General features: G+C 44.5%; 2 protein-coding genes and 1 long non-coding RNA gene across 5 annotated transcripts; 1 reads left to right on the top strand and 2 right to left on the bottom strand.

The window, feature by feature from the left end:
* Positions 1-3913: 3913 nt before the first annotated feature.
* On the bottom strand, positions 3914-34882 carry BAX (BCL2 associated X, apoptosis regulator). Its single transcript, XM_075840187.1, has 6 exons — positions 34714-34882; positions 23043-23091; positions 22727-22888; positions 19088-19223; positions 16492-16596; positions 3914-8907 (listed from the first exon to the last, which is right to left on the bottom strand). The coding sequence occupies exons 1-6, from the start codon at positions 34814-34816 to the stop codon at positions 8806-8808; spliced, it is 657 nt and encodes a 218-aa protein (XP_075696302.1). The 5' UTR covers positions 34817-34882; the 3' UTR covers positions 3914-8805.
* A 90-nt stretch (positions 34883-34972) lies between these two features.
* Positions 34973-79285, top strand: LOC142662166 (uncharacterized). The gene is made up of 3 exons (XR_012850878.1): positions 34973-35268; positions 46831-46879; positions 78926-79285. It is a non-coding gene; the product is annotated as an uncharacterized LOC142662166 (long non-coding RNA).
* Positions 63862-117939, bottom strand: LOC142662165 (sodium-dependent neutral amino acid transporter B(0)AT2-like). Of its 3 annotated transcripts, none has more exons than XM_075840186.1 (12): positions 117871-117939; positions 85875-86129; positions 78959-79116; positions 74155-74281; positions 72696-72868; positions 72115-72225; positions 71584-71825; positions 70042-70216; positions 69751-69952; positions 67763-67922; positions 65844-66006; positions 63862-65671 (listed from the first exon to the last, which is right to left on the bottom strand). In XM_075840186.1, exons 2-12 carry the CDS (start codon positions 86059-86061, stop codon positions 65354-65356), a joined length of 2016 nt encoding a protein of 671 aa, XP_075696301.1. In that variant the 5' UTR covers positions 86062-86129; positions 117871-117939; the 3' UTR covers positions 63862-65353. The 3 variants fall into 3 exon arrangements, with proteins under 3 accessions (XP_075696301.1, XP_075696299.1, XP_075696300.1); XM_075840184.1 differs by lacking the exon at positions 117871-117939 and adding an exon at positions 109857-110083; XM_075840185.1 differs by lacking the exon at positions 117871-117939 and adding an exon at positions 109129-109445.
* Between the last annotated feature and the right edge of the window lie 5307 nt (positions 117940-123246).

The raw sequence follows: 123246 nt of genomic DNA, 5'->3' as shown, positions 1-123246 counted from the left end.
GCTTGGGTGGTGTCCACAGTATTTGTATTAGGTCAATGGAGAGAGGATATAGCAGGGCTGTAACTATAGGGGTGCAGAGGTAGTCACAACTGGGCCCTGGTGCCTGAAATTCCCATGGCCACGTAAGAGGACACCAGTATCATACATGGCATATGGGCTGTTACGGATTTAGCATTTGGGCCAAGCTTTAAGTTACCCCTCTGGGCTGTAGTGATGGGTGACCACAAATAGAGATCACTTTTCGGTTATTCAGTGCCCTTGTAATAATCTACACAGATCCACCTAAAGTAGTGGTCAAAAAATATATCAGTCCAGCATCATTAACCTGATAAATCCATGATTTTGGTAGGAGTGATATTTCTACATGGCAAATAATGGACTTGTAAGTGGAGTAGAAAAAACAGAGCCAACAATTAGGACATGCGAGCCACTCATACTGAGTCATCTAATCATTCATTGGAAGGGGCTTGTTCAAAATAATAGCAGTGAGGAGTTAAATTAGTGAAGTCCTTCATTCTGTGGAACAACCGGTGTCAATTTTGGTGCTTATTTAAGGTAGGGGGTGGCAAATGTTGCACCTGTTGGTTATAGTGTATTTCCTTCTAAAATACTGGGGAAAACGGGGCGTTCCGGACATTGTTCTGATGAAAAATCGACTTTGATCGAAAAGTTGAAAACCTATAGAGAAGTGCAGCAAATTATAGGCTGCGCAGCTACAATGATCTCAAATGCCTTGAAGTGGCAACCAAAACCTGAAAGACGTGGAAGGAAGCGGGAACTACTGTCCGACTGGAATAGCCAAAATGTCAAAGGCTCAGCCAATGATCACCTCCAGAAAGATCAAAGAAGATGTGAAGTTACCAGCAGTGGCGTAACTACCGCTGTAGCAGCCGTAACGGCTGCTACGGGGCCGGCGGGCGACACGGGCCCTCTCATGCCGCGGGCCCCGTAGCAGCCATTACGGCTGCTACAGCGGTAGTTACGCCACTGCTGGTAACTTCACATCTTCTTTGCTCTCATGGCCGGAGGCTCCGCTAGTTGCCGCTATGGCTACTACAGCGCGACGCCACTGAACACCATGGCAGAGCAGGGAGGTATCTCCCTGCTCTGCCATTAAAGGGGTTGTTCCTACAAAAGTCATGTGTTCGCTGGCAGCGATAGGGTGAACGGGGCACCGAAAGTCTCCTGAAGTTCTCCATGAGAAACCTCGGACTTCCGGGGTCTGTGTTGGCAGCTCCGTAGAAATGAATGGAGCGCCGGTCGCGCTTGTGCGAATGCGTGACCAGCGCTCCTTTCATTTTTATTGAGCTGCGCAGACTCCGGAAGTAAGAGGTTAGTCATGGAGAACTTTGGGGGACTTTCGGTCCGCCGTTCTCCTTATCGATGGGCGTCCCAGCGATCACACATGTATCCCCTATCCTGTGGATATCCTGTGGAGAGGGGATACATGTCTTTTGTAGGACACACTATAGGTCGGATTTTTTTTGGGTGTTGGGGCTGCATGGCGTTACCTACAGGGGGGGGGCTGTATGGCGTTACCTACAGGGGGGGGGGCTGTATGGCGTTACCTACGGGGGGGGCTGTATGGCGTTACCTACGGGGGGGGGCTGTATGGCGTTACCTACGGGGGGGGGCTGTACGGCGTTACCTACAGGGGGGGCTGTACGGCGTTACCTACAGGGGGGGCTGTACGGCGTTACCTACAGGGGGGGCTGTACGGCTTTACCTACAGGGGGGGCTGTACGGCGTTACCTACAGGGGGGGCTGTACGGCGTTACCTACAGGGGGGGCTGTACGGCGTTACCTACAGGGGGGGCTGTACGGCGTTACCTACAGGGGGGGGCTGTACGGCGTTACCTACAGGGGGGGCTGTATGGCGTTATCTACAAGGGGATGTATGGCGCTATCTACAAGGGGATGTATGGCGCTATTTACAAAGGGGTCTGTATGGCGTTATCTACAGGGGGGGGGTTGTAAAAAAAAAAGTCACTATCTACAAGGGGGGGGGGGGATGTGTGACACCCAGGGGAGGGGGGGCCTAGTTACGCCCCTGGTTACCAGTGATCTGCCACAATCAGAAGACGTGAAGCCACGTTACCAGTAAGAACTCCCCGCAAAAAAGACATGCCCTGAATAGGTTAAAATTTGCCAAGGAACACATGGACTGGCCCAGAGAAATGGCGCAACATTTTGTGGACTGATGAAACGTTCTTTTTGGGTCTAGTGGCCGCAGACAGTGAGTCAGACGACCCCCGAGCACTGAATTCAAGCCACAATGCAATGTGCAGACAGTAAAGCAAGGTGCTGCAAAAATCACGATATGGGGATGTTTCTCATACCTGGTGTTTGGCCTATTTATCGATTACAAGGGATCATGGATCAGTTTGAATATATCAAAGTACTTGGAGATCACGTTGCCCTATCCTAAGAAATGCCCTTGAAACTAGTGTTTCAACTTGACAATGACCCAAAACAGAAGTAAGCAAACAATATCTTGGTTACAGATTAACAGGATTGAGGTAATGGAGTGGCCGGCCCAATCCCCTGACCTGACCTGAATCCCATAGAGATCTTGTGGGGTGACATAAAAAAATGTGGTTTATGAGGCAAAACCCAAAAATGCAGAACTGTGGAATGTCGTCCAATCTTCCTGGACTGGACACCTGTTCAGAGGGGCCAGAAGTTGGTCGACTCCATGCAACACAGATGTTAAAGGAACAGTGTCACCAAAATATTTTTTTTCATGTCAGTTTTATGTTAGTGTTTTAATAAAAACGTTTTTATGTGTTTGTGTGTTACTTTTTTCTATAGGGACTGCGAACGGGGCCCGTCCCATCCACTTCTGTGTACGCCGTCTGTGTGGGAACGGCGCATGCGCCGCTCCCACACAGTCCAATTTGAAATGCGCGCCGTCCGGCGCCATTTTCCTGTGGACCGGAAGTCGCGGCCGGACAGTAAGATTACTACTTCCGGTCGCGGCTTCCGGACTTGTGCACTTGGACCAGCGGCAGCAGACGGAGCGGACGGGCCGGAGGGAGCCGCGGCGGCAGGAGCAGGTAAGAGATTACTATGTGTGTTTGTGTGTGTTTACTAGTGTATGTAAACCTACTACACTGTGTTAGCTCAAAAAATGGCGACACAAAGTGTAGGAGGTTAGACCGTTCAAACCCCTTGTTTATCCCGGCACTAGCCAGGATAAAGGAGGGGGGGATTCTGAGAGCTCACTAGAGCGAGTGCTTTTTTCCCAATTTTGCAGCAAAAAGCAATGTGGTTGCTTTACCACATGCAATGCTGCAATTTTGGGAATAGCTCCATCTAGTGACCAGCACTGGGAAATATTATAAATTAGAATCTAATTTATAATATTTCCTGACTCGTGAAAAAAATAAAAAAAATTTGAACAATGTTTAATCACCTACACACTAACTGTTTAACTAAAAAAAAAAAAAAAACATGTTTTGCTGGCAACACATTGCCTTTAAGCAGTTCTCACAAATAATGGTTATACCACTAAATATTAGTTCAGTAAAGTGAAATCTGAAAAAAAAAAATTCCGTTTATTCATTACATTTTTGATGTTTTAAAGAAAAACGCTGCCCTGGTATTTTCTGAACAGCTTCATGTTCTTTTTTTCTTTACTTTCTGTAAAGGATTAACAAACTGGAGAAATTTTGTTAATGTTTTGATTGAGAATTGAATGAGTCGTATTTCCATTGCTTCTGTATTTAGGCAAATAAAAAATGTAATGATTATGCGGTTTTTGGTGTTTGTTTTTTTTAACACTACTGTATATAATCTATACTGGACATGTTCTTTTGATCGCAGCATTTTATTAATCCCCATAGGTCAGTCCCGGTTGATATTCTATATCCACTGCTCCGCCCTAGTAAGAAGAAAACAGACAAATCCTGGATAATATGATCTTTAAGATTTTATTTGAATTGGACTGAACAGATTTGAAAACCACAAATAAAAAAGCAATACAAAATATTAGCCACAGACTCCTGAAAAGTTTACTCGTAATAGGATATTGTACAAACGGTTAGTTTTGCATAGAGCCGACCCTTCCACAATGCAACGTGTGCGCAACGATGGAACAGGGGAAGCACCAGATATAACCGGGAACCTCTGTGTGATTGAGAGACAGCGGTCACCAGGCACCAATGTAACGTGTCGCTATCAATACATTGTTTATACCGAGATGAATGCCACAGCGCAGATTAATATCGTATTGTAATAGGATTCTCAGCTGGTGTACACAAATTTGCTAAATACATAAACTTCTGCAGCACAAGTTTGCCACTAGGGGGAGCAAGCTGAAGACAGTTATACAGACCTGTATATATTCATATTTAGTTTGCTCCCCCTAGTGGCAGCCTTGCAGAAATTTGTGCAAGGCGTTTGAATAGGATATCTGATTTATAAAACGCATTGGTCAAATATCCGATAAAGGAAATTTGAGTTAATGGAGGGGGAGGTTCCATTCTGTATTGCCAGAGTGGCTATAAAGTTTCTCGCTCTGGAGGACCCAATAGGTCATTGCATTACACAGGGATTACAATGTAAACTGTGCAATGCCTTATTTCCCCTGCAGCGGTGCTACTGAGCAACTGAACACTTGTTGGCAGGGATATTCCAGAGCAGAGGACCACTTTAACTATTATGTATATGTAATGAAATGGTCTGGGTGTTAAAGAAACAGCTATGACCATATAGTATTAAAAGGGGTTGTCTGGCCTGGGCGCTGTTTTTCATACAGATGCCCTATTCAAAAGGACAGGTCATCAGAATATGTTCCGTGGGGGTCTGACACCTGGAGCCCGCACCGATTAGTTGTTCCGGCTGCCTCCGGACACCGGAAGTTATGCAGGCTTGGTGCCGGAAGCAGATGGCTCCTGTCATTGTACAGCGGCCGTGCTGGGTTACTACAGCTCTGCTCCTATTCACTTGTATAGGAGTGATGCAGTGCAGCCGCTATACAGTGATCAAAGTCTTCTGTTTACGGCAACAACCTTGCATAGTTTCCGGTGTCCAGAGGTAGCCCAGGGTCCGGGTGTCGGACCCCCACCGATCATATACTGATGACCTATCCTGTGGATAGGTCATCAATATGGGAAAAAAGAAAAACCCAGGCTGGACAACCCCTTCAAATCAGTGTGAACTGCGTCATTCATTTCTATAATAGAAAACCAAGCATAACGACACCAAGTACAGTCACAGACCGAAAGCAGATCTCCTTAGCGATCATGTAATGTAGCGAGCCACCTTTGGAGCAACTTTACATATCCAATGCACTTCTACAAGCAGGAGCGGCATAGGGGTGTGCAAATTGGCAATCTCTGCCCTCCGGGCACAATACAGACAGCATGTGGCTCCAAAGGCGGAGACGCAACAAGTCCCAGAGAATATATAATTTTATTTATTGTCCTGGTAACCAAAAGTCATTTTATTTCCATATAATTGAGGCATAAAAAAGGCAGAATATGGCAGCCAAATTAGAGGCGCAAAACGTAAATGAGGAAAAAAATAAAAAATCTAAAATGTCATCAACTGATTGTCTATTCCTAAAATCTATGGTAATGGATTATAAAAGTTCCGTCATTCTGTGTTCAGTTCCAATAAATCTGGTATTAAGTAATATTGAGGAGAGATCTTCACTGCCCACCATCCAGAAAAGAAAGGCTGCACAGCATGTGGCTGAGGTATAGTGGTATCAAGTATTTGTCCAGTAAAGTTCATCATTGCACTGACATAATCTACACCTTCTACTGGTAGAAAAAAAAAAAAAAGGCTAATAAATAAAAAAAAAATTAAAAAAAGAATACAATGGTCAACAAGAGCTTTAAATAAAATCTAAAGATTATAACATTCACAGATGGGCTTAAACCATTACCCCAATATGGCCTCTTTTCCCATGTACGTCCGTCACACTACTAAAGTGGCAACGGCTTGGTAAATATTTCTCAATAATATTATTACATATATTTTAAGTGGAAAGCATTTTGACATGTGGCTCTTTACAATAAACCAATTCCCATTAATACAAGCTGTACTGTTCAAGTTTTATCATTGGCAGAACTGCTATACTGCTATTAGCCAGTAGGTGGTACTGTTTTTACATTTCTCAATACAAGATGTAACTACATAGAAAACCGTATACACTAGCTTGACATAGGATTTTAAAGGGCCACTAAACTTTTGACATGTCAGAAGTTTTGATAGGTGGGGAGCCGAGAACGGAGAGCCCCACCGATCACTAAAACAAAGTGGCAGATGTGCTCGAGTGAGCGCTGTGTCGCTGCGTTTCTGATCGGCTTCCCTAGGAAAGCAGAGAGCGGTGTACAGGTTCAATAGCAAGTCTGTAGACCACTCGTCGAGTAGCGGTGTCTGGCATTGTAGCTAAGTCCCAATCAAATAAATGGGGCTTAATGGAAAGGCTACGGTACAAAGATAACACAGAAGCAGAAAACCATCCAATACCAGAAGTAAACCGTAACAATGTCATGGATGGGTGAAGGAGAAAGGTTTTTGCCTTTTAATAATTGTATCGGTTCCTTGCGCTTCCTGCAAATTTTCTTTACAGTACACCTTTACAACCATGGTACATCTCCCATGAAAAACAATCTAATATATATTTTCGAAAGTTGGTTTGAAGCCCGATTTTTCATTGGTTTAAAAGCAGTCCATGTGACCGCTGCAGCCTGTGATTGGCTGCAGCGGTCACATGAGATGAAACGTCATCACGGGAGGAAGAAGCAGGTAAGTTAACTTTAATACTTTTAACTCCAGCGGTAGTCACTGTCTCGGGTGCTGAAAGAGTTACTGCCGATCAGTTAACTCTTTCAGCACCCTGGACGGCAAATATCCCCCGACGTCCCCTAGCAACGCTCCCGTAATTACGGGTGCACACACGTAGCCATCCGTAATTACGGGAGCCCCATAGACTTCTATGGGTCTGCCCGTGCCGGAATTACAGCCTGAAATAGGACATGTTCTATATTTTTCAACGGCCCGGGCACCTTCCCGTAAGCATACGGGGAGGTACCCGTGGCCAATAGAAGTCCATGGGCCCGTAATTACGGGCGTTTACGTTCGTGTGCATGAGGCCTAAATCTGTAATGAATATATTGCTTCATTTCATTTTTTGGTTCCAATAACATTATTTACACTCTAGCAATTAAATTCATACTGAGAGGTATTTAAATAGTGATCTTTTACTCTATCCATACCGTAAAACAACCTCCCGAGCAACGGCCGGTATAAAAGCCAGTGTCTCTATGGTTACAAGCTACAGACATACCCTGTGTAGTCTGATCCCGTAGTCCTACTCCCATCTGGGACAGGGACCTACTTCTTGGTAATCTATCGAATGTATGACAGCAAAGAGTAGGGGAGAGATAGAAGGTAGTAAGATAGCAGGATCAGACTACACAGGGTAAGTTTGTAGTCTGTTACCACGGAGACACACAAATCAATAGATTAATGAAGATAAGCAAAAGTTTTTTTTTGTTTTTTTTTTTAGATACACCGGAGCAAAAAAAAAAACATTTGCAAAGGTGGGCCTTTCCTTTAAGACCCTTTTATCATCTAGGAATAGATGGGGTCATAGCCAATAGATTTGCCTTTGTCTTTCCCTAATATGATAATCTGATAAGTATTTCTCAGCCAATCAGAGCAGCTTCCAAGCTCTGCTGTATGTAATGGACTGAATTAATTAATTAGCTTGGTGGTCCGGCACCAACCCAGGATTCTGCTTCGTTCAGCAACAGGTAGGTTCACACCTGCGTTGGTTTTTCTGTTCCGCTCCGTCAGATGAGCAGAACGAAAATACCAGGACACCACCGTCGGCCGACGGAACCTATTGCCTTTAATGGGTTTAGTAGGGACGTCCGTGATATTACTGGAAACAGTAGCACAGCATGCTACGCTATGGTTTATGGTAAATTCTGCCAGAAATTAACGGAGCCCCCAACTTAGATGTGAACAGGCCCTAATGGCTTAGGGCGGAAGAGGTCAGCCATACAGTCGCAATCTGCATTTTTATTACTAATGTTGATTCCCCTCTGAGCCCAAGTGTAAAATGCTTTCTTAGCGGGTGTATCCCAACGTCGTAAAACATAGTTGTCAGGACCTACATGGGAAAAGCCACTTCACCGTCCACTTAGAATCGACATCTATGAGACTTTGGCCAGTTCGTTTCACATTTGGAAACTGCCATCTCAGAGAGCAGCATTTCGCTTTGTACATACAGGACATTATAGCCCGATACACTACGTTCCTGATGTTCGCACGCGATGCTGCTCTGTACAGAACTGAAGCTATAACCATTTTCCCTTTACTTACATAACGGAATTCATTTTCCTACATAAAAAAAAAAAAAAAAAGGTGCAAACTCAGCAACGTGGAGATTTAAATCCCATACTAATCCACTGAACCCGGGACAGGGGATAGATGTCCGTTCAATCGTCCTCACAATCCGACAGTTCATAGAAGATACCTTTGTTAAGATGCAGGGAGGTGAGAGCACAAATTCAAGTATTAAATCAAAAGAAGCTTTTTAAAACCATTTCATGTATTAAAAAAGGCACATGTTTCAATGTGTAAAAAAAAAAAAAAAAAAAGAAGACGTGATCCTGAAACAGACTGCCTGGCGCCAGCGGCCACACAAGTGCTTTTTGCATGGAGTATGGTGGAGTCCCTGATGGAAGCGCTCACGTTCAAGCTTTGCTGTCGACGATGCTGGAGTGAACCGGGAATAAGTTTGTGCTTTGAGCTTAGAAAAGCTTCAGGACTGTAAGAGAAATCTTAGGAATATCTCCAGATGGCGACAGTGGCAGTGAGAACACCAGCTAAGAAGACTCCGACTGTTTGCCAGGTAGGCGTGCCAAAATAAGACAAAAGCCCCTCCTGTGAAGAGAGGAAAACAAAAAAGGTCAGAACACACAAGTACATATAGGTCGGTTTCTGGAGGATATGGACACCGGCAGTAGGTGAGCGAGGAGTTAAAAGGCGTACGATACATGAAAAATTAAAGGGAAGAAAATCATGGTAATGAGAAATGTATTACACTGCATTGGCTGCTACTTTGTTGTGCCCAGAGTTTACAAGGTTAGCAGCTGTCTGTGGGTGGGACTACTGCAGTGTGATCGATCGCTCTGCTGGAAGGTCTATTATTGTGTAAACGTTTTGGAAACAACTGCTCACAACATTCACTTGTGAAGAGGACAGTGCTGGAGGTGGTGTGCATTAATCTACTATATTAGTACCACAGGAAACACACATTTAGGCCCCATGCACACGACCGTAAAAAAATCTCCGTAATTGCGGATCGTAATACAGTCCTCAATTACGGACCCGTTAGGTTCTTATTGGGCGCATACACCTTCCCGTATCGCTACAGATAGGTGTCCGGGCCAGGAATATACTTTGTTTGGGAGCAAGGCCCAAAAATGCGGCCCGCGGCCATCCGTGCCTGTGATTATGGGCACGGCTGTGTGCATGAGGCCTTAGGGGACCAATAGAAAGGGTGAAGCCGCTTTATTCATGGGCAGGGGTATCGGACTTGTAGACAAACATGGTTGTGTGTACATCTCAAAGCTTCCCCAGAATGAAGAAACTATATACAAATTAGGAACGTAATGGGGAGATCAAAACAGGTGCAAAGGCTTTAATTTAGAAAGAACCGTAGAATCCGATCTGAAACCTGATTGATTGCTATGGACAACAGCTCCACTTTCCCACTAGCTTTGATAAAGATCACCCATACTGCATTAAAAGGAGCACTCCACGTTTTTTTTTTATTTTTTATTCCCCCTTCATTTCTACACTGGTGTTTCAGTGGGGTGCTGTATTTAGTCACTTAAGTTGTTTTCGGGTCCAGCGCCGCCCAGGTGATCACATTCTAACCTGGAATCCCTGTGCTTTTCAGAAAACCGGAACGTAGGCTCAATATATTCCTAAGGAGCGCTGTTCTGGCTCCCATAGGAAGGGCCTGAGTTCCGGTTTTCTCAAAAGCACAGGGATTCCAGACAAGGTCAGAACGTGATCACCTGGACCCGAAAACGACGTGATGCACGGATCGGTAAGTATTTCTGAACACAGCACCCCACTGAGACACCAATGTACAAATGGAGGAGGAAAGAAAAAAAAAAAAGTTAAATAAATGTGGAATGCTTTTTTTTTTTTTATCACAATTATCCAACTTTATCTCTTAACACCTTAATGACTGGGCCTGAAAAGACCTTAGTCACCGGCTGAATTTCTCCGTTTTTGCCTCCCTGCCTTTCAGCAGCCATAACTTTTTTATTTTTTTGATTGACCTGGCTGTATGAGGCCTTGTTTTATGCGGGAGAAATAGTGTTGTTTTTTTTTTCGCAGTTTGGGTGTAGACATTTTTTTTTTTTTTTACGGCGTGAATATAGGAAAAAGCCATTCTCGGAATAGTTTATCTTGTTTATTTTTTTTGTCCTGTTCACATTTTACCCTAAATAACCTGTTAAAGTTAATTCTTCAGGTTATTATGGTCGTGGAGATACCCAATATGTAACGTAAAGGCAACAAAAAATATAATTAATGCAAAATAATGTCCTTTTTTTGTTACTTTTTAAAAATGTTCTATTTGTTACTTTTTATTTTTTTTAAATCCCATTAACCCCTTCCCGCACCTTGGCGTAACTGTACGTCCAGGTGAGCAGTAACTTCGCGCACCTGGGCGTGCAGTTACGTCCGCGCTTCAACAGTTAACCGCCGCGCGGCGCTACACCGCAGCGGCGGTTAACTGTGCAGGGTGTCAGCCCTGCTCTCCCCGTTGCCGATCAGCGGCCTGTCGCCGCTGAAATCGGCAATTAACCCCTTCGGTGCGGTGGTCGATTGCGATCACCACATCGAAGAGGTTTACAGCGGATCGCCAGCCCCCCACATGTATTTGCGGGGGCTGGCGATCCTTCTCACGGCAACCAGAGGCCAGACAATGACCTCCGGGTTGCCATGTACGGAAGCCTCGTGAGGAGCAGCCTCCGGCCGGTCCTCCGATGCTTCCTGTCAGTGTGACTGTCACGTCACAATGACAGTTAGAACACATTACACTGCGTGTGTAGTGTAATGTGTTCCAGCAGCGATCAGAGCTGCCAGTCTAAGTCTCCCCTAGTGGGACAAGTAAAAAAAGTAAAATAAAGATAATAAAAAGGTTTTGAAAAAGTGTAAAAATAAAAGTTAGAAGTGACAAACAAAGAATGCTTTTTTTTCCTATAAGGCTATGTTCACACGGAGTATTTTGGGGGAGGAATATCTGCCTCAAAGTTCCAAACGGAATTTTGAGGCAGATATTCCTCCCCCAAAATACTCCGTGTGAACAGCAATTATCGCGCCGTTTTTCGCCCGCGGCCATTGAGCGCCGCGGGCATAAAACAGCGAGATATACGCTTTCTCCTGCCTCCCATTGAAGTCAATGGGAGGTCGGAGGCGGAAGCGCCCGAAGATAGGGCATGTCGCTTCTTTTTCCCGCGAGGCAGTTTTACTGCTCGCGGGAAAAAGACGCCGACGCCTCCCATCGAAATCAATGGGAGGCGTTCTCGGGCCGTTTCTGCCGAGTTTTGCTACGCGGTTTCCGCGTCAAAAAACTCGGCAAAAGACCCCGTGTGAACATAGCCTTAGTCTTTTATTACAGGAAAAAAATTAACACGTTAAAAAAAGTACACATATTTGGTATCGCCGCGTTCGTAACGACCCCAACTATAAAACTGTAATATTATTTTTCCCGCACGGTGAACACCGCGAAAAAAATAAACGAAAAACAGTGCCCGAATCACAATTTTTTGGTTACCAACCCTCCCAAAATATGCAATAAAAAGTGATCAAAAAGTCGCATGTACGCCAAAATGGTACCAATACAAACTACAACCGGTCCCGCAAAAAACAAGCCCTTACACCGCTTTTTTGACTGAAAAATAAAAACGTTACGGCTCTAAGAATATGGTGACACAAAAATTAATTTATTTTATAAATAAGTGATTTTATTGCAAAAACGCTGCAAAACATAACAAAATTATGTACATATGGTATCGGCGTAATCGTATCGACCCGCAGAATAAAGTATAATGGTCATTTATAGCCCAGGGTGAAGGCCATAAAAAAACGAATAAAAAACATTGTCAGAATTGATGGTTTTTGGTCACCTTGCTTGCCAAAAAATGGAATAAAACGTGATCAAAAAAATTTCTGGTACCCCAAAATGGTACCAATGAAAACTACAGATTGTCCCGCAACGAATAAACCCTCACACAGCTCCGGTGGTGAAAAAATATAAAAGTTCTGACTCCCAGAATATGGCGATGCAAAATGTGCAGAGTGTCCAAAAGCAGATAAGATCGGGCGCCATTTATCAGTGCGACACATATCTGCGGATTATTATTTATTTACTGCATTATTATACCCTCTTATTATACCCTGATGTACCCCGCACAGATAACATATACCCTGATGTACCCCGCACAGATAACATGTACCCTGATGTACCCCGCACAGATTACATATACCCTGATGTACTCCGCACAGATTACATGTACCCTGATGTACTCCGCACAGATAACATGTACCCTGTTGTACCCCGCACAGATTACATATACCCTGATGTACTCCGCCCAGCTTACATATACCCTGATGTACTCCGCACAGATAACATGTACCCTGTTGTACCCCGCACAGATAACATATGCCCCCACATTATAAACTGAAACACCAGTAAAACCCCAAATAGAACAACTACCAAGCTACATCTGCGCCCCAAAAGCCAAATGGCGTCCCTCCCTTCTGAGCCCTGCAGCGTGCCTAAACACCAATTTACGTACACAGATATGGCATCGCCATACCCGGGACAACCCGGTTAATATTTTATGAGGTATTGGTCTTCAGTGGCACAAACTGGGCATAACATGTAGTGCACTAAAATGGCATATGAGTGGAAAATTGTAATTTTCACTCCGCACCATGCGCTGCGCATTAACCCCTTCGCGCACCACAACATAGCATGTCTTAGTGTGGGGGGTGATGTATGGAGCGTCTCATGTGAAAAATAAAGAATTTAAAACTGCAAAATCGCTGTTTTTTTGGTCACCTTGGCTCTACCTAAAAATGTAATAAAAAGTGCTCAAAAAGTTGTATGTACCAAAAAATGGTACCAATAAAAACGACCACTCGTCCCTCAATAAATAAGCCCTCACACCGCTCTATTGACTGAAAAATAAAAAAGTTGTGGCTCTTGGAACGCGGGGAGGAAAAAACTAGAAAGGAAAAGAAAAAAAAATGGATCAGTCCAGAAAGGGTTAATTACTTTCTAATGAAAAACCATTTATGCCCACACGTGGGGTATTGCCGTACTCGGGAGAAATTGCTTTACAAATGTTGGGCGGCTTTTTCCCCCTTTATCCTTTGTAAAATTGAAAAAAAATGCAACATTTTCGTGGAAGAAATGTTGATATTCATATTCACGGCCTAATTCTAATAAATCCTGCAAAAGACTTGTGGGGTCTAAATGCCCACTATATCCCTAGATAGATTCTTTAAGTGGTGTAATTTCCACTTTTGGGGGGTTTCCACTGTTTTGGCCTCTCAGGGGCTTTGCAAATGCGACATGGCACCCAAAAACCATTTCAGCTAAATTTGAGCTCCAAAAGCCAAATAGCGCTCCTTCCCTTCTAAGCCCTGCTGTGGGTCCAAACAGCAGTTTATTACCACATATGGCATATTTCCGTAATCGGGAGAAATTGTTTTACAAATATTGGGGTGCTTTTTCTCCTTTATTCCTTGTAAAAATTAAAAATGGCTACCTTTTTTCAGAAAAAAAAAGTTGATTTTTACCTTTTACAGAAAAATTCCAATGAATTCAGCAAAACAACCGTGGGGTCAAAATGCTAACTTTACCCCTAGAAAAATTCCTTGATGAGTGTAGTTTCCCAAATGGGGTCACTTTCCGGGGGTTTCCACTATTTTGTTCCCTCCAGTGCAATTCAAACGCGACATGGCACTGAAAACTGTTCCAGCAAAATCAGAATTTCAAAATCCAAATGGGGGTCCTTCTCTTCTGAGTCCTGCTGTGGGTCCAAACAGCAGTTTATTACCACATATGGGGTATTGCTATAATCAGGAGAAATTGCTTTACATATGTTGGGGTGTTTTTACTCTTTTATTCCTTGAAAAAATTTAACATTTCTACGTTTTTTCAGAAAAAAAAGTAGATTTTCATCTTCACAAATTAATTCAAATAAATTTTGCAAAAAAAACTGTGGGTTCAAAATGCTAACTATACCCATAGATAAATTCCCTGAGGGGTGTAGTTTCCAAAATTGGGTAACTTTTGGGGGGTCTTTATTGTTTTGGCCCCACAAGACCTCTTCAAACCTGACATGGTGCCTAAAATATATGCTAAAAAAAAGGAGGCCCCAAAATCCAATAGGTGCTCCTTTGCTTCTGAGGCCGGTATTTCAGTAAATTAGCGCACTAGGGCCACATGTGGGATATTTCTAAAAACTGCAGAATCTGGGCAATAAACAATAAGTTACATTTCTCGGGTAAAACCTTCTGTGGTATAGAAAAAAATGTATTACAAATGAAGTTTGTAAAAAAAAAAAAATGACATTTATAACTTTCACCTCTACATTGCTTTAATTCCTGTGAAACGCCTAAAGGGTTAATACACTTTCTGAATGCTGTTTTGAATACTTTGAGGGGTGCAGTTTTCAAAATGGGGTGATTTATGGGGACTTTCTAATATATAAGGCCCTCAAAGCCACTTCAGAACTGAACTGGTCCTTGTAAAAAAAATCGCCTTTTGACATTTTCTTGAAAATATGAGAAATTGCTGCTAAAGTTCTAAGTCTTGTAACGTCCTAGAAAAATAAAAGAATGTTCAAAAAACGATGCCAAACTAAAGTAGACATGTGGGGGATGGTAACTAGTAACTATTTTGTGTGGTATAACTACCTGTCTTACAAGCAGATACATTTAAATTGAGAAAAATGCTAATTTTTGCACATTTTCTCCAAATCTTGGTGTTTTTTACAAATAAATATTGAATTTATCAACCAAATTTTTTTCACTAACATAAAGTACAATATGTCACGAGAAAACAATCTCAGAATCGCTTGGATAGGTAAAAGCATTCCGGAGTTATTACCACATAAAGTGACACGTCAGATTTGAAAAATCGGCTTCGTCCTGAAGGCCAAAACAGGCTCAGTCCTGAAGGGGTTAAGGGATAACTTTATTTACAACTTTATTTTTTACTTATAATGTATTCGCATACTCTTGTATGCTAATACATTACACTGTGTCACTATGACACATGCTGCAGTTACGGCAGCACATAGTGTGCCCGAACAGCAGGCAAATTAAATAGACCCTTGGGGTCTTTTCTAAGCAGATAGATTCCCCGGTGTTTGGTCATGTCACCGGGTTTCCGATGACTAGATCAAAGAGGAGAGTTCCCCGGACCACGGCGATCAAAGGGTTAAACAGATGGGGTTTGAATGTTTTCCGACCCCAGCTGTATTGAGCAGGCTGCTCTGAGATCAGGAGCTGTAAGTTACAGGCTGATGAGCACTCACAGGAGCGCTCATCAGCCTCTTCTACAGCGACGCCAAAAGACGTCGCTGTAGAACAGGCACCTGCACTGCCTGCCACCAAAAGACGTCGCTGTAGAACAGGCACCTGCACTGCCTGCCACCAAAAGACGGTGGGCGGTCATTATGAACCTAAAGGTTGTAATATAACTTACAGGGTAGCTGCCTACAGGTGGTACCAGAGAGACAGTTTTCTTCCTTTTGGAGGAGAGCTTAACTACATAATTTTTTCCCAGCAAGCTTTCCCTGTGAGACTCCCTAAACCAGGTGGATCTCCACAAGGAGAATCCGTAACACAGAAATGTTGTAATAGTTAGAAGAAGTTGTTCAGGTTCTAACAAATGAGTAAACCTCAAAATAACAAAACCAAAATCTAATGTGTTTAGCACACATATAGAAAGATTTATATCTAATTCAGTGACAAAAGCTCTGGCCCTTTAAGCAGCGAGTCGATTGTGTGACTTGTGTCATACAGCAGAGGCGCAGTCCAAATCTCAAATACAGAGCGGCAGGGAGACCGAACTAGCGGTGAAATACAAGGACCATAAATCTCGTCCGCTTCATCTCCCTGCTTAGTTCAGTGTGCAGCTATCGCTGTGTGTATCCATTTTCAAAATTATATTATTTTTTTTAAACTTTTATAAAAAGTGTGGCGATTTTGCGGTTATGGAGTCGTATTTGCCCCCAAGACAATGGAGGCTGAATAGCACATTTATAGTTCAGGTTCCATTGTCTTACTGAAGGTAAATTTGAGTCCACGACAGAACCGCAAAATCTAAACTTCAGTTTTACTTATCTCAACTAGTTGAACCCTAAAAAAACCTTTTCTTTGTGACTTTTACAAAGACACATTGAAGTGAAAATAAACCCAACTCACCCAGCCCCCTTGATCCCGTATCCACTGGACGACATGGTCTCGAAGGTACTCCATAGTCCAGTCTATGATTGTGCGAATCATTTGTGGAAAACGCGACCACAGTGCCTACAGGAAACCAACACTTATCAGCAAACACATTCTCAAAAAAGATATAATAAAATGCACATGCAAATGTTTTAGGGGACCCATTTTTCTTTGCAGTTAAAGGGGTTGTCCGGGCACGGGTCCTTTTTTCATACTGATGACCTATCCACAGGACAGGTGGTGAGTATATGATCGGTGGGGGTCCGACACCCAGACCCTGCACTGATCAGCTGTTCTGGCTGCCTCCGGGCATTGGATGTTATGCAGTGTTGCAGATGGCTCCGTACAGCGGACATACTGCAGTTCTGCAGCACGGCCACGATGCGGTGACCATTGTCCTCTGCTTCCGGCACGGACATCCAGTGCATGGAGGCAGCCATAGCAGCTGATAGGACCCCCACCGATCATATACTGATGACCTGTCCTGTGTATGGGTCATTATGATGACAAAAGGTCCCGTGCCCGGACAACCTCTTTAATGATCAAATCTTAAAAAAAAAAAAAATCATGCTGCCGGAAGTGTGTGTGACTGTTCCTTAGAGGAACTATCCTAACAGAACAAAAGTCTCTGATCGTCACAACGATCACGGGGCAAAGGGTCACGCTGCCAGCTTGTCCTCATTAGCTGCATTACACTGTGCCCATAGAAATCAAAGGACTGTCCATGTAAAGCTACATTCAGACGAGCGTATCCGATTTGCGTGCGTAAAAAAGTAGTGTTTCTCCTACATTTCTCGTCCGTGTGCGGCATCAGTGCGCTTTACGTGTGGCCTTCGTTTTTCACAGTGACTTCGCACTTATTTTTTATAAAATTGATTTCACTGCATTTCAGTGTATTTGATGAATGAAACACGGACAGCACAAGGAGGTCGTCCGTGGTTTTCATGCACCGATACTTCAATGGGCGACTAGGTGCGTGAAAACGCACCAATATAGGACATGCAGCGAGTTTCACACACCGGACACACTGCATGTGTGAATAGCCCCATTGGTCCGTGTGCTGTGAGTGATTTCAACGCACAGCACATTGATGAGTATTAGGGCATGTTCACACGGTCTATTTTTGGGCCATAAACGCCTGAAAAATCGGAAGCAGAAAACCTCCAAACATCTGCCCATTGAAATCAATGGGAAAAAATGGCACTCTGTGCCGATGGGCCGCTTTTTTGTGCAGGCGTTTTGAAAAACGGCCGCGAAAAAGAAGTGCAGGACACTTCTTGGAGCTGCTTTTCATAGACTATTGAAAGAAGCTCCAAAAACGGCCGTAAAAAACGCCACGAAAATCACGAATGGCTTAAAGGAAGAGTGTCGCGGAACAATTTGCCTTTAGTGTTTTATTTAAAAAAAAAAATATTTGTGTGTTTGTGTTTTACTTTTTTCTATTTTTACACTTTTTCTTCTCTATGGGGGCTGCCATTTTTTTTTTTCATCTCTGTATGTGTCGATTAACGACACATACAGACATGGAATACGGCAGCTAGAGTCCCATAGAGAATGCGAACGTGAGACGTTCGCATTCACTATGGTGTACGCCGTCTGTGTGGGAACGGCGCATGCGCCGCTCCCACACAGTCCAAATGGAAGGTCTTCGGCCGAGCGACTTCCGGCGCCATTTTCTTGTGGACCGGAAGCCGCGGCCGGACAGTAAGATTAGTACTTCCAGTCGCGGCTTCCGGACATGTGTTCTGAAGCAAGAACTAGGAGCGGAGGGAGCAGACAGAGCGGAGACAGGAGTAGGTAAGTTATGTCTGTGTTTGTTTGTGTTTTACTGTGTGATTACCACTGTATCTAATCCTCCTACACTGTGCATTTGCTCAAAAAATAGGGACACACAGTGTAGGAGGTTTGAACGTTCAATCCCCTCCTTTCTCCTGGCACTAGCCAGGATAAAGGAGGGGGGATTGTTGGAGGACGCTAGAGCGAGTGTGTCTTCTCAAATTTTGCAGCATAAAGCAATGGTTGCTTTACCACATTGCCAATGCTGCAATTTTGGGAATTGCTCCCTCTAGTGACCAGCACAGGGAAATGTTATCAATTAGAATCTAATTGATAATATTTCCTGACACGTGAAAAAATGTAAAAAATTAGAACACTGTTTAATCACTTATATACTAACTGTTTAACTAGAAAAAAATAAAAAAATTGTAGCGACACATTCCCTTTAAAAAACGCCTGAAAATCAGGAGCAGTTTTCCCTCGAAAACTGCTCTGTATTTTCAGACGTTTGAGTTTGCGTGTGAACATACCCTTACACTCGTCTGAATGAGCCCTAATACAGATGAGGCGGGGTCACATTTCGTAGCAGCTCTGTGCTCTGGTTAATAGAGGGGAGTCCCAACCTCGCAGTGACATCCACAGGCCATTAGAAAAAGAAAGCATCACTTGCGCTCATAAGAAGGAAATACAAAAGTAATATATCTAGAAATATGCAATTTCCTAATCCACTAGTAAGTCCCTCCAAGCATCAATCATCACATTCTGCTCTGCAGAAATCATTAAACGTGTATCTCACCTTAAGCACCAGTTTGCAGGCAAAATAAAACAGGGCTACCACACGTCCCCAGTTGAAGTTGCCATCTGCAAACATTTCAGTAGCCACGTGGAAGAATACCTCCTTGGGAGGGTTGCCCTGGACCTGCTCAATCATCCTACCGAGGAGCAGCAGATGGAAAGATGTCAAATACACGATACACAGTTAGTTACATTGCAGAATGCAGTTTAGGAAGGCAAACTCTGGTAACATAAAAGTTTCTGCCTCCAGTCTTGATTTTAGAAATCACGGTCTACAAGCAGCACATCTGGTAACTACATGCCCGGCGAGATGTGGCCAGGTCCCATCTATAATTTGAGGCTGGGGAGGAGGCTGGGGAGATGAAAGTCTAAAAAAAAAGATACAAAAAAAAAAAAATTGCACAGGAGAGACTGTGCTACGTGCAGCAGCCCGCATGTCACAGGTAGCGGGCGAACTCCAGAGAATCGCAGGGAAGGGCAAAGATGGTTTAAGGCGAACGTGAGCCATTTATCTACAAGAAACCTCATCCGTGAGATTGAGAAAACAGCAGCAAAACACACAAGGATGAGGAGTTTTGGGGGTCGTCATCCAGTGCATTTTGGATGGTTGCTATACAAGGGCTCCGGTACATTCTGGTTGATATTTCAAAATGTAGAAAATCTACAGAGACCGCAGTGGCACCGGCCATCAGGATTACAGGTGAGAATTCACATGATTTTCACCAAAGCACTGCATTAACCCCTTAAGGACACGGCCAATTTTGGCCTTGAGGACAGAGCAATTTTTTTTACATTTCCCTCTTTGCATCCCGACGCTCATAACTCTTATTTTTGTACGACGTAGTTGTATGAGACTTTGTTTTTTGCGGGACGAGTTGTACTTAATGTATTTGTACCAAAAAATGGTACCTACATAATCGTTTAATTTCTATAAATTTTTATTTTGGCGAAAATGCAGAAAAAAAGCAGTTGCGCAGCAGTTTTAATATATTTTTTTTACACCATACACCGATCATCATAAATAATGTCATACATTTGTTGTACAGGTTGTTACGGTCGTGGCGATACCAAATATGTCTATATTATTTCATGTTTTGGGACTTATATTTTAAAAAGTTTATTTATTATAAAAAAATGTGTGTGTGTATTTTTTTTTACTTTTTATTTATTTATCATTAATTTAACCTTTTTTTTGAATCCCATAAAGGGATTTATCATTTTGATTTTGTAACTGCAATGTACTGGCATAGATCTATATGCCAGTACATTAGCCTGTTACTGATCGTACACAGGCAGTTGTTAGGACATACCTCCGTATGCCCGAACAACAGGAAATATGTTCAGACAGCCCTGGGGTCCTTCACTGGACCCTGGGCTGTCTGGCCATATGAGTTGTGGGCTTTGATCGCGTCAGTTATTTTCTGTGACGCGATCAATGTGCAGTCCCCCCTCTTTGAACGCCGCGATCAGCTTTCATCGCGGCGTTCAAATGGTTAACGGCGGAGAGAAGATGTTTCACTCCTCTGTCAGAGCGGGGCCGTGGCTGTGTATTACAGCCGTTGCCCCGCTCTCAATCGCGCCCACAGACGGCTGTCACACAGGACGAGAATGCTCATACTAATGCGGGAAGTACTAGCCGCTCAGGACGAGCATACTCGTCCTGTGTCGGCAACCAGTCAAAGGGATTTCCCATTAGGGACATTCCTGACATATCCACAGGATAGGTCATAAACGTCAGACAGATGTGGGCACGCGGTTTCCGTCATTCATGGTAGGAAATCACACGCTTCAGCCACAACACAGAGCAGTACAGCAGGGTTTTGGGAGCCAAGTTCTAGGGATAGGTGTGGGTCCCTTTCTGACGTTTATGACATATCCTATGGATATGTCATACAGTAAATGTCTCTGATGGAAGTCCCCCTTTAAAGCTGCATTGTGTGGATCAATGTTAAAGGGAACCTGTCACCAGCATTTCACTTATTGAACGCTACCTCATCCCTCACTGCATGCCGGGGGTCATCAAAAACTCATTGCCGATAACCCCTCTTTTAAAATCCCCCTCCGACCGCAAACAGTCTGCAAACGTTTATGGTAATAATCCGGTGTCCCTTTGTGCGCACACCAGAAGAGGACATCGATGCACAAGCGTGGGATTGCAGGTGTGCCGGGGGAGAGGCGAGTAAGGAGGCGGGGTTAACTCGGAAAGGCTTGGAGGACTAAAGATATGACTAAGGGTATGTGCACACGATAGCAGGCATTTACGTGTGAAAAGACAGACTGTTTTCAAGAGAAAACAGCTGCCTCGTTTCACACGTAAATGCTCCTCCTCGTAACATACGAGGCGTCTGTGACGCTCGTATATCTTGAGCTGCTCTTCATTGAGTTCAATGAAGAACGGCTCAAATTAAGTTGCAAAGAAGTGTCCTGCACTTCTTTGCCGAGGCAGTCAATTTACGCATCACAGCTGTCAAACGACGACGCGTAAATGACAGGTCGTCTGCACAGTACGTCGGCAAACCCATTCAAATGAATGGGCAGATGTTTGCCGACGTATTGGAGCCGTATTGTCAGGCATAAAACGAGGCATAATACGCCTCGTTTACGCCTGAAAATAGGTCGTGTGAACCCAGCCTTATGCTCATTAGCATACGGCGCTGGAACACTAAAGGTACAGAGCTACTTAGAATAAATAATTATAGGTTACATAAAAATTATTTTTCACCCACTTCCACCAGATATTGCTGGTTTAAATAGGTGAAATGCTGGTGACCGGTTCCCTTTAAAGCATGGACTAACTGGATGGCTGCTGTATTGCCCAGTATTTTTCTAACCAGCGCACTGCAATTGTGTGAGTGTTATAATGGTTTGTTAAAAAGGAAAGTAGGGGGTCACGTGAACAGCGAGGGTGAATTCACACGCTGCAGAATTGCTGCAGTTTACAGTACAATACATGTGGATTGGGTTTTAACCCCTTTAGGATGCAGAATTTTGTGTTTTCCGTGAAAAATTATTAGCAAGCATAAAAAAAAATGGAAAAAAAATAAAAATAAAAAATGGTTTATACATAGTGTGCTCTGTAGGTAAATGCCCCGACTCGCCACAGGATGAATAAATAAACACACGTGGCAAACCTTTGGCACCTCACAATCTGGTTGTGAGGGCATTGGCATAAAAGAGGAAGCCCATCCCTCTGTCTAACCACTTCGATGCCGTGGTCACTATTGACAGCGGCATCTGAGGGGTTAATGGGCGGAAATTAGCGTCCTCCGCGTCGAATGGAGTGCATTCTGCAGATTTTCTAATCCGCAGCCTGTCAATTTTCTGACAGATTTGGTGTATATTTTACCCTTTCCAATGCATGGGGTGAAATCTGCATGTAACATGTGCAGATTTTTGTTGCGGATTTGCTGTGAAAAAGTCTTATGGCAAGTTCACACGCGTCCGTTTCGTTGCAGAAATTTCTGCCGTTAAAAAAAATCCATTCCATACACCGTAAAGGGATTGTTCAGATGAACGAAACTTCTACAAATCTGGCGTGTGTGAATATACCCTTATAGCTTCACTACTGATTTGCTAATAAACTGAACATACTGGATAGATTAGGTTTGGGTAATAGAACATACAAGCGCCAAGTCCGTACCTCTGCAGCTCCATGTTTCCGTCTAGCTCGTCTCCTATCTTTCGGAGGCATTCGCAGAGTTTTTTGGTGGAAGGATTCACCTGCAGCTGTTCCACCCCACCCAGCTCTGGAACGTCTTCAGTCTCTGGAGCTGAACTGCGCTGCACCCGATCCACGATAAACCTGCCGAGGGAGAGGACATTCCATGTAAAGATATGACCAAACCTGATCAAGAGCCACTCATGTAAGAGGAGATGTCCCAAGGGGAAAAGCTCCAACATCAAATAGGTGGCACACGATAACTCCAGCCGTGGCCTTGTAATTCATTACTACTCACCCTCGCAGCAGTAAGTTGCCGGTCTGCATGATTTGTTCAGTAGAAACACCTGCAAAAATAAAAAAAAAATATAGTTATCTAAAATGGTGAGAAGGAAGGAAAAATAAAAAATATGCACCAGTAACATAAATCCATAGGTCATTGATAATTATATTCGGCTCTTCTAGACACCTGAACGGCATATCTGGCTTATGTAGAGTTATGCATTTTTGCCTAAGGCCCCATGCCCGTAACCACGACCCGCGATTACAGGCACCGGCGGCCGTGTACACCCACTTGCATTTTTCGGCCCGTGCTCCCGTACAAAGTATGGGAGCACGGCCTGTAAAAAGCAAAAGAACGGACATGTTTAATCATCTTCTGAACATTTCTACGGCCCGGACACCTTCCCGCAAATATACAGAAAAGTGGCCGTGGTCAATAAAAGTGAATGAATCCGGAACTGCGGATTGTAATTACGGTCCGCAAACACGGACGATTTTTACGGTCGTGTACATGGGGCCTTAGAAGAAAACCCTTCGCAGGGTGAGCTTGAAATGTGTAAATGGCTATTTTTACATCTTTGTGGGTTTTTTTTCATTAAAAACGAAGCCCCCATGCACACGCACGTGCTTCTGCGGCCGCAATTCCCTCGAAAATCCACGGGGGAATTGCGGCCCCATTCATTTCTATGGGCCCATGAACACAACCGTGGTGTCCATGGACCGCAAAAAGAACGGACATGTCTTATTACGGCCGTGTTTTGCGGTCCAGGCTCACAGGAAATAATGCAGGCGGCTCGCGGGTGCCACTCCGCGGCCGGCCGACCTGAAAATCACGGCCGCGCACATGGCTACAGTCGTGTGCATGAGGCCTAAGATTTGTCGTTTTGGATACCGGAGAAGCTAGATGACAACCCCTGTATCAGCAGTCATATTAGCGGTCACCCAGATTTCCCTGAAAGAGATCATTTACAATTTGACATAAGAGGCCAGTGGACTCCTCTAGCCGTGTTCATTGGCTTCATGCGTGCAGTGCTTGCCATGGACGATCCTCACGCACGTCACATACGGATGTATGTATGCACTGCTCACACCTGCGTCAAGGCTTTCTATTGAAAAACCGGAGACGCTGGATTGATTTTATACGTTCCGTCGGGTTTCAGCCGTTTTGTCCGAACAGAGCCTTAAACTGCACTGGTGGATGCATGTATAGCAAAACACAGGATCTCAGTAAGCGCCGGTCACTGAGATCTTGATGATTAGACACAGAACAAAAAACCTCTAAAACAACTAACCTTCCATGTTAAGGCCCCGTGCACACGACCGTATCTTTCAATCATCCGTAAATACGGATCCAGTCATTTATAGTCATCCGTAAATCATTCGCATACATGGAGGGTGTCCATAAATACGTATTGCATCTATAATGCACACATTTGCAGATCCACTAAAAAACAAGCAGGAATCTACGGTAATCCACTGGCGTCGCATAGCAACGCTTCCGTAATTACAGACTGCGACATCTGTAGCGGTCTGTAATTACAGGAGCGCCCATAGACTTCTATGGAGAGTCCATGCTGTAATTACACACAAAAAAAAACAACAAAAAAACACGTTCTATAATTTCTACGGCACGGACACCCATCCGTAAAAATACGGTAAGGTGTTCGTAGACCATCGAAATTAATGTGTCCGCAATCAAGGATGAAAAATAGTCCGGTAAGGTTTGCGTTTATAACTTTCCAAAACTTTCATGTTTCAACTACCAGAGAGATGGGTAACGGGCATATTGGCGCAGGTAAAGCAGTTCTCCGGTCTGTACATTAGTGATAGATATGGCAGCTACTCATGTCACAGATCTGTTGTGCAGCAGACACTTTCTTACGGTTGCATGGAGCCGCACGATGCCGCAAATTGACCACAATGTTGTATTTGAACATCAGAATCAGAGGCGTTACCCCCAAGTTGTGGTCAGAGGGTCATTTATCAGAACCCCTACAGGTCTGCGCTAGTGACAGTGTAGTATGGGCCTTAGCCTTAAACACCATAAAAAAACAAATTGTGCCAAATTAAGGTGCAGATATTATAATATATCAGTTTCTTTAAAGGGACAGTGTCATGATTTTTTGTTCATTCATTTATGTGTTTTTAGTTAATAAAATATTATATTGACTTTATTTTTTCACACTGTTTAATTTTATTAACACTTTTACTGTACTTCATTCATATGTGTATGTGTCACTTAAGCCTAGTGCACACTTCAGTGTTTTTCTGACGGCTAGCACCCTGACCCATTCATTTCAATGGGGCCATGCACACTTCAGTTTTTTTGACGGTCCCGTTGCTCCGTTCCGACAAAAGTAGAGCATGTCCTACTTTGGTCCGAGATTCCGTGACCGTGAGGCCCATGCAAGTCAATGGGGCCGTCAAAAAAACTGAAGGCACACGGAAGGCATCCATGTACAGTCCGTGTGTGACGGGGAGGTTGCCTAGCAACGGCCGGGCGGGCAGAAGTACATTACAGAAATATTACACTAATCGGCAGCCACTTCTCTCTATCCATCACTGATAGAGGGAAGAGACTGCTGATAAAAATAAAATAAAAAGCAGTTCATACTCCGGCCGTTGTCTTGGTGACGAGTCCCTCTTCTTCCTCCAGTCCGACCTTCCTGTATGACGCACCAGTCCATGTGGCCGCTGCAGCCTGTGATGAAGCGTCATCCCTGGAGGCTGGCCTTCTGACGTGATCCAGTCTTGCGTGACCGCCACTATAGACTGTGATTGGCTGCAGCAGTGACACGGGATGAAACGTCATCCCAGGAGGCCGGACAGGAGGAAAATGCAGGGAGTTCTGGGTAAGTATGAACTGATTTTTTTATTTCAGAAATTGTATTTTGCGAAAGAGTCCAGGGTGCTGAAAGAGTTAACTCTTTCAGCACCCTGTACAGTGACTAGCGCTGAACAACCATGCTCTTTCAGCACCCTGGACAGTACCACGCTCAGAAACAGAAACACGGAAATCACCCGGCCGCTAAAACGGGCACACGGACCCGTTAAAAACGCTAGTGAAAGCGGTGATGGAAGTGTGCACATACACAGATGGAATACAGCAGCACAGTGCATAGGATACAATGAACGGCTCCCGTCCATTGCATCTGCCATCTCGCTCCGTACGCCGCAAGCGCAGTCCTGAGAGACCCAGAATAGAAGCTGGTTTGTAGGGGGAAGGCCAGCGCCATTATGAAGACCAGCTGCACTGCAGGTAATGTGTGTCTGTCCCTCCCTCTCGCTCGCAGCCCCCCCCCCCCCTCTAAATTGTATGGCCAGCTTAATAAATAATAATCTTTATTTACTATAGCGCCAATATATTCCACAGCACTTTACAATTCAGAGCAAACGTGTACAGACAAAGCAGACATCAACTAATAGTTATCTGGGGACTCCCATTATCCTAAAGTCGGACGTCACAACTCAGGCATTCCCGAAGGATACGCCATAAATGCATCCGATGAGAAAAACACTTTCAAAAAGGCACCTTATGGGTGGCGAACATATAAACCCGTATTTTGTACAAGAATGGCGACTCTTTAATAAACATTACAAATATTTGTAGGACTCCTCTTAGCCCCTTTTTCTAGACAACTTTTACTTCACTTTATTGGTACATTTTGCTTATTAAACCTCCCCCATGTGAGACTCAGGGGTCCTAATTTCACAGATAAATATCGAGAGACCTACAAATAAAAAACTTTTTTGCACAGAAAGGCGCGATCAAACTTTGACGTTTCTGCTGCTCAAAAGCCGATGACATGAAAATGCTATCCAAGGACAAGAACCAACAAAACACAAGGCAGATGGTGGTTGCTCGGTTCAGTTTCCTGGTATGAGTCACCTTCCCATCTCTCGATGTTGACGTATAGCCACCTCGTCTCCAAGACCACAGACTCTACCTGGAAATGACTCTGCGGAATGTCCCTCCAACAACACGGAGCTCAACTTACAAAAATAAAGCCAGCAAGACCCAGGAGTAGAACAATGACTCCTTCATTTTTAGGGGGTTTCTACTATTAGCCACGTCAAAAGAGGATGTTCTAGATGGTCATTGAGCTGGGACCCCCACAATGAAGGGGCCATAATAATTGGTAGGGAAGTACCAAACTCCGTCAGGGCAGGCCAGGACTTTCCATTAACCAGAATCTCCTTCACATCGCTTCAGAAGCGCCATTATTTTTTTTAAAAAAGGACAGATGTCGGGCATGCAAGATAAAAAGCACCTGAGATGGTGCCAGATTAAATATGATGCAAACCATCGTCCAGCAGTGAAAGGGGTTAAAGAGGCTCTGTCACCAGATTTTGCAACCCCTATCTGCTATTGCAGCAGATCGGCGCTGCAATGTAGATTACAGTAACGTTTTTATTTTTAAAAAACGAGCATTTTTGGCCAAGTTATGACCATTTTTGTATTTATGCAAATGAGGCTTGCAAAAGTCCAAGTGGGCGTGTTTAAAAGTAAAAGTCCAAGTGGGCGTGTATTATGTGCGTACATCGGGGCGTTTTTTAATACTTTTACTAGCTGGGCGCTCTGACGAGAAGTATCATCCACTTCTCTTCAGAACGCCCAGCTTCTGGCAGTGCAGATCTGTGACGTCACTCACAGGTCCTGCATCGTGTCAGACGAGCGAGGACACATCGGCACCAGAGGCTTCAGTTGATTCTGCAGCAGCATCAGCGTTTGCAGGTAAGTAGCTACATCGACTTACCTCCAAACGCCGATGCTGCTGCAGAATCATCTGTAGCCTCTGGTGCCGATGTGTCCTCGCTCGTCCGACACGATGCAGGACCTGTGAGTGACGACACAGCGTGATCTGGCAGAAGCTGGGCGTTCTGAAGAGAAGTGGATGATACTTATCAGAACGCCCAGCTAGTAAAAGTAGTAAACACGCCCCGATGTACGCACATAATACACACCCACTTGGACTTTTGCAAGCCTCATTTGCATAAATACAAAAATGGTCATAACTTAGCCAAAAATGCTCGTTTTTAAAAATAAAAACGTTACTGTAATCTACATTGCAGCGCCGATCTGCTGCAATAGCAGATAGGGGCTGCAAAATCTGGTGACAGAGCCTCTTTAAGGCATTGGCTGTCAGAGCATGCCGCGGGTTAGGGCTTGTCCACACGTAGCGGGATTGCTGCGTATTTTCTGTCCAGAATAGCGGACCAAACATACGCAGCGGAATACAGTAGCAGCAAAGTGGGTGAGATTTAACAGATGTCATCCACACGCTGCGTAAAATTTCAGAGCAGAAATTGACCTGCGGTGCATATTTTTCGTACTGCAGCGCGTCAATTCCTGCTGCGGAAAGTGGACTGAATGGCTGCGTTTTTCAGGAGATATCACCATCTCCCAGCGTTGAGGAAAATGCAGCAAATTCCGAAACATTTTCTGTAGTAAAAAAACACGCAGGAAATGGTGTGAATTTTTCCGCAGCAATTCCGTTACGTGTGGACAAGCCCTTATAGTTTTAAATCAGTCAGAAAACCGCAGGTTGGACACCAGTAGGTTAGTTTATACACTCAAGCAAAAACATCTTAGAAGATGCCTGAAAAATAGAAACCCCCTTGAAGGGAAACGAAGATTTAAAAAAAAAAAAAAAAAAAAAAACAGAAATACTGTAGTTATATCATGTCTGTTCACAAAGAAAAAAAATAAGTTAAAGGGAGGAGAGAAAAAAAAAAAAAAAAAAAAAAAAAAAAAAAAACACTGTCTCCCACCTCTACTGTAAAGGATTTGCCAGACACAGCTTCTGAGTCGACGCCCGTGGGCAATCAGTCTGCACCTGCTCCTATGTCTGTGAGACTGACTATCTTCCACCACTCAGGATGGCAGGCTTAGGAGTGGGAGAGCCTATCACAGCCTGGCCAGACGGAGCTAGGTCCCGCCCACTGTCAATTTATACCTGCCTTTCCTGTTCCTCCTTTGCCTGTGATTCTTCTCTGCTTGTTTCCTGGCTTGCTGCTGCTGCTTGTACTACTCATCCTCTGCTTGTTATAGACCTTGGCTTTCTGACCACTCTCCTGCTCAGTGTTTTTGTACCTCGTTTACTCCAGGTTTGACTCGGCTCGTTCACTACTCTTGTTGCTCACCGTGTCTCCGTGGGCAGCTGCCCCGTTTCCCTTTGTTCTGTGTTTCCTTGTCTGTTTGTCTGTCTTGCACTTACTGAACGTAGGGACCGTCGCCCAGTTGTACCCCGTCGCCTATGACGGGTCGTTGCAAGTAGGCAGGGACTGAGTGGCGGGTAGATTAGGGCTCACCTGTCTGTCTCCCTACCCCGTCATTACATCTACTCTAATAACCAGGAGGTTTGGAAAAAGGGGCAGGATTGAGACTACTCTACTGCAATGCAGAACAGGCAAGCTAAGCTCCACCCCCTCCACTGGTCCTTAGCTGAAGATAGAGGGGGATCAGGAGCTAGACCCCCTGTTAGATCACATTAGAAAGTCTGACCAATCAGCAAGCATACTACTCCCCTCATTATCCGGGTCACGTTGTCTGGTTTCTACTTAACCTTTCACCTTGAGTCATAAAACACAGTGCAGACTGGAAAGCTATTAACATGAACATGAACTTCCCGTGTAGTTTCTGCCAAGTGCCTCCGTCATACTCCAACTATGAAACGGTTATAGAATACTGAATAATGCTGGAGAGAAAGAGACAAACATCTTAACTACGGTTCCTGAAGAGGGACATTTATTCGCCTTTCCAGGTGGTCACCCACCTTTTCTGGAAACCGATCTAAGAAACGGGATGACTATGGCGTCTAGTCTATGGAGGACCTGTACAATATGCAACTTCTAATCTCAATCATAACTAGACCAGTTCAAGTAAAAGGGTTTACTAAAATCAGATAACGCCTTTATTATATATCCTGTCAGGGTATATACACAATAGAGCAGCCCCCTCCCCTCCATTTGCCAGAGCAGCTCTCCCAGGTCAGTCATTGATTTCAATGATCGCCTTGTGATGGAATGGACACTCATTGGCCAGGTGGGGGGGGGGGGTTGTACTGATCAGCATTACAGGGGGGAGGGGTTCTTCTAACAAGTGGGGGTTGTTCTGTTTGGAAGTCAAGCCTCGGTTTGGAGCTATTTTGATGTGTGCATTACGAGCCGACATAACTAGAAATACACAATGTCAGGTTCCCAAAACACTACGCAACGTATCCGACCTGGAACGCGCAGCACATTTTGACCGAAAAACAGCACCACTTTTGTCGGCCATAATTTCCCCGGGAGAAAAAAAAAAGAAAAGTTCATACTTAACCCGGCCATTGTCATGGTGATGAGTCCCTCCTTTGCCATCCGGTCCGGCCTCCCTGGGTGACTCTGCAGCCCATGTGACTGCTGCAGCGGTCACATGGGATAAAACGTCATCCCAGGAGGCCGGACTGGAAGGAAGAAGCAGGGAGTTCTGGGTAAATATGAATGTTGTGTTTTTTTCTGATTTGCAATTTTTCCAGCAGAATCGCTGCAATTCCGCCGCAATAGTGGCAACACTTGGCAATCTGTTACGAGTTTTGCTTCCCCATTGAATTAGACGGGGAAAACCCGCATCAGAAGACGCCACATAAATTGACATGCTGCAGATTTAAACTCTGCACGACAATTTAATTCACTTTGCTGCTACTGTAAATGCTGCGGAATTTCCACAGCGTTTACGAAACGTGGGAACACGGCCAAAGGATAGGGCCACACAGCGACTTTGGCTGCAAAACAGGTCGCCCTGCCTGCTTTGCAGATAACGCAAGTCAATGTGATCGCTTTGCGACCTGCAAGTTGCCAAAATTACGACACCACAGTCGAATGAAATCTAAACCCGCTCTACTTCTTGGGACTGTGGTGTTGCAGCAATTTGCGGGTCGCAGAGACCACATTGACTTTTATCACCTGCGATGCAGGCAATGCGACACAGCGATATCTGGCCATGCGACCTGTGCTGCGGCCAAAGTCGCAATATAGACCCAGCCGAGTCGCTGTCTTCACGCGCTGGAAGGATTAGGAAACCACAGGCAGAACTAGGAGACTCCTAAGGTAGAGAGCGAGTCCAATAACACGACATTTAGGAATTCATAGTTTTGTCATCTCTATTATTACAGGGAGCTGTATGAGCGGCTATCCCTTCAGTATGATGAGCCGTATATCCGTACACATTTCATTACACACTAATAAATGCAGATAATTACTATAATAATAATTAACCCCACACACGCCATTTCCTTACTCATAGCTTAACAAGAGATGTAATAATTCAGAGCGGCAGCTTAACAGTCAAAAGGCGGACGTCAACCAAAACTGGTGGAGTAAATGTGGAGTAGTTGCCCATAGCAACCAATCATATGGCTTCTTTCATTTTCTGAAAAATATGAACTTGAACCCGATTGGTTGCTATGAACAACTACTCCCCTTTTCCTTTGCACCAGTTGTGATAAATCGCCCACAAAACCTCGTCCTCATCACTATCAGCCGTGCAGTTTAATGCCACCTATTACTCCCTGTTATCAGTCATTTCAAGCTGGGGAGAGGCATTGTAGCGTACAATGGGACGTACAAAGGGTCCTCTTACACAGCCTGATGTGGGCCGTGTAAACGAGTGTCGATCACCGTGAGAGATCATTGATTGGCGCTCGTTTGCTCTTCTCACAAGAAGCTACGTATGGGGGCGAGCGCTTTCATTTCTATGGCCTACGGACACTTTTCCGTTTTACGGATGGCTGACTGTCGTAGAAAAGATAGAACATGTCCTTTTTTTTGTCCGTAATTACGTCACATGCTCCCCATAGAAGTCTATGGGCGCTTCCGCAATTAAGGACGCGTTGCTATGCGACACCAGGGAATTACCCAAGATTCCTTCCTGGGTTTTTTTTTGATCCGTAAATACTGATGCACTAGGAACCGTATTTACGGACACCGTTCCGCATATGCAGATGACTTATGAATGACTATAAGTGACTACAGATCCGTATTTACGGATGGATGAAATCTACGGTCATGTACATGGGGCCTGAGGTCTCACGCACATGACCGTAGCCGCGTGCACGGCCCGTGACTGCGGCACGGAGTGAGGGGTGTCAGCAATCCAGCTATTTGGAGGATGGGGGAGGGTCAACCCATGTAATATAAGGATGAGCCGCGTCCTCCAGAGCGAGAGCCGCCATTAGTAGGTCAGTACAGGATACTAAAGGGCAGTGTCAGGCATGGGATACCCCCTCATTACATTCAAAGGTCCTAATAGGCATATCCCCATAGGAGAAGTCTTAGCCTAATTGGCGACTTTGGCCGCAACACAGGTCGTGCCTCCAAAGACCGCCGTAATGTCGAGACATCGACACCGCAGTTTCAAGAAGTTAAGCGCAAAGCGACCTCATTAACTTTCATTACCTGCAATGCAGCAGGACGAGAGAGCAATATTTGGCCACACGACCTGTGAAGCCCAAACCTTACGAGTTGCGACCACTGACGGTCACTACACACACATCCTCTGCCATGCCAGAGGAAAACGTATCAAAACTAATGCAATTTTTAAAACAAACGAGCAATTAGTCCTTTTTTCTGATAACATCCCCCCAGTACGGTGAACAAGCAGCAGGAATTGCCACCTCTTGTAACTTTCATGTGGTCGCCCGCTGCCAAGGCAAACGAATATAAAAGTAGAAGCAGCGCAGTTCAAAACTAACAAACTCCGACCCCAAACAAACAGCTGGGACTTGTAGTTCTAAAACAGATGGCGTGCTGTATATTTTCTGAGACGCTGCCAGAAAGATGCTCATGTTCTCACCTCACTCATTCCTTATCTCGGTCTATCCTAGAAAAACATTCTTACTAGTCCACACGAATGACCATCAAGAAGACTTCTCTCGTGCTGCACCCATCCTATGGAACGCTAAGGGTATGTGCGCACGACCTCTTTACAGACGGAATGGAGGAGTTTTACGCCTCGAATTACGCCTGAAAAGACGGCTCCAATACGTCGGCAAACATCTGCCCATTGCTTGCAAAGGGTCTTACGATGTTCTGTGCAGACGAGCAGTCATTTTACGCGTCACTGTCAAAAGACGCCGCATAAAATGACGGCTCGTCAAAAGAAGTGCAGGACACTTCTTGGGACGTTTTTGGAGCCGTTTTCTCATAGACTCCAATGAAAACAGCTCCAAAACCGGCCGTAAAAAACGTGAGTTGCTGAAAGAACGTCTGAAAATCAGGAGCTGTTTTCCCTTGAAACCAGCTCCGTATTTTGAGACGTTTTTGACTCTGCGTGTGAACATAGCCTTAGCCTCATATCACTAGACCTGCTCCTAACATCTATCTATGAAGGGTTTGTCCACTTAGCCCTATCCCTGTACATATACACCATTATGTGCAGGCACCGGCACCATCAACGGGCAACAAACGACTGGTCTCTGGTATATCAGCTGGACCGCCACCACCAGCTGACAAAGCCTGAAAACCTAAGAAAGAATACGCTTCAAGGACCATCACATCATATTATAGATAGGACTACAGTTGATGACCTGCATACAGTGGACCTGGTCAGATATAGCTGGACCATATAGAGCCAGTGACTAGTATAAAGCCGGGCCTGGTCCGCTACAGCCGAACCCGGTCCGCTACAGCCGGGGACCCGCATACAGCCGGCGACCCGCATACAGCCGGACCCGGTCCGCTACAGCCGGCGACCCGCATACAGCCGGACCCGGTCCGCTACAGCCGGCGACCCGCATACAGCCGGACCCGGTCCGCTACAGCCGGCGACCCGCATACAGCCGGACCCGGTCCGCTACAGCCGGCGACCCGCATACAGCCGGACCCGGTCCGCTACAGCCGGCGACCCGCATACAGCCGGACCCGGTCCGCTACAGCCGGCGACCCGCATACAGCCGGACCCGGTCCGCTACAGCCGGCGACCCGCATACAGCCGGACCCGGTCCGCTACAGCCGGCGACCCGCATACAGCCGGACCGCTACAGTCGGCGACCCGCATACAGCCGGACCCGGTCCGCTACAGCCGGCGACCCGCATACAGCCGGACCCGGTCCGCTACAGCCGGCGACCCGCATACAGCCGGACCCGGTCCGCTACAGCCGGCGACCCGCATACAGCCGGACCCGGTCCGCATACAGCCGGCGACCCGCATACAGCCGGCGACCCGCATACAGCCGGACCCGGTCCGCTACAGCCGGCGACCCGCATACAGCCGGACCCGGTCTGCTACAGCCGGCGACCCGCATACAGCCGGACCCGGTCCGCTACAGCCGGCGACCCGCATACAGCCGGCGACCCGCATACAGCCGGCGACCCGCATACAGCCACATTTGTCTGTTTCATGCTGGTTTATTTTCATTATTTGACAACTTGTATAAGACGCTTCCGGCATCACAAGGCAAAAATTACAGTGCAGCGGGGGACCCGCAGAGAGAAGGGGCCACACAAGTCTGAAAACATCATGTGACCTTTTAAGGCTGGGACTTGTAGTTCCACAACTACCGATGAGAAGCCTAACATCACTAATTATATATATAGTAGCTTTACATAATATATACAGATATAATAATATATACTTCAGGCACAGGGTAGAGGCCTGGACATGTATATGTGCAGGGACTCCCCACGTTACCACCAGCTATACAACTCACCTGTGCCGCTGCTCTCCCTCCGTCCATTCTTTCCCGGGGCTCCTCCGCTGGCTTCTTCACCCTCTTGCTGGGGCCAATCCCCGCCGGCTCCCTGGTCCGCCATTCGTTCTGCGAACAGTAACTACCCAACTATGATGCTGCCGCCAACACACTACAGAGCGGCTATCTAGGCCACACCTCTGAGATGACCTAACGCGTCTCGCTACGTCATGACGCATCTACGGGGGATGCCGCGGGCGCCATCTTGACTACTGGCAAGTGAAGAGTAGTGCTGTGTCATTGTCACCGGAGAAAGAACGTCTCCCTGGCACATGGTCCACGTACTCTACAGTAAACCTGACTGTGATGTTATTGCTCTTCTGCCAACAGATCAGGAAACTGGAAATTAATTGAATACCTCAGGGCAGGGCAGATCTGCCAACCCTATGATAGTGAGTCACTGCCTGCTCGATAGTGAAATGGAGCCCGTCATTATCAGAACTGGGGGAGCAACCACTATGGCTGATATTATAGCTGGGACTGTCACCCTACTTTCTTAGAGCCCTGAACTGCATGGTATGTAGAGATTTATAGATGTATCACTGCAGAAGGAATTTAATCTATTCTCTAAAACGATCTATTGCACCCACTGGTACCCCCAAAAATACTGATGGCAACAGTCTGCAAGAGGTGGACGGCGTAGGTCACATGATTCTTCATAGCCAACCAAAAAGGGACAAAAATCTGATTAACCCTATGGAGACGCAGTCATTTTTGGATTTCGTTTTTCCTCCCCGCCTCCCAAAAGCCATAACTTTTTTATTTTTCCGCTGACATCGCCGTATCGGAGTTTTTTTTTCTTCGGGACGAGTTGCAGCTTTTAATGTATCACATAATGTAGTGGGAAACTGAATAAACGTTCTTTGTGGGGTGATATGGGAAAAAAACAGCAAATCCGGCGTTGTTTTTTGGGTTTTGTTTTGACGGCGTTCAGTGTGCGGTAAAAATGACATGTTAACTTTATTTTACGGATCGATACGATTACGGCGATACCAAATCTATAATTATATATGTCTTAGGCCTCATTTACACGAACGTAATATACGCGCGTGCGACGCGCGTGCTTTGCACGCATGTCGTACGCACCTATATTAGTCAATGGGGCAGTTTAGACGATGCGTGAATTGCGCTCAGCGCGTGTGCGCAGAAAAAAACTCACGACATGTTCTATAATCGTGCGTTTTTCGCGCACTCACGCACCCATTGAAGTCAATGGGTGCTTGAAAACCACGCATGCCGCACGGAAGCACTTCCGTGCGAACTGCGTGATTCGCGCAAGAGCTGTCAAACTCCTGAATGTAAACAGAAAAGCACCACGTGCTTTTCTGTTTACAAACATCCAAACGGAGTGTCAAATTCGAGATGAGCGCACCGAACTTCACCGGGTTCGGCCAAACTCGTTTTGACCGAAACCGGTAAAAAATGTTCGGGTACGCGACGTCAGGAGACAGTCACTGTCCACGGTGCTGAAAGCGTTAAACTGGTTCAGCACCATGGACAGTGACTTCCGCTCCGAAAATCCATGAACCTGTAAAAAAAAAAAGACGTTCTGACTTACCGATAACTCCGGTCCGACCTCCCGGGATGACAGTTCAGTCAAAGTGACAGCTGCAGCCAATCACAGGCCAAGCACAGGCTGCAGCCAATCACAGGCTGCAGCGGTCTCATGGACTGCGGCGTCATCCTGGGAGGTGGGGCCGGATGACAAGAGAGGGACGCGTCACCAAGGCAACGGCCGGGAGCCCGGACTGGGGGAAGCAGGAAGTTCTTGGTAAGTATGAAAGTCTTTTTTTATTCACAGGTTGGTGTATATTGTGATCGGCATTCACTGTCGAGGGTGCTGAAAGAGTTACTGCCGATCAGTTAGCTCTTTCAGCACCTTGGACAGTGACGGGCGTCGACTAGCCTCATCTCTATGATGGCGGCTGCGCGAAAATCACGCAGCCGCGCATCATACACGGATGACACACGGAGCTGCCAAGTGCCTTTTGCGCGCACAAAACGCAGCGTTTTTTGCGCGCGCAAAACGCACACGCTCGTGTAAATGAGGCCTTACTATTACAAAGAAAAAACTGTTAGGCTATGTTCACACTGAGTATTTTGGGGGAGGAATATATGCCTCAAAATTCCGTTTGGAACTTTGAGGCAGATATTCCTCTCCCTGCACGCCGATTTTCGCGGCGATTATCGCGCCGTTTTTCGCCCACGGCCATTGAGCGCGCATAAAACCGAGAAATACCCTTTCTCCTGCCTCCCATTGAAGTCAATGGGAGGTCAGAGGCGGAAGCGCCCGAAGATAGGGCATGTCGCTTCTTTTTCCCGCGAGGCAGTTTTACTGCTCGCGGGAAAAAGACGCCGACGCCTCCCATTGAAATCAATGGGAGGCATTCTCGGGCCGTTTTTGCCGAGTTTTGCGACGCGGTTTCCGCGTCAAAAAACTCGGCAATATACCCCGTGTGAACATAGCCTAAGAGATAAAAAAAAAATGGCATAGCCAAGTTATGAGAGCCATAACTTTTCTACTTTTGTGTGGGATGTGAGGGCTTGGTTTTTGCGGGGTGAGCTGTAGATATTGTAGAGTACATGCAACTTTTTGGGGCGGCTAAGTTGACCAAAAAACAGCAATTCTGGCATTTGAATTCGTTTTTTTGTTTTTTTTTACAGTGTTAAATATCGTTATAAAATAATAGTTTGGACTTTTCTGGACGCAGCAATACCAGTTATGTTAATTTTAAAAAAGTTTACATTACTGTAGCGGAGAAGTGGGAAAAAAGTTTTTTTGAACTTTTAATATTTTTTTTTTTACGTTAAAAAATATTTTATTTAACGGTGTCCTAGGGGACTTGAACCAGCAATTGCTTGCACAATATACTGCAATACTAATGTTTTTTAGCGGCTCCCATTGTTGCACAAAGATGGCAGACCTGGATGACCTCATTAGCCCCTAGGCAGCCATGACAACCATCATCAAACACATTGGCCCCCCCCCCTCCTTCATACGGCTTAGATGCAGCGGTTAAACAGGCACATTGCAGTGAGATGTTGGCTGTAACATACAGCGGACACCCGCTCACTACATGCTCCACCCTTACCCTTGGTGGTTGTCATGTACAATTTATGTGGTATGTCGTCAAGGGGTTAATAATAACAGGGGATGAGATGAGAATTGGCGCACCTGCACTGCTGCCAGCCTACTTACCTTATCTTATTTTAGCACAGCCCCAATCAAGGTTTGATCTGAACAAGTCACTTCTGACAGTCTGGTTGCTATGGATACTCTGCCTAACAACCCCTCTCATTTGAATGGGGTTGTGAGATATCAGGTTTAAACGTCCTGAAAAACAGCTGAAAAATCGGAAGCAGAACGCCTACAAACATCTGCCCATTGATTTCCCGGAAAAAGAAGTGCAGGTCACTTCTTGAGACGTTTTTGGAGCCGTTTTTCAAAAACTCCAAAATTGGCCGCAAAAAACTCTAGTTTGACTAAAAAAACGGCTGAAAATCAGGAGCTGTTTTTCCTTGAATACAGCTCCGTATTTTCAGCCGTTTTTTGCTAAGCGTGTGAACATAGCCTTAAAACGTAATGTGAACACACCCTGAGGACAGAATTACCACTGAACTGGGGGTAGATAATGGGCAAGGGTGGCTCGGCAGGACAAACGTCTCTAACTTGTACTGCCATATTATCCACAGTTTCTATACAAATTACATTTTGATGTGGATGTTCTTTCAAGGGGTTTTCCAGTGTAAAGCATTATTATTATTATTATTATTATTAGTAATAACTAATGAAAAATTCTATAACTTTCTATTATACTTTGGGGGGATAGATTTGTGCCAGTTTTTCTAATAAAAAAAAGTTTCAAATCACAGCGCATGCCATAGTTGTGCAAACATTTGCAACTGTTCTCTGCAGAGAAAAGTGGGCGGGGTTTAAAATGAGTGGGTGTGGCTTCCACCTTTTTTGACAGATTTATTAATACTAAAGCCAAAAATGGCGCACATGTTGATTTCATTTTCTGACTTTAGGACAGTCCAAAATGTGCCAAAGTTATTAAGAGGTGTGCGCCTTTAAATATATTTTCTGCAAATCACTCCTACACACTTATTTTTTAGACTGGCGTACGAATCTGCCCTTGGTGTTTCTATTTATTAAACATTTCAAGAACTCTGCTTGCAGCAAGTGAATGGAAACATTCGTTGTATACATCCAGGTGACCATGAGACATGAAAGGGCCGGGTCTGCCAGATCAAGAGGCGTTAGCGGTTCTCCACTTTAGATCATAGATGGGAGTCCCATATAGGGGACCCTTTTCTATAATGTCCATATACCCTAAGAGGTCATATTTATTGAGTCAACCCCTTTAATATATATATATATATTCCTTTTTTTTAAACTCAATTCATCTGCTTTTTTAATTTATATCTGCATCTGGGAAAGATTAATGACGACCAGTATGGCCGCATTTACACCTCCCATAGGGGTTGTCGACCAGTTTTGCTAAAGTCCCGAAGGCAATCTGCCTAGTAATACAGTGATACAGAGTGAGGGAATTTATATGCCAGATTTGCCATTCAGGAGTCTGGGAAAGCTGCGTGGCAACACCCGTGGACACAGTAATGGCCGCCGTATTGGGTGTTACGTCGCTTTCCCAGAAGCAGATCCATTTATCCTAGGAGGAAATACTCTGTAAATAACTGGAAAATACTAAAGACATATTTCTGGTTAATTGTTTCCTTTCCGCAGATAAAATCCGGATAGTCCCAAGTATTTCTGGCATTGGTATTACACATCAGAAGTCGTGGAGCGTTATACTCAGTACTACTCTCTGCACCAGCATTCCTCGCATTACTCAGTCATGACTAATGCTGTTGTTTTTGTCAGTTTCAGGCACGGCCATTAAACATATTTATGAGGTAATATTTACATAATCCTAACCTGATGAGATACCTGTCTGTACCTAACAACATTTGGCATAGGTGTGCCCAAGGGCTCATTAAAGTGGACACATAAGAGCACGGCTGGCATCAGCAAATGCTGAGCAAATGTCCACTGTGCGCCCCGTCCATTGCTGACTGGAGCGGAGTGCTTTCTAGCATAACCAGACATTACAATCTCTAGTCGGCCTGGTCCTGCTGATCCTCATACTGGGATGATGTCGATGTGTAAGGTGGGGGAGCGTGGGGTATGATGGTGGAGACCCCTGCAGGAACGTCACAGAAAGCAATGAAACAGGAAGTTTAATGTGCCAAATATATCCGGTTCTTTTGCTGGTGGTGATGGAGCACACGGCCACAAAAACAATATATATTCTTCCCTTCTGGGAGGCACAACAAGTAGTTCCAGTCTTTAGAATTTATACAGTCTTCTCACTGCTGAGAGGCCCTAGCCCCGACAAGGGTTAACTGCTTGAGGCTAAAGATGGTGGCTGCGTCTGTGCACTTCGGGCCTAGTGCCCCTTTAATAGGTGGTAGCTGGCTGCTTTATACACTGGCCATTATAGGCCTCCACGTGGGCCGACTGTCCCCATTATTTTTGCTCTACTGCTGGACACTGTCGGTACTCTTACTGTCCTGAGGCCACATCTACTATTACATCCCCTTCATCGTCCAGGCCAGCTATGCCTACAGTAGGGTCTCACACACCACCCATGCTGGCTCTTCAGGACCTGTCGACACTCCAGGCCCCACGATGGAGACTGACTAGGCCGTTCCTCACCAGTCTCGCAGGCTCCTCAGTTCCAGCTCTTTGTAGTCGGTCTCTCTCGCTCCTTCTGTCTCGACAGCAGCTCCCAAACTCCTTCCTCCTGGCAAAACCACCTCTGACCGTCTTCCCTTTTCCGTTACAGTTCGCAGTTCAGGACACTCTAGCACTCTTTCCCAACACTGAACGCTCTATTATAGAAGCAGCGCCGCCCCTGGCGTGATGATGCTCTAGCGTGTGTGCTGAACGCCCAGACATAAAATGCAACTATTTCTCATTAGCGCAACAAACTCCCTCATGGGAAAGAACAGTTAACAACACCCCCATTGTTTGTTTGTCTCCAGGTGTTACCGGATGTCAGCATTTTAATGAAGAATTATAATTATGTACTTGAAATATTCTTATGGTCTGCTATTGACTGAATAAGAAATATTGTCACATTGCCTCTGATTGGTTATCCTCAAGCCTACACCCCTTTTGAATGATATTATTGTAATTAAGTTTGGCAATAAACCCCCAGAGGAGTATTTTGAGCATATTAGCAGCGTCTGTGTGTTATGTCTCCTCTCTCTATATAAATATCGGTATGAAATCTCCTAAAGAGGATGCTGGATAAAGTGCCTGGCGTGAGTGTCTGTTGGAACACTCGTCTAAATTTCATTCTAATATATTTTGAGCCATTGACTTCCATGACAGCCATAAATATAATATGCCCGGAGAGCCCCTTTAAATACGTGTTATGGCGCCACCTGGTGTTCTTTCGCTTTCCTCTCATTATGTCCAGTGGAGGTGGTCACACATGCTCAGTGCCACCTCTCGGATCCTCCTGTACACTGGCAGCTGAGTGATTTCTGATATTGTGCATGCCAGCCAATGACGCACTAAAAGCAGCTTCTTCTTTTCACTAGGACTGAACACATTAATAAACGTTTGTTTTGCGTGATTTAATAGAGAAATTTAATATTTAATCTTGGCACAATTGGTTTAGTTATCTTTAGTGATTTTGTTGACAACTACTATTGCCAGCCATTATAGTACTCGTAGGGGTGTCGTCGCCTATCTTTCCATTAATCATGAATGGTATATAAATGAGCATTTTTATGCAATTAAACCCCCACACCTAATTCTCCCTCCTACTGCTTGTAGTATGTGTCAGTCTTTACTGTTTTGCTATAATTCTATTCATAAACCAGGAAGCCCACATGAGCACTGCTTTAGCTCCCTCCCATATCTACGAGGGAGCTCAACAGCACGTTGAAGATTAAGATATAATAGCAAACAATTTTATTGGCGTCTTCTAATGCAATAAATGTTACACAGAAGTCGATGCAGCTAAGTTAAAGGAACAGTGTCACCAAAAATTTTTTTTTTATATCAGTTTTATGTTAGGGTTTTATTAAAAACGTTTATATTTATTTGTGTGTTTGTGTGTTACTTTTTTGTATTTTTACACTTTTTCTTCCCTATGGGGGCTGCCATTTTTTTTTCCATTTCTGTGTGTGTCGATTAACGACACATACAGACATGGAATACGGCAGCTCCAGTCCCATAGGGAATGCGAACGGGGCCCGTTCCATCCACTATGGTGTACGCTATCTGTGTGGGAACGGCGCATGCACCGCTCCCACACAGTCCAATTTGAAATGCGCGCCGTCCGGCGCCATTTTCCTGTGGACCGGAAGTCGCGGCCGGACAGTAAGATTACTACTTCGGGTCGCGGCTTCCGGACTTGTGCACATGGAGCAGCGGCAGCAGACGGAGCGGACGGACCGGAGGGAGCGGCGGCGACTGGAGCAGGTAAGTGATTTCTATGTATGTTCGTGTTTCAGTGTGTTTACTAATGTATGTAAACCTTCTACACTGTGTGTTAGCTCAAAAAATGGCGACACACAGTGTAGGAGGTTAGACCGTTCAAACCCCTCGTTTCTCCCGGCACTAGCCAGGATAAAGGAGGGGGGGATTCTGAGAGCTCACTAGAGCGAGGGATTTTTTTCCCAATTTTGCAGCATAAAGCAATGTGGTTGCTTTACCACATGCAATGCTGCAATTTTGGGAATTGCTCCATCTAGTGACCAGTGCTGGGAAATATTATAAATTGAATCCAATTTATAATATTTCCTGACAAGTGAAAAAAATAAAAAAAATTAGAACAATGTTTAATCACCTACACACTAATTGTTTAACTAAAAAAAAAAAACATGTTTTGCTGGCAACACATTCCCTTTAATATATAGCCAATGGCAAGATCACTAAAACGAACAGCCTATGGAGGATGTGGGGAGGATTCTCTCCGTCCCCAAATCCTGTCTAACAGGTTTCTCATTCATAGATATCATGCAGCTTATTGCATAGAAAATATGGTTACTACTGCTCATTATTTGTGTCGAAGACAACTTGTTACCAGAAGCATAGCCGAAGGGCATAACTTATATCTGCAAATAATATTGGTGGGGGTCCAAACGCCGAGACCTCCACCAATCCATAGGACCAATAAACTGCAGCAGAGCACCAACCCTATTCGACTCCCATCATCCACTCTTAGCTACGGCTGATGAGCCATTGACCATGCTTGCCAACTTTTGAGAAGTGACATCAGGAAGTATCGGCAAGTAGTATGTTCTTTATCATACCCCAAAAAGAATAAAGACCCTAAATGAAATCCTTAAACAAATACAGACGAGACCCCTTAAACTAATACAGACTATAGAAGCTCTATACTAATACAGACACCCCAGACCTCCTATACTAATACAGACACCCCAGACCTCCTATACTAATACAGACCCTAGACCCTCTATACTAATACAGACACCCCAGACCTCCTATACTACTATAGACCCCCTATACTAATACAGACCCTAGACCCTCTATACTAATACAGACTATAGAAGCACTATACTAATACAGACACCCCAGACCTCCTATACTAATACAGACACCCCAGACCTCCTATACTAATACAGACCCTAGACCCCCTACCCTCTATACTAATATAGACCCTCTATACTAACACAGACTCCCCAGACCTCCTATACTAATACAGACCCTAGACCCTCTATATTAATACAGACCCTCTACCCGCTATACTAATACAGACCCTAGACCCTCTATACTAATACAGACCCTAGACCCTGTATACTAATACAGACCCTAGACCCTTTATACTAATACAGACCCTAGACCATCTATACTAATACAGACCCTAGACCCTCTATACTAATACAGACCCTAGACCCTCTATACTAATACAGACCCTAGACCCTCTATACTAATACAGACCCTAGACCCTCTATACCAATACAGACCCTAGACCCTCTATACTAATACAGACCCCCTACACGCTATACTAATACAGACCCTAGACCCTGTATACTAATACAGACCCTAGACCCTCTATACTAATACAGACCCTAGACCCTGTATACTAATACAGACCACAGAATCTGCAGATACTCACGGGTGTCCCGGCCTCTGGTCGTTCTCTATGGGGGCGTCCGGGAGTGAAGATGTCTGCAGGAATGAAGGAAGGAGAGTATTTCGAAAGGATACGAAGCACCTGGGAGACGTGACAGATCGTCCGGAAAGGTCTCTCCTTTTTCTGGGAGCCTCACAAACATTCTGGGAGTTGGCAAGAATGCCACAGACTGCTCTGTTGAGTGCCGCAAGCCCCTCTTTTCTAGTTATTTTGGAGGTCTCAGCGCCGATCCACCACCGATACTGTCTTCTCAAATGTCTTTATAAAAAACTTTTTTGTGCACATACACTTTAATATGAAGAGTTAAAATGATTGGAGCCAGTTTAAAGGGGCACTACTAACGAAAAATAGAGGCGGCCAGTTTAACAGAGCTTTAATACCGCTAAATTTACGGGGCATATTATTATAAATTTATATTATATGTTCTACCCACATGTCTCTTTAAAAAAATGTGTAAAAACCACAACCGCAGCAGCCAAATTCAAGAACTGGCTCCTAAAGAGAGGGAAAGTATAATGGAAAGACGTATATGACTATTCTTTTTAGGATCCCCCCATAATATACAGCTGCGTGTGGCTAGTATTTGCACATCATAGCATTGCACCTAAAGTTAAACTCTGGGCAAATTTTCATAACTAGTAAAATATAGTCCTAGGGTCATTTACCATATTGGGGCTGTTAACACTTTCACTCTCTGGTCCCCAAATGCAAAAGTTGCCCTGGCCTGTACACTGTGGATCCTTGACACCGCAGGCAATAACAAAACTGCTACATGTTTATACAGAACTGAACGACACCCCTATCTCTGACAGAATTTCCTGCTCTGCAGCTATTGGCTAAAGCTGTACTGCACTGACTTCCTGCTCTGGCCACCTCCTCCAAGCACACTGCAAATAATTAGAGCTATCTTCTTAAAGAGGACCCGTCACCTCCCCTGATATGTCTATTTTAGTATATACTAGATATCATGAAAAATCAATTCTGTAATTTTTTTTATTTAGAACTTTGCATTGTGCCTCTGTTGTTCCTCCTAGAAATGTATGAATAAATTGACAACTGGATGTTACCATTCCCCTTGTCAAAGAAGTGTATCTCTACACAGTCACTCTAACAGCACCGATTGGACAGTGTCAGTCTGTATAAAGAGGCATACCCAACTGGTAACACCCACTCAATTCATTTCTAAATTTCTAGGAGGAATAGTAGAGGAACGGCACTACGCAGAGTTCTAGCCTAATGAAGACCCCCATGTCTGCTATCTTGGTCCCCCTATTAAGCACGTCCAGAGGGATCGTTTAATATGAGAGCGAAAGCAAATGTACTACATCGTATTGCACAAGCGATCTGACGATCGCTTATTCAAGTACCCCAGGGGACCAGAATTTTTTTTTAAATGTAATGTAAAAAACAAAAAAATATATATATTTGGTATCGCCGCGTCTGTAAAAGTCCAAACTATTACAATATAACATAGTTTATCACGCACAGCAAATGCCGTAACAACCCCCCCCCCCCCCTCCTCCCCTGAATTGCTGTTTTTGGTCACCGCACATCCCCCAAAAAATGTATTCAAAAGTGATCAGAAAGTCGTACGCACCTCACAAAAAAATAACCCCTCACATTGACGGAAAAATAAAAAATGTATGGGTCTCAGAATATAGCGACACAAATGGTTTTTTATTGGTAACAGTGATAAAACATAAATAAATAATATAAATTTGTCGTAATCGCATCTACCCGTAGAATAAATTTAACATTTCATTTTTACCACAAGGTGAATGCCGTAAAAGCAAAACCCCAAAAACAATGGAGGTATTGCAATTTATTTTCCATTCCACCCCACAAAGGGCATTATATGCATTATATGGTACAAAAATCTTCTCCTGAGGCAGTTACCCAATGGATCTCATTTATTAAAATTGTCCAACCAAGAAAATTGCCTGGTGGCCCATAGCAACCAATCACAGGGCATCTTTCATTTTTTCAAAGCAGGTTAAGAAACGAAAGCTGAGCTGTGATTGATTGCTATGGGTAAAAACATAAATGTATATAAAAAGAAATAAACAAAAAGAAACATAAATACATTAAGTATCTCCGCGTCCGAAAATGCCCAAACTATAAAAATATTAATCCAATACGGTGAATGTCGTAGCGGGAAAAAAGGACAAAATGGCTGAAATGCTGTTTTTTTGCAATTTCAACCCGCACGAAAAAATGGAATAAAAAATGATCTAAATTGCAGACATTCCAAATGGTATCAATAAAAACAACATCTTTCCACGTACAAAAAGACGCCGTACACAGCTGTATACACCGAAATATCAAAAAGTTACGGGGGTCACAATAGGGCGATGCAAATTTTTCACTAAAACATAACAAAAACTATATAAATGTGCTATCACCGTGATCGTACTGACCCGCAGAATAAAGGTAACGTGTCATTTTCACCGTACATTGAGCACCGTAAAAAGAGAAACCCATAAGAAAAACGGTGGAACTGCGTTTTTTTTCCAATTCCAACATACAATTCTAATTCCAAGTACAACTTGTCCCGTAAAAATGAAGCCCTCGTAGGACTGTGTCAACAAAAAAAAAAAAAATTCGTTAAGAGCATCGATCACGTAGGGCTGCGTCGGCGCATCATCATTTCGGAGGAAACTACAGGGATTTCGGCACCACGTGACTGGGTTATTGATCCGCCATTCAGAATGTAATTGAAATGTAAGTGACTTGTTTTCCTATAACAATAATATTAACGGTTAACGTTATTTTGTCCCTGGATAACCGCACATAATAATACGCAGAACACAAGAATGGTGGAAATGTATTTCGTGTCACCCTCCATGTACGGTAAGAGGGAAGGTAATCGTTTTTCTATACGTTCCTCCCATTCCTGCAGATCTATCCGGATTTCTACATGACGTGATCACAGAAGCTGCGGTGGTGAGGTCAGCTGAATAATACATGATGTCATTCTCATAGAATGGAGGATTTCTTTTTTTCTGCTGCATCATACTACTGCCCTACTTATCCAAAAACAAGTCTACGGTCTCTTACATAAACCTCATGAGGCCCAATGCACACAACCGTAGATTTCATCCATCCGTAAATACGGATCCATAGTCATTTATAGTCCTACGTAAATCATCCGCCTATACGAAACGGTGTCCGTAAATACAGTCTAGAGCATCCGTATTTACGGATCCGCAAAAAGAAAACCGCAAACGATATGCAACGTCTGCAAACCTGGCGTCGCCTACCAACGCTTCCGTAATTACAGACGGCTATGGGTGCATATCCGTAGTAGTCAGTAATTATGGAAGTGCCCATAGATTTCCATGGGAAGTTTGTGCCGTAATTACGGACAAAAGAAGGAAATGTTCCATAATTTCTACGGCACAGACACACATCCGTAAAAATATGGAAATGTGTCCGTAGCCAATAGAAATGAATGGGTCCGTAATTACAGATGAAAAATACTGACGTGTGAATGGGGCCTAAGAAAATGTGTATATATATAAGTCCTCAATGAATTAGAATATCACTAAAAAGTTAATTTATTTCAGTAATTCAATTCAAAAAGTGAAGCTCGTATATTATATGGATTCATTACACACAGGGTGATCTATTTCCAGCATTTCTTTCTTTTAATGTTGATGATTATGGTAATAGTTAATGAAAACCCAAAATTTATTATCTCAGAAAATTAGGATATTAAATAAGCCCAATTTCAAAAATGCTTTTTAATAACGAAATATTGGCCTACTGAAAAGTATGTCCAGTATATGCCCTCAATACTTGGTCGTTGCTCCTTCTGCATGAATTACTGCATCAATGATGCGTGGCATGGGGGCGATCAGCCTGTGGCACTGCTGAGGTGTTATCAATGCAGCGTGGCATGGAGGCGATCAGCCTGTGGCACTGCTGAGGTGTTATCAATGCGGCGTGGCATGGAGGCGATCAGCCTGTGGCACTGCTGAGGTGTTATCAATGCAGCGTGGCATGGAGGCGATCAGCCCGTGGCACTGCTGAGGTGTTATCAATGCGGCGTAGCATGGAGGCGATCAGCCTGTGGCACTGCTGAGGTGTTATCAATGCGGCGTGGCATGGAGGCGATCAGCCTGTGGCACTGCTGAGGTGTTATCAATGTGGCGTGGCATGGAGGTGATCAGCCTGTGGCACTGCTGAGGTGTTATCAATGTGCCGTGGCATGGAGGCGATCAGCATGTGGCACTGCTGAGGTGTTATCAATGTGGCGTGGCATGGGGGCGATCAGCCTGTGGCACTGCTGAGATGTTATCAATGCGGCGTGGCAGGGAGGTGATCAGGGAAGTGCTGGGAAATGTCCTGGTAGACGCTGCGCTGACTCTGGACTTGATATAACACAGTGGACCAACACCAGCAGATGACACGGCCCCAAACCATCACTGACTGGAAACTTCACACTGGACCGCAGGAACTTGGATTGACGCCTCTCCACTCTTCCTCCAGACTCTGGGACCGAGATTTCCAAATGAAATGCAAAGTTGACTTTCATCTGAAAACAGGACTTTGGACCACTGAGCAGCGGTGTCGGTCCACTGTGTTGTATCTAATTAGTGTGCATGTATTACTAAACACATGTCACATGATAAGGCGACTTATCTGATACGTGGTTAATCGGTGTCCATATTACAGGAATATTACTCATCTGAAACAAGGAAGGAGGTCACAGCTGATTTGTTTCATAAGTGATAAGCAAATAGAGAAGCAACGAAACGTGAACAGGTCAATTTGCTTTAAAAGGAGAAAGTAATTCAGTAGTAAAGCAAGAGCAAAAACTGTCATTAAAGCACTTAGTTTTTTAAGGAAAAAAAAAAAAACACAAAATTTAAAAATAGCCATTTACACGTTGCAAGCTCACCCTGCGTTCTTAAAGGGTTTGTCCAGGATAAAAAAAATCAAATTCTCTGGTTTTTTTTTCTTCAAGAAACCGCCCCACATCTGTTCATGGGCTGTGTCTGAGGCCGGATTCACACGAGTGTGTGCGTGTATTTATTTTATTTTTATTTTTTTTCTCCCCGCCTAGTTACAATAGCAGGGAGTTTAAACTCATTTCAGTACGTTATTTACAGCAGAAATATAGCAAAGGTTCTACAATCTACGCCTGTTATACAAGAATCCTCCTAATCTAGCAAATTTACATAATGACACTTTAAATGAATGTTTTTTTTCCCCATTATAGTAAGTGACGGCATCTTGCTAGAATATGACGTCACAAACTGATCGATGTAGTCCAACTGCTGGAACCCCTACCGGATATTAGAATGAAGGGCCGTAGCTGCACCTTCACTGGGGCTACCCATTCACTTGATCAGCCAAAGATCGCTCCACTTCTCCTAGTTTCTGATATCAGCAAAAACAGATTCATTTATACAAAGGCGGCATCTGTCAGCAAGGGGTACAGTTATTGCTGATGGCATCCATCTGGACAACAGAAGTTTTCTGATGTTTTCCTGGGAAATATACTGTAGAGTCATAAAGGGCTGATGGCATAAAAACAAATTTGTTTTGTTATTAACGACAGTATATAAGGGGATCGGAAAGATGTCGGATTATTGTATAGTAATAATAAAGTGGGTAGTTGTGGAAGCTCCATAAACCGATTGACCTCCGAGATTTCCATCCACGTCATGCCAGTCTGCATACCAACAGCTGCGTGGTCATACAAACATAGCCGGCACTGAATTAGATCCATATGTAACTATATATACGGCCTCTACACAGTCTAGGCTTGCCTTCCTGACTGACAGTTATACAAGGGAACGTGAAAAATGTAACAAAATATGTATTAAACTTCCCCTCCCTACATATATATAGCAAATCAGCTGCTCGGCCTGACTTTTTTTCTTGATTATACATTAAAACCGGTAACGTGAGACAAATACTTTTCATTTCTCTTTACTTGATTACTTGTAAGGCGACTGACTCTTTGCACTTCCGCAGGAAAAACATCCCGATGTAACTAGGAACATTGATAGGGGTGGCGTTTTCAGCAAAATCCACAATTTGCTGAAAAATAGAGTGCCAAGGTACCCCAATAGTAGCTGTAAGGCCCCCCCATAATGGTGATAAACTCAGTGGACCCAATAACAGCCACATGACCCCTAGTAACTGTGACAGCTGAAGGACCCCCAGTAACCGTGAAGATCTACAGGATCCCCAGTAACTGTGGCAGCTGCAGGACCCCCAGTAACCGTGAAGAGCTACAAGATTCCCAGTAACCGTGAAGAGCTACAGGATCCCCAGTAATTGCAACAGCTGCAGGATCCCCAGTAACCGTGAAGAGCTACAGTATCCCCAGTAACCGTGAAGAGCTACAGGATCCCCAGTAACTGTGGCAGCTGCAGGACCGCCAGTAACCGTGAAGAGCTACAGGATCCCCAGTAACTGTGGCAGCTGCAGGACCACCAGTAACCGTGAAGAGCTACAGGATCCCCAGTAACCGTGAAGAGCTACAGGATCCCCAGTAACTGTGGCAGCTGCAGGACCCCCAGTAACCGTGAAGAGCTACAGGATCCCCAGTAACCGTGAAGAGCTACAGGATCCCCAGTAATTGCAACAGCTGCAGGATCCCCAGTAACCGTGAAGAGCTACAGGATCCCCAGTAACCGTGAAGAGCTACAGGATCCCCAGTAACTGTGGCAGCTGCAGGACCACCAGTAACCGTGAAGAGCTACAGGATCCCCAGTAACCGTGAAGAGCTACAGGATCCCCAGTAACTGTGGCAGCTGCAGGACCGCCAGTAACCGTGAAGAGCTACAGGATCCCCAGTAACTGTGGCAGCTGCAGGACCACCAGTAACCGTGAAGAGCTACAGGATCCCCAGTAACCGTGAAGAGCTACAGGATCCCCAGTAACTGTGGCAGCTGCAGGACCCCCAGTAACCGTGAAGAGCTACAGGATCCCCAGTAACCGTGAAGAGCTACAGGATCCCCAGTAATTGCAACAGCTGCAGGATCCCCAGTAACCGTGAAGAGCTACAGGATCCCCAGTAACCGTGAAGAGCTACAGGATCCCCAGTAACTGTGGCAGCTGCAGGACCGCCAGTAACCGTGAAGAGCTACAGGATCCCCAGTAACCGTGAAGAGCTACAGGATCCCCAGTAACTGTGGCAGCTGCAGGACCCCCAGTAACCGTGAAGAGCTACAGGATCCCCAGTAACTGTGGCAGCTGCAGGACCACCAGTAACCGTGAAGAGCTACAGGATCCCCAGTAACCGTGAAGAGCTACAGGATCCCCAGTAACTGTGGCAGCTGCAGGACCCCCAGTAACCGTGAAGAGCTACAGGATCCCCAGTAACCGTGAAGAGCTACAGGATCCCCAGTAATTGCAACAGCTGCAGGATCCCCAGTAACCGTGAAGAGCTACAGGATCCCCAGTAACCGTGAAGAGCTACAGGATCCCCAGTAACTGTGGCTGCTGCAGGACCACCAGTAACCGTGAAGAGCTACAGGATCCCCAGTAACCGTGAAGAGCTACAGGATCCCCAGTAACTGTGGCAGCTGCAGGACCCTCAGTAACCGTGAAGAGCTACAGGATCCCCAGTAACTGTGGCAGCTGCAGGACCGCCAGTAACCGTGAAGAGCTACAGGATCCCCAGTAACCGTGAAGAGCTACAGGATCCGCAGTAACTGTGGCAGCTGCAGGACCCCCAGTAACCGTGAAGAGCTACGGGATCCCCAGTAACCGTGAAGAGCTACAGGATCCGCAGTAACTGTGGCAGCTGCAGGACCGCCAGTAACCGTGAAGAGCTACGGGATCCCCAGTAATTGCAACAGCTGCAAGATCCCCAGTAATTGAAACAGCTGCAAGATCCCCAGTAATTGAAAGAGCTGCAGGATCTCCAGTAATTGCAAAAGCTGCAGGATCTCCAGTAAACCACGTCAACTACAGGATCCCTGCTAACTGCGATAGCTGCAGGACCCCCAGTAACTTCCGCAGGACCCCCAGTAACTTCGACAGCTGCAGGATCCCCAGTAATTTCCACAGGACCACCAGTAACTACGACAGCTGCAGAATCCCCAGAAACTGCAACAGCTGCAAGACCCCCAATCAATGCGACAACAGCAGGATGCTCAGTATTTGCGGAAGCTACAGGACCCCCAGTAACAGCAACCACTGAGGGGTCCCCAGTAACAGCTGCATGATCCCCAGTAAGTGTGACAGGTGCAGGATCCACAGTAACTTCAATAGCTTCAGAATCCCCAGAAACTTCAACAGCTGCAAGACCCTCAATCACTGCGACAACTGCAGGACCCTCGGTAATTGCGTCAGCAAAAGGATCCCCACTAACACCTGCAGGACCCCCAGTAACAGCGACCGCTGAGGGATCCCCAATAACAGCTGCATGATCCCCAGTAACTGTGACAGGTGCAGGACCCCTAGTCTCAGTGACAAATGCAGGCCAGCCGTAAACCCCAGTAACAGCCACAGGATCCCCAATAAGGGAACGTCCACACACAGCATAAAATACCACAAAAATTATTGAGAATCCGCACCGCAGGCCAAATTTCGCACGTTTTCTGCAGCGTCTGGATGAGATTTGTTCATCCACTTTGCTGCTTCTGTAATGCACTGCATACATTTTCCTTAAGGCAGGGTTCTCACGCGGTGAATATGCTGCATAAAAACCATGCAGCGTATCCGACCTGAAACCCGCAGTACATTCCATCCAAAAACGGAAAAATACAATTTGGACGGAATTTCCACTGCGGAACGCAGCAGTAAAAAAACGTTCATACTTACATAACCCGTTATGGCAACGCGCCCCTCCTGTGCAGTCCGGTCCAGCCTCCTTGGGTGACACTGCAGCCCTTGTGACCGCTACAGCCTGTGATTGGCTGCAGCGGTGGTCACATGGGATGTAATGTCATCCAGGCCGGCCTCCTGGGATGATTATTAGCCCATGTGACCGCCGCTACAGCCTGTGGTTGGCTGCAGGGGATGCAACACCATCTGAGGAGGCAGGACTACAGGAAGAAGAAGGAGGGCGTTTTGGGTATGAATTTTTTTTTCTTCGTAGTTGTGATTTTTGCATCGTAATCGCTGCGAATACGCCGCAAACATGGCAACACTTGGCCTTCTGTTGCAAGTTTTGCATCCCTATTGAATTCAATGGGGAAAACCCGCAACGGAAAAAACAAAAACGCAACATAATTTGATATTCTGCACCGCAAGTCAATTTATTATGGTTTACGCTGCGTTTTTTTGCGCATTGTGGGCATGAGATTTTCTGAATCTCATCCACTTTGCTGCTACTGTAAATGCTGTGGAATTTCGGCACAGAATTCCATTGCGGAAATTCCGCAGGGTTTACGCTATGTGAGAACACGGCCATAGGCTCCAAGGCCCAGGTGTGACTGCAACCCCTGCACCCCTTAAACTTATGCCCTGGTTTCCCCCCCAGGGGTCTTATGTCTAAGGAGGGTGGTGGAACTTGTAGATAGTGTAAGACACAGAGGGAATGCAATTAAAATGTTAGCACAAGTGTTTTTTTAAAAATGTTAGTACTCTCCCCTTCCCCATATAACACTTACAGGAAGTTGACATATGTGGTTTGGCGCAGGACGCACGGTACAGAGCGGTTTCTTACCTGTAAAAAAAATGTTTAGTGTGTAGAACGAGAAGAAAAACAAATCCTAAGGCTAGACCATCAATTTGTCTTGACTTAAAAACACCTTTAATGAACACATAAAAAAGTTACATTTGTTTTATTAAGTTTTGGGATTTTATTTTATTACCTTGTGGGATCTCACCTTGTTACAATTTTGTCAGACATCTAAAACATAGGAATAGAGAGGAGACATAATAATAATAATAATAATAATAATAATAATAAAAAAGTTTTCATAAATTGAAGCAATGTAGTCACCTTGCAGACACGTTATCTTAATAACAAGACACTTTGTAGCGATTGGGCACCATTATAACCAATGGGGCACGGTTTGGATTCGGAGTCAGAACTTATTCTATTAGCTGGTTAGAGAAAATGCTCCACCTAAAGCTGGTACTAATACCATTCCCAAACTAAGCATTTCCCTAATTAAAGTATAGTAAAAATAACTTTAGACATATCATAGAGACATGTCCGATTTTTTGATTGTTGGGGCTCGTGGGCTGAGACCATCACTGATCCCTACCACAAAGGGAAACAAATGTTCTAGCCCAGGGGTCTCAAAGTCGGCCGGGTAAGTGGGCCACATATAGAAAAATGGGAAGTTGACGGGCCGCATTGCTTTCAAATTTGATACAATACAAAATTATTGTTAATCAATTCGTTATTTGAACTACTATAACACTATAATAATAATAATACTACATTACTATAATAATAGCGCTAGGTTTAAAATTTGAGAGAATTCTCCACGTGCTTATTTCAACAATCCAGTTTAAGTGTGACTAAATGCAGTCCGGCCACTGGCGTAGCTATAGGGGTCGCAGCGGTCGCAATTGCGACCGGGCCCCGAAGCCAGGGGGGCCCACGGCCCCCCGCACCACATCAATAAAAAGTTACTATAGTAACTCGGGCCGCGGGCCCCTGTTACTATAGTAACATACTTTACTTACCTTCCTGGTTCCGGGTCGCAGCGGAGGTTCTGCGCTATGCGACACGCACAGCATCGAGACGACAGAACTCCTGCCGCGGCCGAAGAGGAAGGTAAGGTTAGCCCTGACTGGCGGGGTCCGACTCCCGGGACCCGCCAATCAGCTGTTTTGAAGGGGCCGCAGCACTCGTACGAGAGCTGCTCCCCTTCATTCCTGTCACTTCATTCCGGTCACACTGTGAATCGGTGTCGGCGATTCACAGTGTGGGCGAGTAGTGAAATGAAGGGGAAGCAGCTCTCGTACGAGTGCTGCGGCCCCTTCAAAACAGCTGATTTGCGGGTCCCAGGCGACACATCAGCTATTGATGGCCTATCCTGTGGATAGGCCATCAATGTTTAGGGACTGCACAACCCCTAAGCCTACGATGTAGCAGGCTTAGGGGGCCCATGAGACAGGATCACAGATTGTGTGATCCTGTCTACTGGGCCCTGTATCTAAGCCAATCACATGGTAGGCTTAGATACATGGCCCATGCGTGATCCTGTCTGCTGGGCCCTATATCTAAGCCAATCACATGGTAGGCTTAGATACATGGCCCATGTGTGATCCTGTCTGATGGGCCCTGTATATAAGCCTACCACACTGTCGGTTTAGATACAGGGCCCCAGCAGACAGTAATCTTATACTGTATAAGATTACAGTCTGCTGGACCCTGTATCTAAGCCTACCTTGTGGTAGGCTTAGATACAGGGTCCCACAGACAGTATCACACATGGGCCCTGTATCTAAGCCTAACACATTTGTTACTAATCGTTTTTCTTGTGTGTTTTCTTACAGGTTCGGTCGTTGGACTACGGCGGATTCCAGGACTACTTCGATGACGGCTTTTTTTTTATTATCAATAAAATGGTTAATGAGGGTTGTGTGGGTTTTTTTTATTTCAATAAAATATTTTTTCTATGTCTTTGTGTTTTTTTTTAAACTATATTACTACCGCCTTAGTAATGGCTGCCGGCTGATTGACAGCATCCATTGCTAAGGCGGGGCTTAGTGTTAGCCGATTCAGAGGCTAACACTAACCCCCTTTATTACCCCGGTACCCACCGCCACCAGGGGTGCTGGGAAGAGCCGGGTACGATCCAGTACCTGACCATCTGTAGTGATGGTCGGCCACTGGGGTGGCCGCAGGCTGGTATTATCAGGAGGGGAAAGGCCAAAAACAGTGTCCCTTCCTACCCTGGTAATGCTAGGCTGCTGCTGCTTTATTGTATCTGGCTGGTTATGAAAAATGGGGGGGACCCCACGTCATTTAAAAAAAATAAAAAAAATTGGAAAGAACGATGTGGGGTCCCCCCCAATTTTCATAACCAGCCAGATACAACACAGCAGCAGCAGGCAGCATTACAAGGGTGGGAAGGGCCACTGTTTTTGGCCTTCCCCAGCCTAATACTACCAGCCTGCGGCCGCCCCGGTGCCTGCCTGTCACTGCAGATGGTCGTGTACTGGTTCGTACCCGGCTCTTCCCAGCAACCCTGGTGGCGGTGGGTACCGGGGTAATAATGGGGGTTAGTGTAGCCTCTGCACCGGCTAACATTAAGCCTCGCCTTAGTAATGGATGTTGTCAATCAGCCAGCGGTCATTACTAAGGCGGTGATAATAAAGTTTAAAAAGATACAAGCACATAGAAAAAATATTTTATTGAAATAAAAAAACTCAACCCTCATTAACCATTTTATTGAGAATAAAAAAAACGCCGTCATTGAAGTCCTCGAATCCGAAGTCCAACAACCGAACCTGTAAAAAAAACACAAACACACAAAAATAATCAGTAACACATAAAGAAGCAAAATTATTATTCTTACCTATCCTGGGTCCAGCGCTGGAGACGCAATGTCAGCGAGCTGGGCCCTGTATCTAATCCAATCATGTGTGATACAGTCTGCTGAGCCCTGTATCTAATCCTATCATGTGTGATACTGTCTGCTGGGCCCTATATCTAATCCGATCATGTGTGATACTGTCTGCTGAGCCACTGTATCTAATCCTATCATGTGTGATACTGCCTTCTGAGCCACTGTATCTAATCCTATCATGTGTGATACTGCCTTCTGAGCCACTGTATCTAATCCTATCATGTGTGATACTGTCTGCTGGGCCACTGTATATAATCCTATCATGTGTGATACTGTCTGCTGGGCCCTATATCTAATCCGATCATGTGTGATACTGTCTGCTGGGCCCTGTATCTAATCCTATCATGTGTGATACTGTCTGCTGGGCCCTATATCGAATCCGATCATGTGTGATACTGTCTGCTGAGCCACTGTATCTAATCCTATCATGTGTGATACTGCCTTCTGAGCCACTGTATCTAATCCTATCATGTGTGGTACTGTCTGCTGAGCCACTGTATCTAATCCTATCATGTGTGATACTGTCTGCTGGGCCACTGTATCTAATCCTATCATGTGTGATACTGCTTTCTGAGCCACTGTATCTAATCCTATCATGTGTGATACTGTCTGCTGAGCCACTGTATCTAATCCTATCCATAGTTTATAGGGTCGTAGTGCTATAGATATGCTATGCTGTCTCCTATACACACATTTTTTTTTGGGCGGACACATATGTATTGGGGCTATTTCCCTGACATTTTAAGCCCTGAGGGTATGTTCACACGGCAGCGTCTGTTACGGCTGAAATTACGGTGCTGTTTTCAGGAGAAAACAGCACCGTAACTTCAGCCGTAAAGGCATGTGCAGGCGTCTTTCGCTGCGTCCATTACGGACGTAATTGGAGCTGTTTTTCTATGAAGTCCATGGAAAACGGCTCCATATACGTCTGAAGAAGTGACAGGCACTTCTTTGACGCGGGCGTCTTTTTTACGCGCCGCCTTTTGACAGCGGCGCGTAAAAAGAAATGACCGTCGGCACAGAACATCGTAAGACCCATTCAAATGAATGGGCAGATGTTTGGCAACGCTTTCATACACAGTGACGTCAGGGGATCCTCCTGGACCGGAATGTGATATCAGCGACAACCCCAGAGCTGGAGTCCCAGAGCAGAGCACTAGTATAGTGCTGGAGTCCCAGAGCAGAGCCAATATTAGTGCTCTGCCCGGGACTCCAGTTCTGGGGAAGCCCCAGACATCGCTGTCCATATGTGGACAGCAATGTCAGTAGATTCCACAGAGTCCCGGAGCAGAGTCTATACTAGTGCTCTGCCCGGGACTCCGGCTCTGGGGAAGGCACAGACATGTGTGTCCATACATGGACACCGATGTCGGGATTCCACCGAGTCCCAGAGCAGATCCGATACTAGCGCTCTGCCCGGGACTCGCTCTGGGGAAGACCCTGACACACTGTCCATATATGGACAGCGATGTCAGGGAATTCCACAGAGTCCCGGAGCAGAGCGGATACTAGCGCTCTGCCCGGGACTCCTCACTGGGGAAGACCCTGACACACTGTCCATATATGGACAGCGATGTCAGGGAATTCCACAGAGTCCCGGAGCAGAGTCTATACTAGCGCTCTGCACGGAACTCCGGCTCTGGGGAAGCCCCAGACAGGGTTGTCCATATGTGGACAGCGATGTCAGGGAATTCCAGAGTCCCGGAGCAGAGTCTGTACTAGTGGCTCTGTGTCCCACGGGCCGCGTGCTTGAGACCCCTGTTCTAGCCTATGGGGCCCTCAAAGTTTGGACTCCACAGGTGACATCTTCTCTATCGTCAGAAAGTGTGCAGTTACTACTTATCATTGGCCATGTGCGTGAGGACCTCTGGAATAAGTAACTAGATTTATACACTCTACACGATCTTCTTTACACATATGTTGCTTTGAAGGATTACCATACCTTTAACGGCTCGATCTTCGACTGCTGCCACTCTCGTCCTTTATTTTCAAGCAAGAGTTAATTGTGACATGAAGAAATTTCTCACCTTATGGGTTGTTTATAGGTGCATAGCCCTTTCCTGAACTGAAGGCACCAGTGGCAGCTTCAGCTATGTAGACAGTTTAGGACACAGCTCAGGAGTTATGGCCAGGATCTTTCTTTTATACCTGTGAGATTTACGTCTTTATCTGTTTTTTGGGCCGGTTTGTTTTTGTACAAGAGATCGGCCATCAGGGCCTGATACACAAAACAAGGCATGAAGTAGGGTATGCTGCTGTGGAAAAAATCACTACACCTGCCATAAAGTGACACCCCGGGTAAAAGATTAAATTTCAGATTTTGCCTGGAGTTGAAGGGCCCACCGCCTGCTATAATCAGGGTATACAGAGGTATCTTCCAGCAGGTCTCCCCCACAGCCTGTATAGGGAATAACTCACTTGACACATAGTGGGTCGTTCTTCATACAGGTTCCATGGCGACTATTACCCTGGACCTGGGCATACAGGTAGTCTGCAGGACCGGTGCACCAAAAGACATCTGTGGATTACCGGAGTAATAGCGGCCACATAGGTAAGACTTGGGGACGACGATAGGGGGGTGGACGCCACTATGCTTTCCACTTATTCTTGCCACTATGGTGTGGGAGAAGTTTGTTTTGTTATCAGTTCTGCCTCGGTTGTAAATACCAGCAAAAAAATGTAGTAATTTAGTCCAATACCCCAACACATATACAATAAAGGATTCGTTCAGAAGTCAGAGCGGTCAACGTTTGGTAATTATGCTTCTTTTCTTTAGGCCCTGTTCACATGTGCGCCAGGTCGGCGCATTTGACAGAAAAAATAGCACATTATGCAGCACTAGTTTTCCCGGTAAAATGACAGACCTCATTATAAGTCATTGAGGGCCGTAGTGCACCAATAGTGTCCATTTTGACACGGGCCCAGCACTCCGTAATTTTCGCTGTTCTGCTCTTAGGACGGAGCAGAACAATAGAACTGACAACTGCATATGTGAACAGAGCCTCACAGACATATTGGCAGTGTTACATTTTGCTATCGCAGCCATTTAATTCAATCCGTCACCTTCAAATTATCGTCTCGGTAATTTATGGTAAAATTGTTATTAATAGTAAATGAAAAGGAGTTTGGTGTCCGTTTCTGAAAAGGGAATTCAACCAATATAGCTGCATCTGTCTCGTGATTTTATTTTTTTTTTAAAAAAGGTGTATCAGTGTGTTTTGTGTAACTTTGTATATACTTTTTATTAAAAATTATTTTTACTTTTTTAGATACAGCAACTGATGGGTTCAGTGACAGCGGGTCCTGCATGTGACACAGGATCCACCTGTAAACTATCACATCTAAGTTATGAACGTAGATGTGATAGATTACAGGTGGATCCTGCGTCCGCTGTCACTGAACCCGTCAGGTCCGCGTGACTGACGGATTCAGTGAAAAGCACTAGATACAGCTGCTCTGTAGAGATTTCAAAGCAGCTGTATCTAAAAAAGTTAAAATTATTTTTAATATAAAGTATTTACAACGTTACACAAAACAGATACACATTTTAAATGAAAAAAAACTTTTGCCTTTCAAGGGTTTATAGTCTTTAAAAAATGGTTATAACCAGTTTTATTAATCCATTTAAATCACAACAGAAAACGCTGATTCAGTCATAAGAAATCTGGACAGCGATCAGGGAAAACCCAGTGATACCATTACATAAGAAACATTTAACTCATGACACAATAATTAGTAACACCCTAGATAATGCCAGTGTCCTCCGTACATACTGCCACATTGCCCTCCCCAGATGCCGCCACAGTGCCCTCTGCAGATAATGCTACACACATCTCAAGTAGATAGCTCCATTGGGGGTCCCTCTAGGAGTGGAATCCCCAGCCAGAGTGTTGCCAACGCTTTGGCTGGGGATTCCTCTACTGTTGGAGCCCCTGACGTCACTGTCCATACACAGTGAAGTCAGGGGATCCTCCTGGACCGGATTGTGATATCAGGGGCAACCCCAGAGCCGGAGTCCCGGAGCAGAGCACTAGTATAGGCTCTGCGCAGGAACTCTGGGGAAGCCATGAACATCCATATATGAACACTGATGTCAGGGGCTTGCCCAGAGCTGGAGTCCCGGGCAGAGTGTTAGTAGGCTCTTCCTGGGACTCCAGCTGTGCTCCTGACATCACTGGGACTCCTGCTCTGGGGAAGCCCCTGACATCACTGTCGATGTATAGATAGCGATGTCAGAGGCTTCCCCAGAGTCCCAGAGCAGAGCCTATACTAGTGCTCTGCCCGGGACTCACTCTGGCGAAGACCCTGACACATTGTCCATATATGGACAGCGATGTCAGGGAATTCCACAGAGTCCCAGAGCAGAGCCGATACTAGCGCTCTGCCTGGGACTTCGCTCTGAGGAAGACCCTGACACACTGTCCATATATGGAGAGCGATGTCAGGGAATTCCACAGAGTCCCGGAGCAGAGCCTATACTAGTGCTCTGCACGGGACTCTGGCTCTGGGGAAGCCCCAGATATGGCTGTCCATATGTGGACAGCGATGTCAGGGAATTCCAGAGTCCCGGAGAAGAGTCTGTACTAGGGGCTCTGTGTCCCACGGGCTGCGTGCTTGAGACCCCTGTTCTAGCCTATGGGGCCCTCAAAGTTTGGACTCCACAGGTGACATCTTCTGTATCGTCAGAAAGTGGGCAGTGACTACTTATCATTGGCCATGTGCGTGAGGACCACTGGAATAAGTAACTAGATTTATACACTCTACACGATCTTCTTTACACATATGTTGCTTTGAAGGTTTATGAACGCGGCGATAACAATTATGTTTATTTATTTATCTACTATGCTCTAGGGGGAAAATGGGAAACGTTTTTTTTTTTTAAACTTTTAATATATTTATTTTTTTACACAGAAAAAAAAACAAACTAAAACTTTATTTAACACATTTTTACTTTTTTTTATTAGTCCCCCTAGGGGACTTCAACCAGCGATCGCTTGCACGATATACTGCAATACTAATGTATTGCAGTATATCGTGATTCTGACAGGCTTTTATTAAGCCCTGCCGGAGGCAAAGCTTAATAGGTGCACAAAGATGGCGGACCTGGGGGCATTCATTAGGCCCCCAGGCAGCCATAGCAACCATCACTCCCCCCCCCCTGCGATTGCATTGCAGGGGGCACGATGAGCTGTTAGATGGGGTCGCCACCTATTTTAAGAGATTTAAATGCTGCGGTCGCTATTGACCGCAGCATTCAACGAGTCAAACGAGCGGGATCGCGCTCGAGCGCGATGCCGCTCGTTACTCGGAAGTGTCGTCTATAACAAACAGCCGACACCGGCATCGTATGGAGCGGGTTCACTCCGCGAGCCCGTTCCATACTTCCCCCTACCCGACTTTGGCGTATGGCTACGTCAAATGTCGGGAAGGGGTTAAAGGGGCATGGACCTAACATGTAGCAAAAATGTATTAAAGGGATTATCCGGTTTCAGCAAGTTATTGGTTGTATAATTAAAAGTTATAAAATTTTCCAATATATTTTCTGTATTAAATTCTTCACGGTTTTCAAGATCTCGGCTTGTTATCTAGTAGAAACCTTCATCGTTTACTTTCCGTAAATAAAATTCTGTCCATGGTCATGTGACGGACACACAGGTGCATGGCTTGTTACAGGGTCATGTGATGGACACAGGTGCACGGCTCCTTACAGGGTCATGTGATGGACACAGGTGCACGGCTCGTTACAGGGTCATGGCTCGTTACAGGGTCATGTGATGGACACAGGTGCACGGCTCGTTACAGGGTCATGGCTCGTTACAGGGTCATGTGATGGACACACCGCTTCTGGGATTATTAGAAGACGGTTCTGATACACATACTGTAACTAACGAGCCGTGCACCTGTGTGTCCATCACATGTCCGTGGGCAGAATTTTATCCACTGGAAGTAAACAATGAATGTTTCTATTGAACAACAAGCAGAGATCATGAAAATCGTGAGGAAATCATAAAGAAGGTATATTGGAAAATTGTATAACTTTTCATTATACAAAAAACAACATTAAACTGCTGATAGAGGGCAATTCCTTTAAACTCCCCCCTCCCTGCATACACAGAGCAAACCCACTGCTCGGCCTGACTGATAACCTGTAATGTGAGACAAATACTTCCTTTATTTATTTGTCAGATTACTTTTTGCACTTCCACAGAAAAAACATCTACTATGTACTGGGAACAATGTCCAGAGATTGAGGGTTTATACCATATCCGCAGCTCCACATGTGAGCACCGCTATTTATGCGGGTCAGTGTAGGAATTAGAGGGTCAGCGGCGTAGCTACAAGGGTCGCAGCGGTCCCGAAGCCTGGGCGGCCCATGGCCCCCCGCAAAACATCTTTACTGTAGTAACTAGGGCCTATCTAGTAAACTACACGGGCCCCCGTTACTACAGTAACAGTATACTTACTCACCTCGCTCCTGAGTCCTGATGCCTTTCGTCGTCACAATGTTATGTGCGCCACCCACAACGCTGTGGTGTCAAACTCTGCGCCCGAAGATGAGGAGGACCCCCAGATTCAGGAGCGAGGCGGGTAAGTATAAGAATACGGTCTGCTGGATCCTGTATCTAATTCTATCATGTGTGATATTTTCTGCTGGGTACCCTGTATCTAAACCCATCACATGTAATACTCTTTGCTGGGCCCTGTATCTAAGCCTATCATGTGTTATACTGTCTGCTGAGCCGCTGTATCTAATCCCATCATGTGGAATACCATCTGCTGAGCCGCTGTATCTAATCCTAACCAGTGACTTAGCTATATAGGTCAAAGTCGTCTAGCTATGCGGTCTCGGACATATACAATTAAAAAAAAAAACTGTGGGGGGGGGGGGGGATAACATATGTCTTTGGGCTTTTGCCACTGATATCTCGTTACCTTAGCAATAGCCCTGGCTGCATCGATAGGTCACTTAAGAGACCCGGCAATTCAGCTGAAAGCTCCGGGCCATCGGCCATGAAGAAAAGTTGGGGGGGCGGCGTGGGACTTTAGCTACGACTGTCAAGGGGTCTGTTCAGTTTTCCTCTAGACTGGTGGTGAAATGCACTTACGTTGACTGAGAAAGCTGATCTAAAACTTTAAAAAGTATTTGTGGTTTTTACTGATTTACAATGTGTGACTGCAGAGAACGTGAATATCCCGCAGCTCCCATAGAACACCAATAGGGTACAGGAAGCTGACCTGCGGCATTATTTAGAAAGGCGCTAACAGGAGAGCACGGGCTGATAATACGACTGCATTATAGGGTTTAAGAGTCACAAATCAGTTTAACCCTCGAAACCAAAGTGTTGCCTCCACGTCACAGGCAAGAAAAGGGACAAATAAAGCAGCTCTATATCATGAAGGCCTCTGCCTATCTAAAGTGATAACCAAGATTCAAAACAAATTCATTTATTTCATAAATAAAAAATAAAATGTACATTTATGTCCAGTTCACACACTCATCCTCAGCCATATTTGAACTGTTTACAGTGTTCGGCCCCGGCCCGGTATCTCCAGGTTTAGACAAAATTTGCACCTGCAGGAATGCATTGCGTCGAACAGTGTTGGAAGCGTAAAAGGAATTGACCAGTGAGGACAACCCCATTCCCTGAAGCAGCTTCCTCGATGAGCCGACCGCCGGAGGTCCAGCTGTTCTGGTGGAGGCTGCCATGTTGTATAGAAGCACCGGAGTATTACACAGGGGCACTGGTCTCGTGTAACAAAGTCGCATCCTCCATAGTAACACTCCCCCACTGTCTAATAGAGGGGGTCCCAAGCAGAAGACTCCCACCCTCTATGCCATCCATATGCCCTAACATATAGACAGTGGTTGCCCTGCAACCCTTTTATGCCACAATGGGTTGTGCAAAAAGGGAGCGGACTTCTATAAAAACTCAACGGTAAAGGGGATTTCCATGTGCAAAAAGTTGCATGCCTCCCAAATCCACCAGACATTGTGTGGCTGATTGTATAGCGCAGCCCGGGGCCCACATGATCAGAAGCGGGCAAATTATTGGACCGAGGACCCCACTTATACACGAGACACAGGGGCGCACTCATCCGACTGATAACAGAGTACAAGCGTTGTATGTTACAGTAATGACATCAATGGAAGCTCCGCGAGGTGAATAAGAAAAGCTTAGACTATAAAATATACATTTACTCCTAAAAGCCATAGCCATAAATAACAATAATATTAACAGGTCCATCTGAACAGATAAATGGTGCAGTTCCGGCACACCGCCATCTGCAGTTCCGGCAAATACCGGTCCGTTTGTTCTTCACTAAAGTCTTTCAAGCATTTGGAAAGTAATATCACAATATAATCCACTTTTTTTTTCTCCAATTAAAAAATAAAATATGATTATAATAAATGGTGCAATACAAAGATGTAACCGGTAGATCTCTTCCCCATCGGACCAGTAACTACAAGCCAGCAACAACGTAGGGAAATCTTCTACAACTGTATTACGGTATTAAAATTCAGCAGATCTGCTCTGGCGGTTTTCTACCCGCATCCGGCAAACGCTTCTCAGATCCGTGACCGACGAGTGAAAAGTGCTGAGTGTTCGGTGATGTCACTGTTTGACCTTTTTGAAATATTGTAATATCCCGTTCCCCGTACCGGTCGTGAGAGATGTAGGAACTGTAATATACTGACGTAAGCAGCTAAGACTGAGAAGGAACCAGCCTTTGGTTAATTGGCACAGTACAATTTTCAACGTGGCACTGCCAGGCACCAGTCTTTCAGGACTTTGATCACCAACCCTGGGCAGACTATATCTGCATGTTACCACTTGAATGTTTGGAAATCATCTGAAGGTGCTTCAGTGACCTTGATCTTGTTCTAAACCCCATAAATAATTCCCCGCATTGTCCTTGTATTTAGCCCGTTACGTTGTCCTTGTCCTCCTCATCTCCATTGGAAAGAAGTTTGCCACCCTCGGCCAGATCTTCCATCTCAACATGTAGGTAACCATTCAAGCACCGAGGAATGCCCACATCGATGGGTTCCAGCACTTCATCGACAGTACAGCCCTGACTGTATTCACACTGCCCATAAGTCTGTGCTCTCCGATTCTGTAACCAGTCTTGTACAGTTTGCTTAAGGAACACGACTGGGATGGGCAAGGAAGCCAATACTATCAAGCTGATCAGGATGCCCAAAGCCCATGGTGGATACTTCAACTTTTCTTCAGCTGCCTAGAACAGAGCAAACAAAATAAAAACTTAAATCATGAATTCATTTACATTGATCGCATCTATCCTCAGTATTCATAGATCATATCGCACATCCTGAGGGTATGTGTAAACAGATCTGATACATTTACAGGACTGTCTGATCTCTCTAGGACCCAGAAACACCTAGTCATACCTTCTCCATGTTCCAGGACTGGTACGTGGGGTGTTCAATACACATTTTTATCAAGCTGGCGAGGAGGAGACCAATCATAGCCAAGATGCTGAAGTACTGCCACATATACTTGTACAGTCTCCAAGGACGATAGCCCAGCATTGCCTGAATGTCATCCATAAACCTAAACACAGACGGAAAAAACTAAGATAGTGACCGAAGAAATTCATATCATAAGCAAAAAAATGTAGTTACACATCAATGTGGATGTCCGCCCTTGTACAGAATATTGTTGGTTTTTTTTCAACTAAATAGATATAAACAGTTTGGGTTGATTCATTTCTTAAAACATATTTATAGCAGTCGAGATCAGGTTTTCAGATATAGAGCTCAAAATTCCCTGTGTAGACACATAATTAAATGCTCTGTGCAGCCACCACTAGAGGGAGCTTAGAAGCTATTATAATAGTATGCAGTAAGCTCCTGAGCTCCCCCTAGTGTCGGCTGCAGGCAGACAGAATTTTATCATTTAACTCTATAGGGGCAATCTATCAAGACTGGCGTTTCACACGCCAGACTTAATAGAATAAAAAATTGGCGTAAACCGCGACACATATATTGAGAGGCCTTTTTCAGAAACGTGTTGCATCTATCGGCAGGGTCAAAATTGTGGCGAAATAACCGCGGCCATGCACCATCCATTCCTCCCACAACATCCATAAAATAAACACATACTCACCTCACCCCTTATCTTCCTCCGGGTCCCTTCATTATTGTAGCGCGGCTCATACAAGCTCCTGACCTTGTAAGGAATTATACGCGACGTAGCACTTAAACGTCATCAGTGCTGCGTCACATGCAACAATCTGAAGCTGCCCAGCGTCACTACGTTGCATGAGCCGCGTCTAACGGAGTTTTTCAATTGATCGTCCAATGGGGAAGGGGGAGAAGGTAGGGTACAGCACGAGCCTCTACTTCGCTGCGACCCATATAGGAAAATCTACACCAGTTATGAGCTGGCCTAGATTTCCACTTCAATTTAAGGTAGTTTGGGTGTAAATTATAATAAATTTGTCGCGCCGCTGTCACCCGCCCTCTTTCAAAGCCACACCCCTTTCCACAAAAGTGACAATTGTAGTGTCAAAAGGCCAAAGGCCGCAATTTGCACTTTTGATCGTTTTTGCTTCTTTTCTACCACTAAAAACTGGCGTAGAACGGTTGATACATTAGCCTCCAAGTTTTGGAAGATTAGGAGATCTGAATCAGAAAAAATGACCCCTATAAAGATACAATAAGAAATGAATCAAAGAAATCTGGACCTAAAAAGGACAGTGTTAAAAGTGGACATTGGCTTTAAAGTTTAACTCTGGGCAAAGGGAAACATTATGACTGATCCCCCCCCTACAATTTCTTTAAATGCAAAAACATCAGGGGGGCATCACATGCGGTTTACTAATAAATGCCCCTCCCCCAGTTATACCTAGCAGATGGTAAAGGAACATGGTAAAATTGCACACTTCTCCCTAAAGAGCATATTGTTTTCTATACGTTTTATGTGTAGCCTATACATAGCATGTTATACTACATGTAGAACCCCAGGTGCATTATTATATATTTGTGTGAAGAACAGTAGCCTATAGTTCTGCATTAAAAATTGAGGCGTCACCTCCAGTGCTATCTAGTGGATAATGCTAATATAAAGGAGGTAACTACAAGGAATTTTAATTTTTTGACCATTAGAATTCCTGTATTAAAATGCTGAATAGACTAGAAATATATTCATAGTGGAAGCCGGATACAAGAACCGGACAGTAATCGGGGGTGATCGGTGCAAAATCAAGCAAATGATAAAAAGGACAATCTGCCTCTGAAGTGCCCTTTTTATTACTAAAATTTCAAACACACAACATTTTCTATAATAAAACTGGAAGACACTTTACCTGTCTGCCCCGTACACCCAGGCCACGGCCACGTTCTCAAATATCACGACGATAATAAGAGGCAAGGTGGCAGAATAGTCATCGAACATGGAGACAAAATAGGATCCGGATCTCTGAACGAAGATCAATCCAATCAAGAGACCAAATATACAGCAGAGAACTAAAACACGCAATAAACACAAAGTGAAAGAAGGTGATCATGGAGGAAACGTAGTGCTACCATTTGTTTCATAAAGCTATCTATGGGGGAAGGGGGAAGGTAGATCAACTTTAAAATCAGGGGGTCACACTAACTCTAAACAGAAAGGAATTATGGCTGCTATAGGTAACAAATCACCTCGGAAAAATATGATATCCACCTACGTAGCACTGCAGCGATAGACGCGACCAGTCCTTGGTCCTATAATAAATGGGTGTACGCTGTGCCTGCCCTGATTACATTACAACACACTGAACAAGTATACAGGGCTTAATATGAAATGTGCCCTGTAATATGACAGTAGATCACATCACCTGCAGTACACCAGCATACCCGTTATGGACACTGCCTGCAATATGGAAGGACAACACCCGACCTGCATGGTAGCAGTTTGCATGAAGGGTGGTTGACTTGCTTGTATGACGAGACCCATCATTTTTGCCTTGCAGCACTGGGGGTCTTGGATGCGAAACAAACCAAGGACAACACTTGTATAGATGTTGTATGTTCTCCCCGTGTTTTTGTGGGATTCCTCCAGGTTCTCCAGTTCTCAATCTCCTGATTTAATTGACTTCTTAAAGAAGCACTCCGGCAAACTTTTTTTCTGCACATATCATGCTAAATCACCAGCAATATTCTAGCAGTGTCATTTGTTTCTTCCCAGCTGAGTTGCATCTTTATATTTTGACCCCCTTCATTATGGACAGCTGTGTCATGTGTGTCTGACCACCAGAATAGACTCTGAGACCCCTCCGCACCACCCTCCTCTGTCTGTCCCCCATGTATATAGTGTTGCAGAAGAGATTATTTCTTCCCCATATAAGGCCTCATGCACACAGCCGTGTCAGTAATCACGGGCCGCGATTGTGGGCACGGCAGGCCACGGACAGCGGCCTGTATTTTCAGCCTGTGCAAGGTATGGGAGCACAGCCCGTAAAAAGCAAACGATAGGACATGTCCTATCTTTTGCGGTACACTTCTACAGCCCAGACACCTTCCCATAAATAAATGGGAAGGTGTCCATCGACAATAGAAGTGAATGGGTCCGTAATTGCGGTCCGCAATTACGGACGATTTTTACGGTTGTGTGCATGAGGCCTAAGGGTTGCAAGAGTGCAATGATATAATAGGTGAGTCCATAAAATGATTAGCTGCAGTTATAAAACTCCCTTTGACTCACACTGACTGTCTATACTATCTGTGAGTGCTGTGTGCAAAGAGTCCAGTGTATTCCTATGAGATGCTGCTCCTCACTGTCTCCTGTGTAAAAACTAACATGGAGAAACCCATCACTGGCAGGAGGCAGAGGATACAGGCTAAAGCAGCATTACATAGGAATACACAGACTCTGCAGTGTGAGTACAGAAGTTCTATGTCACTGATTATCACATGTTGCACTTAGATAAAACTCAGAGCAGGTGCAGTGTGAGGAGATTCCACCCCTTCTGCCTCTGCAAAGTCAGAAGCATCATGGGAAATGTAGTCTGCATTAGGGGAACCATATCAAAAAGGAAGAAAGAACCAAGATGGCAGACAACCCATAAATGGCAACTAGAACAGGTATACGCAAGAGCCTCTACATTATTCTTTAATAATAGCCTAAGCTGCACTATATAAGCAGGAAAATTTCCATAGTGCTTCTTTAAGAAGTTGGCCCCAGATCACGTCTGGCATAGGAAACTATTGTGAGCCCAATCAGGGACAGGGGATGATGTGAGTGATGACGATCTCTGTACAGTGCTGCAGGAATATGTAGGCGCTCTCTGAGCAACAGAAATAACGTTCTTACTTGTGAATATGGTTTTTCTCTTGCGTAAAGAGGTGAAGTTGTCGAGCAGTGGGGTGATTATTCCTTGCATGTTTCCGAACATAGTGCTGAGACCCAAATTCAGTAACATGAGAAAAAATAATAAAGACCAAAAAGGAGAGGCAGGGAAGCGAGACATTGCTTCAGTAAAGGCGATGAATGCCAGTCCCGTCCCTTCCACACCCTGCAAGAGAGAACAACGCAAAATTACACAAACAGGCAAATAACCCAACGGATACTACACCGTGACCGCAATATACAGCGTTCCCAAACCTTCTTCATCTCATCTTCTACCCTGCAATTCGTAATGCCATATTGTGTCAGGTTGACCACGGCGTCCACTTTTGTATACCAGTCACTATACTCCGCACTGGTAATGTTGTCCAACAGTACAGGGGAGTCGAAAAAAGTGCCGCGCACAACCAAACCGCTAATCTTCTCCAGGTTTCTAAAAAAAAAAAAAAAATGTGATATATGTGAGTGTAAACTATAAACCGGTAACTTCTACTATCCACCTTGAATCCAGATGGCTGTCCACAGCATATAAATGGACTATAAGGGCCGGACTGACCTATAGGCACAATGGGGCTGTATCTATAGGCTTTCCTGGGGGAAGGGCACCAAACGAAGGGAATGTTTTCATTTGAAGACACTGAATAGTGTGTAATTATATGTAAATTATGGGTATTTATATCTAAGATGCCAGATAATCTGTGTCTAAAAGATGCTGTAAATCCGATGCCGTGAGCTATTATTTCACCCCAACGGAAACAAAATGCACCGAAGTCACTAGATTCCAACACCAGTGTATGGCATGAATGAAGCCAAAATGGGTGACATGCAACAATTTTGCTTCTTTTCACGTCGCTTGCCAAATGTAAAAAAAATGAAGAGTAGGTGGTGCGGTCTCCAAGGAGATGTCGTTTAGACCATATTAAGACAAATAGATGAAAATGGTGCAAATCTAAAGGGGTTTTCCAGTCATAAGAAATTGATGGCTTATCCTCGGGATCGGCCATCAATATCTGATCAGTGGGGCTCCTACTTCCGACACCCCCGCTGATCAGCTGTATTGAAGGGCCCGCCGCTGTCGTATGAGCGCGGCTTACCCTTCATTACGGTCACTGCTTGTGCTGTGCATTTATAGTGGTGGCATTTATACAGCTTTCTTCCATTCACATCAATAGGAGAAGACTAGTACTGTGAACCACTGCTACAAGTGTGTCTGCGATTCACAGTGCAAGCAGATCAGGAATGAAGGGAAAGCAGCACTCATACAAGTGCCTCAGCACCTTCAAAACAGGTGATCGGCGGGGGGGGGGGGGGAGGGGGGGAGGGGGGTACCGGGAGTCGGAGCCCCACTGGTCAGATATTGATGGCCTATTCTGAGGATTCACATGGCCGCTATGCAATGTACGGAGCCAACTGCTTCCGATTCAGTACATTGCATACTGAGCAAAGACATCTGATGCCCGAAGGCAGTCGGAGCAGCTGATCGGTGCAGGTCCGGGTGTCTGACCTGCACCGATGATATACTGATGCACCAATGATATACTGATGAACTATCCGGTGGATAGGTCATCAGTTGTCTGGTATTGGACAACCCTTTTAAGCCTGCTCATAGCAGATTTTTGGACTGTCAAAGGGTTCAAAATGTACCTATTACAAGGAGTGTACCTTTTAATAAATTTGGCACAAATCACTCCAACTATCCCCTTTACAGAGACAGGGTAAGATCTGCTAGCCTTAATAAATGTGGACCACTGTGTTAACCGGGTCGCTTAGTACAGAAAAAAAAAAAAAAAGACGACTTACTCCAAAAGACATTCTTTTGCAATGCTATTCGCACGAAATCCCAAGACGGCAAAAACTACTAGTGTTGCCAGTACAGAGGTCATGAAGTTGATAGAAGACACCAGAATGGCATCAAAGTGGCAGTTATTGTGCCGATCGTTGTAGCTGGAGTAGGCGATCACGCTTCCAAATCCAAGACCTAAAGCAAAGAAGACCTGGGTAGCTGCCTGACGCCAAACCTGCATATCCCCCCAGATTTCCAGCTAAAAAGAAAACCAAAACATATTTTAGTTTCATTAGGTCAAATCAGCAATAGTGGCTAAAATCACCGATAGCAACAATGCTATATAGAGCAGAGGGATTGTCTAGGAATAGAATTTAGGGTCAAAAACAGCGCCACTCTTGTCCATGAAGTGTCTCTAGTAATGCACTTCAGACTCATTCAATTGAATAGAGATCCGATGCAATACCAGACAAGTCCATAGACAAGAGTGGCGCTGTTTCTTTATTTATCCAATGTTTGGAATACTCCTTGAATGCTGAGGACTGTACCTTTGGCGTAAACATCATTTGGATCCCATCCAGAGCACCGTCCAGTAGAAGTCCACGGATGAGAAAACAGACCAGGACAACGTAGGGAAAAATTGAGCTAAAGTACATCACCTGGGACAACAAATGGACTGCATTTAGGGAAAGTTAAAATATAACAAAAAAGACTAAATCCGATTCATAATCCATATACATAGTTTATTAGGCTTATCCAGCCAAAGGTTCAATAAAATCTAGAAGTTTCAGGTGTGACAAAAACAACCCCAAATGCTGCAGCTTCCAAACATGATCTTTATTCACTTGTGACTGGAACTGCAATCCCAGGCACAGCCACTACAGAAGTGGAAGGCGCTGTGCCTGTAAACTGAAAAGGCTGTGGCGACGAACGCCGTGGCCCCAATCAATCAGCTGGGGGTGTCAGGCCTCCACCGATCTTATATTGTTGACCTATCCTAGGCCATCAATATAAAATGCCCGGAGAACCCCTTTAATTACTATATGGAAAATCTCTACATCAATGATAACCATGTGCAACATTGATGATTAGATCTTCAGTGCAACCAGAATGTGACCCATTGTCTTACTTTCCCAGAAGACTTGATCCCTTTGATCATTCCTCCACACACAAGAACCCAGGCGAGGGTCAGGCATCCGGTCATCGGCCAGTTCATTTCAGAAGTCCCAATGGAGTCAGTGACGTCCAGCGCCTTTCTGTACCAGAAGTAAGTGGTGGCTGAACTCCTGGCACACTCTGGTACTACAAGGGATACAGAGAGAAGAAGATTCTTACCTGACAGCATCAGAAATTAAAAGGGACATTCCACCCAAAATTGAAAAGATGAGGCTAGTAATAATCTCCCACTACCCACAATTTACTGACGAAGGTCAGAGGGTTATCCCCCCCCCCCCACTCCGGGCACTCATAGTTACAAGGAATGGGGTGATCACATTTAATCTGTTGCTGTCTAGTAAAAAAAAAAATGCAGGTTCCGTGGGGTCTAACCATATCAAGGGCCCTCCTGGACCCTGCAGAACCATTAGGTCTTTTTTCATTTTTTAGGATTCAGGATCCATGAGGGATCGGTTTTAATATATTCTGTAACAGATCCCTGTATAGGATCCATAATGTTTTGAGGGTTTTTTTTTTTACTGGACAGCGCCGGACGATTGGGCTGCGTTATTCTGACCATCAGAGGCTACGGTAACCTGGCAGAACAGAACCAGTGTGAACAAAGTCTTAGAAAAAGGGATTTAAGGATTGGCAGTAGACAGGGAGGACTCCCAATGGAACCGGCCCCTGTCAAAGTTAATGTCAAAAAAAAAAAGTCTAATTCTGGTGCGGCAGTCTAAAATGAAGCAGCATGCATTGTATCAGCCTTTTATGCTTTCCTTACATGTAAACTTCCTATACATTTCTAGCACCTTCCAATAATCGAGAACACTTGCCAAGCTTTCAAGTTCGCTTAAAGGGGTATAGCCATCTTCTAATGTTGTGGCATATTTTTTGGATATGCCATAACATTCTGATTGGCGAGGGTCTGACCACTTGGACCACAGTCTATCGTAAAAACAAAAGGACCAAAATTACCGTCGGCATTTCTCCTGCACATCGGCACTCCCAGCCACCTGATATGCAGAAAACCACAACACAGCTCCGTTTAAGTGCATTGCAGGTGGCCAGGAGCGTCACCGTGCATGGAAACAGTAGAAAAGTTTCTTCGGACCCTTCACGCTGATAAACGACTAGCGTCCCGGAAGTCGGACGGCCACCAACCAGGAAGCCATATGCCTTTGCTTTCTATGGTAAAAAAAACCCTTTGATGTCCAATCTTCTTTCCATAAACCCCTTATAGGATCTGTACATCAAAGGCGATCGTCATCAGCTAGATGACAACTTGTGTGATGTCACTCTCCATAAGAAACGTTATAGGATCACATCAACATTCCCATGTACTTCTATGGGATAACTAATAGAAAGTTGTGTGACTCATGGTACAAGAGAAATACATGAGATGAACCTTCTCCTCCGCTCTTACTACTTACCTTTTTGTGTCTGGTTGGCAAGGATAGGACAGTTTTCCCATGGCAGCGGGTACTGGAAGGAATTGAACATGTAGAAAAGACTCCATCCAATGATGACATTATAGTAAAGTGCCACAAAGGAGCACACCTAAGGAGAGAGAGACACAGGATAGAATAATACTCCTCATTGTTTGATATTAACCATTGAAGGGGTTGTATAGGATTAGAAAACATGGCTTCTGAAAGCAGCACCACTTCTATCCACGGGATGCAATACCACACACAACCTGTGGACAGGTATGGCGCTGTTTATGGAAGTAGGAAGCCATGTTTACCTTATGCTGAACTATACCTTTAATTAAACATTTCAGCCCTCTCAGCCAAAGGCTAGATTCAGACGAACGAATGCAAACTCAGAGCTGAAAAAACAGTTTTTTCACATTCGAGTCGCAGCAATGCGGGACCCGTTGTCACGGATCCCTCATGGACATGAGACTATTGAGGGATCTGTGACAAAGGACGAAAATAAGACCTATCCTATTTTTCATGGGCCCATCACACGGTCTGTTAAAACAACAGCCGTGTAAACAGACCCATTGACATATGTATCTGTGTGATGGCCATTAAAAAAATTTTTTTTTTAAAAATGGCCGCCACACGGACGTATAATACGTTCGTCTGAATAAGGCCTAAAAGGCAGCCAAACACATTAGATACCCATCAGCTTTTTCTAACGATTCCTCTATACACGTGTAAGCACAACTCGGCCAAACGTGCTTGAGTTTTCAATAGAGATAAGGGAGAAAAACTCTCATCTCCAAACGAATCGGGCATGTTGAATTTCAACATGCCTGACCCTTCTCCCCTCCCCCCCCCCCCCCATACATATCAGATGGTGGCCTGTCATTCCAAAATCACTGGGCTCAGCCAACGTACATTTAATGTGTATGGTCAGCTTAATAGACCTCCATAAACGTCACTGTAGTCCCTTCCTCCGTCTCTATCAATCATTTCTATGTATTGGTAATAAAAAAAAATTCCACCGTGAATGTTCCAGTTTTTACATTAAATATAGTCAAATTTACTAAACCTGGATTTTGCATCGTCCCAGCTGGAAAATTCTGGGGTGATTGAGGCAAAAACCTATCTTTGTACTTGGGTCCAGAAGCTATGACTTTGCATTCAGAGTGATGATTGCCATGTGTGAATGACTATGGCGGATCCAGCCCGTCCAGGCATTATATGGATGCCGCCACGTCATGCCACAGTTCCCCTGAAGTGGCCAGAAGCGATAAAGGCAGTCAGATATTTATATATGGTATAACAGAACAGATGATTCCCATGGAAATTCATACAATATACAGTTAGGTCCAGAATTATTTGGACAGTGACACAATCTTCATGATTTGGGCTCTGCTGCCGCCACATTGGATTTGAAATGAAACAACTGAGATGCAATTGAAGTTTAGACTTTCAGGTTTAATTCAAGGGGATTGAACAAAAATATCCTGTGAAATGTTTAGGAATTGCCACCATTTTTCTACACAGGTATAGGATAGAAAAAAGGGGGACCAATGCAAGGCGCTGCTAATATCAATTAGGATGTTTATTAAAGAGGGGAAAAATGGTAGGCTACGCGTTTCGACGCAGGAATTGTGTCTTCATCAGGCCATGAACATACACAAAAGAACATCTCATATATATACACGTCAGTAATCAAAAACCGACCAATCACCAGGAGGAAACAGGGAGGGGACACAGAGAGTTTGCTACGAGGAATAAGACAAAAAGCCGATACAAGAACAAACACGTATGATTGAAGAAATATGCGTCAATTAGATAAAAGAGCAATATGATAATTGAATTTAACATATAGGAAAAAATAACAGAACATAATAATATAAACCCAATTGATAAGATATATACAATGTTTAATATACAGGCCGTATTGATAACACAAAAAAAGCCGGCACTTGGGACTAGCGGTAAGATAAAATACTATGTAATTCTCAAAAGGAAAGGAAAATTTCTAAGGCTATTAAAAACGAAAAAAACATGTAATAATTAGACCTGACGATTGTGAATAAAAATTACGATAATATAACCAATATCGTCAGGTCTAATTATTAAATGTTTTTTTCGTTTTTAATAGCCTTAGAAATTTTCCTTTCCTTTTGAGAATTACATAGTATTTTATCTTACCGCTAGTCCCAAGTGCCGGCTTTTTTTGTGTTATCAATACGGCCTGTATATTAAACATTGTATATATCTTATCAATTGGGTTTATATTATTATGTTCTGTTATTTTTTCCTATATGTTAAATTCAATTATCATATTGCTCTTTTATCTAATTGACGCATATTTCTTCAATCATACGTGTTTGTTCTTGTATCGGCTTTTTGTCTTATTCCTCGTAGTAAACTCTCTGTGTCCCCTCCGTTTCCTCCTGGTGATTGGTCGGTTTTTGATTACTGACATGTGTATATATATATATGAGATGTTCTTTTGTGTATGTTCATGGCCTGATGAAGACGCAATTCCTGCGTCGAAACGCGTAGCCTACCATTTTTCCCCTCTTTAATAAACACCCTAATTGATATTAGCAGCGCCTTGCATTGGTCCCCCTTTTTTCTATCCTATACCTTCAAATCTGACGGTGAATTCGCGTTCACCGGCTCTTGGACCTTGGCAGCAGCTACAGATCGCATTTGGCTGGACACACCTTGGGTGTGTCTCCTGACTTCGCATCTCCTTAGCAGTGTGCTCCCTGGAGATCGATCCACACCCTCCAACAGTGTTATGCCTGGTCAGCATAACCCAACTAGGTGAGTGCAAATCACCCTAGCATCTATTGTTGCTTTTTGACCTCCGGATAATTGCACTATGTGGCGCCGTGTGTTTTTTCTTCTTTTCTAGTATTTTTCTACACAGCCGCCTCATTTCAGGGGCTCAAAAGTAATTGGACAAATTAACATTACCAGAAATAAAATGTTTTTTTTTAATACTTTGTAGAGAATCCTTTGCAGGCAATGACGGCCTGATGTCTGGAACCAATGGACATCACCAGACGCTGGGTTTCCCCCTTTGTGATGCTTTGCCCGGCCTTTACTGCGGCGTCTTCAGTTGTTGCTTGTTTGTGGCTCTTTCTACCTTAAGTTTCGTCTTAAGCAAGTGAAATGCTCGATCGGACTGAGATCTGGTGATTGCAAAATATTCCACTTCTTTGCCTTATCCGCAGTATGTTTTGGGTCATTGTCCATCTGTGCTGTGAAGTGACGTCCAATCATCCTGCTGCATGTGGTTGAATCTGAGCAGAAAGTAAATCCCTGAACACTTCAGAATTCATCCGGCTGCTTCTGTCTTCAGTCACATCATCAATAAACACTAGTGACCCAGTGCCTGTGGCAGCCATGCATGCCCATGCCATCACACTGCCCCCACCATGCCATCACACTGCCCCCACCATGCCATCACACTGCCCCCACCATGCCTTCACCATGCCATCGCACTGCCTCCACCATGCCACCACACTGCCTCCACCATGCCATCACACTGCCCCCACCATGCCATCACACTGCCTCCACCATGCCATCACACTGCCTCCACCATGCCATCACACTGCCTCCACCATGCCATCACACTGCCTCCACCATGCCATCACACTGCCCCCACCATGCCATCACACTGCCCCCACCATGTTTTACAGAGGATGTGCTGTGCTTTGGATCATGAGCCGTTCCAAGCCTTCTCCATAATGTCTTCCTCCCATCATTCTGGTACAGGTTGATCTTAGTTTCATGCTGTTCCAGAACTGGGCGGCTTCTTTACAAAGTCTAATCTGGCCTTTCTATTTTTGAGGCTGATTAATGGTTTGCCCCTTGTGGTGAACCCTCTGTATTTGCTCTCATGAAGTCTTCTCTTTATGGTAGACTTAGATACTGATAACCTACTTCCAGGAAAGTCTTCTTCACTTGGGTAGATGCTGTGAAGGGGTTTTTCTTCACCATGGAAAGGATTCGGTGATCATCCACCTCTGCTGTCTTCCGTGGACGTCGAGGCCTTTTCGAGTTCGCGAGATCACCAGTGTGATCTTTTTTCTCAAGAATGTTCCAAACTGTTGATTTGGCCACTCCTAACATTTGTGCTCTCTTTCTGATGGATTTCTTCATTTTTTTCCAGCCTAACGATGGTCTGTTTCACTTGCATTGAGAGCTCCTTTGACCTCATGTTGTGGATTCACAGCAACAGCTTCCAAATGCAAATGCCACACCTGGAATCAACTCCAGACCTTTTACCTGCTTAATTGATGATGGAATAACGAGGGAATAGCCCATTAAATAGCTTTTGAGATAATTGTCCAATTACCATTGATCTCTTGAAAAAGAGGCAGCTACAAATTAAAGAGCTGTAATTCCTAAACCCTTCCTCCAATTAGGATGTGAATACCCTCAAATTAAAGCTGAGAGTCTGCACTTTAAGCCCATATTGATTATATAACTGTATATTCAATATGTTCTGGTAAACAGCTAAAATGCCAAAACTTGTGTCACTGTCCAAATAATTCTGGACCTAACTGTATAACAATAGTCCCACATGTATTTTTCTATGACGTCAGTAAAGGAACCAATACTATAATAGCGTTTAGCGCTAATGACCAAGAAAAATGTTGGAGCATGAATGATAAGTGTTCAGACTGACAGAGCAGTTTTCCAATGGTTAGAACCATGGATTTTAGTATCACAGACATTGTCATTAATGATCGTTGGTGATAATCGTTGTGTCTATTTCCAGCTTTAGTGCCTGATATTTGTATGGCCAACTTACCACACAGCTAGCAAAGCCAATGCCAGCTAACCGAGGACTGATGTGCTTCCAGACCCCAATGCTTCCCTGACGAATACTCTGCCCAGCCGCCAGTTCCAAGAAGAAAAGTGGGATACCGATGAGGAGTAGTAACAAAAAGTACAGTAACAAGAAGGAACCTGCAAGACAAAAAAATAACATTGTGATATAGTGATAGCAGCAAAGCAAGGTCACCATTTACATTCAGTAACATCAAGTCAGCAATTAGATGATCCCTAATGGTCTCCCTGTATAGCTGAATAGATGATCAAGGGGGCTGTGGGACTTTTCACATTCCCAGAAGCCTCTCTGCAGACTACAGTTTACTGCGGCCGGCAGTCTGTCATCACACTACCTGCGTCTGCTGAACCGCTCCAGCTAGAAAGAGCTTTTCGGACAACAACATTATATTTGCAATGGCTCTGTATAAGATTCCCTAATAAAGCAGATCCAACGAGCCGTAGCACTCCTACATAAAATTGTGACTGCATACACTTAGGCGGACCACTAGGTGGCAGTACTGTACCTAGAATGTACCTGAATGACCATTTATAGAATGTTTAAAAAAAAGAAAAAAAAAAAAAAAGAAGAGAGTGGACGTGGACAGGGTCTCAGTTTAAAGGGGTTGTCCGAGATATATTTTTATTTAAAAGTTAAACACACAATACACACATTAACTATTCCCTAATATACTTACCTGTGCAATCTTGCTTCTGTTCTCCGTTCTGGCAGCTCTTTTCTTCAGATCACCTGTCTTCTGACGTCACGTTTTCTTCCTCCTCCACTGTCGTGTCGTGTCCCGATCACATGGTCTCGCCCCAGCGAGACCTCGGATGGGACACGACACGTCACTGGACACGTGTCGTTTCTGCGGGTGCCCGCCCAGCCTATGCAGCTTTTTTTCACTGTGAGCGCGCCTATGCGTGTTCACAGTGAAAAAAGTGAAGAGGGACGGCACCCGCGGACTAGAGAGGTACAGTGACCTCTGTACTTTTAGTTCTTCCCCTATCAAAGCCTACACATAGTAGGCTTTGATAGGGGATCAGACAACTCGATGCAGCACACGGGTCGCATGCAGCCCTTGAGGCTGTTATCTGCGGCCCGCGGGACACCGTTGCGCCGTAGCACCGAGCAGGCCCAAGGAGGAGCCGCACTACGCTATTATAGGCTCTGCTACGATGTCAGGAGTCCCGGAGCAGAGCGTATAATATTAAACTGTAAAAGATCTTCTGGGGTCCTGTATCTAAGCCTACATTGTTAGGCTTAGATACAGTGGCTAAAAAATTTTGTCACACATGGAGCCTGTATCTAAGCCTAACACAATGTATGCTTAGATACAGGACCCCAGATGACATTCTTTTTATTCCTGTATAAGATTTGTGTTTTGGGGCCCTGTATCTAAGCCTAACATGTATTCTTAGATACATGGCCCATGTGTGACACTGTCTGCTTGGGTAATGTATCTAAGGCTACCTTGTGGTAGGCTTAGATACATGGTCAAACAGACAGTATCACACATGAGCAGTGTATCTAAGCATCACTTTTTTTTTCTTAGTTATGTGTTTTTTACAGTTCAAGGACTACTTCAATGACACCCTTTTTTATTTTTAATAAAATCGTTAACCAGTGTTATGTGTGTTATTTCATTACAATATTTTTTCTATGTCCTCATTTATTTTAAAATGTATTACTAGTTCATTACTGTCTAACAGCGTCCATTAGTAAGGCTTCATGCACACGAGCGTGTGTATTTTACACGCGTGAAAAACTTGCGTCAATCATGTCTGTGTGTGTGCGTTACGGCGGATTTACACGAACGTGCTATACGTCCGTGCAACCCGCGTGGTTTTCACGCGGGTCGCACGGACCTATGCAAGTCTATGGGGGCATGCAGACTGTCCGTGAGTTTTGCCCAGCGTAAGTACGCTGCGTAAAACTCGCGACATGTTCTATATTTCTGCGTTTTTCGAGCATCACGCACCCATTGAAGTCAATGGGTGCGTAAAAATCACGCGCAGCACACGGAAGCACTTCCGTGGGACGTGCGTGATTCGCGCAACAGCAGTAAAAAAAAGTATGAATGTAAACAGGAAAGCACCACATGCTTTTCTGTTTACAAACATCCAAACGTAGTGTCATAATGATGGTGGCTGCGCGAAAAGCACGCAGCTGCGCACCATATGAACATGACACGGAGCTGTCAAGTGCATTTTGTGCACGCAAAACGCCACCGTATTTGCGTGCGCAAAACGCACACGCTCGTGTAAATCCGCCCTTATGCATCAGTGTGCTTTTCGATTGTCGTGTGTTATTCACGCACTCACAAAGCCAGCACATTTTTTTCATCTAACAAATTGTGTAAATCACGCACCAAACACGTGTGTGCTGTTTGTGGTTTTCACGCATGCATTGACTTCAATGTGAGTGTAGGTGCATGATAACGCACCAATAGAGGACATGCAGTACGTTTCACGCAGCGGACTCTCGCTGCGTGAAAAGTCACGCATGTGTCAACGGCCCCATTGAAATAAATGGGTCGCGTGTGTTGTGCGTTTTTTCAAAGCACAGCACACGGACGTGATTCACGCTTGTGTAAATCGTGCCTAAGGCCCCATTCTCAACAGGGTGAATCTCGCCCGTGTGCTGATCGTGAAAACCACGCACAGTACACGCGACCCATTATTTTAAATTGGCCTGTTTTCATATGCGTTTCTCACGGGCGTCAATCTTACACGCAAGTGTGCATGAGGCATAAGACGGGGCTGGACGAACGCAAAAAAAGCCGCAAACAACGCCGCAAAAAACAATAAAAAAACAACGCCAAAAAGGCTACGATAAACGTGGGGAAAAACATTTAAAAAAAAACGTGAAAAAAACAGCAAACAAAGAGGCAAAGAACGCCACGAAAAACGACAGGGAAAACGCCACGAAAGACGCAACGAAAAACGCAGAAAAAAACAACCCCAAAAAAATACACGAAAAGCGTAGAAAAAAAGGCTATGATAAACGACACGCAAAACGACGAAAAAAATATAGTGGAAAATGACGCGAAAAAAGCCGCAAACAAAGAGGCAAAGAAGGCTGCGAAAAAAAACGGGGAAAACCACACGAAAGACGCAACGAAAAACGCATAAAAAATTTCCGAGAACAACGACGCAAAAAAAGAAACGATAAACGACGCGAAAAAAAGGATACGATAAACGAAACGGAAAACACATTCAAAAACATCGCAAAAAAAGACGCAAACAAACAAGCAAAAAACGCCAAGATAAAGTAAGCGAAAAACGCCCCGAAAAAAATCGGCAAAGAGAAACGCAAACAGCGCACAAAAAACGCCGGGAAAAACGACGCAAAAAACAACGTGCACGGAGAGGTAAATCTGCCGCAAACTTCAAGACGGAATTTTGAGGCAGATATTGTTCCTGCCAAAAAACTCTGTGTGAACATAGCCTTAGTGGAGAGAGACATGAGATAGAAGAGGGTGGACAAGGGTTAGGGTATGTTCACACGAGGGCGTCCGTAACGGCTGAAATTACGGGGATGTTTCAGCCTGAAAACATCACCGTAATTTCAGCCATAACGGCATGTGCAGGCGCTTGAACGGCGCGTCCATTACGGACGTAATTGGCGCTGCTATTCATTGGAGTCAATGAGTAACGGCTCCAATTATGCCCAAAGAAGTGACAGGTCACTTCTTCTACGCGGGCGTCTATTTACGCGCCGTCATTTGACAGCGGCGCATAAATATACGCCTCGTGTGAACAGACAAACGTCAGCCCATTGCTTTCAATGGGCAGATGTTTGTCAACGCTATTGAGGCGCTATTTTCGGACGTAATTCGGGGCAAAAACGCCCGAATTATGTCCGTAATTAGTGCGTGTGAACATACCCTTAGGGTAGACACGAAGAGGTTTATAGACCTGAAAAGAGAAATAAAACATAAATGTGAAAAACATAATGGGGAGGAGAACGGTCACCGTCCTTCAAGAATGTCAGCAAGGAGACAAGTCCAGTGAAGGAGGTCAGCGGGAGGAGCAAGGACAGCTCACGTGAACTCTTGGAAGGTACGTGCACGCTCATTGCAGCCTGCAATGAGCGTGCACGTGAAAAAAGTTTCATCACAAGGAAAGATCAACAAACCAGAGCTGAACTGCATGTAAACAAACCGTGCTGAATTCAAAGAAGAAATGTGTTAAGTAGAATTTTTTTTAAAAATAATGCTTTATTTAGGTTGTCTGTATAAGGGGTAATGTATGACACAGTTTTTGAAAAAATGTTGGGATCTCGGACAACCCCTTTAAGGAAAATGTTTAAAGGATAATTCCAGAGCAACCACGTCTCCGGGTAGAAGTTTAAAAGTGATGCCAGGTAACGCAGCCAGGAGAGAGGGCGGTTAGGTTGTCTAGGAAATCATACAATGCCAGAAGTTTCTCCATATGGTTGCCTCCATTATATGGCGTTAGTCATCCCACAATATGTCCTATACAGTTACGTCTTTCCCAATATAAAGAAATACAGTGATGAAACTCTTCCTCACCACTATACCGGTCTATGCAACTAGGAACGTGCCTTATAGGATGTATTCTTGGATGACAAGTACTTTACATTTGGCCATTAATAGCCATGGTCAAAAATTCTTTCACAACTTCTGACAAGGCAAGATGTCTGAAAAACATCTAAAGACGTTATATGTTTGTGAACCATCAAGTCTTATTCACTCAATGTTTGAAGGACATATAATAGGGCAGTGTTTCCCAACCAGGGTTCACTAGAACACAGCAGCAAGACTGTCGCTTTTACAGTAGAGATAGCAAACGGATTTCAGCCATTTTTGGAAATTTCATGGTATTGGAAGACTTCTTATTTTACATATGCCACCCACTAAGCCAACAATGATATTTTGGGAATACCCCTTTAAAGGTAGGGACAGGTAAAGGATACCAGACTAATTTCGTTTGTACTTACAGGGTGAAGCAAGACCCACCCGATCCTTATTACTAGCGTGTTTTGTGATGAAAGACGTTCTGTGTTGTATGGCGGGATTGCGGCCATTCACACACACACATTGAGTCGGTAGCTATGGACCACAGCAAAATAATTACGGACAGTGCGGCAGGGCTTTTTTTGTCTGTGGTGGGACACAGGCTGTGCGGCTGATCCCAAATTTGGACAGACTCGGGGAGCCATGAAGGTTGGTTGGGGGTTACCAAATGTTACTACGGGGGTAAAAGTGAAGGTGTGTGGGCACTGCCGTCTCTTAGGTCGGTGGGAGGGCCAGGGGCAGGTGTGTCTAGGCCCGTCATGGAAGGTGCCGCAATCAGTCATGGTCACCCAACTGTGCTGCTTATTATTATAATGAGTGGCAGGGGGTTTAACACATGCACTCCTTAACAATTCCTAGAAAAACATGGCTGCTTGGGATACATTTTTATAAAGTCCATGCAGAATGTTTACCAGTCGTGTATCTGAACTGTAATAAACCTGGAAGTGAACGTCTTACATGACCCACGCATCACGTACTTACTAATCCAGAGGGAGAAGACATGTACATGGCAGCGGCTCCTGGGAGGGGAGTGCAGATAGTGCGAGTCAATAAAGGAGTGTACATGTAAATACTAACGTACTAATAAGTGGTATCTACACGTGACCGGAGGGCCTTCAGGATGACTTATAATGGTGGTGTCTGATCACCAATCATTCACATGTGGCCGTAAGAGGCAAAAAGTGACATTTTATAATGGTCAGGCGAGAGTAGTAGCCGATAGAGGTGTTTGTTTTGACCAATTACACTTATATTCTTGGACGGATCAAGCAAATGTAACGTAAAGTCAGTCTAAAACTACCCAGGATGTGTCCCAAGTGTCTCCCAACGACCGATGTGGCAAGTTCACCCAGTAAAGAAGAAGCTGGGATATTAACCGGCACACTCGGCTGAGCCCAGAATACACGTTTATGGGGGAAGTCGGGGAATATAGCCTTCAGCCAACAACTCTCTCTTGTGTGTGACCGGCTTAACATAAAACCTCAGCGATCTACAGTGACGTACAACCTTGGCTTTAATTGCCACTGGGCCCCAAAGGAACGCAGGTCTAACCTATGACCCACCTGCTTCTTTGTGATGACAGAGGTGCCATATTTGGTCACTTAGGGCCTAGGGTCAATGACATTGGATGAGGTCCTGACAACATTCTTCTCTATCTGGTTGTGCCAATTTAGTCTGTATTTGATCTTGGGTTTGTATCTGCTCAGAACCGTGACACAGGTACATGGGAGGTTCTGAAGAATCAGCAAGAGCAAACCAACAAGGAAAATAATAAGTGAGGAGTGTACGGCACAGTTGAAAAAATAATGACACTGATGGCAGCTGCTTTTAAAGGGGTTGTCGGATTTAGAAAACCCAATTTTTGAATACTCTTAGTAGTGCATCTCGAGCCCCTCACTCACGTCCATCGATAAGACGGAACAGAGAGATGCAACAAACAAATTGTCTCTGTAGGACCCGACATGTTAATGCATTACTCAGACAGCCTGTTGATTTCAATAGGCACTGTGTAATACTTCAATTCCCCTGTGGTGGCGCTGCAAGAGAATTGAATACAGTTACTGGGTTCCCCAACAGATTAAAGATGATCACATAGGGTCCCAGCAGCAGGAATATCCGTGATTAGCCCCATCTAACAAAAAGGGATTATCCAAAGTGGACTCCCCCTTTAATGTAACTTTAGTAAACATGTATGAACTTTACGTACGCTCTATTAAGTCAGAAGCACTGAGATCTCAGCAGGTTCATATGATAACAGGAGTTGAATATTGAAAAGGCGGCTCAACTGGATCGGGCTGGATTTACAACACTACTAGAAAGACAGATCCATAGAAATGCCACGGCTGCAGATCTTACCTCCTCCATTCTGGTGACACAGGTAAGGAAACCGCCAGACATTTCCAAGACCGACGGAGAAGCCAACCTGGGCAAGGATATACTGGACTTTACTGCCCCAAGCGGGGCGGGAGGTGGGTTCAGGTAGCAGATCACGACTGGAGTCCCCTGCGACACTGCCCTCTAATTCATTAAGGGATTTTTCCATTGGGTGATGTCACTTTAATATAGCGTTTGCTAATGTAGAGTTCAAGTTATAGTCTGTCGTTTTAAAACCTGCAAAAAAAATAAATAAATGATAATTGTTGCAATACACTGTCATGTAAAGACCGTCATCTGTACAGTCATGTCACGTAAGAAAAGGTTATGAGGTTCTATTGTTATCAGTCTACAGCTCCTATGCAGACCTATGTGTTTCCATGGTAACAGACTACAAACAAACCCTGTGTAGTCTGATCCTGTATTCATACTCTCTTCCATTCGTACCCCACATACATTTGGTAGGTAAGCAAAAAGTTGGGCACAGATGGAAGAGATTAGGAGTGTAGGATCAGACCACACAGGGTTTGTTTGTAGTCTGTTCCCATGGAGACACATAGGTCTGCATAACAACTCTAGACACAATACAATAGGACATTTTTAATTAAGATTATTTTCAAAGTTGTTTAAATTTTTTTTTTTTAGATAGTTTGGAGCAATAAAGACATTTGGTAGTGCAGGTGCACATAGCCTTTAAAGTGAACCTATACTTTCAGCGCTCGGACACTCACTGATCAAAACTTGACACGTCACTATAACATGTCAAAAGTATTTTTAAAGTTTAGTTACACTTTAAATAATTTCTATTACTTGAATGCCCAAAATGCTACATTTAAGGGGTATTCCCAACGTAAACATTTATGGCATATCTAAATGTCTGATAGATGCGGGTCCCAGCTCTGGGACCCACACTTGTATCGAGAACAGGAGAGACCCAACTCACGTTTCGTCTGGTGCCGTGGCCACAAGCTGCTGATTCCAGGCAGGGACAAGTGGAGAAGGGGCGATGCATGCGCGTGGCTCTCTCCATTCTGTTGTGTGAGTTATGGCAATAGCGGAGTAACACTTGCTCGGCTATTTCCGTAACTCCCATTAAACAGAAGTCACCTGAAACTACAGTCACTCTTTAAAAAATACACACACAGAAAAGAAATGTTCTTGCTCAATGCAAACAGAAGGATATTGGCCAAGTTTCCTATGTGTTTGGTTCCTCAGTCACACTTACGGGTTTATTACAAATAGTTTTACAAATTACAAATCATTTCAGGTGTCACTTGCCTCAGTCTAAAACTCGCCATAGATATTAGCCCACTACATGCCAAATAATCACCCACGACCCTTTCATGATTGGGAGTGCTTTGGTCCATTATTTTTATGTTTTTTAAATGTGATTTTAGTTATCTGTAATTTATTTTTTACCTTTTACTGTATAAATGTATTTATTTTTTTACATAGAGGCACAGGTTAGTAGGGAACACGTTTTCTTTTGTGTTCCCTGCTGTCGCAATATACAGATCACCAATAACATATAATGTTAAAAGCCTATTAGAGCACCGTTATCAACAATTTGCATACACAGACATGCAGATCGCACCTGGTCTACAAACCTCCAAGCCCCCTATGCACAGGGAAACCCTGTGACATCATTAATGACATCACAGGGTTCCCTAGCAACCGCCCAAACACAGTAGCAGTGGATGTTCAGGGTTTCAGGTATGTGCACACGCAGAGTCAAAAACGTCTCAAAATACGGAGCTGTTTTCAAGGGAAAACAGCCCCTGATTTTCAGACGTTTTTTGAGCAACTGGCGTATTTCGAGCCGATTTACGGCCGGTTTTGGAGCTGTTTTCATTGGAGTCTATGAGAAAACGGCTCCAAAACCGTCCCAAGAAGTGTCCTGCACTTCTTTTGACGAGCCGTCATTTTACGCGCCGTATTTTGACAGCGACGCGTAAAATGACAGCTCGTCTGCACAGATCATCATAAGACCCATTGCAAGCAATGGGCAGATGTTTGCAGACGTATTGGAGCCGTCTTTTCAGACGTAATTCGAGGCGTAAAACGCCTCCATTATGTCTGAAAAATGGTTCTGTGCACATACCCTTCTTGTGACAGGGAACAGATTAATTTAGTTTCCTACCACAGTACAGAATCAGGCTATGCGACCGCCCGATCATACCGGTGGCACTGCCTGCAGGAGCACACAAGTACCATCCAGGACAGCACATAGATTATTGGGCTGCAGACACAAGGATGAGTCCATTATCCCATTCTTTCACGTGGGATTCTTTTACGTGGTTAAGTGGCTCAGGCAAGTTGGACACCGCTTATCTCCATTGGGGAAACAAAGGATCTGACCTGTCTGATCCTTTTTATACACAGATTTCTAACCGGGCTCCAAAGACATGATTGTCAGAGAAGCTTGGTGAAATTAGCAGGATCTAAATGTGTAAAGGATACGGCAAATCCCTACCTGCCATTATACATGTCCCTACAAGTCCCAAAAAGCTCACACTGTTCCAAAGCATACTTGTCTCCCTGACTTACGCAATTGTTTTGCATTGTTGACATACAACAACTTTTTGTTTCCAGAAACAGCGCCACTCTCATCCAATGAGCGGTATCTGGTATTACGGTGTTCCGTTGAATAGCGCTAATCTGCAATACCAGGCACAACCCACTGGACAAGAGTGGCGCTGTTTCTGGGGAAATAAACAAAAACAGACCTTTTTATAGAGTCTTGTACAAGGTTGATGGAGCTGTCATACAGAATTAACATCAGTAAAAGTGCCGTCAACATGGAGACCTCCAAGCTGAGAGCCTAAGGGGCCCTTTCGGGTCTCAAAAATATTTTAATAATGTAGTCTTTATATACTGTAGATCTGTGGTCTGCAACCTGGGTTCTCCAGTTGTAGTGAAACTACAACCCCCAGCAGCTGCTGTAGATGAATTGAGAATGGAAAGGTTTGCCTGGTAAGGGCTAGTTAAAACATTTCCCAACAAAATTCCACATTTACGCCGGTCTATTTCTAATACGGTTCCGAGAAACCGAAGTGCAATCTGTGAAATGTGAGACTAATACTGGGAATTTTCAATGATGTGATCTTAAAAAAATAAATAAAAAAAATTACTATTTACGGATTTTAAGACTGCGGCATATCAAGTTATCGATGTGTAGATAGGTTTCCTGACATAAAATAAAAATCCTTTAATTCGGAATCAACGAAACACGATAGGTGGTGGATTCTAAAATATTCTGGGATTATTGGATGATCGTAGTCCAGGGAATAGGTAAAAAACCTAACAACAATGGGGATCCCACCACTTACAAGAAAGAGACCATAGCCGCTCCAGGATTGCATGCATGCTCAGTGGTAACTGGAACGCCCCTTTAACATTTTCCCCCTCTGCTCAGTCTTCTTCTTCTGGTCTTGTGAATTTCCATATTAAATTGTAATTTTGTGCTGGAAACAAACGCCGGGTTATGAGACTTTCTGTATTATGGATGCCGGATTATAGGAATTTCAGAGATGTTGCGATTCACAATCCAATATTCCTGTTCCAGAGCTTTGTAAAATCTCTAAAAGTCGATGTCATCTTGAGAATAGATGTGAGCAGATACACTGCATACTTCAGACATGACTCCGTGCACATTCTGCTTCTAGCGCTGGGACGGCGCCAATACAAACTAGTGATGGCTGCAGAATGCGCTCCACCCAGCATGGCCGTATTAAACAAGATCCAGATACAGGAGGGCAATCACCACGTTCCAGCCATGTGCCTTCCCATTCTCCACCAGCCCTCAAGACATCCTGCCACCTCCGTCCTGCACCTCAGCCAATCAGCTTCACGTCTCAGGAGGTGTGTGACTCCACGCCTCTACGGAAATAGCCTACAGCACATTTTCCAGAAATGTAACCCCTTTACCTTTCAAATGACATTGAATTCTACATACACCTTGAGCACAATTACTAATAGGGGATTTAAGCAAAGCCCGGAGCTGGAAGCCTCAAAACATGATTACGATATATAAGTGGTCTCCAACCGCGGGTCTTCAGCCGTTGCAAGACTACAACTCCTATCATGCTGGGAGTCGCAGGTTGAGGGCCACTGATAAATGAGACCACTGTGATATATGAGGAATGTATGTGCACTAAAGAATAAATCAGAACGATTGAAGGGATTGTGCAAGATTATAAAAACATGGCTGCTTTCTTTCAAAAATAGCACCACAGCTGTCTACAGGTTATGTGTGGTATTGCAGCTCAGCCCCATTCACTTTAATGGAGCAGAGCTGCAATACAGGCAACCCATGGACAGGAGTCGTGCTGTTTCTGGAAGAAAAGAGAGATGTTTTTCTAATCCTGGACAACCCCTACAGTCTACAAGTTCTAATGCGATTTTCTTCTAAACTAATAGGCAACTTTGTAATCACTAAATAGTCGTCGCCCCCCCCCCCCCCCACCTCCCCTAGGCTGGGCGATTATGACCCAAATCAAAATCACGATTAATTGAACATATAACCTCGATTATGATTAATTTACAATTATATAGGTAACACCCCTATTGCATGCCATGCCCCCTATTTAAATGCTACGCCATTGAATATTTATCCCCTGAGCCTGCTGTATACTACGGTATATAATATACTCCCTGACACTGCCCCCACACAGTATATTGCCCCCATAGTGCTCCACACACAGTATAATGCCCCATAGCTGCCCCCACATAGTATAATGCCCTTATAGCTGCCCCCACACAGTATATTGCCCCCCATAACTGCCCTCCACAAAGTATAATACCCCCATAACTACCCCAATACTGTAAAATACTCCCATAACTGCCCCAACATAGTAAAATACTCCCAGAACTGCCCCAACACCGTAAAATACTACCATAACTGCCCCAACACCGTAAAATACTACCATAACTGACCCAACACAGTAAAATACTACCATAACTGCCCCATAGCTGCCCTCCACACAGTATAAAGTCTCCCATCGCTGCCCCCACACAGTATAATGCCCCACAGCTGCCCCCACACAGCCCCAATAAAATACATACTCACCTAACCCCGTTCCATCGACGAGTGGAGGAGTACCCTCTGCTCCTACAGTCTGTGTGGTTTGGCGCAGACTGGCGCGATGACATCACTGCCGATTTATAGTGAATAGTAGACCAGGGACCTTACGGCTCCCTGCTTTACCATTGGACTCAACCGTATCCAAGGATGGAGATACAGATGAAACCGGGAAAAAATAATTGTAGAAACGGAAATGCACAAGATGACGTCTGTTAATTGCACTGAATTGCGGTTTTGATTATTTTTTGATTAATTGCCCAGCCCCACCCCTAACATATAGTTACATAGTTTGTACGGTTGAAAAAAGACACATGTCCATCAAGTTCAACCAAGGGATGGGGAAGGGGAAGTGGGATGGGAGAGGGGAAGTAAAAAATGTCTACACATAGGAGCCAATATGTGTTGATCAAAAAGAGATAAAGGTTTTTCCAAACCCAAAAAAAGTTGAAGATGTTAAAATACAAAGATGTACAATATACTCACCTTTTAAGTGCAGTTCCAAAGCTGGCCACCAGTCATTTCCTGTTGTCGGTGACAGGTCATCCATAATGAGGTCACTACCGTTGCCAGCAGTGATCGGCTGCTGTGGTAATATGGAAAACGGTGGGGGTACCCTAGAGACCAGCTGTTCCTGGCTGTTAGTCCCGGGTGTCAGCTTTAATACACAGCTGACACCCGCAGCGTATGGAGCGGGCTCAGCACGTGAGCCCTCTCTATACATCACCCCCCTCACCAGGACGTGCTATTATGTAACTTTCTCTCTCCATCGATAACCTCAAACAATACAGTTATATAGAGTCGCTGTCTTCTCTACCATAACCAACGTGGCGATCACGATTTACACCCCAATCCTGACCAAAGTCCCTGTAAACATTTCCCACCAGAATCACAAATCCTAAATTAACATTTGCTGCTTCTTCAGGGTAGAATCCCTACTACGAAGACGCTCTGATACTAGCACAGCTTGAGGGGTTCAAAGGTGGGCAACCAAAGCAATACATGGAGTGGATAGACTGAAATACTTCGGTTATTAAAAAATTGGGGTTATCTAGTTTGGAAAAATATGGCTTAGACCCAACGTATGCCAAGAAGAGTGTATTTTTGGCATACATTGGAGAGGTATGCATTGGTAAACTTTTTTCTTTTTACTGTATGGAGTGTAGTAGACTATACTATTCCAGACAGAGGCATCAAGTAAAAACCATGTACACCTCAACCTTTTTTTTACAATGGAGCCCTATGGGCAACATATGCCCTGTGTGCCCAACGTATACCTCAGATGGAAGACTGACGTGATGTGAACAAAGCCCTAGAGGTGACCTAGTAACTATGTATGAATACTGCATCTCAAAGATCAATACAGAGATCTATATAATGATCTATTTATACCCAGGACTAAGAAGGGGGCGTCCTCTACGTCTAGAGAAAATAATCAGTATAGATGGGGATTCTTTACTGTACAAGAACGTTGCGATGGTTAATTTATTGAAAAAGTTCAAAATGAACCTGCTATTTTCTTGAAAGTCAAAGTACTAAACTACTGTCAATAGGTCGTTGATCCAGATATTTATTTTGATATTTGGAACAGGGAAGGATTTTTTTTCCCCTAAAATGAGGAAAATTGCCTTCCTCTGGATCAGTTTTGCAGGAGAAGAGTCCGTACTGGATGGACGTGTGTCTTTTTTCGATCTTTCTATGTTACTAGTCTTGACTTCATGTTCTTTATACTACATGGAGTAATAGGCGCTCAAATCTATAAGGTTATGACAGGCTCGAAAGAAAGTGAAGACCTCTGAGAAGTTAGAAATTCCTGCGTTGTCCCCACTCAAGCCTTCTCCATAGTCACCTTGTACTCCTCAGGGGTCCTGTTACTGTCCGATGTCTCAGCACGGAGAGAAAGGACTCTTATTTTATACTCGTCGTATTTTGTGGGATCGCTACGAATCTCCGAGAAGTCAGTATAACGAGGGGAAGCTCCTCGGACTTTACATGACAACAAAGGGGACTGTTGTACCAGACGTGCCCCTAACCATCTCCCAAACTGCTCCCCTGAGATCATAAGTGCGCCTCAAACCCTTCCAGTAAACCCTGGGAATATGTCATATTAATACAGTTACAGACTCTGTGTAATCTTCTACTGCAGTCCTATGTTACTCCCCTCGCTCTGCCCCCTCTTCTTACAAACAGACAGTAGAAAAGGAGGGGGCAGATGGAAGGAAGCAACACATGACTGCAGGATCAGACGGCACGGGGTTTGTTTGTAGTCTGTAACCATGCAGACACATAGGTCTGCATAAGAGCTGTAGACCCAAAACGGTAGCAAGACTTTGCTTCTTTTTTACGTTACATACATTGGAGCAATGCACGTGAATTAGCGGACAAAGCCTTTACAGAACACTTGAGCAAAGCATTGTCTATATCGGTGTTCATGTATAGAAAGAGAATTGGGCACATTTGGTGTGTAGGTTCAGCATATATGCCCAGGAAGATACCCCTGATGCATACATATCTTTAGTGGCCTATGGACCTGGTATATACCAAAAGTTGGGCTTTTGACATCCGCCGGGCAGGTATAGGTCGGTAAACTTTTTTAATTTACTGCATAGAAAAGCGTAGGGTACTGCGCTTTCCTATAAATTAGTCTGCCGCAAAAAAAGTAATGCATCTACAGCGGCATACGTCAGGCTTTTATGTTTGGCACGTACATCATGAGATTTTCGGGGTGTATATCATGCAAGGTAAATATGCGAATATAGTACTCGGCAGAACGGTTGCACTGGATACGGTTGCGCCATTCCTTGCATATCTACAGTGTGGTGGACAGTGGATCTTCTGCCGCCTTCCTGCTGATCAGAACGTGGTCAGTCCACGTGGTGAAGAAACAGACAAAAGGATTTCCCATGCAACAGCTTCACGCTTGCAACATTAAATAGAGGAAATGAAGCAGATGAAGCAGAACACTGCGAGGACGAATATAAACCGAGGAGCACGTGAGCGGAGGATGAAAGCCGACAATTGCTTCAAGAATAGCGGAGATCTTGGTAACAGACAGGCGGCGGAATGTACCAAGCGAGTCAGTTCTAATAAGACAAGACAAGCGACTAGGCCTCTTCGTTGTCATTGAATGTGAGAAACGTGCACGCAGCTATTCCCCTGGACGTACGGACTAGGAAGTCTTGGATAACACAGACAAGTGAAAAGGCAACATATACTGTGTATTAGTCTTCTACAGTTTCGCCAAGTCACTGGTTCACGCAGACATTTCTAGCTGCCCTGGAGACGTCCGCCTTCATATTCATCTGCAGGGCAGCTAGGAATGTCTGGATGAACCAGTGAGCGGGACCACCCATGAAAGGGTTAACCTGCTAGTCACACATCAGCTCCCGGACCCCCACTAAGTGACCTCAGAAGGTCAGATCATGGGGAAATCCCTGCAATTACAAGAACGACTGAAAACGACACCAAGGTGTAAGATGTTATCCATCACTTTCTTAAGCGGCCTTCAGCGTGGTAAAATATGTTCACTACTAATATTAAATCTGTAATCCCTACACAATGCAAAATACGATGATCTAAGCCAATCTACAACTCCTATATGAACGCCACGAATGGTCATTTACATGGCAACCGCTGGCAGGTGCCAACAGAAACCCTTATCTAAATCAGTAGAGAATACCAAACAGCCACCCAATTCTCCTAAGGCCCTGTTCACACAGAGTTTTTTTGCAGGAGGAAAATTCTGCCTCAAAATTCCGTTTGGGATTTTGAACTACCTGCACGCTGTTTGCTGCGATTTTCCGCTCGCGCCCATTGAATGCTACGGGCAAAGAACGCCGCGAAATACGCTTTCTCTGCCTCCCATTGATGTCAATGGGAGGTCAGAGGCGTAAACGCACGAAGATAGGGCATGACGCTTCTTTTTACCGCGGGACGGTTTTTCCCCTCGCGGTAAAAAAAACGCCTCCGCCTCCTATTGAAATCAATGGGAGGCATTTTTGGACGTTTTTTTGGCGCAGTTTCCGCGTAAAAAAACTCAGTAAGAACAGAGCCTAACAGGGTCGCAAAAGCTACATAGTTACATAGTACAGTTGAAAAAAAGACACATGTCCATCAAGTTCAACCAAGGGAAGGGGAACATTTCTACACACAGGAGCGGATGTTTTTTTTGCTCTAGGAAATGATCTAAGCCTTTTTTAAAGCATCTACTGTCCCTGCTGTGACGGCTCCTGCGGTACACCACTTATAACCGGGGACCATTCAGAGTAGGAATCATTGACCACAACTCTCTGGATACGGTCCCTGAGCCAATTCTCAATCCAATTACAAACTAAACGTTCTAAACCTATAGTCCTTAATTTACCCATTAGACGTCTATGAGGGACAGTGTCAAATGCCTTTGCAAAGTCCAAAAACACTATATCCACAGCGGCCCCTCTGTCTAGGCTTCTGCTTACCTCTTCATAAAAACAGATCAGGTTGGTTTGAAAACCTCTGTCCTTAGTAAAACCGTGCTGGCTGTCACTTGTAATACTATTTTTTGTCACATAATCCTGTATATAGTCCCTCAAACATTTTCCCCACGATGGATGTTAAGCTTACTGGTCTATAATTACCCGGGGAAGACCTAGAGCCCTTTTTAAAAATAGGCACCACATTTGCCCTGCGCCAGTCCCTTGGCACTATACCAGTCACTAGAGAATCTCTGAATATTATGAAGAGGGGGACAGAAATAACTGAACTAAGCTCCTTAAGGACTCTAGGGTGTATCCCATCTGGTCCCGGGGCCTTGTGCACATTTATTCTATTTAACTTAGCTTGCACCATATCTACATTCATCCAATTCAGTATATCAACTAATATATTAACAGCACTGGCACCGGCTACATCAGCTGCTCTTTCTTCTGTTGTATATACAGAGCTGAAGAACCCATTTAGTAACTCTGCCTTCTCTTGATCCCCTGTGACCAACTCCCCATTACCATTATCTGGGGGTCCTACATGTTCAGATCTTGGCTGTTTTGCATTTATATACTTGAAGAATTTTTTGGGGATTTGTTTTACTATCCCTGGCCACCTGCCTTTCATTTTGTATTTTTGCTAATTTTATTACATTTTTACAGATTTTCTTATGCTCTTTATATTTTACAAAGGCTACAGATGTACCCTCAGATTTGTATTTTTCAAATGCCCTTTTTTTGTCATGTATTGCCCCTTTCACAGAAGGTGTAAGCCATGTGGGGTTTAATCTTAGTCGTTTATACTTGTTACCTGTAGGAATAAATTTTGCACTATAATTACCCAAAGTAGATTTGAAAATCTCCCATTTATCATTTGTTCCATTATTTGACATTAGTTCTTCCCAGTCTATATCCTGAATTGCCGCCCTCATCCTGGGGAAATTGGCTTTCTTAAAATTAAATGTTTTTGCCCTCCCAGCCTGCGTTTGTTTTTTACAGTATATGTAAAATGTAACTATATTATGATTACTGTTACCGAGGTTTTCACGAACATTGACATTCCCAACAAGCTCTGCATTATTAGAAATGACCAGATCCAACAGAGCTTCACCTCTAGTCGGGTCTTCCACAAACTGGCCCATAAAATTTTCCTGCAACAGGTTGAGGAAATGTCTCCCCTTTGCAGTTGAAGCCGAACCATGACACCAATTAATATCCCGGAAATTAAAATCTCCCATTATCACTACAGTACCCGCCTGTGCAGCCCGCTCCATCTGTTTATATAGCTGACCTTCCATCTCCTCCAGTCCCCTATTGAACTCAATGTCAAAATTCTGCAACTATTAAGCAGCCTTTCCACTACATAAATTGACACGCCGCAGATTTATAATGCGCACCGCAGTTCAATTTATGCACCGATTCTGTGCTACATTGTTCCACAGCATGTGGATCAGATTTAATAAAAAGTCTCATCCACTACTGTAGGACCATGTCCACACAGGGCATGTAAAAGTACACAGCGTATTCGTCCTGGAATCGGGAGGAAATTCCGCCCGAAAAAACACATCAAATTGTGGTGCAGTTTTTCAGGCGGAATCTTCGCTGCGGAAAGCAGTGGGTAAAAAAAAAAAAAGTTTATATTTACCCTGGTCTCCGTTGTCATTGCGCGCTTCCTTCTGTTCTCTTCCTGGCCGGCCTCCTGTGATGACGTTGCAGCCCATGTGACTGCTGCAGGCGGTGATTGGCTGCAGCAGTCACATGGGATGAAACGTCATCCCAGGAAGCCGGGCTGCACGGAAAACAGAAGAAAGCTTCGCTATGACAAGAAAGTATACGGTTGGTTTTTTATGCATTTTACACACAAAAATAAATGTTTTTTCTGCGTTGCGAATTTTGCTTTGAAATCAAATATTGCTATTTGTTGCGGGTTTACCTCCCATTGAATTCAATGGGGAAATCCCGCAAAAGAAGATCAGCGAAAATGCACCGCAGCTCAATTTATGAATGTTTATTCTTGATTTTTTTATGCAGCATTTGGATGAGATTTTTTCTAATCTCATCCACTTTGTTGCTACTGTAAAACACTGCGGATTTTCCGCAATGAAATTTGTTGCGGAAAATCCGCAGTGTTTACGCTACGTGTGGACATACCCTAAATGCTGCAGAATTTCTACACAGAATCTAGCTCGTGGAAACATACCCAAAGGGTTACGTTTTTCAAAAGAGATAAAAATATTCCTGTCCCTTTAACTGCTCTTTAAAAATGGATGAAGCGTGTTAGTAGCGAAGGAACGGTCTTTAATTTACCAGCAGCAGCAGGACAAGTGAGGCATATACAGTGACTATGTTGTTCTCATGCATACCTGGTAATTACAGACTAAAGCTGTAACCTAAGCTGGCATCTACCTACAGTGCCCTCCCTTCCATCATAAAAAGGCTGTATTTTTACTTTTCAGTGCCCACGGTCAAATATCTGCGGGATAAATGTCATTCCTAATGTCACCGTAGTCCTCGTACTTCTACAGAGAGAGATCAGAGTCCAGCACCCGCCAACTCCCCTCTCCACATGTGAAAACAATGATCAGACCCCCTCTGACCAGACACTGGTGCCAACTCCCAGTTATATGCCACAAATGCCTATGATGAAACAACCCCATTAAAGTGATTGTCCCATCAGAAAAACCTGTTTTCCAAAGAAAGCCGCCTAGAAACACCAGCTGATCGCTGGGGGAAGCGGTGGGTGGCCACACTTTTCCTGCAGTATTAGGCCCTGTTCACACTGAGTTTTTTTGCAGGCAGAAAAAATCTGCCTCAGAATTCCTTTAGGAACTGCCTGCTCTTTTTTTTCGGTGTTTTTTCACAGGTTTTTACTGCCTCCCTTCGATTTCAATAGGTCAGAGGCGGAAACCATGGCAAGAAAGCACATGCAGCTTTTATTTCCTGCGAGCGGGCCAAAAGCCACCCGGGAAAAAAACTGCCTCTGCCTCCCATTGAAATCAATGGACGCCGATAACAGCCATTTGTTTGTCGATGATTCCGATGCGGTTTCCGTGTCAAAGTCAGCGCGAAAAAAACAGTGTGAACTGACTCTTACCAGTCACCTATTCAGATGAATGAGCAACCACATAATATATCATCACGCCGAGTCCTCCAGAACGGAAGCCACACTTTCCAGTGGACTTGCGGTGTGGCTAAGGCTCAGTTCACATCACTGTATAGGCATAACAGCGGCATCCATCACCCATAGACTCAGATCATTAAAAAAATAAAATAAAAAATAAATAAAATAAAAAGGTATATTGCGTGGTATGCCAGACGAAACAGACTAAGGTTTTATACAGCTAAAAACAAAAATGATATGCCGACACATACCGGCCTGGCAATTGTCGATTGTTTTGGCATCGGTCGTGTAGATTTGGGCCCTATGGATACGATCAGTGTATTCACCAGGAGCTTTGCAGGACGCACACATGGAACGTACATGAAAAGTGTGATCAGAGCCTAATAGTCTTAAGTGGGGGACCCTTCCCCGATGTGTGCTCGTCGGTGTATAGTCTGACATCCTCTCTCGGCAAGTTTAAATCTTAAGGCCAGTGGCGTTACTATAGTAACTGGGGCCTATGTAATAAACTACACGGGCCCCCGTTACTATAGTAACTGACAGTACTTACAGTCCTCCTTGCGGAGTGCAGCGGCGGTCCAGACGTCACAGCGCTAAGCGCTGCGCACAACGTCCCGACCCTGGATGGAGTCAGGACCAGTCGACTGCGCTATTGATTCCGTCAAAACAACGGAACCCTGTCACAATGGTGACAAACTGAAAACGTTAGCAACGTTTCCATCACCACGGAGATCAATGGAGAGGGAAACGGAAGCTGAGGCTTCAGTTTGCCTTTCCGTTGAGAGGTTAAAAGACAGAAACCTCGGACGGAAGGGCAGCAGTGATGTGAACAGGCCCTTACTAATGTTTTTTTTTTTGTGTTTTTTTTTTTTAACCCCTTCCCGCCTTTGGGCGTGACTGTACGTCCAAATACAAAGTGAATTCCCGCACTCGGGCGTACAGTACGCCCTGTAGATAAAGCGAGCACAGGAGCTGTGCGCGCTTTATCTTCAGCGGCTGTCAGCTGTTATACACAGCTGACACCCTGCTGCAATGGCTGTTACCGCCGATCGCAGCCATTTAACCCCTCCAATGCGGCTGTCAATGACGTCCGCCGCATTGAAGTGGTTGACAGAGGGAGGGAGCTCCCTCTGTAACCCCCCCCCCCCCGGTGGATCGCAGGTGGCGATGGTTGCTATGGCAACCAGGAAGCCGTTGCTAGGCTTCCTGGTTGCCCAGGTACGGAAGCCTATTAGATCCTGCCCGAGGCAGGACCTAATAGGCTAACTGTCAGTTGATGAATGACAGTTACAATACACTGCACTACACAAGTACATACAGAAGTAGTGCAGTGTATTGTACCGGCGATCAGAAGATCAGATCTTCAAGTCCCCAGGTCAGTGTAAAAGAAAAAGTTAAAAATGTAAAAAAAAAAAAAGTGAAAGAAAAATAAATAAAAGTTTTAACTAATAAAAACAATAATCGCCCTGTTTCCCTGATCAACTCCTTTAGGCCTCATGCACACGACCGTAATTACGAGCACGGGCGGGCACCGCCGGCCACGGGCAGCCGGCCGCTTTTGCGAGCCGTGCTCCCATTATAAAGAAAAGGAGCACGGCCCGTAAACATGTTCTATTTTTTTTTAACGGCACGGGCACCTTCCCGTGAGAAAAACGAGAAGGTACACGTGACTAACAGAAGTCTATGGGCCCGTTATTTCGGGTCGTAATTACGACCCGCAATAACGGGTGTTTTTACGGTCGTGTGCATGAGGCCTTATTATTAGAAAAAAAATGAAAACATGAAAAAAAAACTATACATAATAGGTATCGCCGCGTTCGGAACGGCCTGATCTATAAAACTAATCACATTATTTTTACCGCATGGTGAACACAGTAAAAAATTGTAATAAAAAACAATGACAGAATTTTATTTTTTGGTCATCTTGTCTCAAATTTTTTTTAATAAAAACTGATCAAAAAGTTGCAAGTAACGCACAATGGTACCAATAGAAACTACAGTTCGTCACGCATAAAACAAGCCCTCCCGCAGCGATATCAACGAAAAAATAAAAAAGTTATGGCTGTCAGAAAATGGCGACACTAAAACATGATTTTTTCTTTTAGAAAAGAGTATTTTTACTGTGGGAACGCAGTGAAACGTAAAAAAAAAAATATAAAATTTGGTGTCGCTGTAATCATGTCGCCCGCAGAATAAAGTTAACATGTTGTTTATACTGCACGGTGAACATTGTAAAACAAAACAAAAACAAAAAAAAAAAACGTGCTGGAATGGCTGTTTTTTGGTTTCCTCATCTCCCAAGAAATGGAATAAATAGTGATAAAAAAATCGCATGTACCCCAAAATGGAACCAATAAAAATTACAGCTCGTTCCACAAAAAACGCGCCCTCACACGGCTCCGTCACCGGAAAAATAACACGTAATGACTCTCAAAACGCAATGATGCAAAATGATGCTAAATGACGGCCCAGACTCATTTTTTAGGTCCAGTAGAATTTCACTAAATACCCCACATCATCATTTGCTGGACCCCACAGGTGGACCCCATGGACACAGCGGTGATGAGGAAACTTTAGGGCCTTGTGCGGCTTATAAGGCTAATGAAGTCAAATATAAGGCAATACTGGAGCGCAGATATTGCCCTGATGTACTCCGCCCAGCTTACATATACCCTGATGTACTCCGCCCACCTTACATATACCCTGATGTACTCCGCACAGCTTACATATACCCTGATGTACTCCGCACAGATTACATATACCCTGATGTACTCCGCACAGATTACATATACCCTGATGTACTCCGCACAGATTACATATACCCTGATGTACTCCGCACAGATTACATATACCCTAATGTACTCTGCACAGATTACATATACCCTGATGTACTCCGCCCACCTTACATATGCCCTGATGTACTCCGCCCGCCTTACATATACCCTGATGTACTCCGCCCAGCTTACATATACCCTGATGTACTCCGCACAGCTTACATATGCCCTGATGTATTCCGCACAGATTACATATACCCTGATGTATTCCGCACAGCTTACATATATCCTGATGTACTCCGCACAGCTTACATATACCCTGATATACTCCTCACAGCTTACATATACCCTGATGTACTCCGCACAGCTTACATATACCCTGATGTACTCCGCACAGCTTACATATACCCTGATATACTCCTCACAGATTACATATACCCTGATGTACTCCGCACAGATTACATATACCCTGATATACTCCTCCCAGCTTACATATACCCTGATGTACTCCGCACAGCTTACATATACCCTGATGCACTCCGCTCAGCTTACATATCCCCTGATGTACTCCCCACAGCTTACATATACCCTGATATACTCCTCACAGCTTACATATACCCTGATGTACTCCGCACAGCTTACATATACCCTGATGTACTCCGCCCAGCTTACATATACCCTGATGTACTCCGCTCAGCTAACATATACCCTGATGTACTCCGCACAGATTACATATACCCTGATGTACTCCGCACAGATTACATATACCCTGATGTACTCCGCCCAGCTTACATATACCCTGATGTACTCCGCCCAGCTTACATATACCCTGATGTACTCTGCCCACCTTACATATGCCCTGATGTACTCCGCCCACCTTACATATACCCTGATGTACTCCGCCCAGCTTACATATCCCGATGTACTCCTCACATATTACATATACCCTGATGTACTCCGCACAGCTTACATATACCCTGATGTATTCCGCACAGCTTACATATATCCTGATGTACTCCGCACAGCTTACATATGCCCTGATGTACTCCGCACAGCTTACATATGCCCTGATGTACTCCGCCCAGCTTACATATGCCCTGATGTACTCCGCACAGTTTACATATGCCCTGATGTACTCCGCACAGTTTACATATATCCTGATGTACTCCGCACAGCTTACATATGCCCTGATGTACTCCGCCCAGCTTACATATACCCTGATGTACTCCGCACAGCTTACATATACCCTGATGTACTCCGCACAGCTTACATATACCCTGATGTACTCCGCCCACCTTACATATGCCCTGATGTACTCCGCCCACCTTACATATGCCCTGATGTACTCCGCCCACCTTACATATGCCCTGATGTACTCCGCCCACCTTACATATGCCCTGATGTACTCCGCCCACCTTACATATGCCCTGATGTACTCCGCCCACCTTACATATGCCCTGATGTACTCCGCCCACCTTACATATGCCCTGATGTACTCCTCACATATTACATATACCCTGATGTACTCCGCACAGCTTACATATATCCTGATGTACTCCGCACAGCTTACATATGCCCTGATGTACTCCGCCCAGCTTACATATACCCTGATGTACTCCGCCCAGCTTACATATGCCCTGATGTACTCCGCACAGCTTACATATATCCTGATGTACTCCGCCCACCTTACATATCCCCTGATGTACTCCTCACATATTACATATACCCTGATGTACTCCGCACAGCTTACATATATCCTGATGTACTCCGCACAGCTTACATATGCCCTGATGTACTCCGCACAGCTTACATATGCCCTGATGTACTCCGCCCAGCTTACATATGCCCTGATGTACTCCGCACAGCTTACATATATCCTGATGTACTCCGCCCACCTTACATATCCCCTGATGTACTCCTCACATATTACATATACCCTGATGTACTCCGCCCAGTTTACATATACCCTGATGTACTCCGCCCAGCTTACATATGCCCTGATGTACTCCGCACAGCTTACATATATCCTGATGTACTCCGCACAGCTTACATATATCCTGATGTACTCCGCACAGCTTACATATGCCCTGATGTACTCCGCACAGCTTACATATACCCTGATGTTCTCCTCACATATTACATATACCCTGATGTACTCCGCACAGCTTACATATACCCTGATGTACTCCGCACAGATTACATATACCCTGATGTACTCCGCCCAGTTTACATATACCCTGATGTACTCCGCCCAGTTTACATATACCCTGATATACTCCTCACAGCTTACATATACCCTGATGTACTCCGCACAGCATATACCCTGATGTACTCCGCCCAGCTTACATATGCCCTGATGTACTCCGTCCACCTTACATATGCCCTGATGTACTCCGCCCGCCTTACATATACCCTGATGTACTCCGCCCGCCTTACATATACCCTGATGTACTCCGCCCAGCTTACATATCCCCTGATGTACTCCTCACATATTACATATGCCCTGATGTACTCCGCCCACCTTACATATGCCCTGATGTACTCCGCCCACCTTACATATGCCCTGATGTACTCCGCCAAGCTTACATATACCCTGATGTACTCCGCACAGTTTACATATACCCTGATGTACTCCGCACAGTTTATATATGCCCCCACATTATAAGCGGAAATACCACTAAAACACCAAGCAAAATCTGCGCCTCAAAAGCCAAATGGCGGTCTAACTGAGCCTGGCAGTGTGCCCAAACGCCAATTTATGACCACATATGGGGTATTCTGGAGAACCCGCTTAACAATTTATGGCATGTGTGTCTACGGTGGTACAAGCTGGGCACAACACATTGGGCACTGAAATGGCATATCTGTGGAAAACAGAAATTTTCGATTTGCAACATCTATTGTTTACTCATTTTTGCAAAATACTTGTGGGGTCAAAATGCTCACTGCACCCCTAGATAAATTCTTTGAGGGATCTAGTTTCCAAAATGGGGTAATTTTTCCGGTGTACCACTGTACTGGTACTATAGCTCAATGCAACATGGGGTCAAAAAACGAATCTTGTAAAATCCCCACTCCAAATAGTAATCTTCACTTTAGAGCCTTGCTGTGTGCCCAAATAGCAGTTTATGACCACGTGTGGGGTATTTCCGTACTCTGGAGAAGTTGCTTTACAAATGTTAAGGTGCTTTTTCTCTTTTATTTGTTGAGAAAATGAAAATTTTTTAACTAATGCTACGTCTTATTGGAAAATAATGTAATTTTTCATTTTCACTGCCCATTTGTAATAAAATCTATGAGACACCTGTGGGGTCAAAATGCTCACTACCCCCCTAGGGTGTAGTTTGCCAAATAGAGTCACTTTTGGGGGGTTTCCTTTGTTTTTTAACCACAAGACCTCTTTTAACCAGACATCGTGCCTGAAATATAATTTAAAGAGGCTCTGTCACCAGATTTTGCAACCCCTATCTGCTATTGCAGCAGATCGGCGCTGCAATGTAGATTACAGTAACGTTTTTTATTTTTAACAACGAGCATTTTTGTCCAAGTTATGAGCATTTTTGTAGTTATGCAAATGAGGCTTGCAAAAGTACAAGTGGGCGTGTTTAAAGTAAAAGTCCAAGTGGGCGTGTATTATGTGCGTACATCGGGGCGTGTTTACTACTTTTACTAGCTGGGCGTTCTGATGAGAAGTATCATCCACTTCTCTTCAGAACGCCCAGCTTCTGCCAGATCACGCTGTGACGTCACTCACAGGTCCTGCATCGTGTCAGACGAGCTAGGACACATCAGCACCAGAGGCTACAGTTGATTCTGCAGCAGCATCAGCGTTTGCAGGTAAGTAGCTACATCGACTTACCTGCAAACGCCGATGCTGCTGCAGAATCAAATGTAGCCTCTGGTGCCGATGTGTCCTCGCTCGTCCGACACGATGCAGGACCTGTGAGTGACGTCACAGCGTGATCTCTCGAGAACACGCTGTGAGTCTGCACTGCCAGAAGCTGGGTGTTGTGAAGAGAAGTGGATGATACTTCTCGTCACAACGCCCAGCTAGTAAAAGAAGTAAAAACGCCCCGATGTACGCACATAATACACGCCCACTTGTACTTTTACTGTAAACACGCCCAGTTGTACTTTAGAAAGCCTCATTTACATAAATATAAAAATGGTCATAACTTGGACAAAAATGCTCGTTTTTAAAAAATAAAAACATTACTGTAATCTACATTGCAGCGCCGATCACATGCAATAGCAGATAGGGGTTGCAAAATCTGGTGACAGAGCCTCTTTAAGAAAAGGAAGGCCGAAAAATTCACTAGGTGCTCCTTTGCTTCTGGGGCCTTTGTTTGAGGCCAGTAGCACACTAGGGCCACATGTGGGATATTTCTAAAAACTGCAGAATCTGGGCAATAAATATTCAGTTGTGTTTCTCTTGTAAAAAAAAAACCTTCAATATTACAGGAAAAATGGATTAAAATGGAATTTCTGCAAAAAAAAAGAAATTTGCAAATTTCCCTTCCACTTTGCTTTAATTCCTGTGACACACAAAGGGTTAAGAAACTTTCTAAATGCTGTTTTGAATACTTTAAGGGGTGCAGTTTTTAAAATGGGGTGATTTGTGGGGGTTCCTAATATATAAGGCCCTCAAAGCTACTTCAGATCCGAACTGTTCCCTAAAAAAATAGCCTTTTGAAATTTTCTTGAAAATATGAGAAATTGCTGCTAAAGTTCTAAGCCTTGTAACGTCCTAGAAAAATAAAAGGACGTTCAAAAAATGATGCAAACATAAAGTAGACATATGGGGGATGTTAACTAGTCACTATTTTGTGTGGTATTACTATCGGTCTTACAAGCAGATACATTTGAATTTAGAAAAATGCAAATTTTTGCACATTTTCTCTACATTTTGGTGTTTTTCACAAATAAATATTGCATTTATCGACCACATTTTCTCACTAACAAAGTAGAATATGTCACGAGAAAACAATCTCAGAGTCGCTCGGATGGGTAAAAGAATTCTGGAGTTATTACCACATAAAGTGACACGTCCGATTTAAAAAATGAGGCTGTGTCATATGGTCCAAAAGTGGCTGCGTCCTTAAGGGGTTGAAGGTTCCGCCATTGGATTCCAGGACTACTTCGATGACTGCTTTTTTATTATCAATAAAATGGTTAATGAGGGTTGTGTGGGTTTTTTTTTTATTTCAATAAACCTGTTTTTTCTATGTCTTTGTATTTTTTTTTTAAACTTTATTACTACTGCCTTATTAATAGCTGCTGACTGATTGACAGCGTCCATTACTAAGGCGGGGCTTAGTGTTAGCCGGTGCAGAGACTAATACCCCCAATATTACCCCGATACTCACCGCCAACAGGAGTGCCGGGAAGAGTTGGGTACGATCCAGTACCCGACCATCTGCAGTGATGGTCGGGCACTCGGACGGCTGCAGGCTGGTATTATTAGGCTGGGAAAGGCCAAACACAGAGGCCCTTTCCGCCCTGATAATAAAAGCCTGCTGCTGCTGTGTTGTATCTAGCTGGTTATGAAAAATGGGGGGACCCCACGTAACTTAAAAAAAAAAATAATAATAATAATAATAATAATTGGAAAGAACGATATGGGATTCCCCCATTTTTATAACCAGCCAGATACAACACAGCAGCAGCAGCCTAGCATTACCAGGGTGGGAACGGCCACTGTTTTTGGGCTTTCCCAGTCTAATAATAATAACGGATGGTGAAACGTGTATTTCTAGGCCTCCCTGCCCCTTCACTGCTCGCCAGACCAAAGTAACCACAGACAGACTGGTTGCTAGGGACATGCTGAATGACGACCCCTATGAAAAGCAACCTCCAATAAGAGTCGCTGCTGTAATCAGCTGATTGCTGCAGATTCAGCTCCCAAGACCCCCAAAAAACAGTTGATTTAAACAGGGGAAGTTTCCGTTGGGTGAACATTTTAGGGGAAATGTAGTATTACATGGTGGTGTCATAGTTACCTGTCCGCCAGGGAAGGAGTTGCTGCATTATAATGACTCTATTCTGGCCCATAGAGGGGCATCCTTAGTGGGGGACCCCCTTCTATGACATCCATATGCCCTACTTGGGTGACAAGACAACCCATTTAAGCCTAAACTACAAAGTTTTAAAGTAGAAAATTCACGCTACCAAAATCGCCTGTGTTCAGGGCCCCTCTCTTGTGGCTCCAGCCTGTAAAATCGGTATATATTAGGGATGCGTTATTTATGTAATCCCCTACAAGAGGAGTGCAGGTTAACCAAGAGTGAATCTACACTATAAACTAGGGCCGGTCGATTATGACCTCAATCAAAATCACAATTAATTAAACATGTAACCTCGATTACGATTAACGAAATTATTTTTAGGCCACACCCCTTTTTGCATGCCATGCCCCTATTTGCATGCTACGCCATTGAATTAATATTTATCCCCAGAGTCTGCTGTATACGGCATCATTTACACGAGCGTAATATACGCGCGTGCGTTTCACGCGTGTCGTACGCACCTATATTAGGCTATGGGGCAGTGCAGACAGTGCGTGAGTTTTGCGCAGCGCGAGTGCGTTGCGTAAAACTCACGACATGTCCGTTATTTGTGCGTTGTTCGCGCATCACGCACCCATTGAAGTCAATGGGTGCTTGAAAACCACGCATGCCGCACGGAAGAACTTCCGTGCGAACTGCGTGGTTCGCGCAACAGCTGTCAAACTCTGAATGTAAACAGAAAAGCACCACGTGCTTTTCTGTTTACAAACATTCAAACGGAGTGTCATAAAGATGGCGGCTGCGCGAAAATCATGCAGCCGCGTATCATATGCTGATGATACACGCAGCTGTTAAGGGCCTTTTGCGCATGCAAAACGCCGCGTTTTTTGCGTGTGCAAAACGCACACGCTCGTGTAAATCAGGCCTACTACTGTATATAATATACCCACTGACACGGACTCCACACAGTATATTTCCCCATACAATTTAATGCCCCTATAATTGCCCTCCACACAGTATAACTGCCCCCATAACTGCCTAATAAAATACTCGCCGTACCCCGTCCCAACGATGAGTGGAGGAGATCCCTCTGCTCCTCCGGTCTTGTGTGGCTCGGCGCAAAGACGCGCGATGACATCACTGCCTCGCGTCTGTCTGCACCGAGCCGTGAGCGTCCAGCAATATAGTTTATAGTAGAGCAGGGACCTCACGGCTCCCTGCTCTACTATTGGATTCAACACTATCTGCGTCCTAAAGACAAAGATACAGTTAAAAAACAAGAAAAAGAAAAACCGAAATGTGTAAGACGACACTGGTGGTTAATCGCACTGAATTTCAGGTTTTTTTTCCGATTAATTGCTCAGCCCTACTATGAACCACCTGCGTATGAAGATACGCCCTGAAGCACCCACTTTTCTATGACGTAGGGAATTCCAGCTCAGCCCCAACCCCCTTCCTAGAAATCACCCCACATGTATAATAACCCAATACAAGCCCCCAACCGCCCCCTCTATCACCTATAAACCGGACGTTTACAGCAGAAAGCACGACAACATAAACACGCCAGACATTACTAGCCGTACACAGATATGAGGGACTGTGTGACCTTGTCCGTATCCTATCGTACTCCGGAATCACGATAACGACGTCACATAAAATAAACTAATCCTATGGGAGCATTCTACAAGCTGCCGAGAAACTACAACTCCCAGCGTGCCACGACACCTATAGGGTGTTGTACATAGACATGCGATTTTTAACATTTTGTGCTGAAAGAAACTGAAAAAAAATCAAACCTGTTGGAGTTTTACACGTCTGGTCCTTTGTCTGCATTAAGATAAACGGCGTAATTGCTTTCTGGCGCCGATTATCTCCTTCCTTTCTTAGAACACGCTGTGACAGTCATGTTAATGGGGAGTCGGAGAACATACGGTCATTTGGCCAATGGCTATTGAACATCTACGATAAGGCCTTTTAGTCAGAGCATTTCAGCTGATCCCAGGCACAAATACAGATAAAGTAAGAGGCTGCGTACTCATCCAGGCGCCGTTGTTTCTACCGGAAAAATACCGTATAAATTCCAGCTCTTTAATAAAGTTTCTCTGTGTGAACAGCTGCATTGACCAAGTCCTGGACCTCCCTAATTCTGACATGAAATAAATGAGGCACAAAAATGTAATAAAAATTGGGTTATATACAGAAGTAACAGCCCGTAACCTAGCAACAGCAACACTCTGAGACAAGTGACCACTATCTGGACCCCCATATAGAGAGAACCTGACTGTCACCTTCACTGCCACGTCACATAACTCACCACAGTAACGTCCCATGATAAGAATATAAAATAAGTCAACATTCAACCCAATGCCCCCAGTGCCGCTCCTCCTGACAGCGCAGCCCCCAGCCCTGTACCTAATACCACATGCTTTCAATGACAGAACTTCAGTTTTAATTGACAGTTGCCAGGCTGTCAGCGTCTCCCCGGTCCCCGTCCCCGTCAGCATGTTTTAAGCAGGATACGTACCCGTCAGCAGTTATCAGGCAGGATAAGTACCCGTCAGCAGGTATCAGAACCCGCAATAATTATTTGCCGAACCTTCAGAATAAAGTCAGTAGACCAGAACACGCGTGGACGATACACACAAACACTAGAGAGCCGGCGCTCACAATCTTGTCTTCAGCATAGACGCCATTTTGTTGTGGCTTTTTCCATTACCTGGTAAGCACCGAGGTCTACAGTAAGATGGCGCCCGCTTGACGACGGGTTATTGCATCAGCCAAATCTTATTGGAGAATGAGCGCTCACTCCAAACATAGCGTGTGTCAGGGCAGCCATGTGTCATCCTAGAGCTCTGCTGTTCCCTCATTCTGTCTGTGACATGAGTACCCGACTACTAGGGATGCAGTCACAGTGCAGTGAATGGGAGCAGACTACACCTGGATTGGTCCTTGTGGCAGGGCTGCTAGTTTTAAAGAGACAATTCCATCTAGAGACATTTGGGGCACATTAATAGGATATGCTCATAAATGTCTGATTATGGCATATTCACAGATTATACCATAAATGCCCTCAGAGGTACGGTTCTAACCTCTGGGACCCTCACCTATCAGGAGAATGGGGGTGCAGTGACGCGGATTGACAGACACCGCATTCTCCGTACAGTCGTCGACCTTTCTGTGCTTAATAAAGGGAGGTCATTTTAGCGGACGTCAACAATGTTTTTTTACTGACGGCTGAAATTGTTGTGTGTTCACCAGCCTGGCAATCTGAGAAGTGACCTTAAAGTTTTCCAGAACATTTACTTATCGCTCAGCGCAAATCATAGTACAAGCAAAGCCTTAATTCTGTTTGCTTTTTAACACCAGAACATCAAATAGTAGAATAATACTTCCTAATGCTACAACCTACACAGAAGCCGCATTATCGCTGGCAGCGTGCCACCTAAATGTGTGCCCCTTACAAATGTTTGTGTTGCTGCACTCTATTTCCAATGGTCTGTGCAGTATCCAAAAGATTACATAGTTATAAAAAGTGCACAAAACAAAATACAGTAAAACCTTTTTGAGACGACCATCCAAAACTGCATTAAAAAATGGTCTGGGGGGTGGTCCTCACCCAGAAGAGCCCTTAAGACATAGGGGAATTGAAAATATGTGTCAGAAAATGGATGAAGGGGGGGTGTTCCCAAAGACACGGGCCAATGATCGGTCAAACGAGCGTTCATATGAACGCTCATTCCCGATTGTTGCCCTGTGTAAACATTGAGATGTGGTGCCGACATGATGGAAATATATGGGGACGAGTGACTCAACCGACGAGCTGTCTAGTTGATCGGCGCTCGTTTTTACGGCCCAAATTAGCCGTGTAAAAGGACCCCTTAGGCCTCATGTACACATCCTTCACCGTTTTCATGTCCGTTTAAAACGGATCCGTGCGTCCATTGTGAAATCCGTGTGGTTTCCGTTGTCACTCCGCATCCGTTCCGCTGTTCCGTTTTAAACGGACGATGTGCTTCTGTCTTCCGTTTTAAACGGTCCGTTAAAATCCAACTAGTGTGCTGAATGCTGGGAACTATGGCACACCTTGCCGTTGCTTGGCAAAGGATCCGGTGAGAAACGGACGGCACACGGATTACTTCCGTGTGCCGTCCGTTGTTTTGACGGACCCGTAGGCTTCAATGTGACGTTGCCCCATTTGATTTTGAGTCTCCCGCCGACGTCCCATCCGTTCACTGCTCTTACTTCCTTCCAGTCTGCTCAATGTACGGAGCGTCATTACTGACATCACGTACAAGGGGGGCCGTGTATGCTCAGATATACACAGATCATGGAGCAAACCCTGCTCAACGCATGTCAGTTCATTGCCTCAATTGTGCCTGCGGGAAGAAGCCCTTGTCACTGAACCTCGCTAGAGTAGGCGGCGTAATCTGGAGTTTTACAGAAAAGAGGGGGTGTGCTGGGCGAGTCTGGTGCTAGCTCAGCTGCGGGTGCTATTCATTGCGGGTGATGTAGACCAGGAGGACCTGAAGCTGCAAACAAATGGAGAAGGGAGGGGGTCGTCAGGAAAACGACCAAACCATGAAAAAAGTATTTGGGGTACTTATTGGAAGGAATGTAGTTCAGGCAGACATGTTTAAAAATAGCAAAATAGTGTCAGAAAAGCCTTTTACGTGATCCCATCAAGTACCCCGCAGTCATAATGGGCGAAATTGGGTTAATGTGTGAGGTACATGATGGGGTTAATTACTATTAATGTGAGGCGCATGAAGTCACTAAATTGATAACACCGTGAACCTCAAATTATACTATAATGTTGGCAAAGTATCATTTTGATATGGAGAATCACTAAGTATCGGAATCCTAGAGGAAATTCTGGTATCGTGAGAACCCTACTCTGCTCCAAACCTTTATCTAGTATTAGCAGTACAATTTCGGCTCTGCTGATTCATACGAAACAAGTCATTTCCACACCCCGAGCTGAGATTTCGTCTCTTTTGCATTTTGTTACATAAGTTGTATAATGTGCTGGCAGTCTATCAATGTATACATGTAATATCCATCCCATTGTCAGGACAGGATTTTCTGCATGCTTGAGTGAGTCATCAACTATAATCCATGTCCTAAAAAGTTATCTTCTATAAAAAACCTTTTCCTATATATCATATTGGCAGTTAGCACAGTATTAAAGGGGTTGTCCACTTTCTGAAAACTGATGACCTATACACCAGATAGGTCATCAGTAAATGATCGGTGCGTGTCCGACACCCGGACCCCGCACTGATCCGCAGCTCCGGCTGCCTCCGTACACTGGAAGTTTGGAACGGGATGCAATAGTTGGAGCCGGAAGCAGATGGCTCCGACCACGGCACAGTGGCCATTCGGCGGAACTGCAGTTCTGCTCTTATTCACTTGAATAGGAGCAGAGCTGCAATACAGCAGCTCGGCGCTATTCTTTGACCGGAGCCAACTGCTTCCGGCAACATCGTCTGGCACCCGGAGGCAGACGGAGTGCCGGATCGGTGCGGGGTCCGAGTGGCGGACACGCACCGATAATATACTAATGACCTATCCGGTGGTCATCAGTTTTCAGAAAGTGGACAATCCCTTTAATTATTCAGGCAAACATATACATCGTCCGTGTGACGGACGTTTTTTTTAACGGCTGCATGTATTTCTATGGGGCTATTCACACGGCCGTTTCATTAACGGGCCATGTGAAGGGCCCGTGAAAAAAATAAAACATGTTCTATTTTTGTCTATTTTCACGGATCCCTTATTAGACTCAAGTGTATGAGGGATCCGTCAAAATGGGTCCCGCACGGGTGCATATTGGCCGTGAAAAACAATCACACGTTCGTCTGAATTCAGGCTGGATGCAGCAGCAGAGAGATCTGGGTAAGTATGAGATTTTTTTTTCCTAGTTGCAATCTTTGCTGCGAAATCGCAGCTTTTCCGTGGCAAAAATCACATCTGCTATTTGTTGCGGGTTTTACCTTCCCATTGAATTCAATGGAGAAAATCCGCAACAGAAAAGCAGTGATTACGCAGCATAAATTGACATGCTGCGGATTAAAAAAAACTGCACCGCAGGTTAATTGATGACGTTTTTTCGGCAGGTTTTTTACGCAACATGTGGATGAGATTTGTTCAAATCCCATACACTTTGCTGCTACTATAATACGCTGTGGATTTTCCACAATGAAATCTGTTGCAGAAAATCCTCAGTATTTACACTAGGTGTGAACCCGGCCTTAAAGTGTTACCCCTAAAAGCACATGGTACATTAATACCGGATAGATCTACCCCACCAAAATAATGGTTGTCTGCTGCTGCTGATTCATTAAACATTTCTAAGTTATGTACCATATAACAACTCCTTTAAAGCCAGGATTTAAAAAAACAAAAAACATTGCTGCTTAATACCAGAAACAGCGCCACTGCTGTACACAGGTTGTGCCTGGTATTGCAGCTCAACTCCTTTGAAGTGAATAGAATTGATATGTAATACCACACACAACCTTTGTGCAGGTGTGGCACTGTTTTTGGAAGAAAGTCATGTTTTTCTAATCCTGGTTCACCCCTTTAAGCACTCTAGAGCAGAAAAAATGTATTTAAAGACGGATGGAAGAACCACATGGATTACATGGGATTGGGAAGGCTTTAGAGGCATTGTTAGTGACTGGAATGCAACAAATATTGTCAAGTCAGGTGGAATATATATTCATTGTGTTAATAAGTTAGAGGCTCATCCAAGATAAATTTGGACAAAGCACTAAAAGAATAGTCACAAGAACTTGTACTCACTTCTCATCAGGAAAAAAAATCATTATACAGCATAAATTTTGGTTTAAAGCGTAGCTAAACGTTCGGCAAAATTCTGACATGTCATAGTGAGATGTCAGAAGTTTGTATTGGTGGGGCTCCGAGCACGGAGACCCTCACCAATCGCTAGAACGAAGCAGTAGAAGTGCTCGTGTGAGTGCTCATCTGCTTCGTGTCTGTTCGGCTTTTTCCGGAAATAAATGTATCGGAGTACGGACTCAATAGAACGTCTATGAGCCTGTACTCCGATACATCGGCTTTCCGGAAAAAGCCGAACAGAAACTAAGCAGCTGAACGCTCACACGAGCGCTTCAGCTGCTTCGTTCTAGTGATTGATGGGTGTCTCCGAGCTCGGACCCCCACCAAGCCAAACCTCTGACAACTGGCTACTGTGCGGCATTCTCCCCTAGGAGGAATGCTTCTGAGGCCAGGTTCCCACGTAGTGAAAAATCTGCAGCGAAAACTATCATAAATTGACCTGCCGTGCTGTTTTTAATTCCACAGTATGAATGCTGAGGATTCATTGCTCTTTGCAGGTTTTCCCTATTGACTACTACGAAGAGGTAAAACTCACAGCAAGTAACATATGTTGCGACTTTTGCGGCAGAAACTGTGCCATTCCACCGGAAAAATTGCAAATCAGAAAAAAAACGTACTTTTTTTGGGTTAAAAATTAATAAAAAAGTTAATACTTACCCCCCGGAAGTAGGTAATCCGTGCGGCAAAATCACAAGTTATACGCATCGTGTGTATGTGGTCTAATTATTACCTTTAGGCCACGTGCACACAATGCATATTATGTGCAGCGTAATACGGTACCAGCAAGGTAAATTAAATTTCAAGTAATCTCATCTGCACGTTGCAGAATTTTTCCGCAACTAAATTGACCTGCGTTTTGGATTTTAAACTCTGCAACATGTCAATTTATCTTGCGTTTCCATCTCAGAAACGTATCTGACAAGTTTGTAAAAAGACGCACCAAAATCCACAGCACAAAAACCCCACCTGTTTCTGCATGAAATGTAAAAACCGCACCAATAAACGCATCATAAAACGCACTATAAGGCCTGGTCTACACGAGCGTATGCGTTTTGCACACGCAAAAAACACGGCGCAAAAGGCACTTAACAGCTCCGTGTGTCATCAGCATATGATGCGCGGCTGTGTGATTTTCGCACAGGCGCCATCATTATGACACACGTGGTGCTTTTCTGTTTACATTCAGAGTTTGACAGCTGTTGCGCGAATCACGCGCGTCCCACGGAAGTGCTTCCGTGTGACCTGCGTGATTTTCACGCACCCATTGACTTCAATGGGTGCGTGATGCGCGAACAGCGCACAAATATAGGACATTTTTCAGCGGACTCACGCTGAGCAAAACTCACGGACTCTCTGCATGCCCCCATAGACTAATATAGGTCCGTACGACACGCGTGAAAAGCACGCGCGTCGCACTGACGTATATCACGCTCGTGTAAACGAGGCCTTGAGTGCGGATTTTACCTGTTGAATTACCTGTGTTTACCTGCAGTTTTAATGCAGATTTTCTCGCATCAAATTACTCAACCTGTGCCTTATTAGGGTATGTGCACACACAAATCGTCCGATTTGCTGACAATCTAATTGTACTATACTATTTAAGTGGTCGTCAATGGTAGAGAATTTTAGTCTTTCACCTCTATCGTCCACTATAGCCCTAATAACTATGAAATAGGCAAAACTCTTTTGTCCAAATTTTGTAAGTATATAAAGCCCTGTCATAAAAAAGACACTAAAAGACTTGTGCAGTGTAACAAACTAAAACATTACAAGGGTACGTCCACACACTGCATAAACACTGGAAAATTTCCATCCAGATTTTTTGTGTGGATATTCCGCAGCGTTTTCACATGAGAAATTAAAGGGGTTTTCCAGAACCAATTAACTCATTTCTATTTCACTGCACATATAAAAATAATGTCATTTGTAATATACTTACGTTTTGATTTGATCTTCTAACACTCGATTCCAGCGCCGATCATGTGATGGGTCTTGAGTAGCAAGATCTTTACCTCCGGCGCTAGCCAATCCTGGATCCGTTTTCCAGCTGGCTCAATGTACGGGTACGTCATTCCTGACATCACTGTACACTGAGGGAAGTGGTGGACCGGATACTACCTTTTTTCTGATAGTTTCCAGTCTGGTGCCAGGGGAGAGAAACACTGCTAGTTTCTGAGCATTCGTAGTTTCTACACTAGCAGTGTTTACCACGCATGCCCACTCCTGCGCTATCACAGTGCTTGCGCGTCATTTTCTCCCCCCTACCAGCGGACCGGAAACTATCAGAAGAAATTATGTGATGTCAGGAGCCAGTAGCTAGTTGCTAGTAGCGCTCTGACAAGGAGTCCGGCGCTGAAGCTTGGGGATTCCACAGAGTCCCGGAGCTGAGCCTATACGAGTGCTCTGCCAACTACCCCGGCTCTGGGGAAGACCCTGACAAGACTGTTCACATATGAACAGTAATGTCAGGGGATTCCACAGAGTCCCAAAGCAGAGCCTATACTAGCGTTCTGCCCAGGACTCCAGCTCTGGTGAAGCCCCTGACAACACTGTCCATATATGGACAGTGATGCCAGTGGATTCCACAGAGTCCCGGATCAGAGCCTATACTAGTACTCTGCCCGGGACTCCGGTTCTAGGGAAGCCGCTGACAACACTGTCCATATTTGGACAGTGATGCCAGGGGATTCCACAGAGTCCCGGAGCAGAGCGTATACTAGAGCTCTGCCCGGGACTCCGGCTCTGGGCAAGCCGCTGACAACACTGTCCATATATGGACAGTGATGTCAGGGGATGCCACAGAGTACCGGGACAGAGCCTATACTAGCGCTCTGCTCGGCTCTGGGGTCAAATTAAGTTTGTTTTTTTACCATTATGTTTGGTACAGCACTGATATGTTGCACATTTATCGTTAGCAATCACTGATCTAATGAGAGCAGTAAAATGGCAACGGAGATTAGGAAATGTTTATAGCTGGGTGTAGTAGGCGTGATGAGTCCCTGCTTCCGGTATTTTATTGGTTTAAATATTGATATTTTATTAGTTTTCATGATTTAAATTTATGGTTATTCTGTTTTTTATTATTAGTATTTTATGTTACCCTTAATAAACATCGTGGCCGTTTTTATCCAAATAAATTGTTGGCTGATTTATTCTAGTTGGTAAGTTTTAGTGGGGTCTGTGCTACGATGGTCATTGGGGATATTCATTACCATTATCTGAAGAAAAAAAACAGCTCTGCAAGGTCGGAATTTTTTAACCCCGTATGACATATGGGTAAAGAGTGAGATATTATAGCAGGAGTATTGACGATACCACGCATGTGCAAGGATCACATCTAAAGCTGACCATACAAATAAGATAGTTGTTGGCCAAACAGCTATGTCCCCCGGAATCCTCATAACTGTACACATTTAACTTGACCAATGGAGATCAATGAATAAATGGCTGTCAGACACTTTTGGCGCCACTTATCTCCAGTGGGGAAAAAAAATCAGATGGGTTAAATCCAACTGACGATTGTTTCCCTAGACAGAAATGTCGAGGGGTAGTTGTGCTGTCCCCAATTATTAGAATGCTTGAAATAAGTGGGATCCACCAACAAATATATAATGTTTTTACCTATTTAAATCCGACATTGTATAAAGATTTAGTAATAATCGTGATATTGCACTTACTTGTATGACATGTACCGTCCCAGCGTCTCTTCTCCCAGGGTTCTGCCTTTTCCTCAGGCTCCTCTCACCTGCAGTCAGCAGAGTTGAGCCAGCTGTGCAGCACGCCACGTGGATAAGTGTTGGCATTTCTCTATCCACGCCTTCTCCCCTCCTCAACTCATATTCTTGCAAAAGAAACAGTTTTAACCCATTTAGTCCTCTTTACGGGCAAAATATAGATATATCTGTGCCATTAGAGACTTTAAAACATTTGTTAGGTGTTTCACATAGATCCTCGTCTTTAGGATTCCTTTTTCTTGGAAAAAAAAAAAGATATAGATGTAGCAGAGCTGAATTTGTAATTTTACTTTTTTGGGTTTGTAAAATGCTAATCCATTAAACTTGAAAAAGTTATCCTCTTCAATAAATAACAGACCATCCCAAGTTTATATTATTCATCAAACATATCTCCCGTCGGTCAGAATAATTAAAATGGATAGATCCTCTTTAACTGCTTGTCCATGATGTCAACAATCAAACTCTGGGTTTTGGCACATGATATGGTCTTGTCCTCCAATATCACAATTGTAGGTTGCAGTTGTAGATCTTTTGGCAACTCTCCTAGCAATACCAGTACCTTATACTCCACGGTATGTTTACCAGGTCTCCTGCAGGAAGACGAATGGACCCATTACATGTTAATACCTATGTATAGCTCTCAAATAATATAGTCCAAACACCCCTAGAGTAACCATGTGGAAACTACAGGCAAACCAGGTACTGGCACTAGAATACCAATAACGAAACTGCCCCAATAAATTACATGGGGCATATGGTGTAATTCCCCATTGACTCAATACTCACCTCCTCGGTTCTGCCAAGGTCTTGCCCGATAGCGAAATACTATGATTCCATATAATGTGATATAATAAATGCTGAAATTACATTAGGTATATTGTATCTATGCACATGACCACGCAATGTTGTGAAATAATGGATATGGAACCCTTTATTATAGATCTGGCTTATTAATGTACAACTTAAAGACTATGTACACCTTTGAAAACTATATAGAAAATAAAATTAAACAGTGCACCAGTGTTATTGGTGAAACTTTCAAATTACTTTTTATTAAAAATTATTTTAACTTTTTGCGATACAGCTTCTATGTATCCTGTATGCAGAGCAGCTGTATCTAGCGCTGAGACCTGAATCTGTCAGGTTGGCGGGACTGATGGGTTTATTGACAGCGGGTCCTGCGTATGGATCCATCTGTTATCGATCGCATCTAAATTATGAACTTAGATCTAGATGTGATCGATAAGAGCTTGTCACTGAACCCGTCAGTCCCGCTGACCTGACGGATTCAGGTTCTCAGCGCCAAGATACAGCTGCTCTGTATACAGGAATACAAAGCAGCTGTATCTCAAAAAGTAAAACTAGTTTTAAATAAAAAGTAATTAGGAAGTTGCACCAATCACACTGATAGGGAATGCCCACACGTGGCGGATTTCCTCCGCAACTGTCCGCATCAATGCCGCACAGAATCTGCGTTGCAGATTCTGCGGCGGATCTGCCCAAAATGTGCAGTAAATTGATGCGGACTAGCTGCTGCGGACTGCGGTAAAAGTGCTTCCCTTCTCTCTATCAGTGCAGGATAGAGAGAAGGGACAGCACTTTCCCTAGTGAAAGTAAAAGAATTTCATACTTACCGGCCGTTGTCTTGGTGACGCGTCCCTCTTTCGGCATCCAGCCCGACCTCCCTGGATGACGCGGCAGTCCATGTGACCGCTGCAGCCTGTGATTGGCTGCAGCCGTCACTTAGACTGAAACGTCATCCTGGGAAGCCGGACTGGAGACAGAAGCAGGGAGTTCTCGGTAAGTATGAACTTCTATTTTTTTTACAGGTTGCTGTATATTGGGATCGGTAGTCACTGTCCCGGGTGCAGAAACAGTTACTGCCGATCGCTTAACTCTTTCAGCACCCTGGACAGTGACTATTTACTGATGTCGCCTAGCAACGCTCCCGTAATTCCGGGAGCCCCATTGCCTTCCTCAGTCTGGCTGTAGACCTAGAAATACAAAGGTCCAGCCAGAATGAAGAAATGTCATGTTAAAAAAGCAAGACGCATCCGCACCACACATAACATGTGAGGACTCGATTGCGGAATTTAGAATCTCCATTGAAGTCAATGGAGAAATTCCGCCATGAGTCCGCAACCAGTCCGCCACAACTCCGCAACATCCCTTTCATGCTGCGGACACCAAATTCCGCACCGCAGCCTATGCTCCGCAGCGGAATTTTACGCATCGTCTAAACGAACACTGCTAAATAAAAGTGGAAGTCAATGGAGAAACGGCTCCGCTGCGGATTAACGCTGCGGAGTGTCCGCAGCGGAATTCAAGAGCAATTCCGCCACGTGTGGCTTTGCCCTCACACTGTTTTATTTTATGTTTTAAATTGTTTTCAAAGGTGTACATAGTTATTATTTTCAATAAAACAAGTTTAAAAAATAAAACTTCAACAAATTTATTTTTGTTCTCATAAACGTTTTTTTTGTTTTTTTTTTATAGGTAGCAGCACCCCCTTCAGTCTATAATCTGCATCGCCCTTAAAATATGCGACAACTGTGTTTATGGCTGGCTATGAGAACTCTGTTCCTGTTCACCGCTGTATGTGGTGGCACAACCACTGAAAGTTTCATTCTATGCTAAGGGAAGTAGTAAACGGGTACAGAACAACATGTTTCATTTTACGTGTTTAAAGTTGGACAGGGGTTGTCGCATATTTGTCAACATTTGAGAAGAGACAGCAAGGAGATTCTGATAGGAAACACACATAATTTTTTCCCTTTTTCCTTTTTAAGCCACGCCTCTAACCCCGCCCAATACACACCCGGTTAAGCCCACACAGTATCATGCTCCCATAGTTCCTGCCCACAGTATAATGCCCCGATAGAACCTCCACACAGTATAATGCCACTATAGCTGCCCCCCAGTATAATAGCCCATAGTGCCCACCACACAGTATAATACTCCATAGTGCCTCCCACACAGCATAATGCCAAATAGCTGCCCCCACACAGTATAATGCCCCATTACAGTATAATGCCCTATTACAGTCTAATGCCCCCATTGATGCACCCGTACAATATAAAGCCAACACAGATGCCCCATTACAGTATAATGCCCTATTACTGTATAATGTCCACACAGATGCCCCATACAGTATAGTACCCCATAGCAGTCCCCATACAGTATAATGCCCCATAGCTGCCCCCATACAGTATAATGCCCCCATTTCTGCCACTATACAGTATAATGCCCCTGTAGATAGTGCCACAATGCCCACTGTAGATAGTGCCTACATAGATGGTGCCAGTGCCCACATACCACCACAGTGCCCACATAGTGCCACAGTGCCCACTTATAAACTGCCAGTGCCAACATATAAAGTGCCAGTGCTCACATAGTGCCACAATGCCCATGTAGATAGTGCCACAGCCCCCTTGAAGATAGTGCCACCCTGCCTGTAGATAACGCTAAACCTCCCTGTAGATAGATGGCTCCATTGGGGCAACGCTCTGGCCAGGGAATCCTCTCCAGGAGGAGCCCCTGACATCACTGTCCATATATGCAAACAAAGGTTAAGAGTATGGGTAGCACAGCAGAACATGATAAGCCTCCAGGGCCCAAATGGGTGCCAGAATCCAGGGAACTGACATGTAGATCCCAGAATGTCCAAACGAAAAGTTAAAAATAGGCGGCACTCCAAGCAGATATTAGAAAAAAGGTAGCTTTATTCTCCCATCAGTGCAAAAACCAGTGCAATGTTTCAGCTGCTCAATGCAGCTTTTGCAAATTTTCGCTTAATTTTTTGGTGTTTTTCACAAATAAACACTAAATATATCGACCAAATTTTACCACTAACATAAAGTACAATTTGTCATGAGAAAACAAACTCAGAATCGCTTGGATACATAAAAGCATTCCAAAGTTATTACCACATAAAATGACACATGTCAGATTTGAAAAAAATGGCTGTGTCCTTAAGGCCAAAACAGGCTGTGTCCTTAAAGGGTTAATAAGTATCTCAAACGTTTCTGGAGAGTTGGCATGTATGTTTTGTGGTCATGTGACACTATTGGGCATACTAGTACTGGCATACTGCTTCACGGCACACCAGTGTGGAATACTATGTTATTATTTCCACAACATGGAGCAGACCAGTAAATCTTAATAGGATGTTATACAAGTGTTCTCACTTCACTTTCAGAGTAGCCCCCATCCATTGTCATGTGATAGACACGACTCATGTGCTGGACAAAGAGGTGCTGGGATGGTTACAAGACACAACTCTGATACACAAACTAACAAACGGCGCACCTGAATGATCATCACATGACCATGGACAGAATTTTATCCACTGGAATAACATGCCCCTGCAGGGTTTGACGCGCCCTGTAGAGTTTTCCTGTTACATATTGCAGATCTTTGGCTCCTCATTTTTACACCACAATGCCCCCCCATGGCACAGATTGCCTCCCATGACAGCCATAAAGTCCCTTATAGCTAACACAATGTCCCTTATGCCAGGCATGCCCCTGTGACAGCCACGATGTTCTTCTGACAACTAAAATGCCCCCATAACAGCCACAATGACCCTATGAGAGCCGCAATGTTCCACCCAATAAACCCAGCCCATGCTTACCTGCTGTGCAGGGGGGCTTTTTCTTGTCTGACTTGCTAAATTGCATGATTACTGAGAATAATAAGTACAACCACAGGAGAAGCCACAAACTGAAAATCAGCAGAGTAAGAAGAGAGCACGGCCTATTGTTTTCTATGAAGCCTGGGTGACTCTATGACAATAGCCGAAAAATTTGCTGTTGCAGTTACTTCTTTAATTCAGCCACAAGAGGGAGAACACAGCACACAGTGATAGAACAAGTATAGCTAAGTTGTAATATTTCAGCAATGAAGTGCTTTAAAGAGGCTCTGTCACCAAATGATAAGTGCCATATCTCCTACATAATCTGATCGGCGCTGTAATGTAGATAACAACAGTGGATTTTATTTTGAAAAACGATCAATTTTGAGCAAGTTATGCACAATTTTAGATTTATTCTAATTAGTTTCTTAATGACCAACTGGGTGTGTTTTTACTTTTTTACCAAATGGGCGTTGTGGAGAGAAGTGTATGACGCTGACCAATCAGTGACCAATCAGCATCATACACTTCTCTCCATTCATTTTTATCAGTACTCGCAACACAGCATTATATCGCGAGATCACGCTGTACTGTCACATACTCTGCCTCCAGCCAGGGAGCGATGTCTATTCACACTCCTGTCTTCGGTAAAGTTTCTTGGGGACTTACTCACACAGCACGGCATG

This window comes from Rhinoderma darwinii, chromosome 10 (assembly GCF_050947455.1).
Source record: "Rhinoderma darwinii isolate aRhiDar2 chromosome 10, aRhiDar2.hap1, whole genome shotgun sequence".
Taxonomy (NCBI): Eukaryota; Metazoa; Chordata; class Amphibia; order Anura; family Rhinodermatidae; genus Rhinoderma; species Rhinoderma darwinii.
This window is presented reverse-complemented; position numbering and strand designations above follow the sequence as displayed.

Excerpts from the sequence above, each read along its gene's own strand:
- BAX (XM_075840187.1), bottom strand. The coding sequence starts at position 34,816 with ATGGCGGACCAGGGAGCCGGCGGGGATTGGCCCCAGCAAGAGGGTGAA. Across the intron at positions 19,224-22,726 it reads GGAAACATGGAGCTGCAGAG|GATGATTGAGCAGGTCCAGG; the intron begins GTACGGACTTGG and ends GCTCCTCGGTAG. Across the intron at positions 8,908-16,491 it reads TACGGGATCAAGGGGGCTGG|GAGGGGCTTTTGTCTTATTT; the intron begins GTGAGTTGGGTT and ends CTCTCTTCACAG.
- LOC142662165 (XM_075840186.1), bottom strand. The coding sequence starts at position 86,061 with ATGGAAAAATCCCTTAATGAATTAGAGGGCAGTGTCGCAGGGGACTCC. Across the intron at positions 69,953-70,041 it reads TAGAAGATGAGATGAAGAAG|GGTGTGGAAGGGACGGGACT; the intron begins GTTTGGGAACGC and ends TCTCTCTTGCAG. Across the intron at positions 67,923-69,750 it reads GAGAAAAACCATATTCACAA|TTCTCTGCTGTATATTTGGT; the intron begins GTAAGAACGTTA and ends TGCGTGTTTTAG.